At 51.6% G+C, this 142,239-nt stretch overlaps 4 long non-coding RNA genes across 8 annotated transcripts; 3 read left to right on the top strand and 1 right to left on the bottom strand.

Moving 5' to 3' along the window:
* Positions 1-30,612: 30,612 nt before the first annotated feature.
* On the top strand, positions 30,613-43,028 carry LOC113599571 (uncharacterized). Of its 4 annotated transcripts, XR_003420486.2 has the most exons (5): positions 30,618-30,900; positions 31,065-31,197; positions 31,760-32,057; positions 42,590-42,703; positions 42,867-43,028. It is a non-coding gene; the product is annotated as an uncharacterized LOC113599571 (long non-coding RNA). The 4 variants fall into 4 exon arrangements; XR_008291711.1 differs by having other exon boundaries at positions 30,613-31,197; positions 42,593-42,703; XR_003420485.2 differs by having other exon boundaries at positions 30,619-31,197.
* A 21,769-nt stretch (positions 43,029-64,797) lies between these two features.
* On the top strand, positions 64,798-69,221 carry LOC128312403 (uncharacterized). Of its 2 annotated transcripts, XR_008291710.1 has the most exons (5): positions 64,798-65,093; positions 66,419-66,517; positions 67,013-67,145; positions 67,904-68,176; positions 68,608-69,221. It is a non-coding gene; the product is annotated as an uncharacterized LOC128312403 (long non-coding RNA). The 2 variants fall into 2 exon arrangements; XR_008291709.1 differs by having other exon boundaries at positions 66,419-67,145.
* LOC113599572 (uncharacterized) lies at positions 67,721-93,197 on the bottom strand. The gene is made up of 3 exons (XR_008291704.1): positions 92,835-93,197; positions 68,703-69,594; positions 67,721-68,407 (listed from the first exon to the last, which is right to left on the bottom strand). It is a non-coding gene; the product is annotated as an uncharacterized LOC113599572 (long non-coding RNA).
* An 86-nt stretch (positions 93,198-93,283) lies between these two features.
* On the top strand, positions 93,284-95,466 carry LOC128311950 (uncharacterized). Its single transcript, XR_008290704.1, has 3 exons — positions 93,284-93,542; positions 94,568-94,737; positions 94,868-95,466. It is a non-coding gene; the product is annotated as an uncharacterized LOC128311950 (long non-coding RNA).
* Positions 95,467-142,239: the final 46,773 nt, after the last annotated feature.

The raw sequence follows: 142,239 nt of genomic DNA, 5'->3' as shown, positions 1-142,239 counted from the left end.
AAGTGGGTCAAACCTCCCCCCTCCCCCCTGGCCCCGCTAATTTGGTCACATTAACTTGCTAAATATCGCTTTCTCACATCTGTTTTCTTGTATTTGTTTTATCTTTCTCTGAACACACGCCTCCAGCTGAGCACCAGCCCCTTTCCCACGAATGATGGGGCCCGAATAGGGGTATATGCATGGGTTGGATGTGGTTGGAAACAGCAGGAACACAGCCCAACAGCTTTAAGCCAAAGCAAGGAACCCCCTGCCTCACTAAATCAGGGACCCCCCCCCCCCCCCGGCGTCCTAAATCCAGCCAGGGAAGCTGGATAGAGCTGGCCCGAGGGAACAGGGGCCCTGAGTATTCTCAGCCAGTCCTGAGCCCCACTCTGCCTCACCAAATGTCAGCTTTGTCCCTGCAGCCATGCTGGCTTTCCAGGTTAGGAGCCTGGGCTACAAATCTCTCAGGGACAGGGGAGGCCTCTTCCCTGAGCTTGAAGGAGAAAAATCCCAGGGCAGGCCTCTCACGGGGTCAGCTTACATTGCATGCCTGCCCCTGGACCAATCCCCTGGCCTTGGGATTCAAGTGCTGTGAGGACAGCCCCCACCTGAACCAGGGGGACTGGATGGACCTTGTCGAGACAGGAGAGTGGAGCACAGAGGTGGCCCCAGGCAGAGGAGGGGGCCCCAGACCAGGAGCCCCTCACATTTGCATCCCTGAGTGTTTCTCCTCAGGCTTCTCACCGAAGAGAGAAAGTGGAGGTGGTTTGGACCTACATTTCTCAAAGAACAATCCCCAGGAAGTGTCTTCGAGGGGCATCCAGGGAGCAGCCTGAATGTCCACCCTGCCCAGCTTCACGGGAGAGAGTTACCGCAGTCCTAACTGGCTTTTCCCACATTCACAGACACCCCGGGTTTTTTATTTCAGCTCCCTCCCGCCTGAGGGAGGATGATTAGTCGGTAGAGCAGCATCCTAATGTTTTGGCTGGAAACCAAAGCATTCGGGGAGTGCATTCAGGCTCATCGAGTACACGTGTTCCCCTCTACCCCCCGCTCCCTCCTGGCTCTGCCACTCCCAAGACGGAGGGGAGAGGCAGTGGGGTCACAGGGAGGCTGTGGTGGACCAGAGTGGGAGAGCACAGTCTGGAATCTGGCATGGCTTCACAGACTTGGTCTTGGATGGAGGGAGCTTGGCTTTGATTTATTCTTGCCATCCCCCGTCACAGGCGTTTTTGAGGCCAGCCCTTGGTGCTTGAGAGGCACAGCTAAGTCCCAGGGGGGCACACCCAAGGCTCCCTCTCTCCCTGAACTCCCGGGTGACTGGGGAAGGGGGGGAAGCAGAGGGAGAAGGGTGCCACACCGCCCGTGCCTTGGCCTTTCTCTTCATCCCAGGGAACTTTGGCCAACGGAAAAGGGCTGGCTCTGCTTTCTCTGATCCTTGGACACATGTGGGGACGCAGGAAGCAGTGGGCGGCCAGCGGAGGGTGGACAGAAACCACACTTGTGTGTCGCTGACTTTGGGACCCGAGGACACGCTTCCAGGGCTGGGTGGGGAGGGCTGAGCCCACAGAAGCTGATGCCCATACCTGAGCCCGTGTTCCATGTCTCTACACAATTGATTTATCAGGTTCTTAGGTTTTAATAAGTCGTAGGTCCAGCTGTTTCCCATTGTATGTTACAAATGTTAATTATCTTCTAATTACTTATTAGCAGAGGCCGTGTTGGCAACGAGCACCCCAGAAGCCCAGCCAAATGGGTCCCGAGCTCCAGGAAGGGGTAGATTAACAAATGGCTTTTCCTGGCCGCACCTTCCAGAGAGTTCTCACTGCCCATCGGGTTTTTCCCAATACTTATTATTTTTGGAGGGGAGAAACCCAGTGGCCTGGGCACTGGGGAGAGGCACAGCTAAGTGTTTGGAGCCTTGGGGGCGCCTTGCACTGAGTGCATCGGGTTATTTTATTCAGTTGCTCAGCCAGGCTGCTCCCGGAGCCCGGGAGGGTTGACCTGATGCAGGGCCCTTGTTCCAGGCAGACTCATCTTCCTAGACCTCGCTCCTGCTTGCCCCTTCTCCTGAGGCCACTGGGCATCCGTCCCCCCTGACCTGGGCCAAGGGCAACAGGAAAGATGCTTCTCTAAGCCGAGCATTTGCCGAATGTGCAACCCCCGCACCCCCACCCCCCGCCCCGGCCTGGTGCTCATGGTGGGAGGGTGTATCATTGCTCACTCTTGGGTGCCTGAATTTGTGCGTGGCATATGGCTGTGCCCCTGTGCCTCAGCTCCGTCTAATTCTCGTTCATGGTCAGACACTCTCACGTCGGGAGACCTGCCATCAAGGTGGCTCCCACAGAGGATGGCATACCTGGGGGTTGGCCTCTCCTTGCCGCGCCCTGCTCGTCTCACCTGTCAGCCCAAGAGATTCCGCAGGATGTCACCCTCCATGAAAGGACCTGCCCCATGGCCTCCCTTGGGGATATGCGCCCAGTCCCCTTGATGCACCCTTCCTTCCAGCTACTTCCTTCCAGACCCCTTTGTCATTCATGAGGAATAAAAGTAGGTGGCGTGAACAGTGAAACAGATGGACCAAGTCATTGATCAGGGCAGTTCCTGGCACTTTTACAGAAAATGATGGCCTGTTTTTTCCTGGAGTTGAGGTTGCATTGATTTCTGTAGAATCTATGGGCGTGATGCAGCCATTCTGCCGGCTGTACATGCTGGCATGATATGTGAGCACTTGTAGGCACGTGAGGCATCTTGCAGAATCCTTGCAGCATCTGGTGGCTGCCCTGTGTGTTATTCCATCCATACATCCATTCATTTGTTCACCTACGTACTCACACACCCACCCATGCACTCACATCTTTATATTCATTTATCCATCCATCTAACCATCCAACCATTGGTTCATCTGTCCATCCATCCGTCCATCCATCCATCCATCCATCCATTGGTCCATCCATCCATCCATCCATCCATCCATCCATCCATCCATCCACTCATCTATCCATCAGTCCATCCATCCATCCATCCATCCATCCATCCATCCATCCATCTATCCATCCATCTCTGAATGTCTCCATCCATCCATCCATCCATCCATCCATCCATCCACTCATCTACCCATCAGTCCATCCATCCATCCATCCATCCATCCATCCACTCATCTACCCATCAGTCCATCCATCCATCCATCCATCCATCCATCCATCCATCTATCCATCCATCTCTGAATGTCTCCATCCATCCATCCATCCATCCATCCATCCATCCACTCATCTACCCATCAGTCCATCCATCCATCCATCCATCCATCCATCCACTCATCTATCCATCAGTCCATCCATCCATCCATCCATCCTTCCTTCCATCCATCCATTGGTCCATCCATCCATCCATTGGTCCATCCATCCATCCATTGGTCCATCCATTGGTCCATCCATCCATCCATCCATCCATCCATCCATCTCTGAATGTCTCCATCCATCCATCCATCCATCCATCCATCCATCTATCCATCCATCTCTGAATGTCTCCATCCATCCATCCATCCATCCATCCATTGGTCCATCCATCCATCCATCCATCCATCCATCCATCCATCTCTGAATGTCTCCATCCATCCATCCATCCATCCATCCATCCATCCACTCATCTACCCATCAGTCCATCCATCCATCCATCCATCCTTCCTTCCATCCATCCATTGGTCCATCCATCCATCCATTGGTCCATCCATTGGTCCATCCATCCATCCATCCATCCATCCATCCATCCATCCATGCTCCTATTTCTCCTCCTACCCCAGAAACACTGAGTACCAGCCAGTTAGTATGCTGTGATGCTTGGAATCTAAACTCCTGAAGGGCAGGGTGATATGGGTACAACCTGCTGCATAAATTTTCTGAGCTGCCATGACAAAGCACCAAAACTGGAATTCATTGTTTCATTCTTTTGGAAGTTAGAAGTTGAGATCAAGGTGTGAGTAGGGCTGTTCTTCTTCTGAAGGTGGATCCTGGTGCTTCCTTGGCTTGTGGGAGCATCACATTGGTCTTCCCATGGCGCGGTGTTCTCCCTGTGTGTGTGTATGTATATGCGTGCATGTGTGTCCAGTTTCTTCTTCTTACAAGTTCACTGGCGGTATTGGACTTGGGGCCTCTTCTTGACTCATTACATCTGCAACAATCTCTTTTCTAAGGTTCAAATGTCATATGAATTTTAGGGGGGACACAATTGAACCATAACACCTGCTATGTTTCATCTCCCCAGAGAGCCATCCCAGGCCAGGGTCGAAGTGCGATCTGTGGCCTAGAGATCTAGGTCCAATCGAAGGTCAGGCCTTCACTCCTGGAGTGGATGTCACATTATCACCTGCCTCTGCATTAGCGGGAGCTTTCACCAAGCTCAGCGAATCTCCTTGGCACGTGTACAGAGCTAAGGGAGAAACCCCCAAGCTACACTTTCCCCCCAGAACATACAATGGAGGTGGAGCTCAGCCTGGTGATGTGCCCACCGAGTGCCAGGCTGGCAGTGTCCTTGGCATGTGAGGCATGTGAAGGGGTCACTGTATATATCCATCAGCCAGGATTAGCTTCTGCAGCATTTAACCAAAATCTTCTCAGCATAAGTGTCTGAAACAAGATAGATATTTTATACCCCTTCTTATGTAACAGCAGTTTGGAAGTAGGAGGCTGTGGGAAGCTGTTAGGGATCAGCACGCCAGCATGCCCTCGTCCTCATGGCCCAACATAGGTGCTGGAACTCCAGCCATCACATCCATGTTCCTTAGGGAGACTTTCTGGAAGTACCAAGCAAGGCTTTGCTCACACCCCATTGGCCAGAACTGACTCACGTGACCACACCAGTACAAGGGAGGATCGTCATTGCTCAGCCAAAAATTGGGTTCTATTCCTAAGGAAGAGAGTGAGGACGGGTGCTGCTGGGCAGGAGGTTGGGAGCCTCTGCAACATCTGTGGAAGGTCTTGTTTGCCGCTCCCCAGGCGCAGGGCCAAGTGGACCAGGGTGCTGGGTGCGGGGAGGGGTGAGAAGACACGGCCGTGCAGAACCCACACTGCCCTCCTCGTCGTGTCTGTTCCCAGCCACTTGGGAGACTCCAGTTGTTGAGCGGTCAGCTCGGCATCCAGGGGTTTCCGGGGCCTGAGAGGGCTGCCTCTCACCTCCGCGCCCACGTTGTCAGTTCATTGGTGCCTCCTGGGGCTGTGGGAGGCTTATGTGGAGCGAATGGGGCCCCTGGCGGGCCATGTGACCTCTCCGGTCCTTCTCAGAAATGGAAAGTCACGTCGTCTTTCTCAGTGACAGCAGAAGTCTGATTTGTCTCTAAAGTAGTGTGTTTAGTCCAGTAAAATGACTCAAAACCGTGATCCTCACTGCACCTCAGTGTCTGCGCTCTTCTGGCACAGACCTGGCCAAGGGTGGCAGTGCATAGGGGCCCTGTGGGCACCAGGGGGACAGACCCAGACCCCCTCTGCCCTTGCAGGCTCTGGGCATGTGGTCCTTGCGAGGTTGGAGGGAGAGGAGGGGGCGGGGAGCAGAGAGGGACACTTGGAGGTGTCCAGCTCTGGGTCCCAGGACGAAGGCCAGCCCTGCCTTTGCTCTGCTGTGGTTCCTTGGACAGCCCCGGGCACCCGCCCACCGGCTCCCACAGCTGTTCCCAACCTGTCACCCCTCCAGGCATCCTCCTGGGAAGAATCTCTTTAAAGTGGCCCTGGACATTATCTTTTGAGTAGAGCCATCTGTCTCCAGGGGGCCCACAGCTGGCCCCTGTCCTAGGTGGCACTTGACCCGAGTCACAGCCCTTTTGTCCTTCGGCCTCCTTCCTGGAGGCAGCACTGTCCAGATTCTCCTTTGGGAGGCAGTTGACTTGCATCTGTGTTGTGCACACTCTTGGGGACAGACCTCAAGCCCTCCAGGGTCCTCCTGGAAGCCCCTCTCCTTTCCTCCAGGGCACCGAGCGGGACGCCGCGGTAGGGTGGGACTCACAGCAGACCCGTCTGTTTCCAAAGACCTCCGCATGCCGATTTCCAGCCTCTGACAATTCAGCCCCAACTCTGGACAACCCTCAACCCTCAAGGTGGTCCCGGCTGAGCACCGGGAAAACGGCTGTGGATCATGCGGAGGCGCCCGGGTTCTTTGCTGCGGACCGAGGTCTCGGCTGCCATCTCTCCACCGGAGATCTGGGTTCACCAGGTCTGGCGTGGGGCCAGGGAGCCTGCACATTGAACCTGTGCCCCGGGTCCCGCAAGGCTTTGGGGTTGTCATCGGGAACGGAACGTGGTGCATGCTTCGGCACCAGCCCTGCCTGGTCATCCCAGAGCCCTGACAGGCTGAGGCTTTCCTCAGCTCAGCTGCATTTCCAGACGCTTGTTTAAATGGGTGTTTTATTTTTCCATAGCCCACTGATCGAGTTAAATGCCTATAATGCTGCCGTGTTATCTGAGGGAGGCATGCACACTCTCCTGACTGGATTGCCAGGAAATTTTATGAGAGGCTGGTTTCCTTTGAGAGGGCTAGCTCCTTTACGTGGCAGAATAGAATACTCTGGGGTTGATATGGACCAGGGCAGCGAGTCCTTCCCCATCCGCTGATGTTCTAAGGCATCCCTGAGGCTGGGGCCTCTTCACCTTCAAAAGCACAGCGTAAATTACAGAAAAAGCAGTTTCCTAAACACTATTTAATCCCTCCTCAGTACTTGGGTGATCCCAGCCTCGCTCACATAGTCGCTGAGTCCATGGTGTTGGCAGAACACTAAGACCAGCAGCGACATCAGCACGGCAGGGGGAGCACCCTGCAAATCCCCATCAGCACCCCATGCCTCCCGCCAGCCTCCCTCCCCACCGTGGCTTCCGCCACCCTCCCCCCACCCCTCTCGGGATCCAATCCCTGGAGGGTCTCGGACCCCTGCTCAGCCTGGGCTAATTGTACGAATCTCCCCAAAACCAGTTTAGTTTTTATCTTATGTATCGACCTTGGGCGAGTTCTCCAGGCTCTGTATGTGTCACCCTGTGACAGAGGTTATGGGGTTTGCCCAGAGGAGGGCAGGATTGGCTCCTGCCTGCAGGGCAGACACAGGGCTCAGGAGTTTGTGTTAGTTTGTGTTTGTGACGGATGAGCCACACCCAGCCGAGTTTGCCACAGTTACGTGTGTGCAGCCGTCCACAGGCTTCCCTGCTATCCTTTTGATACCTAAAGGCTCTCCGGCCGTCGCCCGGGCTCATTCTTCACAGTGGCAATCGGTGTCTTTTTTATTTCTTTCCTTGTCAGGCTTCCTTGAGTTTTGTCTGTTTTAGCGATGTTTCTGGAGACCGGCTGTCTGTTTCGTCGATATTCTGTATTGTTTTTCTGTTGTCAATGTCATTGATTTCTGCTCTGCTCTTTATTATTTCCTCCCTTCTGCCTGTTTTTTATTTTTTTTTTAATTTTCCTCTTTCTTCCTGGGTTCTTGAGTTGGGAACCTTCACAACTGATGGAGGCCGTGTCTTCCTTAATTCAGTGCCACAGCTCACTCTCAGCTATGCTCCCGCGGTGTCCAGAAATTGTATCTTCATTGTCATCTGAACGCATCTCTCGGTTCCCCTTGGGGTTTCCTCTTTTCCCCACAGAGGCGTGCTGGGCCCCCCGTGTCCAAGGCTTTCGCCTCGCCTTCCAGTCGTGGACATCCGGAGTGGCTCCATCGTGGTCGAGAACACTCTGCGTGCTCTCAGTTATTTGTAATTTCCGAAGCTGGCGTCATGGTCCAGGGTCTGCTCTGTCTTGATCTACGTCGCGAGGGCATTTGGGAACGACGTGCGCTCTGTGGTAGTGAGACGTCGTGTTCTGTAAATGTCTGTTAGTCCCTGCTGGGGGGTGGGGTCACCGGGTTCGTCTGTGGCCCTGCTCAGGCGTTGAGCTGGGGAGGTGGGCGTTTCCCGCTGCCCCTGTGGGTTTGGCGACGTCTGCTTCCTGTCTGTGTCTGCGTCCTGTAGCTCGCCATGCTGCTGCTTGGTGTGCTCACATTTAGGACTGCTGGGTCTTCTTGGAGGATCGGCCCCCATGATGTCGTGTCTCCCTCCCTCCGTTGCTGGTGTAACTCTCTCCGCTCCGACGTCCACTTCATCTCCCGTGAACACAGCCCTTTCTGTTTTCATTTGATGAGGGTCTGCAAGCTCTGTCACTTTCTCCCAACGTTGTTATAGTTAAAGTGAGTTTCTTACGGATGGCGCCTGGTTGAGACATGTTTTTATTATTATTATTTTTTAGTTGTTTATTTTTTTGGGAGAGAAAGAGACAGAATGCCAGCAGGGTTGGGGCAGAGAGAGAGGGAGACCCAGAATCCGAAGCAGGCTCCAGGCTCCGAGCTGTCAGCCCAGAGCCCGACGCGGGGCCCGAACCCACGGACCGCGGGATCATGACCTGAGCTGAAATGGGACCATTAACCGACTGAGCCCCCAGGCGCCCCTAGTTCATTTTTGTAAAAAATTTTTTAATGTTTTATGTTTGAGAGAGAGAGAGAGAGAGAGAGAGAGAGAGAGAAAGAGAGAGTGGGGGAGGGGCAGAGAGCAACGGAGACACAGAATCTGAAACAGGCTCCAGGCTCTGGTCAGCACAGAGCCCAATGTGGGGCTCGAACCCATGAACTGTGAGATCATGACCTCAGCCGAAGTCAGACGCTCAACTGACTGAACCCCCTGGGCACCCTACCCACTTTATTTTTGAGAGACAGAGACAGAGCGTGAGCCAGGGAGAGGCAGAGAGAGAGGGGGACACAGAATCCGAAGCAGGCTCCAGGCTCTGAGCTGTCAGCACAGAGCCTGACGCGGGGCTCAAACCTACGAACCGTGAGATCTTGAGCTGAAGTCGGACGCTCAACGAACTGAGCCACCCAGGCGCCCCATGCTGTTATATTTTAAATTCACCAATAAAGAGGGAGCCCATGAAACCCCGGGCCCCTGCCCCCAGCCCCATAAAGGCAGAACCTCCAGTCTGTACTCTCTCTTCTCTCTCTACCTGCCACCTGGCCGTGTGGCCCTGGACCCTCCAGCCCTGAGAGTTGATGAACCTTGATTTTTCTGAGTTCCCTGATGGTTGTTGCTGAGGTTTGTCCAGTGCAGCCGCAGCACCGGCTCTGAAAGGGGAGATGTGGGTGGGGACCCGCCCAGGTGGTACCACCCAGGTGAGTCTCCCAGGCATTGCTAGATGTTGGCACCGCTCTGGATAGGCTGAGGCCAGCGAGAAGCAGCATACGTGCGTGTATATACATCTTGTGTGTGTTACGTATACATATACGTTTTATATACACTTCAAATCATTTAAAAAAAATTTTTTTTTCAACGTTTATTTATTTTTGGGACGGAGAGAGACAGAGCATGAACGGGCGAGGCGCAGAGAGAGAGGGAGACACAGAATCGGAAGCAGGCTCCAGGCTCTGAGCCATCAGCCCAGAGCCTGACGCGGGGCTCGAACCCACGGACCGCGAGATCGTGACCTGGCTGAAGTCAGACGCTTAACCGACTACGCCACCCAGGCGCCCCACTTCAAATCATTTTTAAAGCATAGTTTCCAGATTTATAGAAAAGTTGCAAAAAGATAGTGCAGAGTCCCCACAGACCTCCCACTCATTTCCCCCCCTTGTAACACGTTACATTATTTGGTACATTTGTTACAAATAATGAACCAACGTTGACGCATTATTATTGGCCAGACACACGTCGAGCAGGTCTCACTGGTTTTTCCCTAATGTTCTTTTTCTCCTCCAGGATCCCGCGCAGGGCACCGCATGACATTTAGGTGTCATGTCTCTTTAGGCTCCTCTTGGTCGTGACAGTTTTTCCGACTTGCCTAGTTCTTGATGACCTTGACAGCTTGGAGGAGGACTGGCCAGGTATCTTGCCGAATGGACTCCTCGGGATTTCATGTGGTCGTTTTCTTGTGGTCGGACTGAGTGACAGGTTTCGGGAGGAGGGACAGTGCTCTTCCCATCACATCACATCAGGAGTGCCAGCCGCCATGACTTACCACTGCTGACGTGACCTTCGTCATCTGGCCGAGTCTGTCTTTCTTCTCCACTGGAAAGTTTGTCCCTTGCCCCCTTTCCATACGGTCCTCTCCGGAAGGAAGTCACTCTACACAGCACATGCGGGAGGGAGTCGTGATCCGCTTCCTCGAGGGGACAGTTTCTACGTAAGTTGTTTGGAATCCTTCTGAATGGGAGATTTGTCTGTTCTTACCCTTTTATTCCTTTATCCAGTCATTTATTTTTGCCAGTATGGAATCATGGATTTTCTCTTTCTACTTTGGGTTACATTTATATTTGTTTGGCTGCTCAGATTGCCGCAGCTTTGGCTCTTTCACTTGGCTCCTGTGTCCCTTTGATATTTCCCCATCATTTTGTGTTTCTTTTTGTGGTTATCTATCTATCTATCTATCTATCTATCTATCTTTCTATCTTTCTATCTTTCTATCACTTTCTTATGTTCTGCCTGCTGCAGGCTCCTCCTGTATACCTCCCTGTCCCAACCGTAGAATCAGCAGTTTCTCTGAGAATGGCATTTAGAAGCCAAGATCTGGGTAATGGGTGTGCTCATTGCTGCTGGGACATCACTGCTTCTGGGCCCTCTCAGCGGACAGAGCAAGGACATAAATGTATGTTCACTAACTAAAAAGTGTTCTGAGACCAGTTTCCAGTGTGTGTGTGTGTGTGTGTGTGTGTGTGTGTGTGTGTGTGTGAGGGGGCAGTTCCCCCCACATCCAGGGGATTCTCTGCAGCACTGGCTGGGCATCCTACGTTCAGCCCACTTCTGCCACTGCCTACCTGGGGACAGCGTCAGGCCCCACAGGTGCAGGGCTCAGCTCCACCAGGCTGCCCTCCCTTTCTGATGTCAGTCTCCAGTCCAGGTTGTCGCCTGTGCTTCTGCCCCATCAGCTATGGATCGGAGGGCCCAACGGCTCCCTCCTTGGGTTTGATTAGTTTGCTAGAGTGGCTCACAGAGCTCAGAGAAACATTTTACCTACTCAGGTGCTGGCTTGTTAGAAAAGGATATAAATAAGAAACAGCCCGAAAGAAGAGATACATGAGGCCAGTATGGGGCTTGGAGCTTCCATGCCCTCTCTGGGTGCGTGACTCTCCTCATGTCTCACTAAAGCAGATGCTCTGTGAGCCCTCTCCTTTTGGGATTGTATAGCAGCTGCATCACACAGGCACAGTGGATTAAATTGTTGGCCATTGGCAGTCGATTCATCCTCCATCCCCTCTCCCCTCAGGTCAGGTCAGGTCAGGGTGGGGATGGGGACTGAGAGGTCCAACCCTCTAATAATTAGCGTGGTTCTCCTGGCAACTAGCCCCCATCCTTAGGTGTGGTCCAAAAGCCACCTCATTGAGATAACAAAAGACACCTTTGTTACTCTGGTCGCTTGGGAAATTTGGAAGGTTTGGGGAGCTCTGTGCCAGAAATGAGGATGAAAAACAAATACGTATTTCTTGTTATAAATCACAATATCACACTAACCCATTGTATATATGCACATCATCTATCTATCTATCTATCTATCTATCTATCTATCTATCACCTATCACCTATCTACCTACCAAATCTATCGCTCTATCTCTCCTTCTGTGTCTATATCTCCAGCTCTAATCCATGATCACTTGGATCCTTCTAGCCTCCTCCCTTGACCTTCAACCTCCACTTCAACAGTGGGAAACCGGGATCCCACTCTCTTCCACTTACCTCTTTATTCCTCCTTAGGCTATATATACAGTGGTTCCAGGATGGTTACCCAGTACCCCCGAAGGAATCAGTGTAACCAGCTGGAATACGGTGCTGTGTGCAACTTTTTTTGTCTTTCATTCAACAGACTCCTCTCATTGCTGGCGTGGCTCAGATCAGTGCCTCCCCCACCGCCTTCAGTGAGGGCATGTCCTGCATCTGTATTCCATTTAGGGTCTTTCTGTCACAGTCTCCATCACATCCTGGGATCCCTGACTTCCTAATTTTTTTTTTTTCTAATTTACACACATTAAGGTTCATTCTTTGTGCCACAAAAGTCTATGGGTCTTGATAAATGTGTAGTGTCACATACCTACTAACATCATGCAGAATTCCTTCGCTGCCCTAAAATACTCCCGGTGTTTCACCCGTTCAATATCTCCCTTCTCTAAACTTCTGGAAACCACTGCTCTATTTTCCATCTCTGTAGTTTTGCCTTTCCAAGAATATCATATGCCTGGAATTGTAAAGTATAGAGCATTTTAAGACTGACTTCTTTCCCTTAGTGATATGTATTATGGTTCCTTGATGCCTTTTCATGGCTTAAACCTCACTTCCTTTTTAGTGCTAAATACTACTCCACTGTCTGGATTGACCGCAGTTTATTTATCCACTCAGGTATTAAAGAGGGCATCTCAGTTGCTTTCAGTGTTTGGCAGTTATGAATAGAGCTACTATAAATATCCTTTTGCAGATTTTTGTGGGGTCAGGTTTTGCACTCATTTGGGTGCGAACCACAGAGCACGATCGCTGATGGTATAGTGAGAGTATGTCGGTCCTTGTAAGAAACTGCCCACTCGAGTTTCTTCCAGATTGGCTGCGCCATGTTGCATTCCCGCCTGCGATGGATGAGAGTTCCTGCTGCTCTGCACTCTCACCGGTCTTTGCTGTTGTCAGTGTCCTGGGTCCCGGCCGTTCCAATAGCTGTGCGGCGGTATCTCCTGGAAGTATGTTTCAGTCCATCTCACAGACGGAGATTGCTTGTATACATCCGGTGTGCTCAGCGATCCTTTGTTGTTGAGGGACACCTTTGGGAAATACTGGGGAGTTCTGAAAGCCTGTTGAAGTTCCTTCTGTGTGGGGTGGGGTTGGAGTGCACACAACTGTCCACATGAAAGGCACTCTGGAAGAACCTAGAAGCACAGTTAATCAATGGGTGACTTAGTGTTTATGCAGCAATTACCCAACCTGGTAATGTCACTTTAGGGCAGGAAATACAGATCTTTCCCTCCCGATAAATCTGCTGACCTTCACTGCCACGGGCATTTGTTTTCAGGAGTGGGTGACAGATAACCACCACTAAATGACATGAGGTACTGCACTGTAGGGTTAATATATGGGTGGGGGATGTCGTAACCTGCAGCGGATGGCGGCAGAATGGGGCAGCCGCGCGGACGCGATGCAATTTGGTGCGGTTTCACTGGGGGAGGGCGGGGGTGGCGCATGGTACGTTGCACGGGGGCGGGCGCGGGCGGGCGGGAGGGAGGGAGGGAGGGCAGGGAGGAGGGGAGGGCAGGGAGGGAGGGAGGGCGGGAGGGCGGAGCAAGAGGCAGAAGACGAAGAAGGAGAAGGAAGAGGACGAAGGGCGAAGAAGAACGGAGAAGAAGAAGACGAAGAAGAAGCAGGATGACAGAAGAGGAAGAAGCAGAAGGCGAAGGAGAAGGAAGACGGAGAAGAAAGACGAAGAAGCCGGAGAAAGAAGGAGAAGCAGCAGGGTGACAGAGGCAGAAGAAGACGGGACAAGACGACGAAGCAGGGACAAAGGACGAGGAAGAACGCAAGCAAGAAGAAAGCAGACGAAAGAGGACAGACGAAAGGCAGGGCAACACGACACGAAGACAAGGCGAAAGCAGACGCACGCAGGAAGACGCAGAAGCAGGGAAACAGGGAACGCACACGAAGACGAGCGACAGGAGAGGACGCAGACCAGGAGCGGCACGAGAAGACGACGCAGCACAGACGAAGACCGACAGAGCACGAAGACACGCGGGCCCGACGCAAAGCACGACGCCAGCACGCCAGACGCCGCCTGCTCACGACAGCATCCACGACGCACGCCAGACAGCCGACAGCATACCAGACAGACTCCCCTCCTACCTCCACGCTCCTCCTCCTCACCTCCCGTCCCTCCTCCATCCTACTTCCCTCTCCTCCTCCTCCTCTTCCCTCCTCCTCCTCCTTTCCCCTCCTCTCTCCTCCTCCTCCTTTCCCCTCCTCCTCCTCCCTCCTCCTCTCCTCCCCTCCTCTCCTCCTCCTCCTTTCTCCCCTTCTCTTCCTCCTCCTTTCCCCTTCTCTTCCTCCTCCTTCCTCCTCCCTCCTCCTCCCTCTCTCCTCCTCCTCCCTTCTGTCCCTCCTCCTCCTCCCTCCTCCTCCTCCTCCTCCCTCCTCCCTCCTCCTCCTCCTCCTCCCTCCTCCTCCTCCTCTCCCCTCCTCCTTCCTCCTCCCTCCTCCTCCTCCTCCTTTCCCCTCCTCCTCCTCCTTTCCCCTTCTCCTCCTCCTTTCCCCTTCTCTTCCTCCTCCCTCCTCCTTCCTCCTCCCTCCTCCTCCCTCTTCCTCCTCCCTTGTCCCTCCTCCTCCTCCCTCCTCCTCCTCCTCCCTCCTCCTCCTCCTCTCCCCTCCTCCTCCTCCTCCCTCCTCCTCCTCCTCTCCCCTCCTCCTCCTCCTCCCTCCTCCTCCTCCTCTCCCCTCCTCCTCCTCCTCCCTCCTCCTCCTCCTTTCCCCTCCTCCTCCTCCTCCTCCTTTCCCCTCCTCCTCCTCCTCCTTTCCCCTTCTCTTCCTCCTCCTTTCCCCTTCTCTTCCTCCTCCTTCCTCCTCCCTCCTCCTCCTCCTCCCTCCTCCTCCTCCTTCCTCCTCTTCCCTCCTCCTCCTCCCTCCTTTCCCCTTCTCTTCCTCCTTCCTCCTCCCTCTTCCTCCTCCCTCCTTTCCCCTTCTCTTCCTCCTCCCTCCTCCTTCCTCCTCCCTCCTCCTCCTCCATCTTCTTTTTGTTTATTATGTATGTGTCAGTTTTTCCAAAGTGCTTGTTGATTTGATTTTTGAGATATGGGGCTTTTGACTTGTAGCATTTCTCAGCAGAGCAGAAAATTTGGAGCCTATTAACACAATTGAACACACAATGTGTGTGTGTGTGTGTGTGTGTGTGTGCACGCGCACTTGCATTTTTGATAACCTTAAAAAAGATTTTGCAAGGTGTCAGGCACAGACCTGGATATTTATGGAAAAGTAACCAGGGCTCCATTCAAAGACATGCCCCTGGTGGAATGAGACAGACAAAGAAACCAGCAGGCCATTCAAGGGAGCCCTTTGTGCTGGGGAAGCAGGAAACGGGGCTGCTCCATGGGCAGGGAGGACAGCATCCATGCAAAGTGAGGGCAGGGAGCTTTCAGAACCCCGGGGAGATGCTGCCAGGGGGCCAGCTGTGGCTCAGCCTCTCCCCAGTTGCATTTGAAGCCGGGCTCATGGCAGCTTGCCTGTTGGGGAGGTCAAGTTCACGGTGGTACACGGCTGAATTACAGTAGCAATAATGACAGACCAACTGACTGGTAGCTTATAAGGTGCTTTCAGGCCTGTTTTCTCGTCTGGTCCCAGTGACATCACCAGGAGGCACCTGGGACTCCTCAGCAGGATCAAGGCACAGCAATGTCATGGCTTGCCAAGGTCACACAGCTGGGAAGTGGCAGCTGGGTTCTCAAACTCGGTCTGTCTGATTTAAGAAGGTTGCTAATAATAGCTCAGCTCCTCGGCTAAGTGATCCACACGTCGTGAGGAGTTTCTAGTGCGAGGTAGAAAGTTGCTCACGAGAACATCCCTAACGGAGGGCTTTGGAGGCTCACCCATCACAGTGCGCAGCCAGATGTTCAGACCATGTTTGCTGAGTGCCCACTATGGGACCAGCCTTGCTCTGCACTGGCACCCCCCTACCCCCGACAAAGCTCCTGCCCTTGCAGAGAGGCAGCCAGTAAGCACGTGCACACACACACACACACACACACACACACACACAGCTAATGTGCATCTAGTTGGTCTAGAGAGGATACAGAGTGTGCAAGTGTGGTGTCAGGGGTGGGGTGTGACGTGGCAGCTGGAACCTCCCTGCACCTCCCCAGCACGGCTGCCACCACCTGCCCAGAGGCTGCTGTATAAGCGGAAATACCTTGGGTGGGAAGGCCACAGTCGCTCCACTTGGGGATGGAGCCGGGCCGGGGTCGAGCTCAGGGGGAACACGGTCTGGGTGCCCATGGGGACGGCGTGAAGGCAGGGCACCCATCTGATGAGCAGAGCCTCCTGGCCAGCCCGCTCTCTCCAGCCAGCACTCCTAACCCCTCGAGGGAGCCCGGCCATTTTCCCAAGGCTGCTACAGATTCCTTCTGTGAAGGCCCTGAGCCCTGCCTTTGGTCTTTTGGTTCTGGATGACTTTCTCAGCTGGTTCTAGAAGGAAGCATCAGGTGGGATGTGGGGCCCAGCTCTGAGCATCCCGCCTGCAACCGTCACCTGCCTTCCCTGGCCGCAGACATGGCACCTCTTTCCTCTCCTGCCCCTACCTTCTTTCCTCCACTCCGCACACTGAACCCTGACTGTATAGCCAGTTCCATGCTGCATTGTGTGTGGTTCCCACCCTCAGGGACCCTTGGTCCCTTTGTGTCTGGTCAAAGTCAGCATCGGCAGTGGGCAGTGCGGAGGTGGAGAAACCCTGGGGGGAGGGGAGGCCACTGCCTCCAGGGGGCAGAGCCCAGGGTCTGGGTGGGCAGCAGAGGCTCCCTCTGTCCAAAGGGACAGAAGATGCCTGGACACTGTCACACACCAGACTGCAGTGCTGACCCATTCATGAGCACCCAGGAGTCCACGGCCTGGCCTGCCTCCCACATCAGGGGCAGACGTGTGCCGATCCACTGGCTCCTGCAAGGCCTGCCTGACCCTGGGCATTGGGGGCTCTATTAAATTGTTAATGCAACCATTAGAGCGTCAGCATATTATCTCTGCCTGAGAGGGATCAGATGCTATTCGCACTTCTGTTGGTTCATTTTTATTTATCTGGCTTTCACCTTGCTGGCTAACAAGTTTATACACAGCCCCAGTGGAAGGAACCAGGAGCCAGGAGCCAGGAGCCAGGAGCCAGCCACATGGGGGCTGTGCAAGAAAAGCTCCAGGACGTTTGGACGCCACACAGGGGTTATTCCAGCTCTAGGAGCCAAAGGAGGTCAGGCTACAGTGGAGCCACCGCAGACTCGATTGGATCTGCTGGTTCCCTTATCCACCAGTCCTTCTGTCCCAGGTGCCTGGACAGCTTCAGGGGCCAGCAGCCCTTCCCGGCGCTGAGCATGCGGTGGGGAGGAAGGCACGTTGTCCGCGCCTCCATGGGGTTGACAGTGGTGACCAGTGACCCTGAGCCACAGGCGGTTCTGTCCTGGGGGAGTTTGGCAAAGTCTGGACTTGTTGGTTGTCATAACCGGGGCTACGGAGGGGCTCCAGCGACAGAGTGGAGACTGGGGATGCCACCAAGCCCTGTGCAATTTCCAAGTTAGTACCCCAGACAGAGACTGATCTCCCCAGATGTCAACAGAGCTACTAGAAGAAGGAACGGGATGCAGGCAGGGCCTGTTGGGGTGTCTGGTCCACACTGGCACACTGCCATCGAGCAGGAGAAATTGGCAGGGGGAGGTGTGTGCGTGTGTACATGTGTGTGTTCGTGTTGGGGGGAGGGAGGAATAGGAAGACTGTCCCACGCAGAGCATGAGCAGGTGACAAAGCCGGGAGGTGAGAAGGACAGTCCCTGCGTGGGGAAGTGAGGGGTGCATCCCCGAGGCGGGGTGGAGGGAGAAGCCGGACCCGCCAGCCACGAGGGGCCCCGGCTGCTGCTAAGTGCCGTGGGAAGCTACTAGGAGGGTGTAAGCACTTATGACGTGCTCAGGTTAAAGGAGAATCCCCTTGCCTGCCTAGCAGAAAAAGGCTTCTGTTAGTTCCCCGTGGTGGCCACAGCAAAGAACCACAGACAACCGAAATCCACCCTCAGCCCTGGAGACGGCAAGTCTGAGATCCTGGAGACGGCAGGGCTGGTCCTTTCTGATGCGTCTGGCCCTGGTGTGGGGGTGGTCGTGGTGGCCCTGTGTCTTCATGTCCCTTTGCCTCTGTGTGTGTCTCTCAGTGTCCAAATTACTTTTTATTTATTTTTTTTAGAGAAAGAGAGAGAGAGAGGCAAAAGGAGTGGGAGAATCTTAAGCAGGTTCCCCGCTCAGCACAGAGCCCTCATGAGGAGCTCTATCCCATAATCCCGGGATCATGACCTGAGCTGAAATCAAGAATCGGATGCTTGACCAACTGATCCACCCAGGCACCCCCAAATTGTTCATTTTTAGAAAAAATATCTATTTATATTTGAAGGAGAGACAGAGAGTGAACAGGGGAGGGACAGAGAGAGAGGGAGACACAGAATCTGAAGCAGGCTCCAGGCTCTGAGCTGTCAGCACAGAGCCTGACACAGGGCTCAAACCCATGAACCATGAGAGATCATGACTTGAGTTGAAGTTGGACGCTTAATGGACTGAGCCACCCAGATGCCCCCAAATTACTCCTTTTTTTTTTTTTTATAAGGACACCATCATACTGGATGAAGACCCACCTTAATGACCTCGCTTTAACTTGATGACTGCAGGAAAGGTCCTGTCTTGAAATAGGGTCACATCCTAAGGTCCTGGGGTGAGGACTCCCAACATGTCTTCTTAGGGGACACAATTCAATCCATCACAGGGTGGCAGGAGCAATGCGAGAGACAGGGAGGCTGGAGTGTTGTACTGATTGGGGTGTGAGGGCAGGATGGTTCAGGTGGCAGTGATGGAGAGAAGGGCAAATGGCCTGGGGGGCATGCAGAGTGTGAGTGGGGGATCTGGGTTCATAGGGCCCATGGGGTCTGCCTTAGGGTCCTGGGGTTCTACCTCAGGTAGATATTCCCCCCCCCCCCCCCCCCCGCCTTTGCTGTTGACACAGTGGCCTTGCTGTTTTAGAGGAAGCGGGACAATGGACCAGCTTCATTCCCTGGGCCTCAATAACTCTGCACATTGTTTTCAGATGCTGAGCTCTCTTAGCCTGAGGCGTGCATTAAAAAATTAATTTATTTGCTCTTAATAAAGTCATGCATACTCATGGTAGAACCCAGATGATTCCAAAAGCACTGAAAAGTATATATATGTATAAGTAATAAGACAAAAACCAGTCACACTCATGTAAATGACAACGCGGAGTCCCTTCGAATGGCTATTTATTTAACTGCTCTCCTGGGGTTGGATGTTTGAATTACTGAAAAAACTTTCTCTGTAGATTAAAATGTCAGCTTCCTCCAACCTCATTATCATAAAAATGTTTGCTAATTGAAAGCAGCACTTTATCCTTATTATACCTTGCGTTTCTTTATTGGGTGAGGGTTCGCATCTCTCCCGTCATTTTGCTGTCGCCCTGTGTGAATGGCCTTTGTCCTTCTCCCATTCGTTTGCAGGGTCTTGGGGATGTTCCTGCGGCCCTGCGTGAGTTCATGGTGAGGCAGGGGGGTGCTCTTCCAAAGACAGGGTTGATGCCAATTCAACCCTGTGTGGGGAGTATGCCCGGCCTGGTCCTGGTGCGGTTCCCGCGACACTCTGCACCCACGTCCCACTGTAGGTGGGGACAGGACACAGCACAGGCTCCTGGGCACCAGGCCTCGTGGTCCTTTGTCTCATTTAGTCCTTGCCACCAGGGGGCACCCTGAGTAACTTGGCTGCCTCACACATTTGCAGCTGGCTGAGCTGGGGTTTGAACCTCAGCTGTCGGACCTGGGGTTCCCCCTGCCCCCACCACTGCCCCTGCACCCTTCTGCTTCCCTGTGTGCAGCGGGGCTGGGTCCACACAGAACTGGGGGAGGGAGGCTCCTTGGACACCTCCTGCTTTCTGAGGGCCCCAGGTTTTGGGGACATCTTGCCTACGCAGGCCTGGGTCTTACTCGGATCTGTTCTCTGGCCACCCCCCGGGCTGGAACCTGCACGTCTCCGCCATCTGGAAAACCAGCTGCCTACAGGTCTCCAGAGGGGACACTTGGTCAGTCTGTGTGCTCCGAGGGGCCGTCTGTCCATCTGTCTCAGAAGGTAGATTCTCCAATATGGAGTGAAAACATGGCGAGCTTTAGTTGCACAGCCACTGTGTGATGATTCCCATTTTACAGATGAGCATGCAAAGTGGGGGTGTGAAGTAATTGTGAGCAAGGTTGGGCAGTGAGTGAGTGAGCAGAGCTGGGGTTTGAGCTCAGCGGCCTCCTGCTGCGCTCCTCTGTGGGACCGTGGCCTTCGGGGACCCTACTGGCTTCAGGGTATTGCTTCGGTACTGTCACTCACTTTTGATCACACACATGCTCACGTGTGTGTTCACATGCACATGTGTTCATACGCACATACACAAACACCCTGGCATATATGCACTTACACACTCACACCTTCACACACTCATGTGGACCCGCACTTTATACACACACACTCACACACACTGGTGCATTTACACGTACACTCTCCCTCACACATGCACAGGCGCACACGCTCACACAGGCGTATCAGCTTTGTTTGCTCTCTCATTTTATGAGTGTCTCCGAGCAGACACCGGGGCTGTCCGAGGTCTTTATCGCGCTGGGATATCGACTCTTTGTCATGTTCGATGCTGTTATTTCCCCCAGTCTGTTGTTTCTCTTTTATTCTAGTTTTGTGTGCTTTCCCCGTACGGCTCTCCTTTCCGCTTTATTTCTCACTGCCTCATTCTGGATGTGTTTCTATTACCAGTGACTGCAAATCGTTTTCAGAGGAACATGCTGACTCACACGCGCATACAGAGTGGGGCCTGGCTCCGGCCCCGCGTGGGGGTCTCGGCTGCTGGAGCCCGAAGGAGATCCCCTCGGAGGGTCGGGGCCGTGGCCCTGCCAGGTGGGGGCATCTGCAGAGATCACCCCGGTCCGACCAAGCGAGGGGGTGGCGAGGATCGGGGGAGGGAGGCAGGGCAGTGGGGATCTCAGCTTCCGGCAGCGTCCACATTCTCAAAGGGCGATCTTTCAACCGAAGCGTGACAAAAAGACATTTCCCAGGAACTATTGTTCTGGTGATTTCCTGTGGCCTCGAACACAGGACTCTTTTAAGAGTCTGGAAACAGTTTTCTTTTGCTGAAAAGGGTAAATCTCATACCCTCTCTATGGATTCTGGAAGAAGCTATTCTTAGAAATATTCTGAAAAATTCTATATACTTGGAAATGCCGTGGATTGCAGAAAATTTGAAAGGGAGGGAAACTATAATTCCCCCAAACAATTGTCTTCTTATGTTGAACAAAGATATCATTAATTCTATTTTTAATCAGCAAATGCTATATTTCCAAATATAAATATAAAGGGGCCCTGCCAGCGCTCAGCCTACTCAGGAGAAGAGCCTGGAGCCACAGTCTTGCCAGCAGGGCCCAGGCTGGGTCCCTGGGTCAGATGGCGGGGCCCCTACTTCAGATCTGCTTGGGGCCCCTCTTGCTCAGGGATCTGTGGGCTAAAAAGACAAATTATCAGCACCCCCTTCCTCCCTGCTGTTGGTGGAACAGGGACCAGAGCTCCACAATAAATGTCCCCATTCAGAAAGAGAGTGGGGACCAGCAGGCCACAGCAGGCCACAGCCCTTCTGAACCCCACCAGGAAAATGTTCTGAGAACCTGCCTTTACTGTCCGTGAGGGGTGTCCTTAGATTCGGGCCTGATTCTGCTCCCAGGGAGCAGCTCCCATGGTCCTGGCCCCACAGAGGGGCAGACTGCTTTCCCACTGCCCTCCTGAGCCGCCACCTCTGTAGGTCTGGGGACCGTGCTCTCCTAGGGGACCAGCTGGATTTCCCAGCCCTCCTCCTGCCCGTACAAGGTCAAAGCTCATCGTGTCTCCAATGCACGTGGTTCTCTAGTGCCCATGCCGGTGGTCCCCGTGGCCCTGGAGCTCTCTCAAAACGCAGTGACTTCCTCCTGTCCATCCGGTTAGCTCCATGTTCCGACAGCCACAGCCCGGTTTCCTCGGGCAGCACAAGTCCCACGGTTTCTCCATTAGCCTTCTCACTCCCACGTCCTCCTGTGTCTTCTCCCAGCGTCAGTCACCATCTCCGACATGAGGCTGCGGTGGGGGAGCCACACCTACAGACTCTTTCCGTGGGCTGCTGTGTCCAGCTGGCGGGGTCTGCTGGGTGTCACGCCCTTGGTGAAACTGTTATCCCGAGCTACCCAATCTATTCCTTTGTCTCTGACTGTGACGCCTGTTCCCTCGATCTGGCTCCTCACCACGCAGCACAGTTTTAGCCAGCCTTTGGGGCTTCACGTCCTCCTCACTTGGGCTTGGGAAGAAGTGGGCCTTTCCAGACCTCCACGTCCCCTAAGCTCAGGAATTCCTTGCGCTCCCTTCATTTGTGTTTGCAAATCGGCCATTACTCTCCTGACCTCACCTCTTGCTTGCAACGGCCTGGCCAGGTTCCAACAGCGACCAGCACATGCTTTTCAGCCTCCCTTCTAACCTCTTCCGGTGGGCAGCAGCCTCCCTGGGTTCATGTCACCGCATGATACGGGCGCCATCTATCTTCCCAGCCTTTGGTGTCTGTTTCCTTCGTGCCCGTGTCCGATCATGGGCGCAGGCCACACCTTTTGGAATTTTGCTACAGCAGCACCTCACTCCTGGGAACGTCTGTATTAACACCGCTTGATTTTGACGAGGTGACAGCTCGCCCCCAGATTGCAGTGACTGAAGTGACAAAGGTTTACTTGTCACGCGTGGCGTCCACACTGCATCACATGGCAGCTCTGGCACGCCAAGTTGCCCTCTGGTCGGTCGTCCCTGGGCACCAACCACAGACTGACGGAAGCATGGCGGCTCAAGCACCTCTGCTTCTATCCCATTGGCGAAAGCGGGTCACGTGACCAACAGCGAGTCCTAGCCCCTCCTCTAACTTCTGCTCCCATTCCATTGGTCAAAGCTGGTCACGTCACATGTCTGCTCCCATTCCATTGGCTAAAGCAAGTCACCTGACCACACCTACATTCAGGGAGGGTGAGGCGCCCTCAACTCAGAAGGAGAGCGCGCCTGCGTGTTGGGAGCCGCTGTGAGGACGGACGTAGGTGTTAAATGCTCGCGCTGGTTTCCCTGTCGCCTTCCCCCTGGCCCTCGAAAGACCCATCCTCTCCCGCCGTATCTCCTGTTACTCCAGACCCAGCTGCTCCCGGAAGCCTCTCCGGCCCCATCGAGTTGCCCAGCCTGCAGCTTAGCTGTGGTGCGCGTGCCGTGTACCCCCTCCCACCCGCCCCAAACTGAAACGTGGTGCTGCTGGAACAGCCGGCAACGGGGCTGGGTGTGTTTTGTGCCCACCAGTAATGGTGGACGTGGCAGGAGGGCGCGTGCAGAAAGGGAGGAGCTGGAGCGCAGTGTCCCCGAGGGAAAGGGTGCTTATTTTGCAGGTTGTGTTCACGGATTGCCCCTCGCACTTCTGCCTGCTGTCCAGGAAGGGCTCTGCGATTGGTCGCTGCCGCGGCTCCGCCTCTCCCGGAGAGCCCTACCTAACCTGGGCGGCCCCGGCTCACAGTACCTCTTGAATTGTAATTTTGAGACTTTGTTTTCGGTTTGGGATCTCCCCGACCCGCGTGGCGATGCACACTGTCGCCCGTGCCCCCGTGCACACTGCCCTGGAGGTCGCGCTGTAGCGGGACCCGGGGCTCGCCGGTCCCAGCGGACACAGCCTCCCCGAGTCAGCATGCTGCTGCGGGCACCGGCCGCCGGGCACAGACTCAGCCACGCTCTGGCTATTAATCAAAGCAGGCAGCTGTTTATTGTTCTGTGTGCTCCAAAGTTGGAGAGATTCTTCCTTAATTATAGTTTAGAGGATTCATCCAAATGAATTAGTAACTGCAGCCTCCCCCCACCCCCCTGCCGCCCCCTCCCTATGTCCTCCCTCTCCGCTGCATTATCCTACTTGTGCGCCGTGTCCCAAATCCACTGGACCCTTCCCTGCAGCCTGGGTTTTCTCGGGTCAACCTCTGAGGCTCGGAGCACACGTGGGCACCAAACCCTCAACCCTCAGCATATCTGAGGTGTCTCTGGGCCTTTCAGATCTTGGCATCTCTGTGCCCCAGGTGTAGCAATTGCTTCGTTTCTGCTCTTGGAAGGTAATTTCCTTCTTCAAAAAGAAGGAGGAGGTTTCTTTTGCTGCCGTCTTCCCAGGAAGAACCAGGGTGGGGCCGCTGCACGCCAGGTGCTCCCCTGTCCCTGGTCTCAGCCCCACGTGCTTCCCGGAACAGCCTGCTCAGGGGAACTTTTCATCGCTTGGACACGGGAACAAAATGACAAGTGGAATCCCTCGTCCGACCTCGGTGTATGAGGCCGCCCTGGCAGGCTCCCTCTTGGCTCCAGCCTGGTGCAGGCGGCCCCAGGCCCTGACATTAATCTGTTCTCTCCAAAAGGTCAGAGCCTTCTCTTCTCTGAGCATTTTAAAAGGCTATGAACAAATCAGATGATATTTAAGTAGTTATACCCAGCACCCTCTCAGCTCCCAGTGTATGTGGTGTAGCAGCCTGAGTACAATTTATTGATTCATTCGGCAAATCGTCATTGTGCCCGGACACACGTCATAGGCGCCTGGCAGCGGGCTGATTTCGGGGGCGTGAAGAGGCCTGAGCCTGGATCCTTGTCTTCACTGGGCACGTGGTCTGGTGGCTGGAGAAGGTGGGCACGTTCTGTGAAGCCATCTGTCTAGAGCCCGGTCCCAGGGAAAGGAGGGAGCCGTGGGGACGGGGTGGGGAAAGGCATCAGAGATGAGCCAGTGGGCTGGGAAGTCCTAGGAGAGGCTGCATGGGACTTAGGGGTGTGTGTGTGTGTGTGTGTGTGTGTGCGTGTGTGTGTGTGTACGTGCCATTCTCCACTGTGATTCTCAAATGTGTGCACGTCAGTCGCTAGGCATCTGGGTAACAGGCAGGTTCCGTCCCAGCAGATCTGGGGGGAGAGGGGGCGAGATTCTGCATTGCTAGCCAACTCCCAGGTGAAGCTGAAGGCTTGAGGACCACAAGGATGGAGACGGGTGGGAAGCTTGAGGACGGCAGAGAGGAGTTGGGGGCACAGAGGGTCGGGGCACCACGTTCCTTATGGGTGTAGCATGGTGTGGGTGGGGGCAGTGATGGAGAGGTGGGGTTCCGTTTTCAGGGCTCCATACCAGGTGAGGGTACCAGGTCCTCCTCCTGGCTCGTAGAATATTCTTTTCACACGTCTACCTGAGCCCTGATCATGCTGTCTGTGGCTCCTCAGATAGGTTCTTTCTCCTTCTTTCGTACACGTGAACCTGGGATGGGGCCACAACTCCATCATCCGGACACCCTTGGGCCTGGCCTGAGGACTCAACGAATGCTTGTCTTGTGATAGATTCACCTGCCTTCTCTGCTCTCGTTGGCAGGACTAGGTCTTGTGAACCCAATTTTGGATCTTTGCACTCAAGACGGGGGTTTCCCACTTCATGCTTTTGGAGTGTAATTTTTTGCCATTTAAAGCATTTAAAACTTCTTAGCTCAGGCGCCTGGGTGGCTCAGTCATTTGAGCGTCTGACTCTTGATTTCAGCTCAGGTCATGATCCCAGGGTCATGGGACTGAGCCCCATGTCAGGCTCTGCACTGAGGCCTGCTTAAGATTCTCTCTCAGGCACCTGGGTGGCTTGGTTGGGGGTCTGACTTTGGCTCAGGTCATGATTTCGCAGTTTGTGGGTGCGAGCCCCGTGTTGGGCTTTGCGTCGACAGCTCAGAACCTGGAGCCTGCTTCAGATTCTGTGTCTCCTGCTCTCTCTCTGCCCTTCCCCACTTGTGCGTGTGTGCTCTCTCTCTCTCTCTCTCTCTCTCTCTCTCTCTCAAATAAACAAACATTAAAAAAAAGAATCTTGGGCGCCTGAGTGGCTCAGTTGGTTGAGTGTCTGACTTCAGCTCAGGTCATGATCTCATGGTTCATGGGTTTGAGCCCTGTGTCAGGCTCTGTGCTGACAGCTCGGAGCCTGGAGCCTGCTTCAGATTCTGTGTCTCCCTCTCTCTCTGTCCCTCCCCTGCTCGTGCTCTGTCTCTCTCTTTCTCTCTCAAAAATAAATAAACATTAAACTTAAAAAAAAAGATAATCTCTCTCTCTCTCTCCCTCTGCCCCTCACTCCAGCTTGTGCTCTTTCTCTCTCCTTCTTCTTAGCTTGCTTGCTTGCACTGAGTCCTGTGTCAGTTGGCAAAGTTGTTTTGTCTGGTTGCCCAGGTTGGACACTGCACCAGCATTCTCTACCAACACGACTTAAGCACGGCAGGAATTGTCTCAGTGACGAGGTGTGTGAGGGCTTGCTCTGAGGTTTGCATTCTTTTGGCCTAGGGTAGCACCTCGCCGCCAGCTGTAACTTCCCGCTTAGTGTCTGTCCTGCAAAGGCCTTCAGCAGATCCTGGCCTGGTGCCTGATCGGAGTGAGAGGCTGGCGTTCGCTCTCCGGCCCCGTGGCAGGGCTCTCCATCTCATATGGTTATAAGAACGAGGCATCTGGGCTCTGATGCGAAAATCATGGCATTTAATGCACTTGTTGCCTCGTGTGTTAGGAAATGTTCCCGGTGGGTGGGGCGGCCCCTCAGACCCGGCTTCCCTCTGGGGTTCCCGGCCCCAAAGCTCTGTACTCGGCTAAAAGATGGGCAGGGGGGCTCATGAGGTGTGATTGGCGCTGGGTGAGTTGGTGACAAGATGAAAGGAGAAAACCCGGCCCAATGCTTGGAAGCCATGACGGCATGGCGTGGACGTCCTGTGGCGATACCGGGCCCTGTGTGGGATCGGTCCCTGGGGGGACGCGCTTCTTCAGGGCCTGCAAGCCTCCTGCTGAGACGTGAGTGAACGCTGAGGTCTGGTGCCCTCCCAGACCCCAGGAGCCTAAACAGATGGGTCCAGATTGAAATGACCGAGGACGCACAGGGGTAACTGCCACCCAGTTATCTCTTCCAACAGAGCAGCCTCCCGACTCGTTTGCCTCGCCTTCTGAGTCCGTGGCTCTGGACACTTGGCGGTGGCCCCGTTGGGTCTGTGCCAGGGGACTCACGACACCCAGAGGGAAGGGACGGGCGGTGGCTGTGGTGCAACCCGTTCGTTTAATCTAAGCGGAGCCCATGAGACAGCGTCCGTGACGCTGCTTTTGCTGGTCACCTGGTTCTTACAGGACCCTCTCTGTAGTTGTCTTTGTGACTCTGTTGGACTGAGCGCCTTCTGTTTGGAGGTGGAGCTCGGGGGGCTGAGAGGTGTGGGCGACGTTGCCATCCCAGCCGGAGTCCCGGGGAGGTGCTCCTCCGCGTTCCGTGCCCGCGTGACTCCTTCCGCCAAGGAGCGGGGTCATTCTCCCTCGCCCCTGCCCCTTGGCATCTTTGCAAAGGAGCTTCTGGGTTGGGATGGGGCCCCTGGGGAGTGTTGCTGGAGGGTTGGGTAGGATTTGCACCAAGGACTTAAAACCTTTGGCAGGAAGAATGTGAGACCCACATGTGCGGGCACAGGGTGCAGGGTGGCGGCTGGTAAGTTTGCCGCAGAAGCAGATGCTTGCTCCTCCCTCTCTCCGTCCTCCCTTTCCCACCAGGAGCTGGGAAGCCATCCCAGTGAAGGTCCGAGGCTCCAGAGCCCACGCGGGTTCAAATCCTGGAGGCACAGCTTACCAGCCACCTTTGGGCTGGCTCCTCACTTAGGCTGGTCCGGTTTCTAGCTCCACAAAGCGGGGACGTGAAACGTGGCCACAGTGAGGCGTGAATGGGGACACGGCAGGGAAGGTGCCCGGAGCGGGGTCTGGCGTGTGGCAGACCCTGGGCGCTCCGAGTGCGTCTGTGCCTCGGCGTGGCCGCAGGGAGGGGGAGGCACGCTGCCCAGAGCCGTTCGAATCGATACGACGGTTTTAACTCGGCTCAAGGTGCGCACATCCATCGTCTCTCGTGAACCTGATCGCGGACCCAGCGCAGCAGGTGGACGAGTTGGTGGAAGGTGGTGCAGGCTGCGCGCACAAGATAGGGCCGGGACGAGAGCCAGAGGAACAGAGGATGGGCTCCGTCACACGGGGCGGGTGTGGCGAGATCGATGTCGCCTCGTTGCAGGTGAGCGAGAGGGGGAGGAAAGAAGAGGAAGCTCCCTGTTGGGCCTGAGTCCCCCCCCCCCCCCCCCCCGGGAAGGCTGTGGTCTTGGGGCTTGTGGGTGGGTGGCGGGGGGTTTGCAAGGCTGGAGTGGGTCCTGGGAGGACTCACTGGGCCAGCGGGTGAGGAGGGGTGGGCACCTGGCGGGGTTTCCGGGAAACCCTGGGCTGTCCTCCCCTCCTGTCCCGGGCAAGCGCACTGGCTTCCTGGCCGAGATGGGCGGTGCTCCCAGGCTGCCCGCAAGGTTGGGGACCGTGAATCTGCCTCGGCCGCCAGTCCTCGCGGCATCCTCCGGGCCTCCCGAGCCTGACGCTGGCCCCCAGCACCCCTGCAGAACATGTCCTCAGCCAGCCGTTCTGGGCCTCAGGGGCACCGGGACAGCCCGAGCGGAAGCTCTCCCTCCAGGAGGGAAGACTGGACTTCTGCTCACTTAGACAGTCTCCCTTTTTGGTTTAAGCCTCTGTGGCAGGACTGTTTGCAAGAATGGCTGCCTTCTGCGCTGTCCAAACGCGCGCCCTCAATACTGATGCGAGGTTGCTGTGATAACTGAGATGGGAAACTCGTGTCAGCTTCCAAGATATTGACAGAGGACCTGGTTCTCAGCAGGAAGGGGTGGGGGAAATTAGCATCACTTTTGGGGCGCAGGTTTTGGAAGGGGTAGAAATAAAATACTTCGTGTTTCTGCCCCGATAGGTTGAGTCTTCTCTCCCATGGGTGCAAAGGATTCATCTTTTGATTCCTCTTAGAATGCCAGTGCCTTTAGTGGTTATTGGCCATTTAGACCTCAGTGAGAATGAGTTTCAGGTTTCTTTCTTGGGGGTGGGGTTCTATGGTTCTGTGGTGCAGCAGTGACCCCGGAGATGGGCAGAAGCCAGGACGCAGGGTGGGCATGCAAGGGGGTGAGTGGGTGGGGATGTGCAGAGAAGGGAGGCTGGTTGTCAGAGAAAACGTGGGGATGGCAGGCCCGGGCGTGGCTGCTGGTGGTGGCCCAGCGGCCTCTGGATGGCTGTCAGGCAGGGAAGGGATTTGTGGAGGGGCCCGGACGTGCTCCTCTGGAGACGGGGGGACGGGGAGCAGACTTGAGGACAGAGGTGGTAACTGATGCTGCTTCTGGAGAACTCAGTCCTTGTCCTCTCCAGGTGGAGCTAGGCCAGCGGTTGCTCTCCCTTCGCCAGCAGCGTAGGGACTGAGCAATAAATTAAGACCATTAGTTTCACTCCAGCTGGAGAAGGACCCTCTTGGAGGAGGGGGCAGTGGCTACTGCCAGGGGTGTGTGTGTGTGTGTGTGAGAGAGAGAGACAAGGAGAGAGAGAGACAGACAGAGAGACAGAGAGACGGTGGTGAAGGGTGGCGGCCAGCCGGCTGGTGAGTACGTAAGTGTGGTCGGCCAGCCAGGCAAGGGCTGAAGGGACAGGGGCCCCGCGGGCAGGACAAGGCGGGCGGCTCTCCCTCTGGGGACAGCGCCCGGGACCAGGAAGACTTCTCTGCTGCTCGAGCTGAGCCCGCGAAGGCTGTAATTAATTGAGACAGGACAAGATGCTTTCAAAATTTTATGATCGATTTGCATAATGGATCTTTGTTTTAAAAAAAGGAGAGAACAAAACGCAAGCTCTCAGGCATCCTGGCGAAGCTCCCCCTGCAGACGCGACCTGCCAGAAGCCGGCATTTCTGACCACAGAGCTTTTCCACGAAAAATCAGGTTTATTGCCTTTTCTCGTCTGATTATGTATATAAAACAACAACAACGCGGGCTCACTGGATGAGGTTTGGGGAATGCGGAAAGCGACAGCGACGCTTTAGTATCTTGCCACGGGAAGGATCTGGCAGTGATGGATGGTGTGTTTTCTGTTCTTACCTCGGAAGTGGTCCCCTGATAGCCTCTCCTGTAGCAGCACAAGCTTCCGTGCACTTCATAAATTCTCTGGCAGCCCAGCCGACGGCCCCGTGTACTTTTATTACCGGAGGCTAATTGCCCCGTCTCCGTCTGCTCCTGGGATGGAGAAGGCTTCTGCAGGCGGGGGGAGGGAGGGTGGCGCTCTGGGGGAGGAAGCCTCTCGGTTCCGGCATGGCAATGGGGAAGAGTACGGAAACCAGGCCGAGGCGTCAGAGCAGGTGTCTGACGCGCGCTCCCTGCTCGCTCAGCAAAAGGCGAAGCAGCCACATGCCTCTGTCACTTAACCTTGGGGGCAACTTGCCAAGGAGGTGGTGTCATTGAACCATTTTCCAGACGAGGAAGCTGAGGGAGAGGTGGCTTGCCCGAGGTCACACAGCTAGTGGGAGCCAGAGCAGAGGCTCAACCCAGGCCGCCTGAGCTGCAGTGCCGCTGAAGCCAGGAAATCGTACGTGCAGAAGAAGGTGCGTAGGCTGCAGCGGGCAGGTTTTTAAGATGGCTGCCAGGGGTACACCCTTACAGGTCTCCTCCCTTCAAGTGGGCGGGACTCAGAGTATGATGAGACGTCACTCCGTGGATAGGTTACATGCGACGGCAAGGTGAAGTGACCCGGCAGATGTGACCGAAGTCTCTACTTGGCGGCCTTTAAGTTCGTTAAAAGGGAGATGGTTCTGGGTGGGCCTGACCTAATCAGGTGAGCGCTTTAGCTGAAAAGCCTAGAAGTCAGAGAAGAAAAAAGTCAGAGAGATTTGAAGCAGCAGATACTCCTCTGTTGACCTTGAGAAAATAAGCTGCCATATTGTGGAGGGGGGGGAATCGCATGGAAAGGAAGAGCAGGTGACCCCTAGGGGTTGAGGGTCTCAATCCTACAACTGCAAGGAGCTGAATTCGTACGACAACCAGTGCATTGGGAAGAGGGACCCTGAGTCTATGACGCGAGAGCTATTGTGCGAGGTCATAAAGAGCATGTGGTCACCAGTTGACCTTCAGGCTGGTTAGCCGATGGACACTCATCACTCCCTCCCCCGTCCTTGGACGGTACATTCTGCTTGCCTCCCCCATTCCCAGAGGCTGCCCCAAAGATACAGCCTTGAGATAGCTTGTGTTGACAGCCTGTGGCTGGTATGTGTGATTGAACCCAGTTAAGGCCTCTATATAAAGCTTTGAGATTTGGTGGGGGAGTGGGGAGATCCGCTCGTCTCAGGGTGCCCCCTTGCTTATTGGAACTGCCACCCACCAATCTGGGGTGGTATCCTTCTTTCTTCGCCCTCTCCGTGCCCTTCAAGTGTGGGGGCCAGATTCAGATGGCATCCGAGGAGCTCCCAGCCCTGGCTGCCACCTTGATTTCAGCCTAGTGAGACCCTGAGCAGGGGACCCAGCTAACCTGGACCTTGGTTCTCGACCTTTGGAAACTGCAAGGTAATCATTTGTGTTGTTGCCAGCCTGCCCAATTGGTGGTAATTTGTTACGCAGCGTAGATCACTGATGCACATGCAAATTAATGCAAACTAGAGACCGGAAGGCACAGGGTCTTTGCACGGTAGGTGCTTAGTGAGTGCAGCTCCACCCTCCCCTTCGTCCCAGAAGCTATGTGTCTCGAGCAAGGGCCGGGGGTAGACGTGAGGGCAGATGTGTTCAGGAGCACTTGGCTTCTCCTTCGATGGTGTCAGGTAGCCCAGGCCCTTTTTACTTAAGAAAAGTCAGCTGAGGTTGGATTCCTTCCCCCGGCTCTCAAAGGCTCTTAAGAAACCACCGCAGTCACACGATCCCATAACTTCCCCCCCCCCCCCCCCGTAGGCGGAGAGGCTTAGAAATGAAAATATTTTGTCTCTTTCACACGGTGGGGGAGTGTGGGGGTGTTGGAGTGTTCGGCTGTAATACACGGCTTCGTAGGCAGCCCTATTACCAGTCCCTAAAATATGCAATTGGGGGAAAATGGGTAATGAGGTGAGGTTTGGAGACCGAGCTCTGCGTGGCTTAGGATGTAGCCAGAAGACAGAAAGGGAGTCCTACACATCAAAAGTGGAAGCGAAAACATAGCAATCATGTCCTTTGAACAGACACCCTAATCATCTTTCCGAGGCTGCGTGCCGGGTTGCCACAGGGCATGTGTGTTAAGAATGACACCCTCTGCTGCTTCTGTTCCGGCAAGTCACAGCTTCAAAGCCCCTCCATGTGCTCGTCAAGACCCAGTCTCACCAGGCAGAAGAAAGGACTCTTAAGGACTCCAGGATGCTGTGCTCTAAGCTGGAGGCAGAGAGTCCTGCTGTCACAAATGAGTGAGTCTCCGGGGGGCCGACGAGGGGTCCGCAGGGCTGGACTCTCTCCCACCTTCCCAGACCTCGGCGTGAGACCACAGGGCACCTGTCGTCTCTTCCTCATTGTCTACCTGATCTCTTCTTGTTCATCTGTGGGGACCATCTCCTCCGGGAAGCCTCCCTGAGTGCAGTCTGGGTCAGCCTCCTTGGCCAGGGTCCTGTTGCCCACCGGACTTTGCCTTCAGAGCAACTGTGATTGACAACCTATCCGACTTGATTGTTGGACTCTTAAGTTTCGGGAGGGGGGGACTAGTGCCTGTGTGGCTCATTGTTATACGCCAGCATCCAGTCCAATGGCGGGTAGGTAGGAGGAATATTTGTAAAGTCAACAAATGAAGAAAATGCGGGGAAAGTGGGTAAGGGGTTGGGCAAGCCTGCTAAGGAGGGGTTGCCTTGAAGGTTTTTGGGAGCCTCCCACCTTTCTTTTCCACCCCTATTTTGAACCAGAGGTGAGTCCGACCTCCCTTGTTTTACCAAGAGGGAAACCAAAGCCCAGAGAGGGAAGAGACTTCTTCAAGTTCACACAGCAATCTGACAACACGGATCTGGATCCAGAACTGTGCAAATGATTGCTCTGTTATATCACCTTGTCTTAGTGAAGGTCAGAGAAAGGGAGGTGGAACAGACCAGTGGGACATCCTGGGCATTTGCATCAAGGCACAGTGACAGATCGGTCTGTCTCTGATGGAGGGTCCATTTTCTTTCTAGAAGTGTATGGCTAATGCTTAATAGGGTTGCGACAAGGTTGAGGTCATTGGTGTTCCTGGGGCACCAAATTTAAGGAGATATTCACTCTTGGGTATTTCCCAGTCTCTGAGAGTGAGCCCCTCACTAGAGTTTGTGCCCTCAGCACTTCTCTGACCTCACCTTCGTTCTGACCCTGACACATGGTGTCTTAGTAACATGGGGTGATGCTAAAGGATTGCAGACTTAAAGATAAAGCCAGGTATCAGCATCTCAGGAAGATCTATCCATCTATCCGTCCATCCTCTCTCCCTCCCTCCCTCCCTCCCTCCCTCCCTCCCTCCCTCCTCCCTTCCTTCCTTCCTTCCTTCCTTCCTTCCTTCCTTCCTTCCTTCCTTCCTTCCTTCTATCTTTCCTTCCTTCCTTCCTTCCTTCCTTCCTTCCTTCCTTCCTTCCATTCTTCTATCCATCTGTCTTTCCTTCCTTCCTTCCTTCATTCTCCTCCCTTCCTTCCTTGCATCTGTCTGTCCTTCCTTCCTTCCATCCTTCCATCTGTCTTTCCTTCCTTCCTTCCCCTTCCTCCCTTCCCCTTCCTTCCCCTTCCTTCCTCTTCCTTCCTTCCTTCCTTCCTTCCTTCCTTCCTTCCTTCCTTCCTTCTTTCCTTCTTTCCTTCCTTCCTTCCATTCTTCTATCCATCTGTCCTTCCTTCCTTCCTTCCTTCCTTCCTTCCTTCCTTCCTTCCTTCCTTCTTCTGCCTCTTGTCATCTTTTTCCTTCTCCTCCTTCACCACCATCATCAGCATTATCCTCCTCCTCCTCCTCCTCATCTATCCACATATATATATTTACTCTGTGTGTCTGTATGTAAAGATCAGTTCCCTTTCTTCTAGATGATGAAATTTCCCTCTTATTACTTGTTCGTCTCTGGGCCTTTGCACATGCTGTCCTCACTTCCTAGCCTACATTTCCCTCCACTTTCAGAAGTTGGTTCCTCTTTGTTTTGCAGGCTCAGTTCTGGCCCGTGTCTCCTCCTGTGGTTGACATTTCCACCCACGAGCATCTGCTCTGCTAGCAGCACCTAAGTTTTTGTTGAGAAGCCCCCTCTCCCATTATGAAGACCCTCCCCGGGACAGCAGAGGCTAAGACGTTCTGCTGCCACCCAGTCAGGGGGCAGACGCGGGGCCCAAGGCAGGCAACCCGACTCTGCCCTGCCTCACCCCACTTCCCAGGACTGTCTTGAGTAGAGAGGGAGGAAAGAAAGGGAGAACACGTTGCCGGAAGGCGCTCACTCCTGCAGCTTCACCGGGAGTGATTTCTGCTGCTAGACACGGGGACGACCCCAGTCTGGACCCCCTGCGAACTCTAGCTGCCCTCCCACTTTCAGCGTACCCCCTGCCCCTCTAACGTGCCCTTTACCCCGAGGCACACGGAGGTGGTCTTCCTTGCTTGCCCAGAGGCTCCCGACAGACAGACCTCTTCAGAGAGGACTTCTTCCTTCCCGGATGCCTCGGCCTCCTCTTTGTGTCTTAGAAGCGGTCTGCACAACTTGTGTTTATTTAACTTATGCCTGCGTGCTTTTTGGTTTCTATTTATGACTGCGTTGTGTTTCTGTCTGTCTGTCTCTTGCGGTAGAACGTGAACCATAAGTGTTCTGAAGGCAGGAGTGCTGTCTGTCTGATCGCCGTTTTTTCAGTGCCTGCACAGAGTAGACACCCAACATGTATTTATTTAATTATGGTGAAAATTTGAAGGGACTGTCAAGGAAGTGCGTTCTCCCAAAGCCTCCTCTCAGCTGTGGGGTCAGGGCACCCACCTTCCGAACCTCAGCTCTCTCACTTTCTGTCCTATATTCCTGTTTCCTTCTTGCAGTACTTATGCAGTTGCAGACCTAAAGCTGCTTTAGGGGTACAAAAGCCATGGAACGTTGGAGTCAGAAGTGCCAGCTCTGGAGGCAGAGAGACCTGAGCCCTGGTGCCACCGTCTCTGCCCTTTTCTTCTCTGCGGGACCTTGAGCCTCGGTATTCTCATTCTTAAAATGGGAATAATAGCAGTGCCATCAAAGGGTTGTGCAAGGAGTAAATTAGGCAGAGAGGTAAGGAGTTTAGTATAGTATGTGGTACGTGGGAAGCATTCAATAAATATTTGTTGAATAAGAATGAACTGGTGAATGGAGTTTGAAACAGTATCTGTACTTGGAAGAGAATGTTCTCCCTTAGAATTCTGATGAGCCATAATGCATCTGAAATGCATGCTATCGTCACTGTCCTCTTGTTCCTCAGGTCCCCCTCCCCCCTCTCCACCTGGATAATCACGGGGAGCTATTTTTACATCTGACGTAGTGGAAAAGTAGCAGATTAACAACTCCAGAGATGTACATGGCTTCTATTAATATTAAACAGGGTATTAATTTTACCAGCACTGAAACATTAAACATGTATATCCATTAGTGGTCATTATTTTAATCTCCAGAAGCTGCCTAGCGTATTCCAGGAATAGGTCTGACCCATTCTTCTCTACTTCCTTTTCCTAAATTCACTGGTGAATCAGGGATCATGGTTTTTATTTCCCTGAGGGGACATAGATAATTATAAACTCATAGTTGTTAAGGGAGAAAGTCTGAGAAATCATCACATTCAACTCCCTTATTCAATACCACAAGTCCCTCAAGACCAGACTTCAGCATGTGGAGTACCTTCTGAAAGTGGTCTTCCTAAGACACACACCCCCCCCCGCCCCCCCGGGGCTGCCTCCCTGATGCGCTGGCTCTGAGCACCAGCTCTTGACGGTAATTGGTAGACATCCCCATCTCGACTGCTAATGACACAGTCAATGGATCTAGCTCAGCACCTTTGGAATGACAGTAAGAAGGACCTATACTAGTTAATAATGACGAGACTCATGGTGTGGGTTGAGTGATGGGCAACTTACTGAGCAGTAATATGGGACATCCAACAATGGCTCGTAATCTATAGAACAGTGGTGACTTCAACTCCCGGTTGCTCCTCAACCAGAAGCTACTGAAACCCTTAAGGTGGGCCTGAGGGACAAATGTTGCCCAGTGGTTAAGGATGGCCTCTGGTGTCAGACCATGTGTGTTTAAATCTGGTTACACAGCAGGCGATTTGACATCAGCACAAGACAGTGATTCCCGAGAGAGCGCACAAACACCGAGCAGAGCCAAATGATAAGCCCAACTCACTGCCTGGAGAGCTCCTAGGACAGCCTGGGAGCAAGAGCCCAGGCTGAGTCTGGCGGTATTCCTGAGTTGTGGAGGTGGAGCTGGGAGTCTGGGGATATTGAGGCAGCTGAATTATGCAGGGCGAGTACCCACAGTACCAGAGAGGAAAACACTGCTTAGGGAAAAAAGCTCCAGAGTATTCAGCTAAGTACCGATCAGTGCGTGTACACGAGTAGTCAGATCTGGAGGAAGACACCACCTGAACAGAAGGAACGGTGCTTGAACCTCACACAGAGCCAGATACCTTTCGTGTTCCCACCAGCAACGGTGGAAAGATTTAGAATTCCCAAGACATGCAGTAGTTTACTGAGAAAAAAATTGCCTCACCTGTGTGGAAAATTAGCCTGAGGCCTTCGCTGCTCTAGCCCCACTTAAAAATGCTTAAAAGAAAGCCTTCACAGGACCAAAAAATCTTTCCAGGTAATTCAATCACACCCTAGTACAAACTTAGGAATATTTATAGAAACGCAGTGATATCCAGCACCTAATAAAGTAAAATTTGCATTGTCGCTTAATAAAAAATCACCAGGCATTCAAAGAAACACAAAACCGCTATCAATAGTGAGAATAGTCAGTCGATAGGTGCAGATGCAGAAATGACGCATATAATGGAACCAGTAGGAAAAGACATTAGAATTGTCATTATAAAGATATTTTCCACATCAAGAAAGTAAAGGAAAGCTTGAGTGTGTTAAGTGGAGAAATGGAAGACCAATATTGAACTTCTAGAGGTGGAAAGTATAATGTCTGAGATGAGAAACACACTCGATGAGATGAACAACAGGTTAGACACTGTAGAAGAAAAGATTAGTAAACTTGAAGACAGCAACAGAAAATATAAAAAATGGAATGCAGAGAAAAAATGATTAAAATAAGCGGACAGAGAATCAACTTCAACGGACTAATATATGTGTAATTGGAGTCCTTGAGGAGGGGCTTGGGGGAGAAGAAAATATGTTTGAAAGAATTAATGGGTGAAAATGTCAAGTTTGATGCCAACCATAAACCCAGAGATCCGAGAATACCAAAGAACGCCAAGCACACACACACACACACACACACACACACACACACACACACACACAAAGACGAAAACTACATCATCAAGACAAGTCATAATCAAGTTGCTTAAAACCAATGAAAAAAAGGGAAAAATTTAAAAGCAGCCAGAGGGAAAATACAAAAAAGCAGCCACAGATGAAAGATGCATTATGTAGAGAGGAAAAAGCCAAGAACGAGGGCAGACTTCTAGTCAGTAACAATGCCACCCAGGGCATAATGGGTAACACCTGCAAAGTACTTAAGGAGAGAACAGTTGTCAGTCTAGAATTCTGTAGCTGCCAACAATATGGTTCAAACATTACGGGAAAGAATTAGAGAGACAAAAAGCTTAAAGAATTTATTGCTATCAGATTATCACTATAAGAAATGTTAAAGGGAGTCTTTTGGGCAGGAAGAAAATAATACCAGATGGAGATCTGGATTTTTATACAAAGGAATGAAGAGTACCAGAAATGATAAACGTACAGGTAAAAGTGAAACAGTAAAAATATCTTGTAGGGGCACCTGTGTGGCTTCGTCAGTTAACCATCAGACTCTTGATTTCGGCTCAGGACATGATCTCAGGTTCGTGAGGTCGAGCCCGATGTTGGGCTTTGTGCTGACAGTCCTGAGCCTGCTTGGGATATCTCTCTCCCTCTCTCTCCTCCTCCCTCTCTCAAAAATAAGTCAATAAACATTAAAAATATCTCGTAAATATAATTGACTTTATTAAAAATATTTTTTATTGTTTATTCATTTTTGAGAGAGAGAGAGAGACAGAGAGAGAGACAGAGTGTGAGCAGGGGAGGGGCAGAAAGAGAGGGAGACATAGAATCCGAAGCAGGCCCCAGGCTCTGAGCTGTCATCGCAGAGCCCAATGCGGGGCTCGAACTCACAAACCGTGAGATCATGACCTGAGCCGAAGTCGGACTAACAGACTGAGCCACCCAGGTGCCCCTGATTGACTTTAAATAAAAAAATAACAACAGTAGAGTAGGAGACTTACAGAATATGTAGCAGAAAATGCATACAAATAACATAAGAGCCAACGGGGGAAATGACAGTGCATTATTTTAAGATTTTTATACTTCATAGGAAGTGGCATCATATCATTTGACAGTAACCTATAATAAGTTGCCGATGGGGACACATAAAAAGCAAATAGCAAGATGGTAAATTTGAACCCAGTTCTCCGACATTCTGCCAGTCGTGTGTGATTATTGCACAGCTCCGTGCCCCAGACAGCAGCGTGCTGTCCGCACGCCAGCACACCCTCAGCACCACTCGCTGGTCTTGCTCACGGCAGAGAGCCGTGTCTGTATGTTGGTCACGTCCAGAGGCTCCTTCTCGCGGCCCAGCCCTCCTGCTGGGTCTCCCCAGCCCTCCTGCTCTGACCCCTTGCTTCACTTCCGCACCCCGCCATCCGGGTCGGGGAAGAGTCTCAGCCTGTTAGTCTGCAGGTGTCTAAGTCCAAGACACGAGGGTCTTCCTGTGTATTTAGCTGCCACTCGTGGACCCAGAGGGGTTGCTTTCTTTTCTGCGCAAAGCTTGTGGCTGGCAGTACCAGGAATGTGCTGTCTCGATCCTGTCTCCTTGACCGCGTATTTCTCAGCTGCCCCACGTCTCTGGGAACGCCTCGTAGGGACAGCTACAGGTTTTTTTGTGGGAAGAGAACGCAGAGCCTGCTTGCATTGCGTAGGTGCTGAACATACACATCTGTTGAAGGGATTTCGTCATCCCTGAGCCTGTGGGGAGGCTGGTGGCTAAGCGAGTCACTCGCTGGTCAGAGGCTCAGCTGGGCTTGGGTCTAGGACCTTCTGAGCCCCACTGTGGTGCCACATTCATGCTGGACACGGTCCCTGGCAGTGGTCCGGCTCTGCTCTGCGGTGCCGCTGCTGAGAGGGGGATGGGTACAGCTTTCTGCAGGAATAGCTGGTTCTTGGGGGTGATGGCCCCTCTTTGTGCTGCAGGCCTGGAAGGACCCGTCAGCTGCCTACCCTCCTCCCCGACAGAGGTTTCTGGATCCCTCCAGGCTCCTGGGTCAGACAGCTCCACCCCATCCTTACCTGTCCCACCTTTCCTGGCCCCCTCTTGGACTTAGTAGCTGCCTGGGGCGGGGGGGCAGCGGTCACTGCTGTTAGTTCCTGCTGTTGGCTGCTGGGTAGCAATGCCCAGGCAGGAGAGTCTCTTCTCTGCTGTTTTCTAAGAACGCAGGGGCTTCCTCCAATCTCCTGACCCCACTCTCCTGATCACCCCCTTCCCCTTGGTGATAAGGGGCAGCTGGGGACACAGCACAAGACCTTCTCCTGTGTGAAGAGCTGCCAGTCTGTGGCTCACGAGTTTTCTGCTGACAACCAGACAAGAGACCTAAGGTGAATGCACTCCAGAATCCCAACGCATTGGCAATTTTCTCTCCTTAGCTCGGAACACCCCTTGTGCTCCCCCCTTGCCACCAGGGGCCCCCTCAATCCATACCATAAAATGTACAGTGTCAGTTTGTTCGACTAAGGATCCTGCTGAGTATTTAATCCTTATTTAACGCTGATGTTTATTTTATTGTAGAGTTTAAATTAATCAACCTCAGGATACAAAATTAGATAAGGCAGGGATTTAGGTCCCCTGGAATGATTCATTGCACATCAAGCTTTCTTAACTCTTTGGCTGCAGGGGGGAAGTGTCTGTATATTTCCTGGAAGAGCTGCCCCGGGGCTGGCCAAGTGAGCTGCTGTGCTCCCTCCTCACCAGCCTCCCAGCCGGGCATGGTGCGCTCCGATGCAGGGGTTGAAAATACATCTTAGCAGTAAGAAATCCTCACAAAAGGGAAGAGAGATAACATGAAAGTAGGAAAAAGTCCAAAGAACCTACCTGTAATTCTACCACCTGAAGATCACCGTTGTTACCATCCGGGCACATTTCCTTTCATTCTTTATCAGCCCTTTGGAATGATTACGCGGTGTTACGAACGCACAAACCCGTGTAGAGAACAATGATATCAAACTTTCCCGTACCTGCTGGTGAAGCTTAATGCATGCCAGCTTTACGACACGTTTGCTGCAGAGTGCATTTTAAGGACATGATACAATGTAGCTTTTATTGATGCTTGACTTACGTGCCCCTTAGGTATTCTACCTGCCTCTTTCCTCCTCGCTGTTCTGAAGTCAGTGTCTCCCCTTTTCACGCGTGTTTTTTACACCGAGTACGCATATGCCCATGAAGGGCACATAGTCTTTTGTTTGGTTTTGAATTAAAAAAAACTTTCTTTTTTAGGTTTATTTATTATTGAGAGACAGAGAGACACAGAGCGCGAGCAGGGGAGGGTTAGAGAGAGGGGGGAGACACAGAATCGGAAGCAGGCTCCAGGCTCCGAGCTGTCAGCACAGAGCCCGACGCGGGGCTCGAACCCACAAACCGCGAGATCGTGACCTGAGCCGAAGTCGGTCGCCCAACCAACTGAGCCACCCAGGCGCCCCTGTTTGGTTTTGAATTTTTACACAAACAGTGGTCCATACGTATTCTTCTGCATATGCTTTTCCCCTTCACCCTGATTTTTCAGAGGAGTCTAGAGTTCTGCGTCTCTGACAAGCAGGTGGTGCTCCCCTCCCCCAGATGCTGCTGACGTCCTGGTCCCCTGGTGAGGTGGGGTCTTGGGACCTGTCCGTCTTTATTTGTGCCGGTGAGATGCAGCCGACCAATGTCCGAGGCTGGGGTGCCCCCTACACTCCCACCTGCAGCTTGCAAACTCACTCATCTTCCATCAACATTTGTTGTGTACCTCATATTTTGCCCATGGGGTGGGTGTGAAATAGTATTTCCTTGCTGTTTTAGGTTGTGGTTCCCTCATTACTATGCAGTGGCATACCCTGCGTTACATTTGTTAGCCTTTTGGGTTTCTTCCTCCATGAACGGTTTCTTTGTCTCTGGCTCATTTTTCTACTGGGTTTTCGGTTTCCCCTTGCTGACCCGTATGATTTTTTTTTTTTTTTTGTCATCTGGAAATCAGTGCTTTTGTGGCCAAATACATTTTAAGTATGTCTTCCCTATTTGTGCACTAGGATTGTCTTTTAACTTTATTCATGGTCTCCTTTGTCAGATCAAAATTCTACTTTTAAGAGCTGTCAGTATTTTTCTTTCTTTCTTTCTTTTTTTAAAATTTTTAAATGTTGATTTATTTTTGAGAGAGAGACAGAGCACAAGCAGGGTAGGGGCAGAGAGAGAGGGAGACACAGAATCAGAAGCAGGCTCCAGGCTCCGAGCTGTAAGCACAGAGCCCAACATGGGGTTCAAACCCACCGACTGTGAGATCATGACCTGAGCCAAAGCCTGACGCCCAACCGACTGAGCCACCCAGATGCCCCAATGTTTATTTATTTTTGGGAGAGAGGCAGAGACAGAGTGCAAGCAGGGGAGGGGCAGAGAAAGAGGGGGACACAGAATCTGAAGCAGGCTCCAGGCTCTGAGCTGACAGCACAGAACCCAATGTGGGGCTCAAACTCACAAACTGGGAGATCATGACCTGAACTTCATGAAGTTGGACGCTTAACTGACTGAGCCATCCAGGAGCCCCTGTCAATATTTTTCTTTATGGTGTTTGTTTTTTGTGTTTAATTAAAAAACAAACAAACAAACCTGTGTCTGTCTACTCTGCTGTTATAAAAACACTGTCCTGCATTTTCTTCTAAAAACTGAAGATTTGTTTTTCACCTTTTATTTGTAATGCTTTAGTCACGTGTTCTGTAGGAAGTGAGGTAGGGATCTGTGTTCGTTAGCTCCTGTGCATAACAATGAGCACAATTCTCAGGATCCCTGCAGAAATGAGCTGGAGTCTGGGCTGGCCAGGCAGTTTGGTTCAGGATACAGCAGGTGTCCTGGTGCCCCTCCTGGGGCCAGGGGCCAGCCGGGGCACGTCCTTCTCATGACAATGGCAGCAGCACAGAAGGCAAAGGGGGCGCAGAGGTCGCTGGAGACCCAGGCTTGGAACTGGCACCTGTCACTACCACCACATTCCATTGACCAAAGCAAGTCACGTGGCCCCAGCAGAAGCCAGGGTGCGGGAAGTTCAAGTGTGGCCCTCATTTCTGCTGGTTGTCACCGTGCACATACCGGAAGGTGCGTTTGCAGAAGGGAGGCACTAAATGGATAGTGGACTCGAGGGAATGAAGACGGCGTGGGGGGAGCGAGAAGGGACGGACTGTATTTGGCGTGAACGAACTGTCTTCGTGTCAGTCCCTTCCCGTCATCCTCCCTTAGGACGTGATTCATCTCCACTGTCAACCGGGCATTCCGGGCGACAGCAGAAAGGTGTGCGTCCCTTCTGGCGGAAGGTTTCAGAGGCAGCCTGTGGCCGAGCCCGCTTTCCTTTCTCAGCCTCTGGAACTGTGCAAGCAGCTTTGGTAGAAGTGTCCCTCTGTCTGAGTCCCTGGGTGACTATGATGAGCCCCCCCAACCCCGCCTCTCCCTGTGGTCCTGAGACAGCCATGAAACCCGAGCGGAGCTAGCTGTTGGTTAAGTACTGAGAATTTTTTACGTTCCAGCAGCATGAATGGCCCGTCCTGACTGACGTGTGGCCCCACCGAATCCCCCACACAGCCCGTGAGACAAGTGGGTGTTTCCCTTACTTCACAGATGAAGGAAATGAACCTCACGAGGTAAGCCATGAATCCTTGCTCTCACAGCGAGGGATGGCATTGGGATTGGAACCCAGTTCTGTCTAAGTTCAAAAAAGGGGATTAAAATCATTGGGGGGAGGGGGCGGGGGGAGCGCCTGGGTGGCTCAGTTGGCCGAGCGTCTGATTCTTAGTTTTGGCTCAGGTTGTGATCTCATGGCTTCGTGGGTTTGAGCCCCAAGTCGGGCTCTGTGCTGACAGCATGGAGCCTGCTTGGGATTCTCTCTCTCCCCCTCTCTCTGCCCTCCCCCACTCAGACAGAGTCTCTGTCTCTCTCAAAATGAATAAATAAACTTAAAAAATTAAAATAAAATAAAATGTAAATCATTGACGTGTGGCTCATTGGACGGTGCTGGGGATGTTTCTGGTTCAGAGATAGGAGGATTATAAATCCACACGTCAAGTTTTTCCTTTTGTAAAAACAACCAGAAGTTTCACCTGCAATGATGCCCAAGAAGGTCCTTAAAAAGTGAAAAGGGCCAGGTGGATTGGACTTCATTTATCATTCCTGACCCCTGGGACATGCCTCCTGTTCTTTTTTTGAGAAGCCAGCCTGGGGCCAGACCTCAACCAGCTGCTGCCTCAGGGGGCAGCCCCACAGAGCACAGGAGTCCGGGGATCACCTCAGGGGTGTCCCCACAGAACCCAGGAGCCTGGGTCACTTCGGGGGTGGCCCCACAGAGCACAGGAGCTTGGGGGTCCACCTTGGGGGCGGCCCTACAGAGCACAGGAGCCCGGGGTTCTGCTCTTGCCAACACACCCGCTTAGCAGGTCCTCACCGAGTGCTGTGTGTGCAGAACGTCATGCTGAGCCTCCGAGATGAATAAGCCTCCATGTTTGCCTTCGGTTCGCTGGGAGGAAGATGGTCCCCCTCCTCCGGGCCAGCTTCCTTCCACAGCCCCCGAGCAGGTGCTTCTCCTGTGCATTTTCCTAGAGCCCCACGCGGCTCTCTGTGCTGTTTGTGCTGCCTCTTCCCTCTGCTCAGATGGCGCGCTCCCTCCCTGTGGGCACAGAGCGGAGAGTCCACCTCCAGTCCCCCGTCTCACCGGTCCTGCGCATAGTAGGTACCCGGCAGACACCTGGGGCGGGGGAGAAGGAAGCACACGATGTACCCCTGTCTGCTCTGCTGCCCCCCTGTGCACACAGGTGCACGCGTGCGCACACAGGGCAAACGGGTGTGCACACCTGTGGACACAAACACGCGACGTGTGAGCACGTGTATCCGTGCTGCACACGCACACACAGGTGCACAGCCCTGCTGATGGCTGACGGCTGGGGGGAGGGGACCTGGTCCTTGGGGCCGTTTTTCCCTCTGGGTGACGGTGCTTCGACTTCCTGACTGTCCACACCAGCAGCCAATAAGAAGAACCCTCTCTGCTCAATTGCAGGCTCTTCTGGACCTTTCATTCATATTTTATAAGCAGGTGTTTATTTTCCTGGGCAGTCTCGATTCTGCCATCAAATGCCTGGTTCTGAGGCCAGGGGCGCTCTGAGATCGCCGATTTGGCTGACCACTTTACGAGGCTTGTGCGTTCTGGCTGAATCCTGCTGGCTCTGATGAGCCCTGAGAGCTGAGGCCCAGCACCCGCCGTTCATGCTCTGTCCCGAAGACGTGGTCCTCTGAGCCACCAGCTGCTTGTTGTGGACACCGTGACACCCGCTTTCCACGAGCCACACACCCTGCCCGGGGCCGGGCCTCTCAGCCCCTCACCCCAGCACACCCGTCTCTGTGCACCAGGGCAGGACCTCGGCAAGGGGTGCTCGGGGGGTTGGGGAAGAAGCACGAGTGGTCTTGGCATGATGCTCTGGGAGGAGAAGTGGTGGCCGGGTGCCCCCGTCGTTAGCTGGGGTCAGGTCACCTACTGAGGCATTTGGAAAAATGGGTAATGAACAGTCCCGCAACCCGGGAGCCTGAGTGTCTGTGCTCCAGTCCGGGAAGAACCCTGGGGTCCTGGCAACTGTGCCTTGTCAGAGGCCACTGGGGAGGCAGCCTGACACCCCCACAGGGCTCCGTGGCTGTGTGGTGGAGGGGGGGACGGCTCCTCACACGTGATTAGAAGCATCCAGGAGACGTTTATAATCGAAATACTCAGGGCCTTGGGAAGTCCGGCCCCATGAATGCAAGGTCAAAGGCATCCTCAAAGCAGCCCTTAGGCACGGGGCCCTGGCAAGGCTGTGGAACGCAGCTTCCAGGAAAAGGGGCTCGTGGCATGCGGGACTGTGGTGGGGAAGACGCCGGCTTTGGACACAGGCAGCACTGGGCCCTCATCTTGGCTTCTGGAATGATTTGCTCCAGGCCGTTTTGTCACTGAGCCCTGGCCTCAGTCCTCTGCTCCTGGACGTGGGCCGGACCACCTGCTCTGCCGGGCCGTCCTGGAAGCACCTGGCACTCGAGGGGTCCAGGTGAGAACAGAGCTTTGGAGTCAGGCAGTGTGGACCTGGCCTGAGAGCAAGCTGTCTACGCCTCTGTGAGGGGAGTGAGTATTCCTCCTTCCTTCCAGGGCCGGCCAGGATTTTCCTCCTCGGTCATTCCCCTGACTGATGTTTGCTGCAAGCCAGGGCCCCAGGAGGGGTGTGGGGTGGGAGGCTGGGGGCTGGAGCCAGGCCTTGGCTCTTGTTTCCGGCTGGAAGGCAGCAGTGGTGTTAAGGCTTCTCGTGGGTCCCCGGAGCGGGCCCCAGGCAGCTCATGATCACGAATTTCCCTAGTAATTATGGTCACGGCAATCATCATGAAGGTTCATTTGCGCTTAATGTGAATGTGCACCACGTGTCATTTGCAGGGGTCGAGAGAGTGGTTAGGGCCCAGGGGGAGGAGGTGGCTCCTGGCAGGGACAGGTTGTCTTACAGAGTCTGTGGTTGGGGTGGGGGTGTCGACCGAATTTCCCCGGAGGTAAGAGGGCAGGCGTATTGGGGGGGGGGGGAGAGAGAGAGAGAGAGAGAGAGAGAGAGAGAGAGAGAGAGCGCTCACATACCCAATACTGGGATGCATGGGAAATTCTCAGGCAAAGACTCACTTCCCCCCAGCACCACGAGGCCCCAGATGCTGTTGCAGATGTGGCCGGAAGCAAGAGAGGGAGTTGGCTCTGGGGTTCACCACACGCCTGGCAGGAGCCCAGAACATTCACCGAGGGGTGCGTAGCTCGATGTGTGTGTTCGGGTGTGAGGCGAGAGTTAGAAGCTGTGCGACCCATGCAGATCTGAGCAGTGGGTCTTGGGGGTCAGCCCGGGGTCAGGATGAGGAGGATGTACGTCTGGCCTGGTGCTTTTGTCACTCACTAAACCTGCGTGACATTTTATCTATTATCTCTCTCTCTCTCTCTCTCTCTCTCTTTCTCTCTCATCTATGTATCTATCATCTGTCTGTCTATCTATCATCTATCTATGTATCTATCATCAATCTCTATCTATCTGTCATCACCTATCTATTGTTTATTTTGAGAGAGAGCATGTACACTCCTGCAGGAGAGAGGGGCAGAGAGAGGAAGAGGGAGAATCCCAAGCAGGCAAACTGTTAGCACAGAACCTGACATGGGTTTCAAACCCACAAACCCAGCGATCATGACCTGAGCCAAAACCAAGAGTCGGTCGCTAAGCCGACTGAGCCACCCAGGTGCCCCCCGAGAACATTTTAGAGGTGAGGGTCTGGAGGCTCAGGGAAGTGGGATGTGCCTCCAAAGCCACACCACACTAAGTGCAGGAGGTGACATTGGAACCATGTCTGTCTGGGATTGTCATGCCAGGCTGCTGGCCTCCCCCGGGGATGGATCTGGCACATGATAGGAGGCAGCTTGTGGATAGCAGATCTGACCACCGTGTCTGGCTCTGGACCCTGCGGGCTGGCTGCCCGGAGGCCTTGCAGGGGTGGGGCCAGCAGAGCAGGGGCCAAAGCAGTCAGGGCCACCGGTGGGGTGGGCCCTGGGCCGCGGGACTGGCCGTTGGGTGAATTTGAGGCCGAGCCCGGAGTTGCTACCCTGGATTGAACTATGTCCTCCCTCACCCCTCAACCCACACATTTCAATTCTTCACCTCCAGACCTCAGAATGTGACCTTCTTTGGAAATAGGGTCGTTGCAGGCAATAGTTAAGATGAGGTCATGCTGGAGGAAGGTGGCCCGTCTCCCACAGGACTGGTGTCCTTATAGAGGGAAAATTCGGACACAGAGACATGCACACAGGAGAACTCCACGTGGAGCCTGAGTGAGGCTTGAACAGCCAGGGACTCCATGGATGGCCAGCAAACCCCCAACAGCCGGGGCCAGGCCCGGAACAGACTCTCCCTGAGAACCTCCAGAAGGAACCGGACTTACTGACGCCTTGATCTTGGACTTGTGGCCTCCAGAACGGTGAGGCGGTAAACTTCTGGTGTTTAAATCACTCAGTCCGTGGTTCTTTGTTCCGACAGCCCCAGTAACTAAGGTCCAGCTGGGGGTGGGCTCTGCCCGAGGGCGGGAGAGGCCAGGCGATGCCGTCCACGTCTGAGCGGAAGCTTTCAGGGCCGCTTCAGCCGTTCCGTCCCCGGCCTGCGTCCTTCTGCCATGAGGTGGTGCTCCTTCAGCCTGGATCCTGGGGGAAGGAGCCTCAGCCAACGTGTGACACAACAGGGAGTGCACCCCGATGCAGCTGTGAAGTTCGGCAGCCACGACGGCTGCCCGGTCTGGCAGGTGGTGACCAACGGAAGGCCAAGGCCCCTGCTTGCGAGGTTGGGGGTCAGGGTGCCGGGAGATCCCCGGATTCGGTCCCCCTGGGTCCTCCCTTGCTCTCTCTCTTTCTCTCAAAGTAAATAAATACACATTAAAAAAAAAACACAGGAAGCCGGCCCCAGGGCCAGTGGGCTCCCCACCCGCCTGTGGGGATGTGAGATCAGGTGCAAACGGCCTCGGTGCCGTGGGCGTGTCTGATCATTCATTTACTTGCTTAGCGGATCTTCCCCGAGCACCTGCTGTGCGTCCGGCACTGTCCTGGGTGCTAGGCGTACCGTGGTGACGGAGACAGGTGAGACCCCTGGGCTTAGACAGTTCCATTCTCATGGGAGATGCAGGCCACGGAAAAATAAAGATGATTTTATCAAGTGACAAGTGCTGAGGGGAGAACAGATCAGGGCATTGGAATCTGTGAGGTTAGGAAAGAGGGAGGGGTTGGCCTGGTGAGACCAGCATGGAGACCGTACCGGTGGGGGCCGGCCAGCCCTGAGGTGACCTCCAGGAAGAGCATTTTAGGGAGAAGGAACAGCAAGTGAAAGGCCCGGGTGGGAGCGCGCCTTGAGGCGGGCGTGGCCGAGCTGTAGGGACTGCGGGGGTCACCACACAGCAGCTGAGGGACCCCCACTCTTGGGCTTCAGCTTACAGAAGCGCCCACACCCCTGGAGGGGGCCTGGCTGGGAAGGGACAAGATTCACAGCAGGGGAGGGTTTCCCCAGAAGGGGTAGAGGAAGGACTGTTTCATGAGAGAGATTCATAGCGGCCACCTTCTGTGGGGTCTCCATGTGCGCCATGCCCGGTCCTAATACTTGTTTTGTTTAATCCCTGCACCGATGGAAATTAGCAGAGTGGAGGAACACAGACCCTGATGCCACTCAGTCCTTCCGGTGGCCTGGAAAGTTCTCTTCCTTTCTCTCCCTTCAGTGTCCTCATCTGGCAGATGGGCTGATGATGTTCCTGCCTCAGTGGGTTGCTGCTGGGGGGGACACATCAAGTTCACGCTTAGGGCGGCTCCGGGCACTGAACACTACTAGCCCACTTTCCAGATGAGCAGAGTGGGGAACAGAGAGGGGAGTTATGCCACGTGCCCAAGGTTACCTGGCCAGCTAGTGGCCAAGTCAGCATCGAGGCCAGGTCATCTGGTCCCACTGGAGCTACTCACCCATCTGTTATACTCTGATGCGCCATTTTCCAGGGTGATGGCGTTACCACTGGAACGGAAGCCATGGTCCCCATGTTGCCTCTGCCTCCTCTTGGGGCTGCTCTTGTGTGCCCCCCATCTCCTCTTTCCTGGGCCCCCATGTCGCTCAGCCCCACAGGTAGATTCTTTAGAAGTCCCCTTTGGGTCTGCTCTTTCCCCCCACTGCTGCCCTGCTGCCCATTCCTCTCCTCCCTCCACACCCCATGGGAAGCACGGGGCAGGTTGATGGTGCATAAACTCAGAAGTCAGTCCTCAGCACCTATCTCACAAGCTGAATGAAATCGGGGGCCTGAGAATCTTTGCTGCATAATTCGTCTAGGATGAGAATAAGTCTCAAAGTGAGAGATAACTGAAGACTTATCCAATTTCTCATCCTGAGTCCATCTTTCAGGGCCGTAATCTTGTGGGGTTGCAAATATGTATTTTTTCGGGGGCCAGACGGTCACATGAATGAGTGGATCGAACCTGCTTTGATACAATAGGTAGTTGTGGAAAAGTGAGTAATGTGACCAAATACAAAATGTTTGTGCTAAGTTTCAGTCTTGGACCACCATTAGAGACCCCTGGCAGATAGGGAATGGGTTGGGGGAGCTCACCCCCCACAGGGATGTTGCACAAGACTGTGAGCCCTAAGTCAAGGAACCTGGCAGTGGGGATCAGCATTGTCCATGTATTGGGGGATTGATCGAGTATATGGGGGCAGACAGTCACAAATATTTTGGCTGAGGGCTGTGTTGAAGAAGCTTAAGCCATGGTCCATCCTTGGGTTGACATTTTGATGGACAGACCACAGATGGACCTCTGAGTGCTCTGAGAAGGGAACAGTGTGACTCACAATGGAGGGTGAAATATCAAAACTGGTCCTAGGCAGGATTACCTGGGCACAAGGGGCCTGTGGCCTCCAGCTTCCTCTCTCTCTCACGCAATGTCTCTGGCTGACGTGCTCTGATCCCAAGCACACTGTGTGGCACCAAAATTTACTCAAGAATCAAGAAGAAATAGAAAGCCTGAGGAGTCCTATAGCATGAAGAAAATGACCTCTTTACCAAAGAAAGCACCAGGCCCAGATGGTTGTACGGATGAGTTTTACAAACTTTCAAAGAACTGATGATTCTAATTGTGTGCCACACAGCTGGAGCTGGAATATTGCCACTTGATTTTTCATGAACCATGTTTCCAAACTCTGCAAGCTTGAAGGTTGATCGGCATATGTGTTGGAAAAGCTGTGAACGTTGTGGGATTCCTTGGGATTTTAGTGTTAAGAGAGGCCTTGTATGCATTAGCTTTTCATTTATTAACAGTTACCAATTAATGGAGATTCTTCATGCATTTATCTACAGCCCTATTTTACAGGAACAGAGGCATATTATACACATTATTCTGCACCTACATTTTTTACTTTAGACCATATGTTTGGCATTGTTTTTGAGTGCCCTTTCTTTATTCTTTTAAAAAAAATCAGCTGCAAAGCATTCTGGGTTCTAATATAGACGGCTGTATTTTAAATAGCCCAACTTCAGGGGCACCTGGATGCCTCTGCGGCTTGAGTGTCCAACCCTTGATTTCGGCTTAGGTCATTTATGATGCCAGGGTTGGGAGATCAAGCCCCATGTCAGGCTCTGCACTGAGCATGGAGCCTGCTTAAGATTCTCTCCCCCACCCGCCTCCCTTTCTCTCTCTCTCTCTCTCTCAAAAAAAAAAAAAAAAAAATTAACATGGCTTCTGTTGAAGACCATGGAGGCAATCTCCAGATTTTTGTTCATTAAAACAGTGGTATAATAATTAGAATTACTCATATGTAAGTTCAGACACGAGGATGTATCAGCAGGGTAAGTTTCTGGAGTGAAATTGCCGAATCAGATACATTCATTTGGAATTTTGGTAGATACTGTTCAATCACAATCAATAAAACTCTACCAATTCATAGTCCCAGCCACAGTTTTTGAGTACTGCTGTAACTACTCCAACAAGGTTTATCAAATTTTTGATCTTTGCCAAGCTGATGAGTGAAAAATGTTATCTCGTGATTTTGCTTTTCTCTTATTATGAGTGAGGTTGGTCATATTTCCATATACTTAAGAGCCATTTAAAGCTCCTTTTCTGTGAACCATCATTTTATATTGGGCTATTTTCTCTGGGACATTTTTTTCTTTCCAGATTTTTATAGAAACTCTATTTAATACAGAAATTAAGTCTACACATAAAGGAATTGGAAGTATTTTTGTGGTTTATCCTTAAGGAACAAAACAAAACAAGACAAAACAAAACTCTGTTTATGGTAGCTTTTACCCAGCAGAAAAGTTTAATCTTTATGTGGTTGATTTAGCATTATTCTTTTTCTTTTTTTGAGGGGTGGGGGCAGAGAGAGGGAGAGAGAGAGTCTTAAACAGGTTCCATGCCCAGCGTTGAGCCCGAGTCAAGGCTCATTCTCCCAACCATGAGATCATGACCTGAGCCAAAATCAAGAGTTGAATCCTTAACTGACTGAGCCACCCAGGTGCCCGGTGTTTTAGCATTTATTCTTTAAAATTTTTTTTAATGTTTATTCATTTTTGAGAGATGAAGAGAGACAGAGCATGAGTGGGGGAGGGGCAGAGAGAGAGGAGACACAGAATCCAAGGCTCCAGGCTCTGAACTGTCAGCAGAGAACCCAACGTGGGACTTGAACCCACAGACCACGAGATGATGACCTGAGCCGAAGTCGGACACTTAACTGACTGAGCCACCCAGGTGACCCTAGCATTTATTCTTTTGTAGTTCCTGGATTTTGTATCTTTGTTAGAAAGACCTTTCCTTGTTGTGAGTTTTGTTTGTTTATTTGTTTGTTTGTTAAGCCATGATTTCATCAATTCTTTAGGGCTTTCTTCCTTCCTTCTTTCCTTTCTTCCTTCCTCCCTCCTTCCCCTCTCCCTCTCTCCCTCTCTGCCTTCCTTCCTTGTTTCTTTTTTTTTTTTTCTTTTTCCGTCATTTAAATCTTTGACTCATCTGTTACTTTCTTTGGTACAAAGTTTGAGGTAAGAACTCATCTTTCTTATTTTTTTCAGATGGTTCCCGAGTTAGATTTCTATAATGCAAATTGGATAGAACTGTTCCCTACTGCAGATGTTTTGTGTACACCTCCTGCTACAGGGCATAAAGCTGATTCTGGCCCCCGCCACCTTAGTTCTAGCTCGACCCTCACACTCCTGCTGCCTGAGAAGTAACACATGTGCTTCTATCAGTGTCTCTCCCACCTTTCTTCTAGGTATTGGGACAAGGGAGGGGTTAGCAGAGAGCAGGGAAGGGGCATAAATCAACCAGGACACCAGACTCTTGGAATATTTATTTCCTATGTAGAGTATAGACTGTAGCTGCCATGGGGGACGTGTCTCTGAGGGGCTTGGCCAGGTGGCTTCTTCCCCTCCTACCTCCCCGCCTTCCTGGAAGTGCTCTCTCTCTCTCTTTCTCTCTCTCTCTGGCTTCTGTGTGTTTTTTGTTCACTGCCAGGGCAGCACCACTAAACTTTGCCAAGAGCATCAGGGAAGGCATCCAGCTTCCTGACATTTACCAAGTGAAATGGTCCTCCTACCAAACCAAAACACCCACCAATTAGATTTCAAATTATCCTCGAAGCCCTCCATCAATGTCACCTAAGATCCGGCTCATTGGGATCAAGAGACTGGTGTCCATCCATTCATTCTCCTGCTCCTTGGATGCCGGCCGCGATGGCTGCTGATGTTCAGCGGCGCTTCCTGGTCCTGATGCCCTCTGTGCCCCTCCTCCCCGTATCCTAGCAACGCTTCCCAGCAGCCTCCCTCCATCACAGGCTCAGGTGGTGTTTCTGGAGCAAGTCTCTGCCAGGGATTATCTTGGCGGAAGTGGGGGGGGGGCGAGCATTTCCAGACCCCAGAGAGGCTGTATGAGCTGCAGAGGTCAGAGGAGCTGGGCCGCACCTCCTCGTGTCCTCTGGCCTGGACGCACCCCGAGTCCCCTGCACCCGCAGCCAGCAGGGTACGGTGCATTCAGACAGAGCATTATTCCTCTTATCTCCTCAGCCTGGGTCACATTAATCATTTTCTCAGGGCCCCACAGATACGTCAGCTCAGGCTGGCTCACGCCTTTTCGAGCGCCAGACTTGGAGGCGTTGGGAGTGTGGGAGGTGGTGCTCAGCCGTCCTCTTCTCCAGACTCTCCCGCTGGCCAGCTGGGCACCCTTAGGCACGGACCTGACCTCTGTGCCTCAGTTTCCTCAATGTACACAATGAAGATGCTCTTAGCACCCCCGTATCAGGGGTGTCGTGACAGCTGAGTGATGTGATACGAAAAGGTGCTTAGGTTGCTTTCACATTAGCGATTACTTACCGTTCTCGCTGGTCCGACGTATCGACTAGAATTAGCTTCACCCAGTTATCTTCAGTGCTTTAGAGGAGCGCAGAGGGTCAGGGCTCCCTGGAGAGGGAAGGACACGCACATCAGCAAACAGTGAGTTTTGGGGTCGGGATGACCTGGGCTCAAATTCTGCCCTGCCACTCACCAGCTGAGTGACCCGGGACAGGTTACCTACCCTCTCTGAGCTTCAGTTTCTTTACAGACAAAGAGGGGATTAAAATGCCTGCTTTCAGGGTTCTTGTCAAGGTCAGAAAGTGCCCCACCTGGGGCCGGGCACACAGGGAACACTCAAAAAGAAACAAAAAAGGCAGCTGCCTCCGCGAAGGCGTCCTCATCCCGGGCCCCCCTTGGAACGGCCCTCCTCTGCGGTTTGGGACTCACACGGACATCACCGCCTCCGAGTCGGTCCCGATTCCCACCGGTGCCTCCTGGCATCTGGAACCAGCCCTTTGGATGCACCTGACCCCTAAATCCTTTCTTCTGGGGACCGCTGGGTAAACTGAGTCTTCCTCTCCCAGAAGGGACTTCCTGACTTGGGGTCACTCTGGCTTTCATGGCTCTTCACGACCGACCGGCTGCTTCCTCCTGCACCGCTGGTTCCTCGGCTGCCCCACAGGCAGAGCCACAGGGCTAGCCTGGCCCCTTTCTTCCCCAGTGTAGCCTGCTCACACCTCCGCACCCCTGCAGGCTCAGGTCTCTGGCTGGGAACGCCCCTCCCTGTCAACTGGAATGTCACACTTTCCCATGAGGCCCAGCCCACATCCTGCCTGCCTGGCCAGCCCCCCGACCCTCCGTCCCCCTCCGTTCCCTCTCCTCGAGAGGCACCTGGACACTGTGTCGGGGGTGGGACCCCCGTGCTGAGTGCACTTCCTGCGTTATTCCAGACTCACCCCTGCCCTGCTTTACCAAAGAGGAGACGGGGGTCACAGTTCAGCTGTGCAGCTAGACTCAAGTCTGTTGTGACACCAACGTCATGCCACTGGTAACAATCCCGGGGGCTGGCCTGGTTTACCCCTGCAGCCCGACCCCACCCATCCTGTCTTGCCTCCTCTGAGAGCCAGCGGGGGCAGCAGGGAGGCCCTGCTCGGTGTCCTCCATGGGGACACGGTTTCCAGGGTGGCATGTGGTGGCATCTGGGCCTCAGACTTCAATCACTCGTGCCGTTTCTCCTGCTTGAACCCACCGAGGCTCCCAGTGTGCACCCCCGAGCCTACCCAGGTTTGTGGCTCCTGACCTTCAGGTGGGGGTGAGCCGGCACGTGTGGTGGCTTCTCCGGGCTGGCTGAGAACCCTGTGACGGGAAAGGTGACCCCGCCAGCCTTCCCATCTCCCCCCGGGCCGAGCTGGCTGCCAGATTAATGGTGTGTGTGCAGAGCAGAGATATGCATCACTCACCCAACTCAGCCAGTTCCCGCCTCTGTCAGAGACAAATGTCCCTCTCTCAGGCTCCCGGAGCGCAGAGCCTCAGCTCCAGCGGAACACAGGGACCCCTACGTCTTTGGGTCCCACACGGATGCCTCTCCCCCTCCCGGCCGAGCGTTGAAGGCACGTATCAGCCCTGCCATCCGTCCTTCCTAAAGCCAATTACACCCGGCCAAACAAACCCCAGCCTCCAGCTCGGGTTAATTACTGACTTCTCCAGGCATGAAGACGTTTTTCTATTTTTTACCGCCTGGATGCTCTGGAGGGTTTAGTGATTATCTGATTCATCCGGACTGAAGATACAGCTTCAGCCTGCAGCAAAGCGAGGAAGGCAGCAGCCGAGTTTGGGTTGCGGGCACTGTCCCCTCAGCCAGCCCTGTGGCCCATCAGGTCGTCACTCTCTTGCTCAGGAGAGGCGGGCGGGTGCAGACGCATCATGCAGGGGCAGGGGCGGGGCTCCTGGGGCACATCCTGCTCTGCCCCTTGCTGGTAGGGTAACCTTGGAGGTCGGCCTCACGTCTCCCAGGCGCCATGGCTTCCCAGCTGTAACTTCCAGTGGAGTGACAGGTGGCACTAAGGCCCGTCACTGTCCTGGGTACCTTCTATGTGTTCACTCAGATAACCCTCACAAGCCCCTCATGGGGGAGAAAGTGTCATCATCCTCACCTTACGGAGAAAGAAACTGAGGTTCTGGGAGGACCCCTGCTCAGAGGCGTAAGGTTAGCACCTACCTTCTGGGTGATGGTGAATTAAGTGAGCGTCACGACCCAAGCACTTAACCTGTGCCTGGCGTGTGTAAGTGTGCTGCTGCGAGTCCATCTGAGGTTCTGGGGCAAGCCGCGTGTCTGCATCTCACAGAGGCTCAGAGGAGGGGCCGGGCCTTACCGGAAGACGCCAGGAGTGCAGGCACCTGGTCCACCGTCAAAGTCATGCTTTAGGTGAGGGTCTTCCCCCGGGAGTGTCACTCGGGTTCCATCCTCCTTGCCTTCTTTGCTAGAACCCTAGTCAGGCACAATCTGTACCGGCTGACTGATGGCATCCGGGGAGCGCTGGCTGGTTTGGAGGGAGGTCTCTCTCCAGTGAGATGCCCCAGGGCTCCAGCGTTGGCACTGATCTGAGACAGATCTCTGGCGACTTGGTGGTCAAATACCAGTGCGCATCCTTAGAGCTCTGAGAGCTGGAGCCTGGTATAAACGCTCCATATTTGACGAACCTCCCCCCTGCCAGCCCTTCACACAACCCTATGAAGAAGGGTCAACATCCCCCTCTACAGCCAGGAAAACTGAGGCACAGAAACCCCCAGTAACTCGCTTAGGCCCACACATCTCCTCACACGTGTGTCAGACACGCAGGCGGTCTGGCCCGAGCCCACGTTTGCAGCGCCCCCCCTCCCCCAACGGCCTCCTGGGATAGCTCAGAGCAGGGAGAGAATTTCAGGTGACAGAACCAGGACTTAAAGCAGCTCTGACAGTCTCAAGCGATAGAATCGATTCTAACGGGATGAGACTTAACAGGGTAACGTGGAAGGTTGTGAGCCCGGGTCCCTGAGCCAGCAGCCCGCTACACAGCAGAGACTCTGTGTGCCAGCCGGGAGCGCCCAGGGAGCTGGCAATGCCTGTCCCGACGCCGTGCAGTGTTAGTGGCGTTTGTAGGACCGCGTCCAGAGGAAGGGAGACCAATACCTGAGTCCTCCCTGAACCGGTCAGGCCATCCACGGAAAGGGAGGTGGATGGAACTAGGTTGTGTCCGGAGGGTTCCAGCCAGGGCGGACAGGGCATGGGGAAGAAGCAGTTCGGATAAACTCACGGGAGGTCCCAGCAAAAGGCTTCTCACGAGCTTCGTAACCTTAGACCAGGGATTGACAAATTACAGCCGTAGGCCCTGATCTGACCCATTGGTTTTTGTAAATAAAGTTTTATCGGAACGCAGCCTGTTCCATTCATCAGCGTGTGGTCTCCGGCTGGCTTTTAAGCTGCAAGGGCAGATTTGGTTAATTGCAACAGACGTGGCATGTCCTGTAAAGTCTAACACGTTTACTATCCGGTCCGTCCCGGACACATTTGTTTGCCGGGCCCCGAGAACACGGATCAGTCCGCTGCGTGAGCGTTCCAAGCCCTCCTTGCCCCAGAGCCTTCGCGGAGCCACTTCAGGGAGGCCTCGGATTCTCGGTCCCTGCTCCCCACCTGGCTGGTCCGGCTGTGAGTCAAACAGCCGCTTCCTCCAAGGCACCGTCCTCGTGGTCACTGGGCCTGCCTGTCGCCTCATCCTTTTCTTGCACTTGTATGCGTGAGCACACGTTGACGCAGTTTCCGCTCGTCTGTCGGTGTGCACACCGAGAGCCCCGCACGTGTGTCCGCTCCCAGGCCAATCCCTGTGCGTGGCCTGGGTCCCGGCGGTCCTGACTTCCCGTGGCTGATGGGTGGAGGCTGAGTGGCACCCTCTTTGCCCATCCCCCCCCCCCTCCCGCCCCAGCCTTCTTTCCCGGGATGCTCCACAGGCACCTCAGACTCACCACGTCCCCAAGTGACCTCACTGCTGCCGTATCAGCCACTCTGTGCCAACAAGCTCCTTCCAGCTCCCAGGCTTGGACCTTTTGGGCTGGGACCTTTTGGGCTGCACACTGTGATGTCAGGGACAGTCCCTAAGACCACCCTCACATCTGACGTTCGGTAGCTCGTTGGGCCTGGCAGGCATCTCTAAAAGCTGTTCTACTCTTGGATATGCTTTATAACAGCAAAAAGATGCAGATCAAAATCAGCCCAGGGAAGGGACGCATGGGCCCAAGTCCAGCGAAGTTCCAGACGCTTCCATTGGAGGTGTGGATAGCGCTAAATCCTCCCAGGCAAGACATGATGTGAAACCGTAAGACATGGGGTTTGCTGACCCATGAAACTCTCCCAAAGCTTGGTGCTCAGTGTCCCTTTTGAGGTCCACCCAGTGAACTAGACCTGATTGGTCACGCATGTGGTTGACTTTGGGCTCCAGCCCCTGGTGAGGTTGAGCTGATACCCCAAACCCAAAGCTGCCACCCTAAAGCACATCATTAGACCACCTGGTGGTCAAGACCCCCACATAGTCAAGAACATTCTTATCTTAGGCGTCACCTCCCAGGAGCTGAAGGCAAAGGTCAGACTCTTTCTGGGCTGGGTTAGAGGCTTCACACACCTCACACCTTCCAGCTCTAGCTCATCCCCCGCCTGCCATCTTGTTGATTCTGTCTTCGTCTATCTCCTGGTCCAGCCCCTCCATCAAGCTTTCCCACTTCTGCTTGACCAGAACCTTCATCCCTCCTGTTTGGGGCTCCTGTAGCAGCCTGCTAATCTCTAAACCTCCTCCTCTTCCCGACTCCACCCTGTAAGCCATGGAGCTCCACTGGGTGTGCCGCTCCCGTGGGCCATGCTGGTCCCCAACGGCCCCTGGGCTGCCCTGTCCATTTTTCCCAGCTGGCCGGGGCCGCCTTTACACCAGTGCCTCCCGACCAGCGTGGACCTGCCCCCTTCTCCTCCTCTTCACACTGTCTTATCAAGGTCTGCAGCCCAGTATGCGTTTGCAAATGATGCCCGCTCTGCACAGTTAGACTGAGGGCTCATGCGAGGTCAGTGCTTCGGGGGCCACAGCATCCTCTCACTGGGTCAGAGGCCCCAGGAGGCAGGGACATTGCTGTTGCCTGCTGTGGTTCACGGGGCTGGAGGAGGTCCTGGAGCAGCAGGGGGGCTCTGTGAAGCCGGATGCATCAGGAGTCAGCAGGGCACAGCTATGCACCCCGGGACACACGGCCCAGGAGCCAGCCCCGAGCTGGGTGGGCAGCACTCTGGGGGGAGCGGTCTTACAGCAGGACCTGCACGTGGCGGGGGGGCTCGGCACCTCTCTCCTTGCCCTCCCTCCTCCAGCTGGCTCCTGTGACCTCTCCAGAACCCTTGGCTCAAACTCTGGCCCTGAAAGTCGCCAGTACACTGTCAGCTATGTTAAGGAGGGCACACATCCATCACAACACAAGTGGTTCCAATTTACTTTCAAAATGTGCCCCACAGTTCCTGGAAGCAGGAAGACAGGTGGTGACGGGGCAGGGTATGACACCTGGGCTGGCAGCGGTGGCCGAGGGAAGGAGGGTGGTCCAGGAATCTGGACTTCCTCAAGCCGTTGTCCAAGGACACATTTCACAGCAGAGGAAACAGCTGTGGCTCTTATGTGTACAAAAAGCGAGTGACCTCATCCTTAGGATCGAAACCTCTTTGGAATGAGCATGTTTTAATCTATTGGATTGACAAAGATGGTAAGCAGACAGTCATTTTTGTGGTGGGAATGTAAATTGGAATAACCTTTTTTGAGGGGAGGACAATTTACTGACATCTGTCCAAACTTACGATGCACACAGCCTTTGCTTCATCAAGTCCAAGCACGGGGTTTGATCTTACAGACATATTTGCACACGTGCACAAAGACGTGTGTGTGAGAATATCCACTGGCGAAAAGAAATGGAAAGATCCGAATGTCCACCGGCAGGGGCTGGATACATGCGTTAGGGTGCGTCCTTGCAGTGGAACCTTCTGGAGCCTTTGAAGAAGGAGGCGGAGCTGGGCACATGCGCCCGGTACGGTCTTCAGGGCCTACCCCGAGAAAGCTACACAGCTCACACGCCGTGTGCTCAGATGTGCTGCTTGCGCTGAGAAGGGACACGTGTGCACGCTTATGTGCGTATGGGGCACAACTTGTCTAGAGTAACGCACGAGAAATCTCCTCGTCACGTTTAACCTTCGGTTCCTTTGGAACCCCCGTGCGTATATCACCTGTTCAAAATCGGCGACAAAACCAGCCACGCTTCTCAGTGACAACCCCCCGCCTAAGGGCCTTCCTGGTTGAAGACTGTTCCCTCTCTCCAGGCTCAGCAGCCGAGAGGCTGCTGCTCACACTTTACTATGTGGTTTGCCATATGCAAATAACCAGATCTCTTCCCTTTAATTTAATTTCTTTTTATTTTTACTATTTTTTTAAATGTCTATTCATATTTGAGAGAGGGAGGGAGGAAAAATATGGTGCAAGCAGGGGAGGGGCGGAGAGAGAGGGAGAATCCGAAGCAGGGTCCTGACTCTGAGCTGTCAGCGCAGAGCCTGATGCAGGGCTTGGATTCATAAACTGTGAGATCGTGACCTGAGCCGAAGCAAAACGCTTAAGCGACTGAGCCCCCCAGGCACCCCTCTTTCCTTTAATTTTAAAGGGTTTCCACGTGAAGCGTGGGGCTCTGTTCCTTCCCTCCCCAGGAGTACTTCACAGAAGGATGGGGACTCGTGTGCTGTGTTTACTGCTCTGTCTGCAGGGCCGTGGAGCACTCCCAACCCCGAGCAGGGACCCCACGAAGACTTGTGAGTCTGTAATGTGTTCCCCTAGGCAGTGCCTCTTACTCCTGACCACCCCCGTCCTCGCTGAGGGTCGAACACCTCCTCCCATCCCCTGAGACCCTTGTCTGGGCCTTTGGAGCAGAGCCACCCGGACCAACGAGACGTTGGCTGAGGTCCCAGCTGAGAATAAGGGAAATCTGAACAGAAACAGACGAACTAGCCAGATAAGAGCACGGCCACGAGCTTTAACAAGCATCTGGGAGGTGAAATCCCTTTCCTGACATGCGATATTTAAATGAGCCCTGAGAAACTCCGCTCCAGATCACAAGCCTTCCAGCAATTTGCTTCGTTAAGCTTGTTACAGCAGTGACAGGAGAAGCTGGCTCAGATGGCAGATGGGGGCCCGCAGTGCAGAGCCCGTGCCCTCGTGTTCTGCGGGAGCTGCATGCGGGGGCGACCAGCCTGTGGTCCTGCTCCCGTGGCCTCCACCTGGGGAGTCTCCCACTTGCCCCCGGGAGCCGTGTGTGCGGGGGGAGGTTCTCTGGCACGTGCGTTATCATCCCCTGATGTGAGATACGTTAGCTCATTTTTGCAGAGCTTCCGATGCCCATCAAAACAAATGTTTTCAATAGTGAACTTCACCCTGCAAGTTAGAAATGATTTTCCCCTGGATGTGACTTGCCCAGGGGAAATGTCTTAGCTGCTGCTGAGCCCCAGGAGGTGTCGGGGTGGGGGAGTCGTTTTCTGGTTGGCTGGGCCAGCTGTCGGTCAGTGGGGTCCCCAGGACGCCCTTGGAGGCACCTGCACTTGGATTCTGAAATAACAGACAAAGGACAGCACTCACCATGGGGCCTTGTTTGGTTTTCTGGGTCCCGGGAAGGGGCTTTGAGCTCTCTGTTGAGAACGTGCCTTGTTATATCTTGAGGCTGCTTCTGTGTCGGTCGAAGCCCAGCCCCGAGTGGACAGTTGTTTGAACCCGGGACCCTCGTGGCAAATGTAAGCATCTCAGGATACATCCTGTAGCCCACCTGGAACATCCCCTCCTGAGGTCAGGCCCCTTGCGGGGAACCCACTGCCTTCTGTGTTTCTTTGCAGGCTAAGAGGACTTTCAGTGATTTACTACAAGGAACGAGAAAAGGGATTTTTCTCAGGACGAAAGTTGTGCTCCTGACGCGGCTGGGCGGCCTCCACCTGCCCCACATGCGTTGGCCTACCTGGGCGTCGGTTCAGCGTTCTGGACAAAAGTCCGTCACTCAGGCCCCGCTCTACTCTCTCAGCCTGGCTTGTGCTTCTCACAGGACTGATCCCAAATCACACGGATACTTGTGGGTTTGCTTCCTGCCCTCGCTGTGGGGTCTGGGAGCACTCCCCCGCTGCCCGCCCCCTCGGCCCCCAGCGAACGCAGCGCCTGGCACGCAGTAGATGCCCGGGCACACGGACTGAATGAGCCGATTGCGTTTCTGTCTTAGGGCTGTCGTAACAAATAACCGTGGACAGGGATGTATTTTCTCACGGTTCCAGAGGTCGGAAGTTTGACATCAAAGTGTGGGCAGAGTCATCCTCTACCGGACGGTCCCCGGGGAGGATCCTCCTCCCTTTTCCCACTTCTGTTGTCGCTGGTGTTCCTGGGCTGGCGGAGGCACCACCGGCCCCCTCCGTCCTCACAGGCCCTCCTCCCCCTGTGGTGTCTCTGTCGGTGTGCAAGCCTCCCCCTTCTCACAGGCACACCCATCATTGGATTGGGGCCCAACCCCATCGAGTATAACCTCACTGCGACTTGATGGCATCTGCAAAGACCCTACATGGGGGTCGGGGGTTAGGATTTGGACAAATCCTTCCGGGGGGGGGGGACGCAGTTCAGCCGCTGATACTGACAGGTGCAGAAGTGGCAAGAAGAGGGAAGCCTGGCTCTGCAGCCGGGTGGCTGCAGGATTTTGAGAGGAAGGAGTGGGTGGTAGGCAGCACGCAGGGCCCACCCTGGGCTTCCTGCTGCCATCGCCGCGGCTGGGGGATGACGACAGTGAGGACATCCAGTGTCGGCCGAGTGGTGCCCCTGTCAGGCACGGAGCTGCACGTTTTATGGGGTCTTCTCAGCTGATCCCCATGGTGGCTCTACAGTGGAGTCACTCGCATGCACCTGCTTTCTTATCCGAAGCACGTTAGGGAGAGTCTCTGCTCTCTGCCGTGAATGCCGCCACCGTCATTTCCAAAGCCTCCAGTCCAGGAAAACCATTGTGGAGTTTCCTTTCTCTGCCCGGTCCCTTCTCAGATCATCGCCACCTTCCCCCTCAGTGCACTGCCTCCTCATAAATCTTGTAACCCTCAAATTACATTTCTGTCATTCGCCCATTCATTTTCGTACCTGCCGATAAAGGAAAGGTCAGCGTCGGTAATCCCAGATTTCAGAAGCATTTATTCATTGCTGATAAATAGAAATCCTTTCTCTGAAAAGGCGAAATGATAGCATTAAAATTAGAAAAAAATGTTGTCGGAATATTTTTGAGAGCGCCGTAACCTTTCTGTCTGACCTGCTCTCTGGTGAGCGAATCAAATGACACAATTATGTCTTCCTTGAACTTTAGCAGCTTTGAGTCTTAATGCGGTAGGTTTGGCTTAACGTAAAGAATGGCCTTATGATGGTTAGTGTTCCCCGGATGGAGTGAGTGTCCTGGGGAGGCAGCATGTCCCTCCCACAGGAGCTGGAGATTCGCAGCTCTGGGAATGAGTGGGAAGGTGACAGAGGAAGGGGCAGCAGGCGAGACCCTAAATGTCCACAAAATAGCCACGAGGGTTTATTTTAGTCCCAGCCATCGGCAGATCAGCCCACTAATTGGGTTGACTTACTAATTCTTTCCTTCATTTGACAACTGCACTTCCAGAATACTCTCTTTTTTAGCTTTAGTGAGGTATATGTGATATGCAAAAATCTGCCCACTATTAGGATACACATTTTGATGTGTTTGGACACATGCAAACACCTGTGATGCTATCAAGGTGCTAAACCTGTCTATCCATCACCTCCCCAAGTGTCCTTGTGTTCTTTGGTGTGTGTATGGTTTTGAAAAGAATATAACATGAGGTTTACCCTCTTAATGTATTTTATTTATTTATGTATGTATGCGGTTTTTAAAAAAAATTTTTTTTAACATTTATTTATTTTTGAGACAGAGAGAGACAGAGCATGAACGGAGGAGGGTCAGAGAGAGAGAGACACAGAATCTGAAACGGGCTCCAGGCTCTGAGCAGTCAGCACAGAGCCCGACGCGGGGCTCGAACCCATATACCGCGAGATTGTGACCTGAGCCGAAGTCGGACGCTTAACCGACTGAGCTACCCAGGCGCCCCTATATGCGTTTTAAAGTTTATTTTAAGAGAGAGAGAGAGAGAGAGAGAGAGAGAGAGAGAGAGAGAGAGAGAGTTTGAGCAGGGGAGGGGCAGAGAGAGAGAGAGAGAGAGAGGGAGAATCTTAAGTAGGCTCTGAGCTGTCAGTTCAGAGCCTGATGTGGGGCTCGATCTTCTGAATCATGAGATCATGACCTGAGCTGAAACCAAGAGGTGGATGCTCAACCCACTGATCCATCCATGCACCCCTTATTTTTATTTTATTTTATTTTATTTTATTTTATTTTATTTTACTTTATTTTGTTTTATTTTATTGACACAGAGAGAGAGAGTGCAGGTAGGGGAGAGGGGCAGAGAAAGAGAGAGAATCCCAAGCCGGCTCTATGCTCAGTGCAGAGCTAATGCAGGGCTCGATCCCACAACCCTGGGATCATGACTTGGGTACTGAAATCAAGAGTTGGTTGCTCAACTGACTGAGGCCCCCAGGGGCCCTCCCCCTTAATGTATTTTAAGACACGTGATACCGTATTGTTAACTGTAGGTATTCTGTGTGCCAAGCGTGGGGCTAAGTGATGGGGCTGCAAACATGGTCTCAGCTCTCAAGAGGCTTCTGGAATCATAGGTGCATGATTGGAGTCCATAAGGAAGCGTGGAGCTGTGGGTCAGCGGTATCCCTCTGACCCTGTCTGGGGGGCGTAGCTTATCTAACAGATGCAGCAACCCTCACTGATAAAGTGACTGTCACCGACCCAGTAACCCCCACCGATGCTTTGGGCTCTTGGGTCTTTCTCTGTCTCAGCTCCAGCACCTACAGATGGCATGAAGGGGCCTTGCAGAAATGGAATCAGGGCCCAGACCTGTTCAGACTCCTTAGGGATGATGAGGTCGCAAATGGCCAGTCCCCGCCCACGGATGGGGTCCCTGCTGCAATGCTTTCACCATATTTCTTAAAATGCAAGCATATCCTTCCCCTACTGTCTACCTGGAGAACAGATTTCTTTCTGACAATGTCTGATGTGTGCATTTTACACTCTGTGTCACACTGGCAGCTTTCCAGGCCTGTGATCTCAGGGGATGTTTGAGGCCCTGGAGAGGCCAGTGGTCTCTGTTCCCTTTGCAGTCTGGAACTGGAAGGGATTACTGAGGTGGGGAAGGCTGAGAGCTGCCGTTACCATGGACACGGTGGCCGTGGGGACCGGAAACCACCGACCAGCCACAGAGAAGAGCCGTGAACTCCATTGTCACGAGTGCCATGGGGGGCCCTGGGTGGAGGGGCATGAGCTGGGGCCCCAGGCAGGTTCGAGAAGGAGGCAAAAGGAACCGAGGGCTTGGAGACAGGGGCCCCGGAGTCCTGCCCAGGGCCACACTGAGTGGGCTATGTTATTGCGGAGCCCAGAAAGGGCCTGGGGGCTGTCACACGGGGCTTCTCCAACACTGTGGTCTGGGTGGTGTTACCTTGATGTGAACTCCCAGGATACCTTTGAAGGAAGGGGAGGAAGAAATTGCCCGAGTTGCCTGATTGAGGGACGTGGGGACGTGGGGGTGCTCCAACCCCATGTCGACGGTGGAGGATTCTTGTCCCTGCCGTCCTTCAAGAGCTGAGAGGCCCTCAGGGGGGTGGATCACTTGGAGGTCATCGTAACCACCCGTACCTGAGAGGGTCTCACATCACTGGAGCAGCGGGTGGTGAGGGGTGGGGTGGCGCAGGTGGGTTTCTGGGGTCCGCTCAGGGGTCCGAGGAGTCTAGCACCAGCCTTCATCCCCCTCGCCTCATCTCGTGCTAAGTAGTCTTGGGAGGAAGCCTGGTTCGCCGGGGTTATGTGTAGATTCATTCACATCCAAGGCTGTTGAGGCATTCTGTGGGTGGAGTCATTCATCCAGCACGCACGTTGGGCTTCTGCTCCGTGGAGGTGCCACGGGAGGCTGGCTGTGCCGTGGACACTGACAGGGGAGCAGGTCCTCCTGGGTGTCTGTGTGAACACACCCACGATGATGAACAGGTGTCACAGGTGAGGGTCTTTATGGTGATGGAACTGTCCTGTATCTGCACTGTGGTGGCCACAGGGGTCTGCACATGTGGTAAAATTGTGTAGAACCACATATACGCGCACAGAGAGATGCAGGCACACACGCATGCACAGGGACACGCATGCGCACAGATGCACGCACGTATGTGCACACACACATACTCATATGCAGACATATACTCTCCATCACACACACAGACACACACACGAGCGTATGGAGAAGCCGGTGAAATCTTCTCATGCCTGTAGATCACAGCAGTGTTAATTTTCTGCATCGGGTTTTCTACTATGGTTGTGTAAGATGTTGTCATCGGAGGGAACTGGGGCCAGGGTCTGTTGGAACCTGTGTGTTGTTTCTGCAAACTGCTGTGGGCTTATAATTATGTCACACGTGAGTATAATAGTTCGACATTTAACACCTTCTTTAACATTTAATAAATGTCTCTTCATTCACTCTAATTTATATTAAAAATAAATTAAGTTAAATTTAATAAATTTATGTAAATATAAATAGCGATCAACAAATGCCTGCACTGGTGGCTTAAATATTTAAAGCACATTCTAGTGAAGTTTTTAGATGATTTCTGTTCCCTAATTATGAAAAAAATAAATGAGCAAGGGAGCACAAAATCAACCAGAGAATGGCAGGTTTCCATGAGCACAAAGGAGCAGGTCACTAGGTGCTGGATGGATGAGGCCGGAAGGTGTGATCAGGGCTGTCTCACACCAGGTGTAGAGGGGAGGCGGGCTGGGGCATGGTCTCACCACATCAGGAGTAGAGGGGAGGCGGGCTGGGGCATGGTCTCACCACATCAGGCGTAGAGGGGAGGTGGGCTGGGGCATGGTCTCACCACATCAGGCGTAGAGGGGAGGCGGGCTGGGGCGTGGTCTCACCACATCAGGCGTAGAGGGGAGGCGGGCTGGGGCATGTTCCGCCTCTACCTCCATCTCTAATTATATCTCTATAGCATGGTCCTTTCAGCTGTAAATTCAAATTCGGGGGAGCCCGCTCACCTTCCCTTTGGGGGTGGCAGGGTGCAAGCATCCCCAGATGGCAGGTCCGCGAGGCCAGCCCGTGCCCCGCCACCCATCACTGCCAGGCCACAGAACGGGCGGGGGAGGTGGTGAGCACCTGTTCCGGGGCCGCCCGACTTCCTCCGCTCCCTCAGCTTTCTCAGGGCATGCAGTACCCGCCATAAGGGGAACATAAAGATCACTTGGGATAGCCATTTAAAAAAAGTGATGAAACCACCTATAAACCAGCAAATTATACAGGGGAGGCATTTTATGTCTTGTTTTCTTTACAGCCTTTCGGAAAGGGAACATAAAAGTCACTGGAAAGTTCCGGCTCCTGCCACCTTCGGGCCTCTTTTGAGGCTCCACGCACGACTCATTTGTCACCAGAGGTCTCTGCCTCCGTGCTGGCACCGGGAGGGACAGACTGGGGGCTGCCTTTAGGATTCTGTTATCAAGAGGAAGTAAATGTGTCCCCTGTGTCAGGAGGAGTGAGATTTCCTGGGCATGGAGTAAGAGGTCCGAGGGCGCGGGAGGAGTCAGAGAACAAAAGGCACTTCTTCAAGCCTCAGGCTCAGTCCTTATCTGCAGCCTCCAAGTGTTCCCTCGGTGGCAGTACCTTTGGTACCCTCCCCATCTGAGGGTGGAGACGGTGATGGACAGCAGCCTCTGGTCTCTGCAGCTGCCGCATGGGAGGTGCCTTCTAGAAGGGTGAAGAGTCATTCTTTCTAGGGATGAGGTTCAGGGTGGGGTGCAGGGGCTTGAAGGTTTCGGGTAAGATTGAGGACCCTTCACCAAGTGGCCTTGGGCCTCTGGAAGTCACTTATGCCTCTGGGCCTTGCTTTTATCACCAGTAAAATGAGCAAGTAGCACATTTGTCCTGATAGAGTTGATCTGAAGAACAATGGACCTGTGCACGACGCTTTGAATTGGGCAGGAAGAACCCTCTAGAGCCTCGCTGGAGCAGATTCGTGTCTCCGGCTCTTACCCAATCACATCCTGGCACATAGACAGCTCTTGGTAACGCGAGGAATCATGGGGAATGCGGGAGGCTCCAGAGAATCAGAGATAAGGACACATTCCAGTTTCAAAATGGGGACACAGGCAGATTCTAGAAACTCTCCAAACCAGAAAGCGTTTGGGTGGCCAGAATCTGGGAACTCACAGGCTCACTGTATTCCATACTGGTTAGACTTACTTGGGATGCCTTTAATGTTTGGTCACACATGTAAAACCATCATTTATAAATCTAAACAGATTCTGGAGAGGGTTGAAGCAACAAGCAGTGTTTATGCTGGCGTGGAAAAGTTGAGTAGTTGGCATGGTAGCTGCCTTTGGATGTGGGATAGATATTTCTATGAATGGGAAAAAACTCATTTCTCTGTGCGACCTTGAGGGCAGAATTGACATTGTGGAGAAATAGGTTTTCAACTGATAAAAGAAAGGAGCTTCTAAAAGTCTGAGCTCTTCAAAGTTGCAATAGGCCACCCAGCCAGGCAGTGAACAGCCTGTTCCTGGGGCCGCCTTGTTGAGGCTGGGCTTCCACAGGTATGACTCATGCAGATAGATCCTTGATGGGCTGAGGTGAATGGATTAAATGGTACCCAAGTTACTCAGAAAGAGCTGAGGTCTTGGACAGTTAGCACAGGAAATTTTTTGTGTCAGATTTTTTTTTTAAAGGGCAGCCTTCTAGCATTTTCCCAACGGGAATCCAGTGTGCGCTTCCAGCATGTGCCTCTCTGCCTGCTGGTCATTACTGTCCTGTCTCATTTTATCAGGACTCCAAAGGATGATGCTCATGTGGTGATGAGGCTTGGCAGTTAGCCAGGCGCTCTCTCCCCGGGGAGCAGGCGCTGGCCTTCGCAGACCTACAGCCCCCATCTGGAGTCTACGACACCTGCCTTCATGGAGGGGCTGGAGCTGAGCCTCAGAGAAGCTGCCCGTGTTCCGTTTGCAGCCCTGAATGCACCGCTTTGTAAAGTTCAGCAAGTCCAGGGGCCAATCCTACAATCTTGTCCTGAGTCTTGTGCCTGGAGCATTTTGCCCCACATGTAAGTACCACTCTCCACCAGGAGGGCAGGGAGAGAGAGATTGAGAGAGAGGGAGAGAAGGGAACACTGTCGTGTCCCGTGAACGATGCCACTTCCTGTTGTAGCTGTGGGTTTTGCATCCAGAAAGCCAACCTGATCTGAGCTGTTATGTGATGGACGGATCACTCTGGAGAGGTTCAAACCGCTCATAGCAGAGAGCATAACGATGGGAAAACCAGGCGCCATTTGTACCTGGAAGAAGAAGCCAGTTCTCTCTCCCTGGTCCTGGCACTGGAGCTTGCTTCCTGCTCTCCAGCCCCCTGCACCCCCCCCTTGTCATTGCTGGCACCTTCCAGCCTGTTCCACTGTCTGCAGACAGCAGATTTCCTCTAGGCCGCCTCTGGCCCTATTTTGTCCCCATCTGCTTTATCTTTTGCTTTCTATCTGGGCAGCATTACGCCCATCCCGCCAGCCTTAGATGAAAGCAGAGGAGAGAGAAAGAGACACCAGTTAAACATAGTAGAGCCTCTCTGGTCCAACCTCCTACCTCAGGCTCTGGAATCAGCACATTCGTTGGTTCGTGAAACGTTCTTCACGCACAACGGTGGAGAAGATATTCGCAGACTCCGTTTGTGAGATCTTAAAGGGAACAGCATCTTGAAGGGCGTCACTGCTTTGGCTTTGCAAAAAAAGTCTAATAAAAATAGCATGATGTCTTTCTTATTTTAAGTCTACACTTGTGACTTGTAGATATTCAAAAAACAAGGCTATCCCTTTTTTCTTTAAACAAAAATGTTCATGGAACTTCGGTAGATAAAAGAGGCAAAAACGAGTTATTCTGATTGTGGTGGGAGCAGCACACCCATCCCCCCACCCCCACCCCCGACATCCGAGGCAGCTCCTAGAGCCAGATTTCCAGCCTGCTGTTAGAAATAACGGGGCCCCAGCACCCCGTGTGCTTTAGGTAGGAGCTTTCCAGAAGCTCAGGACTTCCCCTAAGAGTTCACAGCCCAATTTATTCATTAAACAACAACAACAACAACGTTTACTGAGCACCCGGCATGTGTCAGGTTTTGTTAGGTGTTTGGGACACTGTAATGGATAAGGAAAACAAGGTCCTTGCTTTGTAGGGCTTACGTTTCAGTGACTGACACAGACATGCGTGCTAAGTGGTGCAAAGGAAATAAACAGATTAATTAATGAGGTAGAGTGACAGGGTATGGGCTGCTTCCTTAAGACCTGTCCTCAGTGACTTACGTATTTGGACTGGACGGAGTCCTTCTCTCCCTGGTTCAATTGTTTCTCTGAGCCACGTGTCATCTGGACCAAAGCCCCAGCACTGCCCCAGGCGGGGGGTTTGGGGGGATCCTGTCCAACGATTCCTGGGCGGATGCATGCCCCAGGGGTTCCTGAGGCAAAGTAGGGAGCAGAGACACCTTCTGGGAAGGATGGAGGGAGGAGGAAACATCTGTAAGACATCAGCCTTTTCTTGAGAATGATTATGGTACCACGCATGATTGTGGGCATTTGTGGACAGACTGAGGAGGATGGGGGTTTAGGTCTTCTCTCCAGGAATTGTAGGTTGCTTATGGGGCGGGGGCGGGGGGCGGGGGAGAAATTCCTCCTGGATTTGGGTCCAGGAAGACTCTCAGGGAGGCTGTTCAGCTACCAGAGCATCTGAAAAGTCAAGGTAAGTGGTTAACAACTATTCGCCCTGCCAGCATGAGCTGAGTGCAGAAACGGCAGCCTTGATCCCACACTGGTTCCTTCTCAAGACCAGTGAGTCCTTCTTGTTCTCCGTGTGGAAATCAGGGCGGTCGGTCTCTAGGGTGGAGCGAGCACAGAAAAGCATGAAAAGTTACAAGAAATTGTGGAAAAGAAACATACGGGCAGGCCTTCTCATAGAAAACTATTTTATTCCCAACAATTATGCCCCAACTGCACTCGGATGAACCAGATTGCATGCAGTGGTAGAACTCATTATTAAACAAGCACAAACAAAATAATCTGCGAGTAGTATTTTCTGAAAGTCAGCTTTATTGAAGTATAGCTAACAGAAAGTAAATGATACCTCCCCCCGTTCCAAGGCTGAAGTCCTAACCCGTATACCCTAGAATGTGACTGTATTTGGAGACAAGGGCTTGAAAGAGGTAGTTCAGTTGAAATGATGTCATTAGGAAGGGCCCTAATTCAATATGGTGGATGTCCTTACAAGAAGAGGAAATTAGGACACAGAGAAAGACCAGGTGAGGACACGGGGAGGAGACGGCCATCTACACGCCTGAGAGAGGCCGCAGGAGGTACCAACTCTGCTGACCCTTTGATCTCAGACTTCCAGCTTCTGGAAATGTCAGAAGACAAGTTTCTGTGGTTTAATCCACTCAGTGTGTGGTACTTTGTAATAGCAGCCTGAGCAAACTAAGACATCTTCAGAGCAATGCAGGCAACGAACACATCCATTACTCTAGATGTTTCCTCATGGTGCCTTTGAATCCTTCCCCTCTGTCCCTCCTGTGGCCCCTCCCACACTATGCCTAGGCATGATAGATTAGTTTGCATTTTCTAGAATTTTATAGAGATGGAATCAGATTGTATATACTCTCTTTTTAGGAGGGGTGGAAGTCTGGTTTCTTGCATTCAGCATAATTATTTTGAGATTCATTCACATAGTATGTATCAATAGCTCATTCCTTTTTACATTTCTGAGAAGTATTCCACCATGTAGATGTACCATGACTTATTCATTCACCTATTGGTGGGACAGTTCGTTGTTTCCAGTCTTTGACCATTACTAGAAAGCTACTAGAAATATTGGTGTACAAGCCTTTGGCATGAACACATGCTTATATAAATGTAAACACCTGAGTTTGGAATGGCTGAATCACATGGTTTGACTCGTTAAGAAATTCCCAATTATTTTCCAAAATAGCCATACCATTTTACACATCCCTTAGTATGAGAGTTCTGGTTCCTCCATGTACACACAACACTCGTATAGAACATCTTTTCAACTGTAGACTTTGTAATAGATGTGCAGTGGGATCTCACTGTCGTTTGAATTTGCATTTCTCTGATGACTTATGACACTGAGCATCTTTTCACACTCTTCTTTGCCATCTGGACATCTTTGGTGAAGTATCTATTCAGATATTTTGTTGCTAAAAATTGGGTAATTTATTTTCTTTTTATATGTCCTTTAAGTGTTCTGGAAACTTAGTCTTTATCGGAAATATGCGTCGCAACTATTGTTCTCTGGGTCTGTACCTTGTCTCTTCGTTTTATTCTGTATCTTTCAAAGAGCAGATGTTCTAAATTTTGATGAAGTCCAATTTATCAGTTTGTTATTGTGTGGATTGTGCTTTTAGTGTCGCACAAAAATCTTCGCCTACTCAAGAACACAAAGGCTTTCTGATAGAAGGTTTTTGGTTGTACACTTTTATCAGTTTTGAGTTGACTTTTATACACTGTGCAAGGTATGAATAGAAGCTCACTTTTTTTGGTCCATGGATATCCAACTGCTCCAGCACTATTTGTTGAAAAGGTTATTCTTTCCCCACTGAATTGCCTTTGCACCTTTACTAAAAAAAAACCCCCAGTTATCCATATATGTATGTGGATCTATTTCTGGGCTCTATTTTATCCCATTGATCAGTTTGTTGATACTCATGCAATAACATACTGTCTTGATTGCTGTAGCTTTATAATAAATCTTGAAAGCAACCAACTATTTTTAAAAATGGCTTCAGCTATTCTAATTTCTTCATGTGCATTTCTACATGAATTTTAGAATCAGCTTGTCAATTTCCAGCAAAAAGCGTGTTGTCATTTAGAACAAGATGGCACTGGATCTGTAGATCTGATGGGGGGAAACCGTCGTCTTCACTCGAATGCATATTATGACCCATGCACACTGTATACCTTTCTGTTTGTTTAGGTCACCATTAATTTCGCATGGCAATGTTTTATAGTTTTCTGTGTATGGATATTGCACATTTAAAAAAATCAGATTTATCCTTAAGCATTTCAGTTTTGATATTCCATGAATGGTTTATTCTTTCTGATGTTAATTTCTGATTGTTGGTGGCCAGTATATAGAAATACAATTAACTTCTGTATATTGATCTTGTGTCCTGAAATGGTTAACTAAACTCCCTTACTCATCTGGAGAATTTGTAGGGATGCACCTGTCTTGTTCCTGATACTGGTAACTTCTGTCTTCTCTCTTCTTTAGTCTGATCAGTCTGGCTAGAGGTTTATCAATTTTATTGGTCTTTTCAAAGGCCAACTTTTGGTTTCATTCATTTTTCTCCACTTTTTCCTTCTAGATCACTGATTTCTGCTCTGATTCTTATTATTTCCTTTCTTCCACTTCCTTTGGGCTTGATTTCCTCTTCTTTTTCTAGTTTCTTCAAGTGGAAGCTCAGGTCATTGATTACTGTTCAGTCTATGGATAATTATTACCCCGAGGCAAGACATTCTGTGTAGTCTCCCCCAGGCCCTGGGAAGTTGAGGTTCTCTAGACCACCTGGGGTTAATAGGCAGCATCCCTGCTCTGTGTGAGCACTGGGTTCTCTTCTCTCCAATCTTTAGAAAGGGTTTTTTTCTGAGGACTTGAGATGTTTCCTTGCACTCATGTGCTGGCCGGTACGCAGCGGAATACTCGAGGGGACCATTTGCAGATCCCCAGAGGTCTCTATGTCTGTGAAGCTGTCTTTCCTCTGATACCCTGTCCTGCAACCTCTTCCTGCCTGGGTTTTCTGAGACTCTCAGCGAGGCTTTCTCCACCTGGGGAGTGCACAACGCTTGTCTGTGCCACGTCCTGGAAACAGGAGGCAGTCAGTGGGGGGTGATTTTAGGGTTTGCCTCTTTCATTTCCCATCTCTTAGGGATAAGTTTATTGCTGGTGTCCAAAGTCTTGAACTTTTTCTGGTCTTTTGAAAATCTGAGCTGGAACATTGGTTCTTCCTGGGTCCGGAGCCTGCCAGCCTTTGTATTGGAACCACACATCGGTCATCCTGGGTGTTTAGTGTGCCAACTCATTCCCCCAGGTCCTGGGACTCGTCCACCTCCATAATCATGTGAGCCAATTCCTTACAGTAAATCTCCTTCCATGGACACATTGCGCGCACGCTCTCTGGCTCTCCTTTTGTTTCTGTCTCACTGGAGAACACTGACTACTACAGACTTTTGTTTGTTTCAGGTACGAGGATCAGACTGGTCCCTGTGAGAAGTGCAAGGGCTGAGTCTCATTATTTCCTGATAGAATTGTTTTGCATAACGTGGATAGTGTCTCCATCTTTTGTTGACTTGGGGAAAGTTTGGGTTTTCACGGTTGGGTTTTCCCTCGAGGGAGCTCATGGCCACCTTGACAGACACGGCTGGTAGTCAGGAGTGGCAAGTTGGGGCCGGCTGGAGGGGACTCTTCCGTGGCACTCTGCTGTGAGTGGTGGGCATTCTCGGCTTTCAACTGCAAAACGCAAGCCAGATGGTACACGGTTTGCTCAAAATTTCCCAGTCCTCCCCTAGTTAGGCCAAATGGTTGCACAGCGGCTGGGGTGCTGGCCACGGAGAAGTAGAGGTGAGGCCGGCATGTTTTCTGCTGCCCTCTGCCTTGTTCGAGCAACAGCTTCAGCCCCCGTCCACGTATTACAGGCTCCATAAAGCAGGCTTGATGACACAGTTATGTTAGCTTGCTGACACGTAAAAACAGCCGACCCTGGGATTAATCAGCTCCGCGCTGGGCTCTCTGGGCACAATGGCCGTCCCGAGGAACATTGGACGGCGTGTCTGCCCTGGGTATTGCACGGACAAAAGCCATTTCTGTTCCCGAGACAGTTTTCCATGCTGCACTTACGAATTTTTATGGGTTTGTGGTGACATTTCCATTTTAATTTGCTAATTATTATTGGTGAAATTGAGAGGCAACTCCAGATTTATTACATTTCACAGTCTGTTGTGTTCCATGTATAGCTGTGAATCTTAACAGCCAGACGGCAACCTGCCCAGTGCGGCCAACGTTAACCCGCTCGGTGCCAGGGGAGCACAGCCTGCCGGGCATAGTCCTGCTCCTGCGGCCCGGGGTCCACGGGGTGGGGAGCAAGTTGGTAGCTCCTCCGCCCGCCCCCCTTGGGCCAGACAGCTTCTTGGAGGACCAGCCACAGGGCAGAGAGCACCCTGGGCCTTCAGGGCCCCCAGCCTGGTCTTCCTCTATTTCTGCAAGCATCGCTGGCCTCCCGGAAGCTCAACTCGGACATCACAGGCCAGAGCGATTCTCTGCAGCACTCTGTGTGTGCCCAGGAGTGCCTTTGCACTGGCCCCACTGTGGCTGCTGTTTACAACCCTCAACACCTCTCAGTTTTCCTCTGGAATTAGATTTCTCTGGAGTGAGTGTGAGGTGCACACGCACACACACACACACATGCTTTTATTTAGGGTTGGCGTTATCTTTTACCATAGTTTATTCATCTATTTTAAATGTTTTTGCACCAACACCTTCCCCAACCTCTATGTGCTCCATCATTGTTTTTAAATTTTTTTTTAATGTTTATTTTTGAGAGAGAGAACATGAGTGGGGGAGGGGGAGAGAGGGAGACACAGAATGTGAAGCAGGCTCCAGGCTCTGAGCTGCCAGCACAGAGCCCGATGGGGGGACTCGAACTCATGAAATGTGAGATCATGACCTGAGCTGAAATCGGACACTTAACCAACTGAGCCCCCCAGGCTCTGGGTCGTTGTTTACTACGTTATCACTGTCCACCCCCCCACCCCCCCTTCATAGATGACAAACTCCTTGAGGACAGAGGCCATACTGGTTCCTCTTCCAACCCAGTTGCACAAGACTGGGAGAATAAGAAATGTGAATGCTTTGATAATTAATAATTTGGTTTATAGGTTTGCTGAAGCATTTACAACCCAGAAGCCCTAGAGATAAATGATCAGCCCCAGAAAAGGGCTTTAGTAAATTATAGTGCTTGAAGAAACTGAATGGTGATTAAATATTAAACTTTGGAGCCCATAATGATGTGGGGAAAAGCTTATACCTTCGAGCTAAGTGAAAAGGTACAATTAGGATACAGGTAACCTATGATTCTAACTATATGAATATGTTATTATTTTGTTATTCGTGTAAACCCGACCTGTTCCGAAAAGAATTTAAGGCAAATTGTGCAAGTATTTCTATGGTTACACATATCTGAAAAAATTTTAGCTCTGAAAACTGTCTATTCTCTCCCCTACTGAGCGGCATCTGGGAAAAGCCAGGACCGTCCCTCAGGCAGAGTCCCCGCTGTCCACGCAAGGAGCTGATGCTGGGATTCTTTGTCTCCCCAAGGGGGCTGCCTATGAAGACAGGTTTCGAAGCCCATTGTCTGCTGGGATGATAAAGCACAAACACGTCTCCTCTGAGCCCTTGTGGTGAACCGGGTCTGTGTCCCCGTGAGGGCTCTGAGGGCGCCCAGGGCGTCCTCGCCAGGCCCGGTGATGCCCATGAATGCTGCACCTGACAGAAGAGGCTGAAAACGCCCAGCTGCCTGGTGGATTAGGTTGGGCATCTGATTCTTGGCTGGCGGCTCGGAGGCAGGCGTGGCCTCACTCCTCACTCCCATCGGAGCTGTGCTGCAGGATCCTTTCCTACCCTGTGTCTCCCATCCCCGGAGCGGCCGCCACTCTGTCCGTGGCAAGGCTGCTGGGTCCCCCACCTTCCAGACATCTGGGGAACTCGGCTCTCTGGCCAGAAGTGAAATCTTGAAAACCACAGGGGAGTTTTCGTCTAGCAAGGAGGCCTTGCTAAGTGTCCCCTGTGGCCTGGCAGACGGGGTGCGGTTCCCAAAGCCTCTATGCTCTGGCTTGGATGCTGGGCTGGGACGTAAGCATTTAACAGGGTTTTAGAGCCTGCAGGGTGACTGGGCTCTGTCTCCTCGTCTCCCCCAGAGGCTTGCACAGGGGAAGGAGTGAGACAGGTCCTCCTTGGATTTAAACAGAACCCAGGGTGGTTTGTTTCATACACCAGCTTACTCATGGGGTCCTGCCTCCAGTCGCTCTGGACCCATCTCTGGGACACCCACGGTCTCTACAGCTGCTTTGCAGTTTCTTTCCCTTGAAAGAAATCCAGGGTTTTTCTTAAGAGGACATCGTGCTCCTTACCGGGTGGAGCCCCTTATCAAAGCGTCTACAGCTGGGTGGACACGTGTAAGCCAGCTCAGAACTCTCTCAGGGGGCTTCTGAGACATGCTCAATTTGATTTCGGTGCCAGGCGCTCAAGTTTTCATTTATTTCCTGCCCCGGGGAGCGTGGTGCTTCAGTGGACAGGAGGTATCAGGACTGTAGTTATTCTGGGGGCTGTTCTGGAGGATGCCGAGGGACCACCGTCACCTACTAAGGGTTACTATGTGCACCTGTGGCTGGCCGTCCTCTGCGCCATCACACAGAGGCAACAGGTGGTCTGGGCTCCGGGACCAGCGCCTCAGTCCATGTCCCAGGACGCATCAGCTACTTGCCTTGGCCAGGAAGACATGGGCTGCGCCCCTTCCACCCCAGACAGGGTGAGGGGACCGAGCTGCGTGGGCCAAAGGCTGTGATGGATGAGAGCAGACCCTCAGGCTGCAGCATGGCCACTCCAGCCGCCTGCTGATGGATTGAGAGCTAATGGCATTGCGACGCACAGCATTGAGGAGTGCCAGGTATCGGGAAGGAATGATTTGAGACCAGAGCACAGAAATTCGTTTGGGGGAGCCCGGGCTACCAGGTGAAGGAATCCAAGCTGTCAGCAAGCCCTCTCGGCTCCCCCTTCAGGACTGACCTAGAATATCCCCTGCTTCCCACAGTTGGGACAACGTGGTCCAGGCCACCCCCCACCCTGTCTCTCGTCTGGATTACAGCAGCAGCACCCTAACTTGCGTCCTCACTTCCACCCTGTCTCGCTGTAGCCTGTTCTCAATGCAGCCAAAGGATCCTTTAAAGACCCATGTCGGTGAGGGTGTGAAGAGACGGGAACGCTCTTGCACTGTTGGTGGCAATGCAAACTGGAGCAGCCACTCCGGAGACCGGCATGGAGGCTCCTCAAAAAATTAGAAACAGAACTATGCGGCGACCCAGCAATTGCATTGCTAGGTATTTTTATCCAGAGGGCACACAAATGCTGATTCACGTCCCCATGTCGGGCTCTGTGCTGAGCCTGCGTGGGATTCTCTCTCCCTCTCCTTCTCTGTCCCTCCCCAGCTCACGCTGTCTCTGTCTCTTTCAAAGTAAACAAATAAACGTAAACAAATGCTGACTTGAAGGGGCACACGCATCCCCGTCTTTATAGCAGCACTATCGACAATAGCCAAGTTATGGAAAGAGCCCAAATGTCCATCAAATGACGAATAGATGGAGATATAGTATATACACAATGCGATATGACTCGGTGATGAAAAAGAATGAAACCTTGCCATCTGCAACAGTGTGGATGGAACTAGGGTGTCCTGTGCTAAGCGAAATAAGTCGGTCAGAGAAAGACAAATATCCTATGATTTCACTCAGAGGTGGAATTTAGGAAACACAACAGGTGAACACATGGGAAGGGAAGTGCGTAATTGCTTGTGTACCCAGATTGTTAATGCCTTATAGCAAGGTCCCTATGCATGTGACACACGTATGATAATGCAAATGAAGGGAACAGGATCTGGCTGTCGGGAGAGTGGGGACAGTCGACAGTCTCCTGGGGCCTGAAGCTGGTTCCATTCTGGGTCCAGATCTGCCCACTGAACAGCACCTTCTCTCTCCCTTGCCCTTTCTGCTTCCTTGGCAGCAGGGCGGGTGCGTGAGCAGAAGTGTTCACGGCGGTCCGGTGAAGGACGTCTGTGGGGGCCCCCCGGCTGGGACATCTCCCCTGCGCCCCTCTCTTGGAGGTCAGTGCAGTTCGGGCGCCCCCGGGGCTCCCAGGCAGCTGAGCTGTGGGTGCTGCAGCCTCTGTGGTGAGGAAATGCCTGGAAAAAGGAAGAAGGGGGAACCCTGTGTAACAAGCAGGCTGCCAGATCCTGCTGTTGCTTGTGGCTTCAAGCTGGCGGAGTAGACCATTGGCCAAGGCCAATGTCCAAGGACCATGTGGTGGTTTTCCAGTCTGTGGGCCGCCCGGCTCCTTGCTCTCCTTCTGCCAGAGTCTTTATTGGCCATTTCACTGCTCATTAGCGCCGCTGTTAGGACAGGGTCTGAGGGAGGTGGGGCGGGCAGAGCGGTCCCGGCTGATGCTTGCTGGAAGCCTGGCAGGCAAGCATCGGGCTATTTTCTACCATTTCTACCAGTTCGTGTGCGATTCTGTTGTTTCTGAGGGACCATGTCTTGGGAGTCGGTGCTGTGTGGCCATGTACACGGGCTCAGTCCCCATCTTGATGGCCTTTCCCTTGTCTGGGAGTGGATCGGGCCACATGTGGGTGGGCTCTGGAGGCCCCTGCGGACGTGGACTGTGGCTCCCCGGCCCCCATCAGGCCCCTCCCCGGGCCCCTTCCCCTGAGGTCAGGCTGGCGGGCCCGGGCAGGGCGACTTGGCCAGAGCTCTCTGCACCTCTGGGCTCTCTCTGGGGCACGTTCATCCTCCCACGCTCTTGCTTCTTTCTCTTTTGGGTCGAGGCCTGTGGCTGCCAGCCGTGGACTCTCCACCCCTTGCTACACCGCACCTGTTCTCAGTCAGCCTGATCACACGGAGACACCAATGACCCTCAGCTGTCACCAAATCCAGTGGAACATTCTTCCCTTTTACCTGATGTTGCAAGACCACTGCCTGTGCAGAGCTTTGCTCTCCTGACCTCCCGCTGCTCTCTCCTCCTGTCCCGGCCATGGGCTCCTGGCCCCTCCATGCTCCACCCCAGGGCCCGTCCTTGAGAGCTGACTCCAGGAATCTCATGCCATCGTACTCAGTCCCACCATTTCCCACCAATGCCTCCCTCCCGGTGTGCCCAGGGCTCACACAGAATCCTCCTTCTGCTATCTGCCCTGTCTTCGCGAGTGGGCCCCCAGCTGGAATTGGGAACCCTTTTGGAATCTTCTGTTCTGCTCCCTGTACATCTAGTGGTCATTCTAGCCTTTGCTGACTCTTGAATCAGTTTCTTCCTTCCAACCCCACCTCCTTCCTTCAGCTCCACGGGCCATCACTGACCCAGGAACATGCACCGTGGCCCCTAGCTGGTGCCCAGAGTCCTGTCTCCCTGCACAAAAGCTCCCCCAGACTGCTTAGGGGAGACGCCAGGAGAAAGTCTCAGCGGCAGCCTTTTGTCCGGGTTCTGTGACCACAGGGGAGCAGACAAGGCACGCGGGGGCTGGCGGGACAGAGACGTACGCCGTCTTCCCAACCTCCCATCCCGGCGTTAGGCCCACGACAGCCTGTGGCAGGTAAGGAAGTTGGAGACAAAGCAAGGACGCCTCTCTCCCTCTCACCGCCTTCAGCTCCTGGAACTGACCGCAGAGGAAGCAGATACCATGTCAGTGACCGGCATGAGGCTTCAGAAGAGGCACCAGGGACATTTTCATGCCACTCTTTCAGAGGCTGGAGAGGTCGCCGACTCCCAGGCTATTTCTCTTTGGCCTCAAAAGCCGCCTCTGTCCCACTGCTGTCGCTGTCACTTGGAATACGATCAGGTAACATTTGTCAGATGTCCGAGCGCTTGCTATATGCAAGCACTGTACGTGTCCTTTCTCATCGGGGCCTCCCGGTGGCCTTCCCCTTTTAGACGCTGAAGCTGAGAAGGGGAGTGAGGACCTGCTTGGGGCTTCGAAGGTAGCGAGTCGGTCGGTGGTGGCCCTGTAATTAGACCCCGAGCAGCCCGGGTCCCAGAGCCTGCGCTCCTGACCATGGAGGCATGGTGACCTTCACTGACGGTTTTTCACTGGGCTGTGTTCTTCCCCGTTTCCTATCCTTTCTCACGTGCCTTCCGTGGAGACAGGTGACAGCTTGTCGGGTCCTGGCTGAGGGGGGACCTGACGGTTACTCGACACCTGCTAGGTGCCAGGAGCTTTACAGATGTGCCTCATTCTGTCTCCACAGAGCCCTGTGCATGCTGATTGCAAACTGCCTGAAACAGGGGCCTTTCCCTCCCACCTGAATCCTGCCATTTCCCGGCGTGTGGGGGAACTCCTAATATGTAGTGCACGTTCAGTTCTGTTACGACTTCCACTCACTGCCAAGGAACCTGGGGCTTGGGTCACAGCTGTGGTGCGGCCTCTCCCAGACTGCAGGCCCGCACCCACCCCTGACCAGTCCTCCATTCCAAAGAAGCTGCTAGATTCCCTCTTCTCGGTGACATTCGGCCAAGAAACAGATTTCTCTTTCCCCAGGCAGCACAGCCCGGCTGACCATTAAACATTATTCCTTCCTGATATCTTTTACCACGATGTATTTGGTGGTTTGATGGGCAAAAAAAGATTCCTGGTCCGTACCTTTAATGTAACGAGGACATTAGGGATGCGTAATGGAGGTGGAAATCACTTTCTAACACATAAAACATAAATACAGCAAAAGTGCACAAATGAGCTATAACTCTTCCTTCTTTTCATGGTCAATAATAAAAAAAAAAAGCCCCAATCTTTCCTCATTAATTTGGACCAGGATGAAACTGTGGGGCTGCTGATTTTTCAAAGTGCTTTCTGCAAAATAATGAGGCTGTTTATTAACATCCAGGAGGCGAGGGAGGGCTCGTAGCTACGACAGTTTCTATAGTAACTGCAACAAGAAAAGGGAGGCACAGCTGGAGAAATCTGTGCCACCCCCCCCCCCACCCCTTGGTAGCAAGGGGCAGGCCTGGGGACCCCGGGCTAAGTGACGAGGTCACTTGGGGCTGTGTCCCCTTGGTTGGTCTTCAGGAGGAAGGCAGAGGGTTTTAGGGTTCGGTAAAAGTAGCATTGATAAGAAAGGACATTGGCTTTACGCTTGTAAATGGCGTGTGATGTCTTGGAGGCGTGGTTGTGTGTGGCCTTGTCTATAAAAAAGGCTAAAAGCAGGTTCTTGAACATCACTTCACACTCCCCGTGATGGCTACAATCAAAAAGGTAGACCACAGCGAGTGCCGGTGAGGGTGTGAATAAACCAGAGCCCTCCTACATGGCTGGTGGGGAGAGGAAAATAGAGCAGCCCCTTTGGAAAACGGTCTGGCGGGTCCTCAGAAAGTAAATCATAAAGTTTCCATAAGACTGGACAGTCTCACGTCTATGAACGCAGCAGAAAGAAATGAAAGCATATGTCCACACAAAAACTCGTGCAAGAACGTTCACAGCAGCATCGTTCACGATAGCCCCCAAGTGGAAACGACCTGAATGTCCATCAACTGATACACGGGTAAAGAAAATGTGGTCTATCCATATGCTGGGATACTGTGGAGACACAGGAAGGCATGAAATCCTGATGCCCTGCAGCACAGATGACACATGGAAACGTTATGCTAAGTGGAAGAAGCCAGTCACCAAAGACCACAGATTGCATTAGTGTCCTGAGGCCACCGTAACAAAACGCCACAGACCAGTGGCTTAAACAGCAGAAATGCAGTCCCTTATGGGTTCCGGAGGCCAAAAGTCTGAAATCAAGGTGCCGGTAAGGCTGGTTCCTTTAGAGGGTTGTGAGGGAGAATCTATTTCACGTTTTTTTTCCTGGCTTCTGGTGGCTTGCTGGCCATCTTTGGTGGATGGTCTTCTCCCTGTGTGGGTCTTTGTCCAAATTTCCACTTTTTATCAGGACAGAAGTTATACTGGACCAGGCATGCACTTTGCTCCATGATGATCTCATCTTGACTAATTTCCTGGGGAATGACCTGATTTCCATGCAGGATCACATTCTGAGATACTGTGAGTTAGGACTTCAGTGTAGGAAATTTGGGGGTACACATCCCTAAACAGATTCTGTTTATAGGAAATGTCTGGAATATGCAAATCCACAGAGGTGGAAAGTAGCCCAGTGGTTGCCAAGGCTGGGAAGGTTTGTGGGAAGTGGAGAGTGATTGCCAATGTGGGTAGGGGTTTATTTTTTTAGGGGTGACGAACACATCCTAAAGTTGATTGTGGTGTTGGCCATGCAACTCTGTCAATGTACTAAAAGCACTGAGTTGTAAAATTTAAATTGGCGAATTCTATGGTATTTGAATTCTATCTCATTAAAAGGAGATCCTTGAACATCTGAGAAAAGGAGTGTTTTCTTTGCAGTTAAATGCCTGGCAGCCTTTCTTCATTGCTGCTTAAAATTTTTTTTTAAAGGTTTATTTATTTTTGAGAGACAGAGAGACAGACTGCAAGTCGGAGAGGGGCAGAGAGACAGGGAGAAACAGAATTGGAAGCAGGTTCTAGGCTCTGAGCTGTCAACACAGAACCTGACGCAGGGCTTGAACCCATGGATCGCGAGATCATGACCTGAACCGAAGTCAGTTGCCCACCCAGGCGCCCCTCTCATTGCTGCTTTGACTAGTGCCTATACAGACTGTTTCAGCCTCCCTTGGTGCCCTGGCCACACTGTTCCCACTGCTTGGGATGGTTCCTCGTTGCCCTTTTCTGTCCTGACCATCTTCTACAGTCTAGTAGAAGTCTACTCCCCTCCCCAAACCTTTCCTGATGACTAGTTTCCCCTGAGTCCTTTCTTCCCTGAGTTTCTATAGTATATAACTTTGGGTCTTGAGTCTCAGTGGGTTACCTGCCTTATTCTCTGGTTGTTTATGAGTCCCCTGCCTTCCCAAATAGATCACACATTGCTCTAGGGCAAGGACTGTGGGTCCTGCACCTGTAAGCCCTGTGGTGTTCAGGTGAGAGTGGGGTATGTATACCTTTAATAATGTGGTAATTTGACTCATTGATCACACCAAAGAGAAAACATCCCTGGCCCTGACTCAGGGAGCAGATCCATACAAGAGCACATAACTGATTTGCTCATGACTCATTGAATCATGGTGTGACCTGCTCATAGTTGCTGTGAGCCACTACTACTCGCTTCTACTCAGAGAGGTCCCTCTCTTTTAGAGGGAGCTCCTAGCTGCATGAATACCCGAGGCCCCCTATAACGCAGGATGGGCTGGCCCTGGGGACATCATTCCCAATATAGGAGAACCATCGATCCCCTATCCGGTGTGGTCTGCTCCTTGAAAGCCTATTGTCAGGGAAGTAACTTTGTCATGTTCTTTTGTTTCTATAGCTTTTCCTTCCCTGCTTGGGGGTCCCTGGAATCTCCCTATCTGTCCAGACAGCTTAGATTTCTATCTTGATTTCAACTGACTAATAAAAAATATCAACTTAGTGGATGATTCATTTATATCTTAATCCCCAGTTCCAAAAGCTTGGAAAAGCTTTCTAGCTCAAAGTCTTAGGCATTCTAACGGAATGTTTCCCAAGAGATGGCATTTCAGGAAGGAGGGAAGATTTCGTTGGAGACACAGAGTGCTTTACATTATTCCTACTTATTAGGCTGGAGAGACCCCACCATCAACGTTTCCTCTCTTGAAACCCTCTCTGCCAATTTTAAACTATATTTCCCCCAAATATTTCATGAACTCTAATGTATAAAGCACACAAAAGAGGGTATTTCTGGTCAGGATGACACTATAAGTATACACTTCAAGTGCAGACCAAAATCTAAGAAAATATAAAAATGGGAATAGCCAAAATAATATTGAAGAAGAAAACCAAGGTGGGAAGGATGCATCACAATCCCAGACTTTAGACTCTACTACAAAGCTGTAATCATCAAGACAGTATAGAATTGGACCCACAAACCTTTGACAAACCCAACAAATCTTTGACAAAGTAGGAAAGAGTATCCAATGGAAAAAAGACAGTCTCTTTAGCAAATGGTGCTGGGAGAACTGGACAGCAACATGCAGAAGAATGAAACTAGACCACTTTCTTACACCATTCACAAAAATAAACTCAAAATTGATGAAGGACCTGAATGTGAGACAGGAAACCATCAAAGCCCTAGAGGAGAAAGCAGGAAAAAACCTCTTTGACCTCAGCCGCAGCATTTTTTTACTCAACACATCTCCAAAGGCAAGGGAATTAAAAGCAAAAATGAGCTATTGGGACCTCATCAAGATAAAAAGCTTCTGCACTGCAAAGGGAACAATCAACAAAACTAAAAGGCAACTGACGGAATGGGAAAAGATATTTGCAAATGACATATCGGATAAAAGGCTAATGTCTAAAATCTATAAAGAACTCACCAAACTCCACACCCAAAAAACAAATAATCCAGTGAAGAAATGGGCAGAAGACATGAATAGACACTTCTCCAAAGAAGACATCCAGATGGCCAACAGGCACATGAAAAGATGCTCAACGTCACTCCTCATCAGGGAAATACAAATCAAAACCACACTGAGATACCACCTCACGCTGGTCAGAATGGCTAAAATGAACAAATCAGGAGACTATGGATGCTGGCAAGGTTATGGAGAAATGGGAACCCTCTTGCCCTGTTGGTGGGAATGCAAACTGGTGCAGCCACTCTGGAAAACAGTGTGGAGGTTCCTCAAAAAATTAAAAATAGAACTACCCTATGACTCAACAATAGCACTGCTAGGAATTTACCCAAGGGATACAGGAGTGCTGATGCATGCAGGCACATGCACTCCATTGTTTATAGCAACACTTTCAACAATAGCCATATTATGGAAAGAGCCTAAATGTCCATCAACTGACGAATGGATAAAGAAGATGTGGTTTAGATATACAATGGAATACTACTTGGCAATGAGAAAGAATGAAATCTGGCCCTTTGTAGCAACGTGGATGGAACTGGAAAGTGTTATGCTAAGTGAAATAAGTCATACAGAGAAAGACTGAGACCATGTTTTCACTCATATAGGATCCTGAGAAACTTAACAGAAGACCATGTGGGAGGGGAAGGGGAAAAAAGTTACAGAGAGGGAAGGAGGCAAACCATAAGAGGCTCTTAAATACTGAGAATAAACTGAGGGTTGAAGGGGGGGAGGGGGAAAGTGGGTGATAGGCATTGAGGAGGGCACCTGTTGGGATGAGCACTGGGTGTTGTATGGAAACCAATTTTACAAAAAATTATATTAAAAAAAATAAACTGCTGCTTTTGTCTATAAAAAATGGGAAAGTCACAGAGGCATAGCCATCATAGAAAAAGACGTTAAGACATATTTCTCAATAGTCGATAGAACAAGCAGACAAAATAATCTGTCAGGATATGGAAGATCTGAACAACGCAATTAATCAAATTGACCTAATTGACATAAATAAAACCCTGCACCCAACAAAGACAGAATGTGCCTGCTTTTCACTCGAATAAATGAACATGAGTCACTTGCCCAAATTGACCGTACAGTAGCTCATAAAGCAAGGCTTAACCATTTTCAAAGAATTGAAATAATTCAGAGAATGTTCCCTGACGACAGTGCAATTAAGCTAGAAAATCAATGGCAAAAAGATAACTAGAAAATCTCCAACTGCTTAGTAATTAAGCCACACACTTATAAGTCACCTATGGTTCAAAAAAGAAATCACAATGGAGATTCAGAAATTAGAAAATATTTTTAACTAAATGGCAATGAAGACACATCATATTATACTTGTAGATTATAACTAAAGTAGTACTTAGAGAGAAATTTATAGCCTTATATAGAAAAGAAGAAAGGCTGAAAAATCAATAACTTCAGCTCTCATTTTAAGAAGCAAGAAAAAGAAAATCAAGCCAACTCCAAAGAAAACAGAAGGGAAGGAATTATAAAGACAAAAGCATAAATAAATGTAATAGAAAGCAAGTATACAATAGAGAATACCAATAGAGTCAAAAGTAGATTATTTGAGAACATCAATAAAACTGATAAACTCCTAATAAAACTAATCAAGAACAAAAGAGAGAAAACACTTACCAATATAAGGAGTGAAAAAAGGGAAAGGAAGAATTCTGCAGATATTACAAATGTTAATGTAGAAATAATGCAGAAAATAAGAAAATATTATGGACATATATCTGCTGAAGACTGTGTGTACCAAATATATAAGGAATTCTTATGACTCAATTGTAAAAGAACCCAGTTGAAAATGGGCAAAAGGTTTGAACTGACATTTTACCAAAGATGATATACCAATGGCAAATGCACACATGAGAAAATGTTCAATATCATTAGACACAAAAATTAAAACTAAAATCACGGTGAAATACTACTACACACCCACCAGACTGGCTAAAATTAAAAAGACTCTCCATACCAGCGGTTGGCAAGGATGAAGAATAACTCTGACACAAAAATATTAACTTTAAGTAGACCATTACAGGTTAGGTACAAATAGTGTAATCCACTGATCAAGCACTAAAAATAATACAAAAGAGTATAACCAAAAATCCAATAGAAAAAAATAAAATGAAAAAAAAACCATGAAGCATTAAAATAGTCCAAAAGAAGGCAGAAAAATGAGAAGAAATTAACAAAAAACATAGGAGACCAACAAGATAAATAACATGGGTAAGCTACATTCAACCATACCAATAATCACATTAAGTGTATGTGGCTAAATAACCAAATAAAAGGCAGAGATTGTTAGATTGGATAAAAATATGATACCCAGTTATATATCATTTACAAGAAATCCACTTTTTTTCAATATATGAAGTTTATTGTCAAATTGGTTTCCATACAACACCCAGTGCTCATCCCAAAAGGTGCCCTCCTCAATACCCATCACCCACCCTCCCCTCCCTCCCACCCCCCATCAACCTTCAGTTTGTTCTCAGTTTTTAAGAGTCTCTTATGCTTTGGCTCTCTCCCACTCTAACCTCCTTTTTTTTTTTCCTTCCCCTCCCCCATGGGTTTCTGTTAAGTTTCTCAGGATCCACATAAGAGTGAAAACATATGGTATCTGTCTTTCTCTGTATGGCTTATTTCACTTAGCATAACACTCTCCAGTTCCATCCATGTTGCTACAAAGGGCCAGATTTCATTCTTTCTCATTGCCACGTAGTACTCCATTGTGTACATAAACCACAATTTCTTTATCCATTCATTAGTTGATGGACATTTAGGCTCTTTCCATAATTTGGCTCTTGTTGAGGGTGCTGCTATAAACATTGGCGTACAAGTGCCCCTATGCATCAGTACTCCTGTATCCCTTGGGTAAATTCCTAGCAGTGCTATTGCTGGGTCATAGGGTAGGTCTATTTTTAATTTTTTGAGGAACCTCCACACTGTTTTCCAGAGTGGCTGCACCAGTTTGCATTCCCACCAACAGTGCAAGAGGGTTCCCATTTCTCCACATCCTCTCCACCATCTATAGTCTCCTGATTTGTTCATTTTGGCCACTCTGACTGGTGTGAGGTGATATCTGAGTGTGGTTTTGATTTGTATTTCCCTGATGAGAAGCGATGTTGAGCATCTTTTCATGTGCCTGTTAGCCATCCGGATGTCTTCTTTAGAGAAGTGTCTATTCATGCTTTCTGCCCATTTCTTCACTGGGTTATTTGTTTAAGAAATCCACTTTAAATATACAGATATAAATAGGCCAAAAGTAAAATAATAGAAAAATATATTTCGCATGAAAAGCAATACAGAGAAAGCTGGGGTGGTTACACTAATACCTGACAAAGTCAACTTCAACATGAGGAATACTTCCAGGAAAAAAGAGAGACTGTGCACAATTATGCAGGGTCAATTCACCAAGAAGACCTAATAATTCTAAGTAGCTGCTCACATTACAATAAGACTTTAAAATGTAGGAAGCAAAAACACAGAACTGAAAAGAAAAATAAACAACCCACAATTATATTCAGACCTTCAAAACTCTCTTCTCAGCAATTGATAAAGTAAATAGAAAATCAATAGGAATACAGAAGACCTGAGGAACACTTCCAACCGATATGACCTAGGGATATTTGCAGAGTTTTATAACTCAAAAGCTGTAGAATTCACACTCTTAGTAAGTGCTTCTGGAACATTCATGAAGATAAACCCTATTCTATGAAAAACCTTAGTAGATTCCAAAGATTTAAAAGAGTTGAAATAATAGAAACGATCTTTTCTGATCCTAAAGATTTAAGCTAAAAATCAGTAAAAGAAGGGTCTCAGGAAAATCTTGGAAACTAAGCACATATTGCTAAATAACCTTGGGGCGAAAAAGAAGACAAAAAGGAAGTTAGAAAATATTTCAAACTGAGTAAAACTAAGAATGCAACATATCAAAATTTGTGAATGCAGCTAGAGCAGAGCTTAAGGGGAAGTTTCAAGCATTAAAATTAATTAATTAAATACTAAAAATGATTCAATTGATTCAACATTTAGTTAATTATATCAGTTAAATGAAAGGCCTTAAATCAATCACCTAAGTTTTCACTCTAAGAAAATGGAAAAAAAAAAAGAGCAAATTAAATGGAAAATTATAGGTGGAGGAAAACAATAAAGAGAATAAAACAATGAAACAGAAAATAGAAAGAGTAATAGAAAAAAGCAATGAAACCAAGTTGTTTTTTATTTAAAAGATCAGCAAAATCGGTAAAATTCAAGTGAGACTAAAGAAGGATGACAGAGAAGAGACATCAGTGGCCAGCGTCATGAATGTAAGAGTAGAGCCGTTGAAGACACTACAATCACTGAAAGATGATAGGGGAATATTATAAACAATTTTATGCCCATACATTTGACAATTTGGGGAAAAAAAATGTATCAATTGCCCGAAGGACACAAACTACCTAAGTTCACTCAGGAAGAAGTAACCTGAATAGTCATATGTCTATTAAAGAAATTGAACCTGTAGTTAAAAATCTTGCTATAAAACTCCAGGCTTGGTCAGCATGAGAGGCGGATTCCACAATATATTTAAACAAAAATTAATACTAACTCTGTACAAACTCGTTCAGAAAACAGAAGAGGAGGGAACCCTTCTGAACTTAGATTCATACCACTTGATTTCAAGACTTGCTACAAAGCTAACATCATTAATACATCACCATGCTGATGAAAAAAATAGTGCAGAGTGTCCAGAAGGAGATCCACACGAATATGGGCTGATTGATTTTGACAAAGGCGCAAAGACAAGTCAAAGGAGAAAGGAGAATCTTTTCAATTAATGATGCTGGAACCACTGGACATCCATGTGCAAGATGCCTCCCCCCAAAACCCCAAACCTGAACCCATCCTTTTCTCCTTATAATCCCTAAATGTAAAACCTAAAACCTTACAATTTATAGAGCAATGCTGTTCCATATCCGTGTTTTCCAGTATGGGAGCCACCAGACACTTGTGGCTCTTGAGTAATTGAAATGTGGCTAGTGAGACCTAAGAACTAAATTTTAAATTTTACTTAATTTAAATTATACAACCCCATGTAGTGGCTACCGTATTAGACAATGGAGGTTCAGAAGAAAACGCTGGAGAAAATTTTGTGTCACTGGACTAAGCAAATGTTCCTCAAAGATGACACTAAAAATATGATCCAAACAAGAAAAAATGGATACTTCCTGTTTTATCAAAATTAGAAATTTCTCTAAGAAAGACTTTTAAGAGAATGGAAAGACAAGTGATGGACTGGGAGGAGGTATTTACAAGTCACATACATGACAAATGGCTTGTATTCAGAATATGTACAGAATTCTCAAACTCAATCAAAAGAAAACATCTCATTAAAAAATGGGCAAAAGATTTGAATGGATACCTCATCACAGAATATATGTAAAAAGCAAACAAGTACACGGAAAAGCCTCAATGTCACTAGTTATGATCAGAAATGCAATTTAAAACCATCACAAGATGCCGCTACATGCCTTTTAGAATGGTTAAAAGTAAACAAAGAAACAAAGAAACAAACAACAAGCTGACCATACCAAGTGTTGACGGGGATACGAAGCAACCGCAATTGTCACATGTGACTGGTTGCAGGAACGCATGATGGTACTGATGCTTTGGGAAACATTTTGGCACTTTATCATGAAGTTAAATACAAATTCATTGTATGACCCAGCAGTCCCACTCTTGGTATTTACCCAAGAGGAATGAAACCATATGTTCACAAAACATGCATCCAAGAATGTTGACATCAATTTTGTTGGTACTGTCCCCAAATTGGAAACAGTTTAAGTATCCATCAATAGGTGATTGGGAAAAGTGTGGTATATCCATACATTGGGATACTTCTCAGCAAACAAAACAAAACAAAACAAAGCACCCCCCAAAATCAAAACCCCCCAAAAAACTACTGATACATGCAACAACATATTTGAAACTCAAAAATGTCATGCTGACCAAGAGTCCATGCTAATCCTATTTTATATGAAATTTGAAAACTGGCAAAAATAATCTGTGGTAATAGAAAACATACCTGTGGTTGCCTGTTGGAGTGGGATACCTGTGGATGGGGAATGATTGAAGGGGGCATAAGAGAACTTTCTAAGATGATCTATCTAAACATTCATCTTGATTGATAAATTGTATGAAATGTATGTCTTGACTGAGGTGTTCATAACATTGGCATATATACTTGTCAAATTCAAAGTTATTGAATTTTAGACTTAAGATCTAGGCAAAATACTAAATTTAAATTTTTCATTGATTAAAATAAATGAGAGGAATATCTATTCACAGATTTGAAATGATCTCCAGAATAAATTATCAAATGGAAAAACTCAAGGTGGGAACCTATGAACATTTTTGTTGTTTTTGAATAAAACTAATAAGATTACCTCTTTAAAAAAAGATCACCCCTGAAGGCACAGATGAAAAACAGAGGACATGACAGGAAGAAAGTGATCCTTTTCTGAATTTATCTTGTTCTCTAGTTTTTGCCTAGGTATCATGTATAAAATTAAATTCATAAATAAGTTTAAAAAATTCCAAAAGAAATGAAAATTGGAAATAGGGAAAGAGCTGCACAATATAGCGCTTATTAACATACATATCTAATAATACTGTGTTACACACTTGGAAGTTGCTAAGACAGTAGATCCCCCACCAAAAAGAAATGGTAATTACATGATGTGGTGTAGGTGCTAGCTAATGCTACGACAGCAATCATGTTGTAATACAGGAGTATCGAATCAACACATTGTACACCTTAAATGTGCACAGTGTCTGTGCCAACTAAATCTCAATAGAGCTGGGAAAAAACGAAATAGTGGAAAGAATTATTTCATGTCATTTCAGAATACTGTACTGTGATCATATATCCTTACTTGATACACTGATTCACGCAAAGGACAAGTAGTGTTGCCAAGAAATCTTAAATTTCATTTTGGAAATCATATTATTTTTAGTAATATTGGTATTACTCTTTAAAATATTATATAAGAAAATAAAGCAAGTTCATAAATTACGTTCATATTTTTAAGGTCCAAGATTTCTAGTGGATAAAAGAGAGAGACATCATTATGAAATCAAAGAAATTAAATAAAACCCATCTACTGGGAAGTTTGCGTTGGAAATATCAGTATGATCTTACACTATCTTTGGTCTTTATAAAATGTGAGAGTTGGTACTACCCGCTAAAAATGCCCAGAAGCGAAAAACATCCTTAGCATCAGGGCTGTGGTGTCTGTATCCCAAATCCTTATGAACAGGAACTGTGGTCTGAGAAAAGAAGTCTGATTCCAGGGGCACCTGGGTGGCTCACTTGGTTAAGTGTCTGATGCTTGATTTCAGCTCAGCTCATGATCTCATGGTTCGTGGGTTCGAGCCCCCCACTGGACTCTGAGGTGACAGCACAGAGCCTGCTTGGGATTTTCTCTCTCTCTCTCTCTCTGCCTCTTTCTCTGCCCCTCTCCAGCTCATGCTCTATCTCCCTCTCAAAATAAGTAAACATTTAAAAAAGAGTCTGATTCGGGGCGCCTGGGTGGCTCAGTCCGTTAAGCATCCGACTTCGGCTCAGGTCATGATCTCACAGTTTGTGAATTCAAGCCTCGCAACAGGCTCTGTGCTGACAGCTCAGAGCCTAGGGCCTGCTTCTGATTCTGTGTTTCTCTATCTCTCTGCTCCTCCCCTGTTCTCTTTCTCTCTCTCTCAAAAATAAACATTATAAAAAATTTTTAAAGAGTCTGATTCCAGTTCTGGGGCAGGAAATATACAAGATGTGCCTGCCATAGAACAACGGTGTACGCCCCAAACCGGGGAAGTTATTAAAGACTATTGGGGTTCTATCAAAGAATACAGGAGCCAATGACAGGACTTCCGTTGGTCAAAGATGGGACTATCTGAGCCTGAAATATAATGATGGCAATGTGTGCAATACATAAAACTCCATAAGTTTATAATGATGTTCCCAAAAGAGGAAGCAGAGTAGGGACAAAACAAGAGTGTTAGAGATGAGCGGGGAGGGCTGGGGGAGAAGGAAAGTTCATTGGCAGCATGAAATTCTTACTCTGAAAATAAGCAATGAAAGGGAGATAATTAAGCATTTGTTCTTTCTCTCCTCTAAGAATTGGATTGCTTTGGTTGATGAGAGAAAGTTAAGAGAAAAAAATCTTAGTTAATAAGTGGTGGAAGGCTCGTCAGGATCAGAAAATAACCATTTTTCATTCCCCAGTGGAATAATCGATTCAGGCAAAGATGGCCAACGGGTGGGTGGGGTGGGGGGCATTGCATGAAAGGCACAGAACGGTAGGGGACTTGCCCCAGGTCACACAGCTAATGTGTGGCAGATGTAAGATTGGAACCCAGCCCGTCTGGCTGTAGTAGCCATGGTTGTAACCGTTGTACCATTTTCCCTCGTAAAATGGTGATAGTGGTTAAACTCACTGGTTCAACAGGTCCTGATGGGGTTCTACTACCTGTGAGCACAGCACACACAGTTCCTGCTCTCCTGAGGATCACACTCTTGGGGGCTGAAATCCAGGTGTGTGGGTGTGTGGGTGCTCGTTAGGCTGCGATCTGCATTTTGCTGGAGGTTGGAAAGTTTTCATAATAAAAATAAAAAGCAAATAAGAGATTAAATTCGTATTTTGTTGGCATCAATTTGTCTTAGTAGCTGAGATTCACAACGTTTACTTCTCATCAAGTCAGAATGGAGCGATGTTGATGCACGTGACATCTGAAGCCGGCGGGGGGGGGGGGGGGTTGGGGGCCCCTTCAGCATCCGACTTATTTCCGAAGCTTCCTGAGTTGGACCTTGGCAGGAAAGCCCCCCCCGGCAACCTCAAGATTCTCCTCAGGTAAACTGTCACTGAGGCTTGAAAGAGCGATCTATGTTCCTTATTGTCAAGACCAAAGTTGGACAGGAAGCCATCAGGATTTAAGGACCCATTTAAACCATCTCCGGCATGGCATCATCCCCAGCATCCATGCCGACCGGTTATTTGTAACGAGAGGGAGCCAGACCCTTGGCCAGCACACGGGTGTGTTGAGGGCACTGGCTTTGCCACCCACCTGCAGCCCCTCCTGCAACGACGGGAGACTTTGTTCCAAGTCCGCCCCGGAGAGGAGCCAACCTGGCTGCTGGTCTCCAAGGTGTGAAACTTTCCATGCAACACCTTGGTGAATGTGTTGATTATTCACTATACCTCAGAATAGTTGAAATATAATTACGATGAAGTTTTGTATAATCATTTCTGGAATCCTTGAATGAATTCTGAGGGGTCCCGGGCTGCGTGGTTTGGAAACTCATTTATACCCCTCCTGGGACGTCCTTCTCACTCCACCTTGGGTTGTGGTTATGAGTTCTGAGTTATCCCAGAGGTAGAGTTGTTTTCCTAAACTAGAGTTTAGCAAATATCTAGGGCCGTTGTTACAAGCCTAATAAATACCGGAGAAATGAATGAATGAATGAATGTAGGACCCCTTCAAGGACAAGGAATGGTCATTCTTTTGGTATCCAGGGACTAAGCATAGGATCTGGCAGGTGGTAGTGAATCAGTGAATGAGTGAATGGAAAGGGTCCTTGCCTCCTGTGTCCTTGCAACATGCATCCCTGTTAGGGAAGGGAGCTTGTGCCATCATCATGTCGCCTGGTCCTTGGCTTTAGAAGACCGGCCCGAGGAATCTGCTGTCTCAGCTCAGACTGCATCATTGGCTGCCCAGCGCCTAAAGGAGTTAGTCCCACCAGAAACATCTGTGCCCATTCCTCATGGTCAGGGCACTCACGTGCAGCCCCAGCCTTTGAGCTGAAGGTTGAATTTGGAAGAAGTGATTTTGGGGTTCTGTTGCTTTTCTGAGATAGGAGTCTCCCAGGCCAGAGGGCTGCCAGTTGGTGGGTCTGGGAAGACAGAGGGTGTGAGTAGGGGGCTCCCCTGTCTACTCCCCCATGTACCTGGGCCCGTGTGGAATCTGCCAGCTCTGGGAGGCCTTTCCTTTGATGGACACCACTGACATGACTGGACTTGTCAGGACCCATCAGGGAAGGCAGGTTTCGGCAGTGAATTGAATTTGCAAGCAAGATAATCAGTTATTGATTGGAAGGGTGAGCCACTGCTCCTGTCTGCTTCTGAGGAAATGAACTTCTTCTCTTTCTGGAATATTTACTGGTGGGAGAGAAGCAGGGACAGCCCGAGTCAGCTTGGCTGAAGTGATGCTGAAGGGGCCACATCCACGATATTTACATAGGTGAAATGGGGCTACGCATGCCCTTGGGGACAGGGCAGCTCTGTCCCACACCCGGTGGGAAGCCCTGATGCCCAGGTGTCTGATTCCCCACCTCTTGCTTCAGGTAAGAAGTCTTCAGGACCCAGGTGAGGAGGAGGGAGCCCCCCTGCCCCCCAGGCCACTCCCCTCACCCTCAGCTCCCAGGGCCCTTTAGAGACCCACAGCGCCCCTCACTTGATGCCTCTGGTCACCAGATTTCCATGGAGGGTCTCTGCCCCCGGGGCCTGGACCAGGGCTCCCCCACCATCCCTGAGAAACCCTGACTCTGGGATACCGTTGACTGTAGAGGGCACCATCGACCTAACAACAGCATGCTGGGAGAGACCGTGAAGCCCCATCGTATGTAGCATTCATCATAATTACAAATGTGTCCCGATTCCAGACAAGCTAAAAAGAGAGGAAAAAAAAGCGTGACTTGGAGTCAGGGAAATGTGGTGTTGTTATTTTCATTGTTCACATTATTAATTTGTTTACATCTCACTTTGTACCCAAAGGGTTTGCTGTGGGGAGTTGGGACGGCTGCTCCCACATCCCCTCTGACACTTCTTGGCTGAGAGGCGCTCAGTCGGGGAGGAGGAGGGGGAGGAGGCTCAGGCGGCACGTGCATGCTTGCTTGGCCCGGGACCGTGTGCAGCCACAGACCTGCGAGGACCTCCTCACCTCCTCCCAGCCCAGCGAGGTGCCTACCACCAGGGAGCACTCTCACCTCGAGCCCAGTGTGTGGTCCGTACGACCAGGGAGCACTCTCACCTCCTCCAGCCCAGCGTGGTCCGTATGACCAGGGAGCACTCTCACCTCCAGCCCAGTGCGTGGTCCGTACGACCAGGGAGCACTCTCACTTGCCACCTGTGCCCCCACAGCCCCAATGTACTCGTGCTCTGGGCCCTGGAAATTCAGGTCCTGAGGCTCCAAGCCTGTTTCCAAGGCGCATCTGAGTCCATCCTTCTGGGACAAGTGAGCGGGAGCAAGGGGCTGTTGAGTGCAGCCAGAGCCTGATGTGAGGTGCTCCCCTCAGGGGCAGGGCTGCCTCCCCACAGCACAGATGTAGGATGGTGGAGAAGGGGATGGTCTGGGGGCCGGCAGGGGTCCGGACCATCTCTGCTGTGCTGCCTGCACAATTGACCCTTCGCTTCAAGGAGTGGAGAATTCTGAACTCGAGCCTGGCCTTCTGGGTCAAGGGTGAGCTTACCTGTCAAGGTGGGAGGCCAGAACATGTTCCATCGAAGCTTGCTGGCCTGATTCTGCATGGGCCTCTGTTTTACTCTTGCCCTCAGCCTCTGATTGTTTGGGGGCCTCACGGTGACCTGACCAGTGAAGGAACGACCTCGTCTGCATATAGAACATTCTCGTTTTTCCCCGGGCTGCATGGCCCACAGCTGGCAGCTCCAGCCCAGGACTTCTGTGCATCAGGGAGGTCGAAGTCCAGGATTAGGAGCTTCCTGACTCAAAGTCTGGGTCTCCCCTTCCTCTCTGGATGGCCCTCAGGGGCCTGGTCTTGGGAGGAATATGCACCCAGGTGACACTTTCCATGGTGGCTCCACCTTTGCCGGGTGGGACTTGGGAGAAGTTCGCTGGGCTTATATCCCCTGCATCCTTGGGGGGCTTTGTGCTCAGGACTGACTTCAGTCCAGATGCCCATTCTTCCTTCTGTGCAGAGAAGGCTCTGTGCCCCGGGGTGCTGAAGCAATGCTTCCTTCTCTCTATTCCTGGCCACGTCCCATGGAAAGGGTGAGGAAATTTTGCGATTGGATCCCGGGCTGGCTGGAGACCCGGGTGGAATGGTGTTCGTGTTTATTCTGGATGGAGCCCTTTCTACCTGCAAATCGTAGCTAATCCCTGGCTTCACCTGGAGGGAGACTCGGTGAGCTGGACAAAGGTGGGGGCCTGAGTCAGGAGAAGAATCCAAGAGCAGAATCAAGGTTTCTCCGGGGAGCCGGATCAATATAGACAGCTAATCCCCGGGCCTCTGATCATCCCTGGGCTCATCAGAGTGTGGCCTCTGGTCCCTGGAATACTCAGGACCTGGGTATTCTGCCTCATTAATTTTCTGGTCACCTTGGGGTGGGCTGGGGGAAAGGAATGCCTCCTGTTTGCAGATTTTGTGATGGAAAATCACGGAGTGTGGTTCGCTTCCCTGCCTTGGGCAACCGGCTGGGCTGCAGGGCGAGTCTCGGGCTGGTGGTGGTCGGGCCCTCGTTCCGAAAGCAGTTTGTTGAAGGATGCAGGCCAGAAGTGTAGGGGACTGGGCTGTTTCTCTTCTGGCCCTGGGACATACCCCATGGCTCTCTCATGTCTCAAGCAAGCCCTCCGGCAGGTGTTAGCTGTTCTTGTCAGCTGCCTCTCTCACCCCCGGAGCAAGATGGGGTAAACCACTCCCCGGCAATTCCAGAACGTTGCTGGCATCTCCTGTGATTGAAGTTTCATTGGATTTTCACGTCTGTTTTGTTTTCTTTCCCTTCCTTCTGAATGATGGAGACGGGGAGACACAATGGCAGTTGCTACGGATTGAGTGGGGGGGATGGGAAGCTGGAGGGTGGTCCCTAAGCCGGGTGTGTAGCTGGACCACTGCTCTGGGCGGAATCGAGTCCCCCAAACATTCGTATGGTGAAGTCCCAGCCCCCGCTGCCTCAGAATGCAGCTATATTTGGTGACAGGGTCTCTAAAGAGGTGATTAAGTGAAAATGAGACCACTGGGCCCTAATCTAATCTGTGTCCTTATTATAAGAAGAGAAAAGGATGCTCTCCAACAGAGGGAAGGCCATACCAGTGAGAAGCTTGCCATCTGCACACCAAGGAGAGAGGCTTCCGAGGACGCTGCCCCTGCCCACACCTTGATCTTTGACTCCAGAACAGTGAGAAAATGCAAGCCTGCGGTGCTCGGTCTGTCAGCCCCAGCGCACTGACGCAGGTACGCGGGGCTCGATGAGGGGCGGTGGGGTGTGCTCCAGCAGGGACATTCTGGGGTTGCAGCAGACTTTGCTCTGTCGGCACCCAGAGCCCTTCTTCCCACTGGCAGGCTGCCCCGCCTCCAACTCACCTGCTCCTGGGGGCTGTCACAAGCTAGCCCTGCCAGCTGGCCCGGCTAGAGCCCTGGGTTCAGGGTATGTGGGGCAACTGCTCCTTTTTCTCCACTAATAGAGCCCCGTTGGAGAGCCACGGGCTGGGATCGCTGCCTTAGACAATTTCCTGTTCTACGAATGCTAATATTCCAACCAACTGGCCTCAAGTGAGAGATCCGTAATTAACTGAAAGGAGATCACTTTTAAATCATCCCTGGGCACCAATTTGGGAGGCCAGCTCCGGGGCTGGATGGGCTGTGGGCTCAGCTCAGAGTGACTATTCTTATTTTCTTAACTAACAGGGAAGGACATGTGGCCAGGGAAAGGAAATGTGTCTCTGTGAGTTTTTAAGGGATAAAATAAATATGTTTCCAAAATTCTGCTGGTCGAATTCTCTGGAAAAAAAAAAAAAAACACAAGTAAATCGATGATACAACAGCGAGTGACTCGGACATGGGAGCCACACGCCCACCTCCGTGTCCTCTTTTGCATCTGTGAGTGGGGGACGCACATTGGACTCCAGACTGCAGGTCCTGTCATATTCTTTGTACGCCAGGTGCTATAGACTTTGCTAGAAGTACCCCCAGGCGCACCTGGGCGGGTGCGAGCAGGATGCGTCTGGGAACACAGTTTCCCATGTTCCTGGTCTTGTTGGTAGCTGGTGGCAGGGTCTGGAGACCAGGATTTCAGCCCCGGCCTGGTCACATGGCTCATCCCCTATGTCTGCTGGGGCTAGTGACCCCAGACAGTTCTGGAGGACAGAAGTCTCTGATTCGAGTCTTCCGGGCCCCAAATCAAGGTGCTGGTGGGGTTAGTTCCTTCTGCAAACTGTCCAGAAGGGTCTGCTCCTTGCTTCTGCCAGTTTCTGGTGGCCGTCTCTGGCCCCCGGCCGGTGGCTGTATCACTCTCGTCTGTCTCTGTGGCCACTTCGCCATCTCCTCTTCAGTGTCCGATGTCCCCCAGCCTCCCTCTTGTGGGGCCCCTGTGATGGCACTTAGTGTCTCCCTGTAATTCAGGATCACCTCCCCAGCTCCTTAAGATCCTTAACTTAATCCCATCTGCAAGGTCCCTTCTGCCAAGTGAGGTCAGAGGTTCTATTTTGTCCTGACCGGCCATCCCAGCCTGTCTCCAGGGGCGCCCCCCATGCACTGTCAGGGTCCTGCCGTCCCCTAGTGCCTCCCAGACTTTCAGGTCTCCCTTCTGCCCACGCGGCTCCTACCTGCACGTCCCTTGTCCTTCGGCGGAATCTTCTCGTCTGCCACATCCCACCTCAACCTCTTCCTGCTCTGAACTGTTTTTCCGTTGAGGTGAAATTCACATCATAAAATCACCCATTTGAGAGTCGACACTTCAGTGGCATTTAGTGCCTTCACAGTGATGTGCAATCACCACCTGTGTCTGGTCCCCGAACTTTTCATCCTCCCAAAGGAGACCCTGTCCCCATGAGCGGTCACACCCCTCCCCACCCCTGGTTAAACGCTGCTTTCTGTCTCTACGGATTTACCGACTCTGGACGTTTCGTAGAAATGGAGTCAGACGATGCACGCGCTTTTGTGTCTGACATCTGTCACTAAGCATGATGTCCCCAAGGTCCCTCCATGATGCACTGCACCCCAGCGCTCACTGCTTTGTACGGCCGAGTACCATTCTATCATTTGCTGCTGTGAGCCTTTGTGCATGTGTACTGGTTTGAGGCTCTGTTTTCAGTTCTTTAGGGAGTGAGATTGCTGGACCACGTGGAATTTCAAAGTTTGCTTTTTTGAGCAACTGCCAAACCTGGTTTTAGTTTTTGTATTTTCTTCTATTGTGGGTGTTTTTTTTTTTTTTTTCAATGTTCTCAAGCCCGAAGAGAGGACCAGAGCGGAGGAGGCTCTTTCGGTAGGGATGATGTCAGTCGAAGTCACCCCTACTGGCCACCAGGCTCTGCTCTGGTTGCTGTCGGCTCCCTGGGGGTGTGGGGCTTGGGACATCGGCATTGGCGACAGGTGTTCTGCAACACTGCTCACTGGCTCATGCACGCAGGGGCCCGGGGGTTTGGGGACATCTGCTCTTGATGAGAGCAGGGTTTATGGGGGAGGGTGGCCCCCTAGTACTGTGCAGAACTACAGTCGGGCCCCCAGGGACGTGAGACAGAACACGTGCATCTGGGGGCACCTGGGTGGCTCAGAAGGTTGAGCATCCAACTTCAGCTCAGGTCACAATCTCACAGTTCGTGAGTTCAAGCTCTGCATCGGGCTCTGTGCTGACAGCTCGGAGCCTGCTTGGATCCTCTGTCCCCCCCCCACCTCCGCCCTCCCCTTCCCCCGCTTATGCTCTCTCTCTCTCAAAAAGAAATAAACATTAAAAAAAAAAAAAAGACGTGTGCATCAGGCAGAACAACCCTGAAGTCCTGGGGGGAGTCGGTTGGGACCAGGGAGCCCTGATGGCAATTCCAGAGGGTCTCCTGCTGGGCTGTGTGGGTTTAGCTTGTTTTGTAGGAGCGAATTATGTTTTTGTTCCTCCCCATTCAACTTCATACCCTTGGGAGTGAACTGTAGATGCTCTGCCACTAATTCATAACGGTGATGGGATTACAGCTTTGCTTCTCACTCCCTTCCCCCTCTCTTTTCCTTCCTTCTTCCTCCCCCAGACCAGGATTTCCTGAATGTTCCCAGCATGCTGTCCCTCCCACCTTTTTACAAAAGTTTATGTATTTATTTTGAGAGAGAGAGAGCTCGCGTGAGTGAGTGCAAGTGGGGGAGGAGCAGAGAGAAAGGGAGAGAGAGAGACAATCCCATGCAGGCTTCCGAGTGTGGAGCCTGATGTGGGGCTCGAACCCACGAACCGTGAGATCATGACCTGAGCCGAGGTCAGACGCTTAACAGACTGAGCCACCCAGGTGCCCCAGTTTATTTATATATTTTGAGAGAGAGAATACCTAGCAGGCTCCATCCACACTGTTAGTGCAGAGCCTGACACGGGGCTCAAAACCCACAAACAGTGAGATCATGACCTGAGCCAAAGTTGAATGCTTAGCCCACTGAGCCACCCAGGCGTCCTGCATGGTGTCCCCTTGTGGGGTGCTGCTCACATTGACCAAGGCTGGCATTTTCTTACTCCACTGTCCTGGCCGCCCTCAGGGGATCAGCCGCCAGGGCCCTCTGCTTCCTCCCCAGGACCACAGTGGCCGTCCCCACCCCTCTGTGTAACCCCCACACCCGTCCTGTCCCTCTGTCCCTCACAGAGAAGTGCACACAATACGATGCCATTTTAGTAAAACAAACTAAAATTTAAGAGTAAACATCCACGCGCCCGATGTCCTTGTTTATGAGTGGATGAATATTGACACCATAGCAGAGGGACACATGGGGCGCATGAGGGTTTTTGCAGCGGGGTGAGGAAGACAACGGGGGGGCAGAGAGAGACAGAGACACAGAGACAGAGACACAGAGAGAACTCCCACCTAAGGACTGACCCCTGAGCAGGTGCTAATGTGGCAACCTCACACCTCTGCCCTGCTGCTGGAGAAGCTCGCCGCCCCCCAGATGGAGCGGAAAACATACTCTGTGTGGCACGCACCATGGAGGACCCTCCAAGGACCCCAGAGCTGAACTTGAACTGCTGCCTTGGCGACACAGGTTGGGGCCGTCCCAGGTGACTTTGGGGAGGGGATTTGGAGACGCTGGACCCACCGTCCGTGCAGTCAGCGCGTGCCTTCGTTCAGGCCACTTGGAGGTTCGACCCCTTGGCTCTGCATCAGCTGCTGTGCCCAGCTGTTCAGGCAGCTATGGAGCTCACGGCCCAGGGTGCCACACGCCAGCTTCGTGCTCAGGCAGCTCTGGGACCGCCAATCGGTTTCCCTTTGGAGGCGGCCGATGTCCTTGGCCTGGGGCCCCTTCCTCCGCCGACTGACGGTGCCAGCCTGGCATCTTAAGTCTCCCTCGCTCTCTGCCTCCGGCCTGCTTCTGTCGTCACAGCTTCTCTCTGGCCCCTGCTCGCCTTCATCCTGATGATGGCAGTGAGCTCACCTGGATAATGGAGGATAACTTCCCCATGTTTGCAGACATTTCGTATCTGCAAAGTCCCTTCCTGCCACGTGAGGTCACGTATCACAGGCTGCACATACGCGGACACGGACGTCTCCGGGGAATGTCGCTATGTCTGACACACACATGTGCATATAGACGGACAGAGACACCTGCCTTTCTGTCCTCCTACAACTACAATGGTATATACTTTACTAATAGTATCATTATGCTTGTTCTTTTATAAACACGGAAGCTGTGGCACAGAGAATTTGAGCAACCATCCCAAGGACATCCAGCTGGCAAGTGTGAGACCAAGGTTTCTGACCCCAGGTCCTGCCTCCAGAGTCCAGGCTCTAAACCACTTCTTTTCCAGATTCTTCCAGAAACAATACCAATAGCAATCAAGGCTGAGTACTAATCACCTGTCAGACCACTTCTGGTGTTATTGGAAATGCCAGAGAAATAAAAGGTAATACTTCTGGAGAAGTGGCTCATAAGTAGCTGAGGAGAAAAGGCCAACCCAGGAGGAGGCGAGAGAGAACGTTCAGATACAGGGTTTCATCATCAGATGCTTTAGCTCTGGGAAAGTTCTCCAGGGCGATAGCTTCATGCGCATGAGGTTCTGATCAGCAAGTATCAGAGTGGAGACGAGCCCAGATTGAACCAGGCTTCCCCCAAATGGATCCTTTGATGAAACAATGAGTGATTTACCCATGTGCCCAAACACGCACTTAGATACATGCATATACACACATATACGTATGTTGGGACATAACATCAGCAGCTTGAGTCACTCAGTGGTGGAGAAGGGTTAGGGACTTTAAGAACACTTTACTGTGGGGGCGTCTGGTGGCTCAGTTGGTTGAGGTTCTGACTCTTGATTTCGGCTTGGGTCACGATCTCACGGATCATGGGCTCGAGCCCCACGTCAGGCTCTGTGCTGACAGCACGGATCCTGCTTGGGATTCTCTCTCTCCCTCTCTCTGCCCCTTTCCTGCTTGTACATGCGCTCTCTCTCTCAAAATAACCAACATTAAGAGAAAATTTTACTGTGGAGTATGTTCTTTTTTTTTTTAAAGAAGCAAAGTTTTTGTTATTTCCAAGCATGTGCAGTACGAACCAGGCTACGAAGCCTAATAATTATCTATAATCATCCCTTCCCTTGGACGACTGCGTATCCTTCCACGAGGTTTGAAGACTGCTCTCGAGTACTGTCCCAATCCACCTACGAGCAAGCTCATGACAAATGAAGGCAGCTCGTGACAAAATGTCTGCCTGGTCCCCCTAATAATTACCCTAAATTCCAGCTGAGCATATGGGCGTCGAAGCTTCTGGGCATGCAGAGGGGGCCCCACAGAGACGTGGAAATAGAATGATCTCATGTCGGGTAAGAATAAGCAAGTGAGTGTGCAGACATGCAGAGGGGGTCCTGGAACATGCGTAGATGGGTTGACGGACTGGGTCAGGATTCTCAGCCACAGAAGCACAGGAAAGGAGGTTCCCAGAGATCTGTAGGGCTGGGCTCATCTGAGTGCTTTTCGCCAGGGCTTGTACTGGGGTCCGAGTTGGCGCATTCAACGGTGACTGTGCTGCCTGAGTTGTGCATCAGCTGCGAAATCAGACGACAGAATGAGGCAGGTGGAGACCCTAGGTTGTCTTTGTTTTGGACACAGCTGGCTGCTGGAGGAGGTGGCTGGTGGCTGCAGTCATGTGGGCTTCCTGGAAGTGAGCCCGGAATTAGGCGGCTTCCCCTTCCTTGGTGTTCCTGAGCTGTGCTGGATACCCAAGCCTTCCCTGGCAGGTCAGACCCCAGTGAAACTGAACACACGCTCCCTGGGGGAGGCTGATCCGTTCTTCCTCCCAAACTCACAAAGGAGGTATTTTTCATGCCCTGGGAGGAGGCAGAGAAAGACCAGGAGGGGCCCTTCTTCTTGGAAACGCACAGATGATCAGGGGTCCCCACCCTGTGTCTTGCCAACAGCTTGGCCCCAGGCCACCTCGTGCCCTCCCTCTGCACCTCTGCCCTGGTGGTCTCACTTGGTGTCGCGGCTTGGAACAACACACAGAGACGCAGGTGTCTGTGTCCGTAGCCACTTCCCAGACCGTGTTCTTGATGGCTCTGCGTGGATCGCTGACCAACACCACAGACTCACGTTCCCCAGGCCAGTCTGTGCTCGACCTTCCCTGTTGGACGTGGTGGGAGGGGTGGGGGGGCACTGGGTGGGGGCTCCACTGCTCGGGCCCTCGCCGTCTCGTTCGCTCCCTTCAGTGGCTCTGTGACGGGGAGGGGGCACCTTATCTGGGAAAGACTCAAAGTGGTGCCCACTCGGGTCCACCCTTCCTCTTGGGAGCCCTCTGCCCCCGGGGCACAGTCCTCTGATTTGTCACCCAACACAGGTGACATTTCGACTTGCACCTGCCACTTAACTAGTTTCTCAATAAGTGGAGAACCCAGGTCAGGGATCACCCCCCAGAAGTCCTAACGTCGGGCACCAGCACCACTTTCAACCTGTGCTTCGAGCCAGAAACCCAGGACCTTCCTCTCCCTCCTTCCCCTCACCTCCGCCCAGCCCCCAGCCAGCCCTGCAGCTCTTCCGGCAAAGGGATCTCAAGCCTCCCTCTCCCCATGTCCACCACCGCCTCTACAGGCTGAGCCAGCATTTGGGGGCTGTTGCGATAGTTTCCACTGGGGCTCCCTGCTTTCTCTCCCGTTGACTGAAATATAAACCAAATTCGGTGGGTTCCCCTTCTCCTTAGAATGAATTTCCAATCCACTTCTTTGGGCTGAAGGGCGATGTAGACTCTGCCTCCCCCTGCCCCACCGCCACCCTCTTCTTTCTGACGGATCCCTTCATGCCCCTCGAACACAACACTTGGTCCCCAAGGCTGACACACACAGTAGGCTCTCAACAGATATTTCCCACCTGACTGAATTGTTTCATGCGCCACCCGGAGAAGAAGGAGTCTCAACGAGTGGATCTGGGGGATTCTGGGGCCTGGGAAATCATCTCTACAATGACGTGGAAGCATCAGGCTCCCCCAGGCTGTTTACTTGTCCTGGTTCTGACTGCATGCCCACCAGACAGCGTTCTCATTATGGTTGGCATTCCTGGGCAATCTGCTTCCTGGTAAACCAGTGCACTGGTGTTGAGGTCGTGCACGACAAGCTACCAGTTCCGTGAACGAGGGCACACATCTGCGAGACTCACATGCTCCCGGTCCCTTAGGTTGCAGGCTGAGAGTAAGACCCTGGTTCTGGCACATTCTCCACAGCAAGAAAGGTTTTCTTGGGAAGTTCTTAGGAAACAAAACTACAGGTTTTTTCTGGCAGCAAGGCCCCCATCAGAATGGCTGCTTCACTGAGACCCCAAATCTTTCTCGTTTTGAACTTTTTACAAGTGGTGCGACATTTCAAAATTTCCTGTTTTCCTAAAGCAAAGGCTTCCTGGTTCCCAAAGGTCCCCAGGCCCTCAAGTGTGGCACAAAGCCCCGGATGCTGGGATGGGCCCTCTCGACAGTGTATCACAATAAATGGGATTCCTGTGCAGGGCCCTGATTTTCCTTTTCAGGGAATCGCCAGCTGAGTTTGTCCTGCTGGGAAGCAGTGTTCTCCCTGTCCCTGCACAGCCAGCTGGTGGATGCACGAACTATTCTCAGCCAATCCGATGCCAGCTGGTGGATGCAAGAGCTACTCTCAGCCAATCAGATGCCTCTGGTGTATACATGACATATTATTAGCCAATCAGATGCTTGCCCACAGATTGATGTGTCTATGGTGAGTGATTCATGCTTACCGGGAAAAGTCAAGTGTTCTCAGGGGTGACAATGGTGGGCATGTGGGGCAGGTGACCTTGCTTCATGACCTCCTGGTGGCCCTCCATAACCCCTTTGGTTTTGAAGTCTATTGTAAAGCTTGGTCCTTCGTCTTTTCCACAGACTTTGAAAGCACTTCATACCTTTCTAATGTGTGTGTGTTTGCCTGTCCGTTTCTTTGCTTATAACTAAGAACTGACGCCTAAATTGATGCCAGGAGCAGCAAGGAGGCAAGAGAACCTCAGCGACAGGGAGAGAGTCTGGGATTTCTGTCAGTTGCAGGACAGGCTGGAAGATGCTGTGTTGAACAGGCCCTGATGTAGAGTGGCTGACACAAAGTGAACCTGTATTTCTCAAAAGTAACAGTTTGAGCGCTGGGAATTCCTTTCCCTCCTCAACATGGGGCTCCTGGGTTTAAGATGATGCCATTTCCAAGCCACTCGTAAGAAGGAAGGAGGAGTGGCACCTGGGTGACTCACTTGGTTAAGCATCTGAATCCTGATATCAGCTAAGGTCGTGATCACAGGGTTTGTGGGATTGAACCCCGTGTTAAGCCCACATCGGCTTAACACCTGGGATCCTCTATGCCCCTCCCCTGCTTTCTCTCTCTCTCTCTCTCTCTCAAAATAAATAAAATAAATTTTTAAAAAAAGAAGGAAGGAGGAACTGGAGGGAAACCTTTCTTCCTGGGAACATGACCGCACAGTTGCATATACCATTTGCTGACATCTCGTGGGCTTAGCCACATTGCCACATCCAGCTGCAAGAGAGGCGGGAAGGTGATCTCTAGCTGGCCAGCCCTGTGCTCTCCTGGCACGTGGCTGGGGTGTTTTAATGCTATAAGGAAGAGACTGGATACTTGGAGCCATTAGAAATCATGGCTCCATGATGGGATGGAAGTCAGGGAAAGTCTAAGGAACATTCTGGGCTGCGAAGGTAGCAGTCAACAGCACACCGCTACTGAAATGATTGCCTGTAATGACCTGGAATCCAGTGCTCAGTAGAGCAGAGATATGGAGGAGGGACACCACTGGTACCACCCTAAAACCACGGGATGTGTGAACAATCTGAGGACTGGATGAGTGGACTGGCCGTTTCTACTGTATGCGTTAACCAAAGGCAAGAGGATGTCAAGCTCAAAACTGCAAATATTCAGATCCGGACATCATGTAAAGCTCAGGGACATTCTATGGCCACGCTAAGCAAGAGCTTATCTTTCAGCCTGCAGAAGTAGCAAAAGCAAACAAACCAAAACCCTCTGAGCTTGATGTGCAGAATGCTGAATCACACTCTCGCTGGAATTCAGTCTCTCTGTTTCGTACGTAAAACCGATCAGGAAAGCACCAAAACCTAAAACTTGGACTAGGAATGTGTGGCAGAATCTGCAGCCCTCTGGTGAGTGTGACATCTATCCCCTCCTTGGACCTACCCTGACGGACCAGCCCCCATCCCTTGTCAGATGCGGCTGGTGTGTTCTTTCTAAAGAAAGCCATCCCTCTGCACCCTGAGAGAGCTCTCTTGGGAGAGAGAGTCAGTGCCCCTCTTCCCTGCCTCGTTGCCAGGTGACTAGACCTTGGCATGGCCCCAGGGGCACCCCAGATTCAGGGCTTTGCTCATTTCTCTCACCAAATATTCCAGAGCACATAGATGGGAATGGGTGTTCACGAGAGTGAGCCAAGTGGTAAGAATATAGTTCATGTTGGGTTCAACTTATTTGATTTTTTAAATAATTTTTTTAAGTTTATTTATTTATTTTCAAGAGAGACAGGGACCGTGTGAGCAGGGGAGGGGCAGAGAGAGAGAGAGAGAGAGAGAGAGACAGAGAATCCCAAGCAGGCTCTGCACTGTCAGCACAGAGCCCAACCAGAAGTTCAAACTATGAGATCATGACCTGAGCCAAAATCAGGAGTCAGAAGCTTAATCTACTGAGCACCCAGGTGTCCGTTGGGTTTCACTTATAAGTATGGATGCAGGTGTTGTGAGTTTTAGGTGCTCCATTAGGGCAGCTATAACAAAGTGTCAAAAAGTGGGGAGTTTAGAGCAACGGAAATGTTTCATCACAGTTAAGGAGACTCAGAAGTTCAAAGTGAAGGTGTTAGCAGGGCCTTACTCTCAGAACCACCCAGGAAGGGTCCCTCCTTGCTCCTTCCTAGATTTTGGTGGTTGCTGGCCATCCTTGGCCCTCTACCGTGCCTCCCCCATCATACAGCCTTCTCCCACCATGTTCCTATTCTCTCTGGCATTTTCCCTTGAACTTCCCCCTTATTATAAAGACAATGGTCATGGCATTAGGCTCCACTGGAAGCCAGTATGACCTCATCCTAACTTGGTTACATCTGTAACATCCTATTTCCAAATAAGGTCACACTCATAGGACTGGGGGTTGCCATTCAACACAGCATAGAAGAAACATAAGTTTCCAGCCCTTATCCTTCAGGGCCTCCGTTTACACAACAGCAGAAGCAAGCACCTTTATTGAATTTATTGACTTTATTGAATTTCTACATTCCAGGCACTGGGCCTCATATGGGCTCCATTATCCATGGGGATATGGTTCCCAGCCTGGCCTGGCTGTGGGCTACCTGGAGGGTGGGTGGGAATGGGAGTCAATCTAAGCAAATGAGATGGAAAGATGTGCTAAGTCGAAGTACCTGACAGCCTGAGGATAGAATCTGGATGCTGGTGCTGCCTCTCAAGGGGTGATGTGGGCAGGTTTTCCGAAGCGTGTTGCTGGATTGGCTGCTGAACACAAGGACGGCTCACCGCCCCCTGCCCCCCGCCCCCCACATGACCTTCTGTCTAGCCTGTGTTTCCAAAGCTTGATGTGAAAGCTTGGAGTGTACGAAAAATTGGTTAGCTTCTTGGACTGCTCACAGGGCTCTGGTCACCGAGGGAAGAGCCGTCACCTGGAGCAGTCTGGAGATGCCTGCGGACTGCCCCCAGCACTCGTTCTCATAGCTTCGGTTTGTGGGATAAACTCGCTCCACCTGCACGTGGCCTTGGTGGATTTGTCAACCAAGAAGCCTTGGCCAGATGCACACCTGACCCAGGCTCAGCCAATCAGATTCTCCCGGAGTTCTGGTTTTCGCAGAAACCGGAAATGGTTTCAGTGACCTCAGGGGCCTGTTCCCCTGTGCCTAGGAGGCTGGAAGCCATTTGGGCCCTGTCCTTTCTGGTATTTGGGGCCTCACTTTCCCCTCTTGTTTTATAAACACAAGTGTCCCTGTGTCCTCCCACTAGATACTTAAATTGCTTAGAGTCAGATTCTGCATTCAAAGGACCTTAACTGGTGCAGACAGATTATCTGAATATTTCTCACAATAGCTTCAGAAGCCAGGCATCACATCGTCCCATTTGGTAGTGAGAAAACTGAAGCCTGGGAGGGGGTCACCCAGTGGGTGTGTGTGTGGGGGGTGCAGGCAGGTGACTTTGAGCTCTGCCCCAAGTAGCTGTGATCCAGGTGGAGAACGGGCTCCTTCTGTACCCCCAGCCTGGTAGATCTCCTTGGGGAGGGAGCCCCACCTAATGCCCTAGAAAGTGCTGGGACAGTCTTAAGATGGAATGTTTCTCTCTTTCTTTAAATGTTTATTTGAGAGAGAGAGAGAGAGAGAGAGAGAATGAGTAGGGGAGGGGCAGAGAAAAAGGGAGACAGGGGATCCAAAGCAGACTCTGCACTGACATTGCAGAGCCTGATGTGGGGCTTGAACTCATGAACCCGGAGATCATGACCTGAGCTGAAGTCAGATGCTTAACCTACTGAGCCTCCCAGGTGCCCCAGGAATGTCTCTTCTGATAGTTCCAGCGAAGGCAGGCTGAGGTTTGTAACCACACTCTGAAGAGATTGGCCAATTTCTGAAGCATCAGTGACCCCGTAGGTCCTGGGGACTCCATGAGGCTAGTTTGCCATGATAGAGCCTTGGTGGCGGTAACTCCATGGGATGGCAAGGTTGATGGCCTTGCAGGGGCAGGGACGGGGGTGTGGGACGGCGGTGTGGGACGGGGGCTGGGCACTGAGGACACTTGGATGAATTACATCTGAACTAATGTTTTTCAAGAAGGCGCATCCAGCCCTGTTGTGACTCCGTCACTGATATTTATCACTAAGAAGTAGAGAACATTAGAGCCACTTATCAAGATAGGCCTCCAAGAAGCCAGCGGGTGAATTGGCTTTTTGTCGACAAGTTTCATGAGCCTGTTGGGTCTGGAAGGGATATAGTGTGTCTTCCTCCCATCTGGGCAAGACAGGCCTGATGGAGGGCCCTGGGGCTGAGGGTATGTGTGGGAAATCTCCATGCTTGGGGCCGAGGGAGTGTGAGGACCACGGTTCCCCACCTCTGGGGCCCAGACCTCCTGACCTGGGTGGTATTGAAGCTGGAGGGGGAGTGTAGGACCCTAGGCAGCACAGTGTGGGGTGCAACGTCCCTGAGTGGGGAAGAATTGGGAGAAGAGGCAAGAAACATGGCAGGAGGGCTCCAGGGCCAACCTACAAAGGGTGTCATTCTCTCACTTCTGTTCCCCGGGGTATGACACTTTCCAGCTCCAACTTATGTCTGGCCTTGGGCTTTGCATCCCATATAAACAGTGTCTATGGCCGGTGTCCTGCCACTCTGGAGGCTCTTCCTGACTGAGTTTTGGTTACAGCCACATCCCCAGTGAGGCTCTGGACATGTGAGGGCACCAAAGACTGGCTTTGAACCCCCAGCTGATTGGGAAGTCCAAGGCTTTCTTTGGGGGTGGGGGTTCTTTGTTTCCAACAGGAATTGAATGTCTGCCTTGGGTAGGGATTGTGGGCACAGGGGCTGGGGGTAGGGTGGGATGGGGGGATTCATTTGTGAACAAAGTAGGCCAAGGTACTGCCTTCTGGAGCCCACATCCCACAAGGGCAGAAGATGATAATTACTAATGAACATAACAGAGAGTGAGATTATGTGGATTAAGATCTAGTAAGTGCTGTGGGTAAGGGAAGTGGGAAAAGATGGTGTGTGCATGCCTCTGTGTGTGTGTGTGTGTGTGTGTGCATGTCCACAGTGTGTGTGTGTGTGTCCACAGTGTGTGTGTGTGTGCATGTCTATGGTGTGTGTGTGTGTGTGTGTGTGTGCGTGCCCACGGTGTGTGCATGTGTGTCTGGGGGAGAGACAAAGAGGAAGTGTCAAATACTTGGTCAGAGCAGAATTTGCTGAGATGGTAATTGAAAGAAGGCTTGTCGAAGGTGGAACTGGCACAGCAGCCGACTGGATGAGTCTGCTCCAGGCAGAGAGAACATCAGGTACAAATCCCCCCAGGTGGCGGTGGGCTTGGCAAAGTCAGGGAATAGAAGGCAGCAAGTGTGACTGCTGGGGGTGGAGTCCGACATTCCAGGGAGGGTGACGTCAGGCAGCCCCTGGGGGTCATGCAAGGGGAGCTTGGAGGCCACATTGGGATTTGGTTTTTTCCCTGTTTGTACTGGGGAGCCTTCTGGGGTTTGGGGTGAAGAACGCTGTTGAGGGGATCACTGAGCACTGTGGATGAACAGAGGGTGGAAAAGGCAGAAGCAGGGAGACCACGTGGCAGGTTGGAGATGTGGTGGCGTTCTGGACACAGTTTGAAGGTTGGATTTCCACTGGATGAGACTGTAAGGGACAGAGAAGAGTCAAGGATGGCCCCCCAGACTTGACCTGAGAAGGCGTTGCCATCAACTGAGATAAGGAGGGACATGGATGGAGCCAGTCTGGCAGGAAACATTGAAGTTCAGTTTTGGGCAGGTTGGATTTTAAATACCAAAAGTCAGTGGTGAGTTCAATCCCATGATGGTGGGTGGCAGGGGTCTTCATCTTCGCTTTGAATGTAGTGAGGGGGCTTCAAGTGGGCCACTTAGAGACTTGACATGTGCCCTCCTGACCTTAGAGGCAGGTGAACTACTACCAACAATGGGGAAAGGGTCTCTGTGTTTCTCCCAGACCAGATGTAGACACTGGAGAGAGAACCAGCCTGGAGATACTTAAAACCCTGGCTAGCATGTCCTCCTAGAGATGTAAGGAGAGCCCAAATGGGTGGTCAGCCAGGTTCTCAGGGAGGGGCGAGTAAACAGAAGTGTCCAGATGGAGGGAAATGCATCTTCTGAATCATGTAAATGACATGAATCACATTGACAATTCTTCCCTTGGGGGTGTTGAAAGGACTCCCAGTGAGTCCCAGTAGTGGGCACTGCTTTTATCATCTGAGGGTGTCCATGGCCAGAAGAGACCAACACCTGCTGACATTGGTGCTGGACAAGGGGAGGCTTCCTGCCCTCCTACCTCTCTCCCTGCTCAGTCAGAAGGCGGTGAAGTCTGAAGGCATCAAACTGGTTCTGGCTGAGGGTGGGGACCTTTAACCTCAAAGGATGTTTGGGCTTTTGCCTATTAAATCATAATGGGCATTTAAATTACTGAAGTGACAGGTTTCTGGGACCAAAAGTGACTGGAAGACTTTTTATTATCTGACAATAAACATGCCAGGTTTGGGGCTCTCTTGGGATTTGAGGCAGGATCAAGGGAAGAAGTAGCCAGGCAGACAGGTCTGGCCAACAGCGAGATTAGGGGCAGGCAAAGGAAGTAGTTCCTGTGCTCAAGGTCAAGTTTCCATCAGTCATTCATGGAGCCAGGGGGGTGGGAGAAGGAAGAGGACAGACTGGAAGATAGGGTAGGGTCTGTGGGGGAGAGTTCAAAACACATACAGAGGAAGGCTGAGTACATGCTGTTTAACCATAGTCCAGCTTCCCTTTTCTGAAATATTTTTGTCTTTTTTCTTTAAACAAGTGATATTTATTTTTTCCCCTGGTTTTGAAAGCAATACATGTTCATTATGGGAAATTGGAAAATGTAAAAGAGTATGAAGAAGAACACAAAAATCATTAATAATTCAGAAGTAATTACTTTGCAGTAAGTACTCCTACATTTTTGGCACATAATTTGGTATACTTTACAGGCTACTTTTTGACTCACTTTATTCTCTGATATATCATGTAGAGGAGAGAGGCTACATAGACAAAAAAGATCGTAAGTTCAAGCATTATGAGCAAATTTAAGCCAGTAAACTTGAAAACTTAAGCAAAATGGCTAAAATCCTTGAAAAGTATAAATTCCCAAAGCTGAATAGAAATGGGAAGTCTGGATATTTCTATAACCATTAAGAACATTGAATTTAGTTATCTTCCTATAAAGAACACACCAGACCCAGAAAGTTTTTACATTCAGATTTTACTATTCAAGGAACAGATATATTTCTTTTTACACAAAAATTGTCAGAGAATAGTTCTTACAAAATCAACGTATGGAAGTATATAATCTTGATATCAAAACAAGGACAGTTTGAGAAAGGAAAATTATAGGCTAACCTCAAACATGAACATGAGTGCAAAACTCCTAAAAATATGCTAACCAAATACAGCAGCAAGGTAGAAAACAGATAATCTATTGTGACAAAGTCAGCTTTATTCCACAGAGCAAAAATAGAAAATGTTCTAATTAACTTTTTCCACATTAAGAGCTTAAGGAAAAAAATATACGTTCAACTCAATAAATACAGGGAAAGCATTTACTTAAATTCAGTGCTGTGTTATGGTGGAAACTTATCTTACTCAGACTCCAAAACAGTGATGCAGTTTCTGAACACCTTTAGCAAACATCATGCTCAATGACAAAAACAGGTAAAGCATTTCTTCAAGCCAAGAATGTCCATTAGCCCCAGTCCTATTCAACAATGTATTGAGGAACTAAACAGTTCAGTAAAGACAAGAAAAATGAGTAAAAATATACAGATTAGAAGGAATAAATAAAACTGTCATTATGTGTGGAATGATGTGCTTGTTTTAGAAAAATCTGAAGTAATGTATAGACATATTTCACGAGTGAATTAGAGTGTTCGGTCAGAGTACTGGATACCAGATCTATATGCAAGTAAATTGCATTTCTGTACACCATCAATGATCAGTTACACATTTAAACTAAATAAAATTTATAAACAGCAATGACAATAAAAGGAAACTATGAATAAATCTGAGAAGGATATTCAAGATCTTGTACTGAGAATTATAAACCCTGATGAGACATCTTTAAAATACCTAAATAAATTAAGAAACATTGCATATTTATGGCTAGGACAAGACAATATTATAAACAGGTCAGGTATCTCCAAATCGGTCTATAGATGCAGTATAATTTCAATCACACCTCCAGTAGAGTGCTATGTGGGAATTGACCCCATGATTTCAAGATTTATATACAATACCCCTGAAGGAGAGAGAACAGAGTGTGGGAACCTGCCTATTCTGGTATGAAGATCTACTATGAAACTATAGAAATCAAGACAATATGGTCTTATCACAGCAATAGACAAAAGGATGTATCACAGAGGACAAAATGGTATATTGTGGAGGTGACATTGTTGATCAGTGGAGAAAGGAAGGGCTAATCAATCAGTAATGCTGTAACAATTGTTTATTTTTGTGTAAAGGCACTATGTTCACCCCTTCACGCCATTTATAGAAAGAATACATGTTGGATCAAGCACTTGAAAGTGAAAAGCAGAATGTTTGAGAGACTTTCAGACTTTTGTAGGAGAATGGATGTGTGAACATGTGATCCAGGAAAACAAACACATGTCAGGAAATAAATCATCAAGTGAAAGACTGATAAAATTAACAGCATCAACGTCTAGATACTTTTATTTATCCAGAGATATCATCAAGAGGGCAAGAGACACTGCCAAGTGGAGAAGATGTTTTCTGTCCATTAACTGAACAAGGATTAGTGCCTTAAAGACACAAAGAAATCTTGTAATTCAGTAAGAAAAGTATGCAAATGTTACAAATAGGCATTTCATCGGAGAAAAGATTTCTGGATTTCCAATAAAATTGATGCAAAGATTCCCACCCTTATTACTAACCATGTAAATATAAATTAAAATCCAAACGAGAAACCATCTCACCCCCAACAGATGAGTACAAATATAAAAGTGACGGGCTGCCTATCATCCTGCCCTACCCGCGTCTCTGTTCCCTCCTTGCTGTACCTGCCTCTCCACGCCTAGATGTGCTACGTCCTCACTTCCAATGTCACTGGGCTCCAGCCACACCTCTTCCCCAGGCCCCCTCTCCCCTACGGGTGGTACCAGCCTCCTGCTCCAAGTCCCTCCGTGCCTCACCACCTCTGTCCCTTCTGTTACCCCCATCCGCTCTTTGGAAAGAAGTCTGTTGGTCAATGCCTCTTTGTGGAGCAATCTGCTTTTTGCCGGGACCCTGACTAATTCAGATTACAACACCAGAAACTGAGGAAGCCACGGGACAGCAGGAGTGTGGCTTTATTCATTGCTGGTGGGAGTGCAGACTGGTACCTGCACTGTGCAAAACAATTTGCCTTCAAAATCCACATTTGAAGACGTACCCCCTTACACACCAGCGATCCCACGCCCTTGCGCTTAACCCCAGAAAAGCTCGAGGGCACACGAATGCTAATGGCAGTCTTCTTTGTAATCGAGAAAAAGGAAAGCTGAATGTCCCAGTGACAGTAACACGGTTGAATACATCGCAGTACACGGCCCCAAGTGTACAAGTGACGGGACCACGCGACATCCTGAGACACAGACCACTCTGAAAAACAACGTTGGCCGTAAAAGCAAGTCAGAGGAACATACGCAGACAGTCCATTTATTACGTTTGGAGCCTGGGAAACGAAAGCAACATGCTGTGTAGGAACACGTACGTTTGTGGAAAAATTATGAGAGGAAAAAGGAGAGAGTAACCCCAAATTTAGGCTGGCGAGTGCCTCTTGGAGGTTGGGAGCGGATTATAACTGGAGAGCTGCTCGGAACGGAGGCACCCCTGTAACAGAAGCGGTGACCTTCCTACGGGATGTTCTTAAACTGGGGAACATATTTTTATCTTGCACGTTTCATGTATCTTACAAAATTACTAAAAATAAGCAGACTTATTACGGACACGATTTTCCTCCAGCTTCATAGTTAATGCGGGAGAGCTTTTTATTTTATGGCTGCATTGTCGCTGAATCACTCCCCTACAGCTGGACACGAGGTCCTGCCCAGTAACGAAGCTGGGTGGTGCTTTGCCTCACTTGACCAGCATCCCTGTTCTGGAAGATGCCATCATCTCTGGTTTGGGGTGGCATCCAGGTGTCCCCAGTGTCACACTGAGTATTCTGCCCCCTCTCATCTTGGGCTCATGCCACCAGCCTGTAGGGTTGGCCTGATGGCTTTCTTAAGGTTGCCTGGGGCCCAGCATCTGCTTGATTTGGTCGGGGTCCACGGCTGAGACTGGCGGGCCTGGGGCCTGTTCAGACGTGAAACTGCTACAGAGTCACTTCCTGGCCACAATGGGGGACAGCGGCCACTTCCTGCCAGGTGTGGAATGTGATCCGGGCTCAGAAAGTCCCCGAGGCTGGCATCTTCCCCGCCTCCAATGTCCTGCCTGTCTTGCTTGGCCTGGGAGGGGCTGCAGGCTTGGCCCCCCTAAAGGTCTCCACCTGGGTCTGGGTTTTGCATGGACTCCCAGTCCTACACAGCCAACCCCCCAGTCCTGCCTGGAACCCGGTGCCTGAGGGTTGTGGCTCAGCTGCCCCAAACCCTGGCCCCAGCCTCATGAAGACATGTGCCCTCAGGGCACCGCTTTACAGGACCTTTACTGAATCACAGCCTCCAAACAATGGCTCCCTTCTCTTATGAAAATAAAGCTGAATTTTGTAGCACGATGACTGGGAAATCTATATCCTTTTTTTTTTTTTTCCTCTGAATAAACTTGACTCTTCTGAGTTTTGGATTAGAAGGTAAGAGCTGTATCTTCTGAGGGTTTGTAGCCTGCCAGTCACTCTGCAAATATTCTCCCCTTTGTACTTACGTTCTAAGGTTTATCTTCACATCGAGTGGGTGTTATGGTCCCCGCGTTACACAGAATGACACTGAGGCCCAGAGAGACGAAATGTTTCCCCACATCTAAGGGGAGCCTCTGCGGCTTCCGCTCGGCCCCGTCCAGGTCTGTGTTCTCTGCAAGTTAGTGAAATACCTCTCGCTTCTTGGGCACTAGGCCTCCACGTGAATTTAATGCTGTGCCAGACTGGCCAGTGAATAGGACGCTCGCTCTGTAGACCCTGGTTCACGTTTGTACCGCTGGCCTGATCCGGTCCCCTCTGGGCTGTGTGGCTTCAGTGTCCCCCCCCCTGCCCGGCTCCTGGCCTCCTTCTTGTGAAATGCAATGGCAGTCACCTTGCAGGAAGGGGTGAGGTCGGACGGGCAAGTGCCTGTGTGGTTCTCAGCACAGCATAAAGGCTCCAAATAGTGATTGTATTTATAGGTGGGGCCGCGATGGGAGGTTGTGTAAGAGTCTGAGCTGCAAAGCCTCTGAGACCAGGTTTAAATGGCAACCCTTCGAGTCACCAGCTGTGTGGCCCCGCAGAGGTCAAGATGCTTCCCGGAGCCTCAGGGTCCCTGTGTGTAGAAGAGGGGCACCCAGAGTGCCTCATCTCTAGTCTCCAGGAAGAGCTAAGGGAGGTGAAGCAGAAAGAACCTTGAGCTGAGCGTCTGCACAGGTGAGAGGGGAACAGGTGGCAGGTGCTGTCTCTGGTGAAGTCACGTTTCTCCCGACCTGGCCTCCTGTGGTCGGGAGGTGCAGGGAGATGACATACCCCGGGGACTGTCGCTCTCAGCTTCTTACTCCCTAGTCCTTTTCAGACGGTGTGGAGTGGGGAGACCCCGACCCCGGGAAGCAGGGAGGGCCCTGCCCAGCGGCCCCGGGACCTCCCGGTAAGTTGGGGGATGGAGAGTCCTTTATGTCCTGTTGCTGATTCTGTCTCCAGCCACCACGCCTGCCTCATAAATGCCAGAAGCAGATGTGGGGAGTGTGGGGCAGTTAGACCGCAATCGGCAAATAGGATGCACAAGGGCCTTTGCACGGGCTGTTGGCTCATCCATGGAGCCTCCCGTTTATTTCAGGCAAACAGCTATTGGAACATGAACGTGGCTGGACTGTGGGCTGAGACCGTGGTCCAGGCTGAAGTGTCAGGAAGGAGAATAATGCAGGTGCGGAGTGGGGGTAAGTATCTCTGGCTCAGGGGGAGGTTGGTGCGTGGTCACCAGCGCTGGGGTCACGTGGCCTCCCTTTGCTGCTGGGTCTCAGCTCACGGGACCGAATCACAGAAACAATGAGGATTTAACACACCTCGTGTGCTTATATTCCAGTCATGGTTTTAGGAGATCATTGCTGGTCAATTAATTAGTGCTACCGATTGTCACCAGGGGGCCTCGGAAAGAAGGCACCCCCATTCGGCTTCCTGTGCAAGCCAGACACACCCAGGTGGGCCCAGCCTGAGCCAGCCTTGTGGGAACACATGGGGCCCGAGGTGTGGGGTGTGGGGCAGGGATGTCGCAGCCGTGGGCTCATGGGAGGGGCTCTGTGACAAGTTTATTCCCTGCATGTGTTTGAGGACTCAATCGTGCTAACTCAGGGGTCACCGTAGGGGTCAGAAGTGCCAAGTATCAACGCAGCGCCTGGCCCCCCAACACGTCCTTGACAGACGGTCGCCACTAGTTGTTTTCGTCCACGACTTCAACACCAGCTTGCTGTACGGCCCTGGGCGAAGCACTTCGCTGTTTCCCGCATCCAGAGCATGGACACAAAGGTCATCATTCTGATAACAGCCATCACTACTGAAGACTCAGCCCTGTGCCTCCCCGGTCCCGTGAGCGCACCTGTAGGTGCTGTCCATGGTGCTGAGCTCCGGGAGAGAGCGCCGTGTCTCTGGTGTGTGCAGCACGGTGCGCACTTCGTAAGTGTTCGGAGACACGTTGATCTGAGCTGATGAACACACACAGGGTTCTAGCAAAAGGGTCCACCGGGAGGAAAATGTGAAGGGGTGTAGCTTTGCACGTAAGCACCATGAGGGCAACTGTCCGTCCTGTTTGCCACTCTGTCCTCCAGACCCTGGAACAATGCGTGGCACATAGTAGGTACTCAACGAATACGTACTGAATGGATGAGTAGAAGGCACATACGATTCCCCTGCAAAGGACTCTGAAACCGATAAATAAGGCTGCACTGGGCCCCTTCGGCCGAGTCAGGACCCTCCGCACGCTGATGAGAGAACTTGTTCTCGGAAGGATAGGTTAGAAATTTGAATTCAGATCTTATCTGTGTTGTTTAGTTTTGAGTCTCGGTTTCATCTCAGGTCCCGGGTTACTCTGGTCCCGGTTACTCCGTGGCTGGGAGGAAAAAATGACACAAGGCAAGTGCTGGCGCACAGTAGGTGCCTGATGAATGTCAGCTGTTATTAACCCCTTCTGGGGTGCCAGGAAATGTAGGTTTAAGTTTCATATCTCTTTATGGAGCTGCAATCGACACAGAAAGTGTCTTTTACGGTTCTCCAGCTTTTAGGAAACACAGTAAATCAGTGCCCAAGTGTGGCCATTTGGACACCTCGCGGCCCTGCAGGAAGAGGCTGGAGCTTGCACAGCCTCTTGAGCCGGACACAGGTCTCATACCCCGTCCATCACCCCGTGCCTCAGCCCCCCGAGCCAAGTCTGGCTTTTAGGGGTAACTTCCACTTGGTCCTCCTTTCTGGAGGTGCCCTGGCCTCTGCCCTGCCCCCTGAGGCTCTGATACCTTCTCAAGCGTTCTCCGGCAGATGGCCCAGCAAAGATGCTGGGGGCAGTGCCCGGCCCGGGGGAAGCCCTTATCATTCTCATTACCTTTGACCATACACACGTGCAGTGATATATTTGGAATCCCCCTGCAGACTAGGCTGTTAGGTTATCATCTGACTGCTTTGTATAAAGCCTCAAATAGTGTGTGCCTGCCATCCGGGTCCACCCCTAGAAGCCGGACCCTTTCCAAGAACTCAGGGCACTCCGCTTGAATTTATAGCCATGGCCAGAGGGTCCAGAAGGGCCGGTGGCTAACAGTCCATTCAGGTCAGATAATAGGGTGATGATCCAATCCTGTTGTGGGTCAGTCTAGTTTTAGAATGCTGAAAGTTCAGCTCAGCATGCTACTTCTTGAGCCAAAAGTAAGTATTAAGAACACTTTTAAAAAATCCATTTTTTCTCTAACCAGCAGGTGCTCTGTGTCTGCCACGGTGCCTTCACACCGTGTATGGAATGAACTATGGTATGAATAAACGGTGGGCTTGGGAGCTCACTCCTGTTTGGGGTTCCTAACCTTGGGCACTGAGGTGGGAGGCGGAGAAGGAGGTCTGGTCTGGGTTTGAGGGCATGTGGGGCTTGTCCTCAGTCTCCATCTCAAAGGGTAAGCATGGCTGGTCCTTCCAGTTCTGCAGTGACGTGTCCTGATCTGCTGACGGAGACCAGAGACAGGGACAGAGCAGAGATTCCCTACCTTTCCTGGGACCCTAACCAAAGCCCCTGGAAGACAGGTCTGCATGGAGGACCGGGTCAGCGGAGCAGGGCAGGGAGGCAGAGCCCTCTCAGCTGGCCCACAGCAGGCACTGGGCAGAGGAGGGGGAGTTCCTGGTGCCCTGGGATCCCCTTGGTGGCTTTGTGCACGCCCCCCTGGCTCCTGTGTGCTTTGCTTCTAGCAGCCTCCCTGGGCTGCAGGAGAACCTGGCCATGTGCACAGGGAGCTGGAAGCACCCGGGAGGAGGCAGCCCCCCTGGTGGCCCATAATGATGGCTGAACGTTTGCAGGAGGATGTCTGTCCAGCTCCCTCTCCTCAAGCTGGGGGAGCGTCTTGAAGGGTGATTGCCTGGCCCCACCTCTTGTGGAGCTCTCAGACCCTTGTCTAGGGGCCTGCCTGTGGGGGTGCACCTGTGACATCCCTTCGCCCCGGGGGGTTGGGGTTCCCTGAGTGGTGTCAGCAGAACCTCCGGGAACACTCAGCTTAGGGACAGCTGGCGGAAAGCCTGGAGGGCTGCCTGGCTCCGTTAAGGTCCTACCACATCGGGGGGTCACATGGCTCAAAGCGGGCTGAGGGCTTGGCACCCAGGACAGAAACCAGCCTCAACCCTGCCTTCCTGCTCTCGGGCCTGGGAAACCCGTTACCTTTCCGACAGGGTCCTGAGAAGTGCCCCAGCAGATGGCTGGGCAAATGGGAAAAGGTTCTGGAATTACTGCTTTGGAAAGGCTGGTGAACAGAGGACAGCTCTTCCCACCCCCTCCCTCATGCCCACCCCCTGTGATGCCCCCCCAAACCCAGTTAGAGGCCAGCCGGAAAGGCTGGTGCCCACCAGAGGGCACGGGGAAGACCCCACGCAGGTTCGCTCTGCCTTGGTGGTGTCTGTGCTCCTAGATGGGACACTAACTCCTCTCAGCCTCGGTTTCCTCTTCCATAAAGTGGGGACACTGTCTGCCTTTCCTGGGGTTCTCCCCTGGGCACTTGTCCCACCTCCTCTGCAAGCTCGGCTGTCACAGCTCCTGGCTCAGGAAGTGAGAGTCAGACACCGGCTGTCCTGGATGGCTCCCACGCACACACACCCCTCCCTGCAGCCCGAGGCGGCCGGTTCTCGCCCCTCCCTCCTCCCTCCTGCCCAGCACACACAGCAGGCAGGTGTTGAAGTGAATTACGTCTGCGTTGTTTTCCTCTCGCCGACTGTGGCTCTTGGAAAAGTTCCAGGTCATCATAGAGTCTAATTTGTGTGCAAAGTCACAGATGCAGGAGACTGTCCCGCTTCTCCGCCAGGGAGGGACGCGGCCCTCAGGGTCTGGGCTTATCGGGGTGTGGGACAGAGAGGCGACAGGCAGATGATGACAAAAGGTCTCATCTTGGGGCTCCACCTCATGACCCCGTCTGAATCCGGCTGCCTACCTCCTGGCATCATCATCTTGGGGGTTGGGGTCTCAACATGCGGATTTTGGCTGGGACGCCGACACTCTGGGTTGCGGTGCTTCCCCCCAGAACCTGGCCGTCTTGCTGTGAGAAGCCCAAGGGTGTGGAAAGGCCAAGTGTAAGCGTGTCAATCGCAGCCCCAGCTGAGCCCCCAGCTGCCAGCCACGTGCCCGGCTCCAGGGGCGCCGTGGCTCAGGGAGAGATGTATCTGGCAAGCCCTGTGGAAGGAAATATGACCTGCTGCTCTGAGGCACTGAGTCTTGGGGGGGGCGGGGTCCTTCCTCCACGGAAGGTGGCTGCCCAGCCACTGCAGGCTATTGGTCCGACAGCCCCCGGCCCGCGGACAAGGGTCAAGCATTGTCACCGTCCAGCCACTGAGCATTGTCACATGCTCCTCCCTTCCTGCTGGCCTCTCTCTACCAGGCACCGGCCATCTGCAGCTCTGCAGGACCGTCCGGGGCACTGATGCTTCCAGGGTCACACTCACCTCCCCGCCCACGCCTTCCCCTCCCCCTCCCTGGCCTTGGTCGTGGTAACCTGGCCTCCCCAGGTACACGCCTTCCTTCCTTCTGTGCCCTTCACGTCGCTGTCACCGGCCTTTCCTGCAACAGCTACCTTGGTTCTGCTCACGTCCAGCCCCTCCTGTCCGCACACCCTTCCCCGCAGGGCTCCCTCGCTGCAGAAGAGCCCCCCACCCCTGGTGGCCCACCTGCCGGCTAGCCCGGATGCCCCTTCTGTGCTCGAGGCCTGTGCCCTCCCAGAGCGCTCCGGACTGCTCCTCCCCTGGTGACCCCGCAGCCCTCCAAACCCCCCACCACTCACGGACACCCCCAGCTCCCACAAGCCCCCACCCGCCTGCGTTCTGCCTCGTCGCCACACTTCCTTCCAGGCCACGCGTGCCTGCTGAGGCCGGCCTCCCGCCCTGCCCCGGAACCTTAGTGTCCTCCTTTCTCGCCTCCGCACAGCCACCTTCTCTTCTGCTCACCGGTCTCCCTCTGACCCGCTGCTGTCGCCAGCCTTTCCCGCCTGGAGCAAGAATGCCCTGGCCCCCCCCAGCCGAGCTCACTCTCCGTGTCTCATTGTCCAGATCAGACGCCTCCGTTTCTCGCCCGTTTCCTCCCCGACCCACCCGAATCGGACTTCTGTGACATCCCGCCTTCCAAGATCTCTCTCGACATCTTGGTTTTTGTTCATGCTTGTGGCAGCATTTGAGAACCAAGTCAGGGATGCAGTCCCCTTGCGGGAGCACCCCCCGCCGCTCCCTTCACGGGCCCCCAGGCTCCCCGTGTGCGCACCTGCTCCGCTCAGCTTCTCCCCTGCAGTGAATGACAGCCTCCTCCGTGGGCTGCACCTGGAATCCGCCCTGTTCCCCTCTCTCGTGTGTCCCGTGGCCGACCTTCCGGCAAATCTGGCCAGCACCACCTCCAGGAAGGTAGCTCTGCCTCCCCGGTCCACACCACCACCCGCCCCCTGCGTGAGGAATTCTGGGATGCTGCCTCGCTGGCTGCCTGCCACCCGTCTGTTTGGGCAGCGCTCAGAGTGATCCTTTAGAAGTGTGAGTCAGAACACCTCATTCCTCAGAAGCGCCCACTGGCTTTCCATCCCCTGAGGTGTAAACTCCTTCGAATGCCCTAGCAGGCTCGCCACGGTCACCCCTCTTGGACCTCCTGTCCTGCTTCCTGACCACCCCAGGGATGCGCAGACGTGTGCCCAGCTGCGCTGAGCGGGCTGGCTCCGTGCTGGGCCCCGAGTCCACGGCCCCGTCCCCAAGAAACTCTGCCCAGTGTCGGGGGCAGCTGGGGAGCCCCAGCCGGGACACGCCCCCTGGGAGAAGCGGGGTCCAGGCATGACGTCCAGCTCCCTGGTGCTGTGGCTCCATGCCCAGGCGGCTCGGGTGCCAAGGTGGGGTGGCGTGTGCGGGCTGTCCATCACGGGGTCCCCCCCGCACGTGATGTCGTGCACGCAGCCAGAGGGAGCTCTGACGGGGCGTGATGGATCCCCACGAGGGGCGGCCGCCCTGAGATCCCCTCGCGTGAATTAGTGCTGAGTTTTGCCAGCACTGCTCGGCCCAGCTGATGGATGGGACAGGCCGGCACAGCCCGGGATGCAGAAAACCACTCATCTTCATGGAGGAATGGAAAGGGATTCTGCCCAGGAGATAAATCTCGCGGTTCCCGGGGCCTCCTTTCTTGGAGCCTTTCTCCTCGAGCACCTGGGAGGGAGCCTACCCCCACCCCCACCCCCACCCCCACCCACCGTCTCAGGGGGCAGGGCGGGAAGGGGACCATTTGTCTGGCACAGTCCTAGCATTTTGTAGGTGGTAAACTGAGGCTCAGGGAAAGGACCTGACCGGGGCCACAAGTCTAATCATCAGTGACGACAAACCCTGACTTCAAACCCCCCTCAGTCAGCATGCAATGGTGCTGTGGCCTATTCAAGGGCACTGACATGCCCCATCCATGACCTGTTGCTGTGGGACAGTCCCCCTGGGAGCTCTTTGGGTCAGGAGGGGTAGACATTTTCTCGTTGCAGCCATGCTCCTGGGAGCTGAGTGGGGACCCCAGAAAGCAGGAAGGGAGGAGCCTTGCAGGGCATGAAGACTTAGAAGGGCTAGTTCTGGGTCCTTCTGACCCAGAAGGGTCTAGTGGCAAGAGCCCAGCCGTGTCACCCCAGAGCCACCGGAGCCTGCACTGTATGTTCATTGAATGAACGCACGACTGCCCGACCCCCGCACATGCCCCAGCCGGACGAATGGCCTCAGGCTGGCGATTGTCATCAGTGGGGTTCACGTCTGCTAAAGCTTTCGTAGGCCATACAGGGGCTTTAATGCAGTTGTCGCCCCCCCAACCCTGGGAATTTCTGGGAGGTGGGCTGATGGCACCAGGCTGCCATGGAGAGTGGGTTCCTCACCTGCATTAGAATTCGGGGAGTCACTTCTGGGGCAGCGGTTGTGACCAGCCCTGCAGGAGTCTCCGGAACGAGATGCTGTGAAGAGAGCCTTTGTCCAGGCGGCAAGCTTGGGGTCTGCCCGCGGGCACAGGTGCCACAGGGCCCTGGGCAGGGCTCAGCCCTCATTAGTAGGGATTTGTGTTCCGCGGCCTCCTGTGGGCCAGCTTCCAGGCTCGGGACACAGTGCTCACCATGCACACGCCATCTTTGGGGAAAAGAAACTCCATCATTACCATTCCAATTAAAATTGTTCTCTGAAGCGGCAGGTCCCAAGGCAGAGCTACCAGATTCCAGAACACGGGGAGCATGTACTGAAACGATGGGTCTCATGCCAGCTGTTGGTTCCTCCTGGGAAACCGTCATTCGGGTGGACCCCGGGGTCCCACAGCCTGGGAGGACGGAGGGGCCGGCCTCGAGAACGGGTTTCTAAGTGGCGGTGATGTTGGGACAGCAAAGCACCGAGAGAAGGATGAGACAAGACGCAGCCTGGCGTGTCTGTGGCTGTCATTTCCCCAGCGCGTCCTCAGGGAGGAGGAGAGGGGCCAGGGAGGTGAGGCCAGCCCACCCAGCCTCCAGCACTTGCTGTGACAACTTCCTTCTGGTTTGAACGCCCTCTGTGCATTATGGAAACTCAGAAAATGCACGGAATAGACAGATGAAGATCAAAATGGGTCCTTGATCCCACCTCGAGGGACGGCCACTGGCTTTTTTTTTTTTTAATTGTTTGCATTGTCTTTGACATATGTTAACTCGAAATGTCACAAAATTGAAATGATGCTGGATACTCGGGGTTGGGTTCTGGTTTTTATTTTATTTTATTTTATTTAAAAAATTTTTAGCATTTATCCATTTTTGAGAGACAGAGTGTGAGTGGTGGAGGGACAGAGAGAGAGACACACACATAGAATCCGAAGCAGCTCCAGGCTCTGAGCTGTCAGCACAGAGCCTGACGCGGGGCTCGAACTCATGGACCGCGAGATCATGACCTGAGCCGAAGTCAGATGCTCAATCGACTGAGCCACCCGAGCGCCCCTCAGTTTTGATTTTAACCTAACTTTATGGAAGAAATATCTTCTTGTATCTTAAAATATTCTTTGTGGGGCGCCTGGGTGGCGCAGTCGGTTAAGCGTCCGACTTCAGCCAGGTCACGATCTCGCGGTCTGTGAGTTCGAGCCCCGCATCAGGCTCTGGGCTGATGGCTTGGAGCCTGGAGCCTGTTTCCGATTCTGTGTCTCCCTCTCTCTCTGCCCCTCCCCCGTTCATGCTCTGTCTGTCTCTGTCCCAAAAATAAATAAAAAACGTTGAAAAAAATTAAAAAAATATATACATATTCTTTGAAAACAGGACTTTTTATGGCTAGATGGTATTCCTTTTCATGAGGTCCCATAAATAACATATAATTTCCATGACTTGATCCCTTGTGGGTGTCCTTGGATATCACCTTAACAGAACCCCCACTTCCTTTCCTCATGGGACACTCGCTGTGTGTCCTTCGGGCACCACATGGAGCCCGTGGTCTACTTAGCTCCATCCTGCTTTGTTACCCCCCTTTGATCCCCTGCATTTCAGGAGGTTGTTTATCATGACACCCCACCTGTCCACCTGCACCTCCAAGGGAGCCCAGCCATGTCCCTGCAGTGGTGCTGGCTCCCTCTCTTTGGCATCTACTAGAAGGTTTCAGAAGCTCCCCACCTTGCCCTGTTGGGATGCGGAGAGGCCACAATTGACTCCAGGTGCCCAGACCTTCTAGAATTTCCAGGGAAGCAGGATTTGGAGTGTGGGGGTAGTGTAGCCTGGACAGGGGTCTGGAGTCAGACACTCCTGAGGCCAGCTTAGCCTCACTTGAGCACAGTCTGTGTCCTTGAGCAGACAGTCAGCCCTGTGGCCTCAGTCATCTCCTCTGTGAAAGGGGGCAACGACAGTGTCTGTATCTTTGGGTCTCTTTGAGGATTCAATGCCTTGGCATAAAGCCCGACGCTGGTTGTTGGGGAAAAATTGGCTGTGGAGACAACGCTTTCCGATTTTCTCTGAGCTTCTCAGCAACTAGCACTGGGCCGTTTCCCTCCCAAGGACAGAGGCTTTGCTACTGCATCAAGATTGTCCAAGAGGCATAAGTTCCCTCCCTTGTTTGGGCTACTAGAGACCCAGTGGGGGAACCAACTCAGTACAAGCAGTGACACAGAAATGAATACAAACAACCCAACTACAAGTATCAGAGAATCCAGTCCACACTAGCTTGACAACAGGGATTCATTTTCTCCTATAAAAACAATTCTGGAGGCTGGCGATGGCTTGAGTCAGTTCTGCTCTTCATCGATTCCATCAAAGGCCCAGCAGTGTGCTGGGTTTTCTTTCCCTCATGCTTGTTGCCTCATGGCCCCAGAATGGCTGCCACAGCTCCAGGAAATGCATTTGTGTCCGTGGCAGGAAAAATGGCAAAGGAATTGTATCAGTGAACACCTCTATTATGTCCAAACTTAACAAAGGGAAAGGTAAAACCACCCTGGAAAATTGATCGGGCATTCGCTCCTGATTCCTCTGTCATAAACAGGTCAGCTGGCTACCCCTAGCTGAAGGGGACGTTGGAGGAGTTAGCACCTGGCTTTTTCACCCTTTAAGTGGGATCTGGGCAGGCAGATGTGGGAACGGCTGCTGGCTGGCCAGTGAACCACAGATCCTACCGTCTGTGTCCCGACATCCGTTGCTGGATAAGTAGCCTGCTTCCATTTTTTAATTGTAAGTGGCACTTTAATGGGCCATATATGTACTATTTCCCCACATTTATGATTATTCCCTTACAACAAATTCCTTTAAGTGGAGTTGTTAGGACAGCAGCACATGCTACAGGTGTGGATGGGATGGCTGTCATCTCAGTTAACAGCAACCCAATCATCTCCGTCCCCCAGGCCGCTCCCCGGATCCTTCTCTCGGCCCCTCCTCGGCACAGGCACTCAGGCCGCCAGCTTCCGGACTGTATATTCTGCCCGCCCTCCTCACTGCCTCTGTGGCAGTGCCCGCTGCAGCCGGGGCCTCGCCATCTCCCTGCCATTAGGGTCCGAGTGTCGTGTTGTTGTTAACATTCTTCCTCTGCTGGGCACCTCGGGGCCTCATTGCGCACCAGGTAAAGACCAAAGCTGCAATGGGCTTACGAGGCTCTGTGGGATCAGGTCCCATCATCCCGACCTCACATCCTACCACCTCCCCCACCACTCCAGCCACAGGGTCCCCAGCTGCTCCTCAAACCCACCACACTCACCCCAGCCCTGGACCTCTCCTTCCCGCCAGCTGCCCCTCTGCTGGAGCGCCCACCTGGAATCTGCACTGCTCAGCCCCTGCCGTGCCACCGTCCAACTGTCCCCCTGCTTGTAATGCACAGCCCATGAAGGCTGGCTTGTCCATCTTCCTTGGTGCATAGCCACTCATCCAACTGGTGATCTCTTTGCCCATCCTCAGCTCCCCCCCACCAGTGGTGTGAGTGGCCCCTGCACTTCACCCCTCCTGGCCAGCAGCAGCTGAGGAACTTGGCCGGGTCACCAGAGGTCTGTCCCGGGTTGCCCACTTCCAGACGGCACCTTTGCTTCTCTGTTGGGCCATTTCCCACCTTTTCAAGGCAACTCCTGTAGTCATGAGATGGGGAAGTGTCAGCTGTTCTCTGGAGCGGGAGGTGGAGGGAGGGTAAGACTGTGGACGAGAATGGCTCCCTTGTTTCTGCGAGTGGATCCCATCCTTCCGGAGTGTGGGAACAGGACTCCCTGCCTGGCATCCACGCAGTGAGCTCAGGCAGAGTCCAGGATCCTTGTGCATTGACGTCTGGGAAGGGGCCTGGGCCTGGGGACACTCAGGGCCACAGGGTTTCTGTGCGTGGGGACCTGCCCACTTCTGCTGGAGGTGGGTCCTGTTGGGGACACTGATGCAAAGCTTGATGTTCAGCTGGTGTGTCGCCTGGACCCTGCTGTCCACAACCCAGAGTAGACAGACCAGTGCCGAGTCAGGGAAGTGGGGGCTCTCTGTGGAAGCCAGAGAAGGGTTCCCAGCTGAACCCAGATGCCTTGCAACAGCTTTTTGTTGCAGACAAAGCAGGGTGTATACTGTGGGGCTCAGTGGGGGCAAATGGCTGAGTTCTTCCTCCTGCAAGGATGTGTTTGCTTCTTATGACAACGCCCCTTCCTTTGTGCAGCATGCTATGCTCTATGAAGACTTTCAGGGATGGTGCGAGGTGGACAGAGCAAGCTCCTGTGCACTCATTCTGCAGATAACAGAACAAAGGCTCAGGGAGTTTGGCCATCTGAACCAAAGCCACTCTGCTGCCCATTGGCAGAGCAAGACCCAGGACTGACTCTGCCCATGAATGTGGATCAGCAAAGGCCAAGGCCTTTCTTGACTCCTTGATAAAGGTGGTCAGGGTGCTCCAGAGAGATGGACTCCTCAATATGTGGAGCAGTGAGAGCTCTGGAGGTGGGCAGGGCTCTACCCGGCTGCATGCTTGCAGGAAGGGAGTGGGTACAAATGCCATATGGCTGGGGCTTGAGGCTGGTTGCTGCTGAGGGTTTTGAAAAGAGGATGGGTCCTTCCAGGTCTTGTCTATTCCACCTGCTCTCACCTACTTGCCAAATCAACTTCTCTCCATCCGTGTACCTCCAACTTGATTTCTTCTCATTTGGACTCCTGCAAACCCATGTTCGCTCTCACTCCCTTTCCATACATTTTCTACCCAGGAGATGTGATGATATTTTAAAAATTCAATTAAGATAGTCTCACTGGTTTGCTTATAATATGACCTATAAGGCCACCCCCCACCCCCAACCCAGACCCTCTATCACCTTTATGGCCACCTGCGCTTTTTTTTTCCTCTCTTCCTCTCAATCACTTTCATTAAACACATTTTTACTGTGCTTCTCCTATGGGTGAGTCCCCATTTGAATTGTAAAGTTAAACAACTGGCAAGGTCCAATAGTCCAAGTGCAAGCTGGACGTCCCCAGAAGTCATGGGAACTGGATCGCAAGTTTACGGCAGTGTGACTCAATCCAAACCATTGTTGGCTCAATTTTTCCTTTTGCTTTTAGCATCCTGCTCTTTTCTGGATTTAGTTTCCTTATCCCTGAAGTGATCCATTGGTAGTTCATTCTGGAAGGATTGGGAGGAAGTAAGTTCTTTATTCTTTCTAAAGCCAGAGATATCTTTATTTCATCCTTTCTTATAAATGATAGTTTAGCTGGGTACAGAATTCCAGATTGACAATTGTTTTCTCGTAACACTTTAAAGTCCTTCTAAATGCCATCTTTTTATGATAAATGGTCTGCTTTAGTCCAGATCCTTGTGGGATCTTCTCTTTCTCTTGGGTGTTCTATAGTTTTATTTCCCCATGTCTCGATGTGGAATTAATTTTATTTATCCTGTTCAGACACTCGAGTGGATTTTCAACCTGAAGACTCATATCTTTCACCAGTTGTGGGAACTTGGTCATTATCTCCTCAAATATCACCTCTCTCCCACTTTCTAGTCTCTTATTCTGGAACTTCTATTACTGTATTTCAATCCCAAGATTCAATCTCCCCCCCCCCCCACCACCCTCAACACTACATTTCAATGTCTAAGAAAATTGGACGCATCTGGTAGTTGGTAGTTTCTCACAATAGCTACCAGCTCAGTGGCAGCTGTGAAGTGGTTTCCATTGCCTACGCATGATCAGCTTGGCTGTTATTTCTGGCAGCAGATGCTACAGTTTCAATCTCTCAAAGCTACAGTCAGCAAAACATTTAAGACCATTTGAGGAAGGAGTGTGAGTCCTGCTTGTTTCTCAAAAACCTCCCATTGACATCCTTGGATAAAATTAAGATAGTTAGTCAACACTTGCAGAGTGAATGTCAGTGTTTTGGGAAAAATTCTAGAGACAATAGTGGAGCACTCGTTTGAAAACCATAGTTATTATCAACTGTCTCGAGAACCCAGAGGGCTAAACTGTTTGGGGAAAAGATAGATTTTGTCTGTTTTCTGTTGAAAGTGATCCAGAAATGTTAGACTCCGAAGGTAAGGAAATTGAAGAAATCTTATTTTTTGCTTACATTTTCTTTTCTACAGATGCATGAGCATTTTACTAAGTCTATATAATTCATAAAAAGCTTTTCCACTAAGTAGGAAATGCAGGGAATGGACATTCCAAGTCATAAGAAAACATAAGGTTTTAGTTTAATTGGAAGCATTATTTGTGTTACAGTGGCCCATACGATGTTGGTGTGGCATCCAATCACTGATGTCTGAGATATGATAAAATGTGGTAGATGTATTTTGGAGTTCTTCACCCTAATCTTCTTATTCTTCTTTTTAATACAAATGATCTTATTATTATTATTATTATTATTATTTGTTAATGTTTTTTTTATTTTTGAGAGAAGGAGACAGAGCAATGAGTGAGGGAGGGGCAGAGAGAGAGACACACACAGAATCCGAAGCAGGCTCCAGGCTCTGAACTGCCAGCACAGAGCCCAACGTGGGGCTTGAACCCATGAACCGTGAGATCATGACTTGAGCTAAAGTCGGACACTTAACCGAACTCTTCCTGCCATAGTCTCCATCTCTATTTTTCTCTGTTGTGTCCTCAGTAATTTCCTTATTTCTGGGGTTACATGACCTAAAGTCACTGCTACTTTTCTGACTTAACCTCCTACTAACCTACCTATCTTTCTACTGTCTGATTTCCCTAAGATAATGGAGCTTCTATGAGGGCAGGGATTTTTGTATGTTTTGTTCACCATTGAATGCCTAGCATCTGGAACAGTGCCTGGCACCTTGCAGGTGCTCAGTAAATGTCGGATGAATGTTGATTGACTTGCTAAATTGCTTTCTGGAAAGACTGAACCAATTTATGCTTTTACTATAGTTTTGTTTTTTTTAGTAATCATATTTTCATTTTTTAAAATCTAAATGAATTTTAAAATTTATATCCACTCTCATTTTATTTGTTTAATTTTTAAATTAAAAAATGTAATGTTTATTTATTTTTGACAGAGAGAGAGAGAAAGAGAGAGAGAGAGAGAGAGAGGGCACAAGCAGGGGAGAAGCAGAGAGAGAGGGAGACACAGAATCTGAAGCAGCCTCCAGGCTCTGAGCTGTCAGCAGAGAGCCCCACTTGGGGTTCGAATCCACGAACTGCGAGATCATGACCTGAGCCGAAGTCAGATGAGTAACTGACTGAGCCCCCCAGGCACCCCTAACTTTAAAATTTTTGTGTCTTAATTTCTTATTTCTTAATGTCTTCTTCATAAAAATCTTTCTCTTTTCACCTCACAAGTTATTTGTTTTAAAATCTGTGTTCTACTGGTCCATAAAGTTAACTCTATATTCTGTGCACTCATGCTATTTGCAACTTTGGATTTTGTTCATTGGCTTTTCTTGGTGTTTAATTTCTTTGTGATGTGAGATTTGGGCTTGCAAGTCCTTCTGAACCACAGGTCTTTTCTTTTCTTTTCTTTTTTTTCTTTTCTTTTCTTTTCTTTTCTTTTCTTTTCTTTTCTTTTCTTCTTTTCTTTTCTTTTCTTTGGCTCTCTGCTCCCCTGAGTTCACTGCTTCCCATCTACCAGATTTCCATTGGACTCCACAGGGGTGTGGACTCCATATTCAGAACCAGGTCTGTGGACAGCGTCCAGGGCTCCCATCACCCCAGTGTTTGGGAAATTGCTGCAGATATGTGGTTACTGGTCGCAGTGCTGTATTGTGGCTACCTGCGTCCTTTGATTCACAACTGGTGAATGCCACAGGGGCAGAGCAGTAAGCCTGGTTCCTGCAGGGTAATGTTGAACCCATTTCCTCTTAGGGGTGGGATTCCTACATGTCTGCCAAAGCCCTAGGCCAAGTGTCCAGCATTTCAGTCCTGTTCTGTCCATGGAAACAGTTACCATTATTAATTAATTTGTTTGTTTGTTTGTTTTAGCCTGGCTACATCTTGCTGACTTTCTCCTCTTTTATATTTTCCACCATTGTCTTATGTTCAGAGCAGACAGATTAAATACTAGCCGAGTGCTCTCCTTGTACCAAAAGCTGACTGTCTTCTCTCCACAGCACTATCTAGCCACACTCCCTCATCTCCTTTGGGGTATGCCTCTTGCACTAGTTTGAGAAACAGGAGGCAGGTGCTGGAGCTCCCTCACCCTCATCCTCAGGACCTTGCACAGACCATAGAACGCAGCCACCATTCACACTCGCAGGACCATCTGAGAAGCCCCACCTGGCACACAGAGTGATGACCAACTTTGGGCAGACACAGATCTGGATTCACAAGTCCTCACTCAGCCACTTTCTAGCTGAGCCCACTTGGAAGCAATCACTGTGCCTCCTTGGACCTTTGGCTTCACCATCCTCTGTGGGTCGATAGCTCCAGGTTGTTGCGATGGTTAGATCTGGCAATGCTCTTGGTTGGGCGCCTGGTTTGCTGTAGGGAATCCAGACAGACCAGATGTTGTTATCGTTGGCTTTGACCCTCATAGGTCTGGGAGTGACAATGTGTAAGGGATGCATGTTAAAGGCTTATAGACGGAGGAAATGAGTTCACAATGAAAACCCAGGGGTGTTGTACTCCAGGAATTATTTGCATCAGCCTGATGTGTGTGTGTGTGTGTGTGTGTGTGTGTGTGTGTGTGTACATGATGGGGGGGGGGTAAGCATGAGGATAGCAGGGCCCTGCATAGGGCCTTCCTTATGCAAAGACTGGAAGCAGGTAATTAGAGCCAACCAGTTTTCAGCTTCGCTCAGGGAGAAGCAAAGAAAGAGATCTGGGTAATTTATGTGCCTCTGTGTTACAACATGTCCTTATGAATATAAATACCTGTGAATGTGGATTGTCCTTGATAATTGCTCACAATGTCATCTTTTTAATGAAAATTAAGTGCTTCAGGAGCACTAAGTAGGAGCTTTGCTGACACGTTTAATTGCTGTGCTGGGAGATGATAGCACCTAGGACGATTGGCTACGACTCCATTTAAAACTATGGGCCCCGTTAACTTAAAAGAAGAAAATATTTTCTGAGTTACTCCTGCCTAATTGTACTTCCCTTTATTTTACCTCAAAGGGATGTGATGAATTAATTATGACACAATCTGTTTTTAATCCAGACTTCCATGTGACGTGTTGTCTGGAGCCGGCCCCAGTCTCCCGAGTCCGCCTGGAAGCTGTTAGGTCACGTGCGGGAGACGGAAAGTGGAGTGTGCGTGTCTCCCATATCAGCTTCCTCCTGATTGCAGACTGGATTCCGCAAGGTGCACCAAATCCAACATGAAGAGGTTGCGTATGAAAAAAGAAAGACGAAGGTGTGAATAATTAGTCAAGAACATTGCATGATCTTTGAGCTCAAATGGTAACATTAGTTGCACGTGATTTTTATGTGTGTATGGAAACAGCTTTTCTCAGCTTGACGAGGATAGAGCAACTGTTTACAAGGAAACTTCTGAAGTGATCTTCAGTTGAAAGCCTTTGTTCTCCTAGACTGTCTTCGGACCGTAAACCCACATTAATGAGGTTTTACTGCATTCAAACTTGGAGGTTTGGGTTGGTCTGTTTTTCTATTTTTCTTCCTTAAACCCCCTAAAATGAAGTCTTTGCCAAAGGCGAGCTCTTTGGAAGTGATGGAAAGAGGAAATATGACTCACCTGGTAAATCACGTGTGTGGGGATTTTTGTTGCAGACAAAGTGTGCCACACCTCATCTGAGCGTAGCAGTGCTGTGGCCAAAACCACATGCTAAAGTCCTAACCCCCAGGATCTCAGAACTTGACCGTATTTGGATATAAGACCTTTAAAGAGGTAACTGATGTAAATGAGGTCACTAGGGTGGGGTCCCTCTAAGAAGAGGCAATTTGGACACACACACACAGAGGAAAGACCACTTGCGGACGCAATGGGAAGGTGGCTGCCTGTAAGCCAAGGAGAGAGCCCTCAGGGGGAGTCAACCCCACCATGACCTTGACCCCAGATTGCAGCCTCCAGAGCCTTGAGGGAATAACCCGTGCTGTATCAGGCACACAGCCCGGGCTGAGTGGTGCCTGAAGGGAACCATCACAACAACACGACACTGGCTGAGGAGCCACGGGGGCTTGGACATCCCCACATGCCTTGTCTGAAGTAGCTTTGTGCACAGAGTGCTCAGTCTGGAAATAACATCGAGTTATGTGACACGCACTTCAGTCAAGGCATCTTGAGGGGTGGTAGACAGGGGTGGGGGTGGGGGGGTGCGGGGGGAGCAGTCATGGGTCATGCAAGTCATAGGGGGCTTGCGGGCTGAGAGCAAATCTTACAAAAGACAAGAATGTGCTGAGAGGGATTCCAAACCCGCCCAGGGAGAATGCTCCTGGGGTATCAGCCCCCTTTTCTCTGAAAACATTATTTGAGGGATTAACATGAAATTTCTTTTATCAAAACTGAAGAAAAACATGACCTGGTAACATTGGTTAACTCTGGGAGGCAGATACGGGCGTGTGGTATTTGCTTCCTGTGCTTCCCTGTTTTTAGAACTAAATTTAGCGTTTTATTGTAGAAGATTTCAAGCATAAGCCGGGATGGGCCATCACCAACTACAAAAATCATCCACCTCACACTTCCAGTCCTGTTTCTTCCATAATCCCATCTATTTCTTTTTTTTTAATTTTTAAATGTTTTTTATTTATTTTTGAGCAGAGAGAGACAAAGCATGAGCAGAGGAGGGGCAGAGAGAGAGGGAGACACAGAATCCAAAGCAGGCTCCAGGCTCCGAGCTGTCAGCACAGAGCCTGACGTGGGGCTCGAACTCATGAAATGTGAAATCATGACCTGAGCCAAAGTCAGAGGCTCAAATGGCTGAGCCACCCAGGAGCCCCAATCCCATCTATTTCTGCCCCCTCCCTGGGGTCATTAAAAAAAAATCTTTTTAAAGTTTATTTATTTATTTGAGAGAGACAGAGACAGCATGAATGAGAGAGGGGCAGAGAGAGAGAGAGAGAGAGAGGGAGAGAGAGAATCCCAAGCCGGCTCCACACTGTCAGCACAGAGCCCAACATGGGGCTCGAGCCCATGGAATCATGAGAACATGACCTGAGCTGAAACTGAGAGTTGGACGTTTAGACTGAGCCACCCAGGCACCCCAAGGCAAGTTTTCTTTTGCAAAATAACTTTCACACCAAAGATGGGAACAATATAATGGGCCACATCTCCCAGACTCTTATTCATGATTGACTCAGGAAGGCACCTGCTGTGTTTAATTCTTGAGACAACCCTATGAGCTCTCCTTGTCCCCATTTCACAGGTGGGGATACCAAGGCCTGGGGAAGTTGCTGGTCTCACACAGCTGGTGATGGCTGAACCAAGCACAGCTCCTGGTGGTTTTATCGCCGTGATAGGGAATGACATTTGGAGGAAAGAGTGCCATGTGGCAAGAGGGACTCCAGGGGCAGGTCCGCCTCTGGGCAGATGGGCCCTCCGCTGTGCTGGCCAACCAGGCATCAGAAGAGCAGGCTGGCAGCGGGATGCCCCTGACAGCCCTGGTGATGCCCCTCCACCTGCTGGGGTGACCCAGAGCAAACCTGGATCTGGACCACCTGGCCAGTCTCTTCTTCAAGGGCCAGCTGGGGGAAGTTGGGTATGTTGGGCAGGTTCCTCCAAAAACGTGATGCCAACCTGGGGACGGATTGGAGGATGACGACTGGGAGAGACCCTGGTGAGGGCACACGAGTGGTGGGACCCTTCAGAGAGCAGGCACAGGGCTGACCCCCGTGCAGGCAGGGGAGGGGAGGACCGGGTAGGGAGATGTTCAGGCCAGATGTCTGGGCCAGGCTGAAGGGGAGTCCTGGAGGAGAGGGTACCCCTTTGGGCTGCAAAGGCTGGATTCTTGAACCCCGCCCCCCCACCTCAATCATTGGCTGGGAGCAACCTGGGAACCACTCGCGGCTGTCAATCACCACCCTCCCCACAGGGGCACCCTTGATGGGAACTTCCTGATGTCCCTACTCTCAGGGGGCGGGGTTTGCTGCTCAGAGGATCCATCCTGCTGGTGGGAAGGAAGAAGGAATCACAGAGGTAACGCCCCAGGGAGGAGCTGGGAACACTTACTTCCCTCGTTCTTCCAGGGCACAACCGTGTGATGCGGCCAGGGCCCAGTGGTGCGAGTGCCTCGTGGAGCTCATGGCCCAGCACGGGAGCTGCTGACAGCCAGCAAAACAGACAGTTTTGGGCTCACACAGTTACACGTTGTGAGACTTTTAAGAAGGAAACAGACACACTGCCTAAGATCGAGGTTGGAAGGGGTTGTACAGGGTGTCTTTTCCGAAGAGTGCCATTTATACTGAGAACTGAAGTATGAGAAGGAAGTTACAGGAGGCCTGGAAGGAGGGGCCATAGCCTGTGCAAAGGCCCTGAGGCAGAGAGGAATTGGGTGCATTTGCAGAACAGTGAAACCCAGCGTGGCTGGAGCAGAGTGAATGAGAGACAGAGACACAGGCGAGTTAGAGAGAAGGGGGAGAGTGCTAGCAGGAAGGTCTTGGTCCTGTATGTTGGAGGTCGTGGGCAGCATTGAAGAAGGTGAATCTGGGGGTGCACAGAGTGCCCCGGGGCTGAGGAGGGGATGGTCCAGAGGGACTGCTGTGTTCCCTCTGAACCAAAAGCAGACAACAGCAGCAACAAAAACCCGTATTAGTTCCTGTAGCTGCTGTAGCAAATCACCATGAATTTAGAGGCTTAAAACAACACACGTTGATGCTGGTGCTGTCACGGTTCTGAGGTGGGAAGTCCAGGCAGGCCTGGCCGGCGCCTCTGCCCCAGGACTCAGCAGCTGAAACCGAGCTGTCTGCTGGCCTGGGCTCCTCTCTGTGGCCTCTGCTTCCTTGCTCTTTCTGGGCGTGGGCAGAATTCGCTTCCTTGTGGTTGTAGGACTGTGTTCCCGTGCTGCTGGGGCTCCCAGGGGCTGCCTGCGTTCCTGGGTCAATGCCCTCTCTCCAGCAGATGCATCCCTCTGGCTCTTATCTTCTCTTAAGTCCTGCCTATGCCCCATTTCTCCTGCTTCAGCCAGAGAAGCTTCTCTGCTTTTACAGGGGTCTTTCTGATTCAATTGAGCCCACCCAGATAACCCAGGATAACCTCCCTCTTGAAAAGTCCACACTCGTTCCCCATTTACTGAGCACCTGCTATGTGTTGAGTTTACGCCATGCTGAAAGGGCAGTCTTGTGGTCACGTCTTGCCCAGCCCAGCACAGGGACAGTGGGGAAAGGATGGAGGGGTCCCCAGTGTAGAGCTGGAACCTTCAGGGAGCAGGCAGGGAGCAAGGACGGAGGTAAGGATTGAATCACTAAGGGGCCCCACTGAAGAACGGAGTGTTCTGGACCTGCCCACACGAGTCTTCACGGACCCCGTGTGACTTCAGTCACCGCTGCCTGACAGCAAACCCAGAGGGCACTTTGTGATAGTTCCAATGTTTTCGAAAGAAAAACCGATTTTAAAAAGAAAGACTAGCTTTGGTTGCAGCTGGGGTTTCAGGGAGGGTGAGGGTCGCCCTCCACCTGATGGGCAGGGAGTGAGGGGGTGGAGGTGGACCCTCCCCCACCAGACCCACCAGGCTCCTCAGCAGAAGCCACACCCCTCGGGACTCAGTTTGACAAGCAAGGGAAACTGAGGTCAGGAAACAAGGTTTTTCTCCAATTCAATCGGCCAGCTGATAATGACCAGGACTCCTAGCCCAGTGCTCTTTCCCTGCCTGGTGCCAGCGACGTTGCATTATAACTTCTGCGGCCTGGATGGGCTGGAACGCCAACTTCTCTTGGTGAGATCACTTGCCGACGTGGACGAATTCGGGTTTGATGATGCTCTCCCCCGCACCACTGAGTTTAGTTCTATTCCCCTTGCCTTGTTCCAGGACCTGGAGACACGGACGGCACCAAGCCCCTTGCAGAATATTTCAAAGCCCTGAGATCCTGGCCCCACGCGGATGATCTCTCCTTCTCTCTCTCCCTCTCACAGAGCTGTCCCCTCCCCCCCACCTTGCTTTTGCCACTTTGGAGGAGGGTAATGTCAGGTTTGTGCCCAATGGGAGCGCCCAGCTTTGTGCCGAGACACTGGTCTGCAGGCTTGCTCTTTGGAATGTGTTTTTGTTCGACGCTCGGTAGACTCATTCTGCTAATGTCCCTTCTGTGGCCCATCAGCTCAGCACTTCCTGCCTCTCAGCTCTCTCTGTTTGCTAGAGAGACTCAATTAGGTCCTGGACTCCACACAGGGCAGATTGATGGGGCCTCACAGGCTGCCAGAGGCTTGCACGCCCGCTGCATCAGCCAGATGTATAGGGGCCCTGGGGGCGCAGCCGGCCTGTCTCCTGGACCCCTTTTCCCGTCCCCGTTCCTCTTCCCCATCTCCCTACTCTGCCCTCTCCCTCTGCGTCTGGGATGCTTCACAGATGCTCCGGGCTGCTGGGTACCACAGTGGTCCAAGGAGCTGTTGTTCTGTGGTTACTTCTTTGGGAACTGGGATACTCAGTCCTTGCTGGTGGCTTTGCTCTGCTTTCCAGAGGAAACTCAAGGCAAACATCCCCATTAGCTGAGGCCCCTCCACACGCCTCTAGCCAGCCCTGCACGGCCACGGTCATCCCCCAGCAGGGAGGGCCGGTAAGCCACAACCAGGAGGTTCTGCTACCTTCTGCAGGAGACGTCTGTGGGGTCAGAGTCCCCCTCCCCCCCCTGCCCAGTTCCAGCTGGATGGAGGTAAAGGGAGAACACGGGAAAGGCAAGAATGGGGGGTTCCAGGAAACCAGGGGGAAGTGGTATGACCCCAGGGTTAAGAAGGGGGTGGGGCTGCCCTACCAGCCTTAGCGTGTTATTTGTCTTCTGTTTCAATCTGCTGGTCTGTGCAGTGGACAGATGCCTGCACCCACAGGAGCACTGAGCATGAGTTAGCTACTATCATTCATGTTATAACCCTTTGTTTCCCAAATGTGGGTTAAGTGCGTGAATCTCTTGGGAGGAAACACTTTCTCTTGGAGGAGCTCTCTGAAACCCTTAGAGCTCAGTTTAAGGAATAATGGTTAGGGAAAGGAGGCATCTAGGAAAAATGGTGTTTCCTGGTCAATCATCTTTGAAGTGTGGTCTTTCCATCTGGGAGGAAGTATTTCAGATTCACTGAGCTAGAAAACAGCAAAACTTAAGTTCTCAAGGAATGCGCGGACCGGAAGGATTTGTCCGGGGACCTTTTGTGCAGAGCCGCCTGAAGCAGGGTGGGGAGGGGGTGGGGGTGAGATAAGGGGGGGCCGTCAGGCAGGGCAGGGCTGGCGCTCGGGGGTCCAGGACACAGGCCTGGTTTCTGGGAGCTGGGGTTCACTGGACGTGCCCTGCCTTGGTTCGTGGGGTGCAGCCTGTTCCAGCGCGTTCTGGAGGGTCCACCTCTCCTACCCCCAGCTCTCCTCCCCCGCCCCCTCCACGCTGCTAGGAAGTAGTGGCTGGGACAGCCTCTCCCAACCATCCCCCAGCCCAGCCTCGTGGCGGTGGCGCTGCCACCTGGCGGCAGGCACTGCGCACTGCAGGCTCCCCTTGCCCTAGCTGGTCCGGAAACCTCCGGGATCCTCACTCTCCCCCCACCCCCCACCCACACCCCGCACCCCCGCCCCGCCGGCTTTCAGGGACGCTCCTCACGGTGGATCGGGAATGGGTCCCTTTGCATGTGTGCCTGCACCACCAGTGAGCCTGATGCGGCAGAGCCCTGTGCCCAGGGCGCCTCAGGCCGGCAGGGGACCCTCCCTCCCCAATCTGCCTCCTCCTGGGCACCAGGTCTCTGTCTCCGGGGAGGAACCCCAGCCCGCCCCTCTCCAGGATCCACTTCCTCGTCCGCTGCTCCGGACCCCCCCGGGGTCATCCCCTGCTGCCCGCTGCAGAGGGAGCGTGCGTCGGGGTCTCCAGGACCCTGGGAGCTGCACACAGGGCCTCTGATTCGCTGTAAAGGCCTGCGCTGCCCTTCGGCCCTTCTCCAGAAGCAAAACGTGCTTCCAAATCTTGGCAGCCAGCCGACTGGGGCCTGATGAGTTAACACGAATCTTCCAGCAGAACTAACTTCCTTTAAGCATCTGCCATGGCTTCTCGCTTCACACATTTAACTGGTTCCAGGCCTGGGAGGGAGGGCTTTAGAGGCCTCACAGATGAGGAGGGCCCTGAGCAGGGAAGGGAAGGCAGTGGAAACGGGGCCGGGATTCTCAAGCGCTCCGCTGGAGGGAGGGCTGAAGGACTTCAGATGATGGAGGGAACTCTCCATAGCCCAGAGCCCCCTGGAGGGAGTTCCCGTGTGTGGTTTGGGGAGGGGGCTTGAGACTTTGCATTTCTAGCAAGTTCCCCGTGTGGCTAATGCCCCCAGGATCCCACCTTGAGGACCACAGACAGCCCAGCGGCTCTCACCTTGGGCTGTGGGTTGGAATCACCTGGGTAATTCTCAAAGTGCAGATACCTGGGTCCCCACTGGAGAGGTCATGTTATTAGCACAGGGTGGGGTCAGGCACTGGGGACTCTGAAGGTTCCTCGGAACGTTCTAATGTGCCACCAAGGTTGAGAACCATGGCAGTAGCTCACTCCTTTCATTTTGGGGAGACTCAGACCCCCAAGAGGGGAGATTTACCCCTGGGTCAAAGGGCTAGTAGCCCCTTCTGGGGCAGGGTCTTGGGTTGGTGCGAGCACATTGGGGTGTGGCTCTTTGGGGTGCATCTCTGTGCCAGGACCTGGAGGGGGAGGGGAGCTTGCTCACACAGGACCTGGAGGGGGAGGGGAGCTTGCTCACACAGGACCTGGAGGGGGAGGGGAGCTCTCTCAGGAGGCAGTGAAGGAGGGGCAGCTTCGAGGAGCCAAGTGAATGTCCTGCTGTGCCCTCTGACTCTCCTTCCCTCAAATCCAGCCCAGGAGCACACACAAGGAAGAGATCCAGACCACACGCCCAGGTCGGGAGCCAGGGAGGAAATCAGCGGCACCTGGAGAAGGGGGCGGCAGGCAGCAGTTGGGGCACAGGAGGTCCTGAGCCCCAGAGTAAGGTGGCCAATGGCTGGCAGAGCTCTGGTGATGAAGGAGGGAAGGAACCGGGCAAGAGTCAGCCCGTGCTGCGGCCAGGGCAGTGATCCAGTCTGTGGTCCCAGGTGAACCCTGACCCTCTCTGCCATCTTGGCCACGTGCCCTACCGGGCGCCTCAGTTTCTCCTTCGATGCCGTGATGGCACTCGACCCCATGAACTCCATGATGGAGAGAGTGAACACGCTATCCCGATGTCAGGCATTCTTGTCGTCCTTGTGCACTTTCCCACTGGCTGAGGTGGGGGGTGGGGTCACCCGCCTCCCGCATCCATTCTGCAGGGTTCGGGTGCCTGTTCCACCTGCCCACAGGGCCACATGCTCCGGACAGCTGACCACACACACCTGGTGCACGCTCCAGCCACTAAGCCACTCGCTTTGGTGGCACATGCAAATGTTCCCCATGGGAATGTGGTGTGTTGGCAAGCCCGGACTATAAATTATTTAGTGAGCCACCTCCCCATTAGTTAAAAAGAGGAAGTGCTTCCAAAAAGAATGAGATAGATGGCCCCGTGCCAGAATATTCCTTTCCCCATACGTGTAAATATTACAAACAAGCACACCTCACAATCCATCCATCCACCCACCCCAGCGAATTGACCCATGAGAGGTGTATACTCTTAGGGGCCACTGGGGAGCCCCTCACTGCCTGGCCTCTCTCTGCCCTAACCCCGGCCTTGCAGAAGGAAGCTGGAGGCTTTCACAGGCAGCTGAAGCAGCGAGACTGGGTGCTATTATCCCAACGAAGCAGGAGGGTTGTCTTATGAGTTTCTCCCCAGCCACAGTGCGTCCTTGGAAGGGTGCAGAGAGAAGAGTGCCAGCCCTGTTCTCCCTTCCCCTTAAGTCAGGAAGGCAGGAATGCCTCACTTGTTAGGAAAAAAGCCCCAGTCTTTTCTGGGGC

Source organism: Acinonyx jubatus, chromosome C1 (assembly GCF_027475565.1).
Source record: "Acinonyx jubatus isolate Ajub_Pintada_27869175 chromosome C1, VMU_Ajub_asm_v1.0, whole genome shotgun sequence".
NCBI lineage: Eukaryota > Metazoa > Chordata > Mammalia > Carnivora > Felidae > Acinonyx > Acinonyx jubatus.
This window is presented reverse-complemented; position numbering and strand designations above follow the sequence as displayed.